We start from the raw sequence: 144179 nt of genomic DNA, 5'->3' as shown, positions 1-144179 counted from the left end.
ATGCCTTAGATACTCACCCTAAACAGGGGAACACAGAAGAATCTCAAAGAAAACGTTTCACCCGCGTAATAACAAAAACACTCCATCAGCTTACAAGCAAGGCTACAAAAAGAAAGTGCGTTCAATAATTGTGCATTTAATACACATTGGTGCTAGAATGCCATAACCTATGCACCGACACACTTGTGTTAGAAACTCATTTCATCAATTGCCTTTGAATTGTTTTGCTGCTTAGAGGAATTCTGTAATACTATCAGATGTAGGTAGGTTTCTGGATAAAATAGTTCTTAAAACTTCTTCAGTGGATGAAAAAACCATTAGTGTGATGTTTTCCGAAATTCACAATAAGTTAAACATATTTTAAGACACTTGCAAACCATCATCTTCTCTTTTTTTATACCAAAGCAAAGATTTTGTTCACTGTAAGTCTTTTCTCAACTTTATCATTGATTGTTCAAAAGCTTTTAAAATCTTCATCCACTTTATCAGGGTGGCATCGTCTCAAAAGATCTTTTAACTTAGGTGGTTTCAAAGTGTCAAAATAAAACTTTGTTGCATAAAAGACACATAGGCAATATAAATGTGACGTGGAAAGAAGAATTGTTTTTAGAAAATTAACACCACTGTGTAATTTAATAATTATATTTGGCCACGTTGAATACAAATTTCCTATAGACTAAATTAAGCTATTGAAATGAGGTATTAAAATAATTGTTCATTCGAACAATAGGATTAAAATTTAAATAATTTATATTTGTATAAGATAATTGTTAATTACATAATTTTAAGATTTTAATTAAAGTTACGACCTTTTTAAATCGAGATCCACTCTCATTTACATCTCATAGACCCCCAATTCCTTTTTTAACTTTCGTAGTCCCCCTGGAAGTCGTCGTAGACGCCTGGGGGTCTATATAGACCACTCTGGGAATCACTGATCTAGACTAATCTAGAGTTAAATATTGGCTTGGAGAGTTCAATCTGCGCTGCGAGAAGGCTTTGCTCTGCGCATGCGTGACCTTTTTTAGTACGCGATTTATGAATGAATATATCTCTACACGGCTTCGCAGCTTTAGCAAACGAATGTATGAAAAATGCTTTAGAAAAACAAATTTGAATGTTAATTTGATTAAAATATGAAATGAATGGACTAAAATTAGTATGTGTTTAATTATAAAACTATCTTTGCGAAGAGAAGTTGTATCATCTTAGAATGGAATTAGAGTTTTAGACCTAGGAATAGAGTGATGTGTTATTGTGTAAAATTTCGCGTAATGTCTAATGAAAGAATGCTCGTCGGGAATTCAAAATTCGCAGATATAAGGAACGAATTTATGTACAAATGAATTAGAAACACAAATTTGAAGGTTACTTTTATTAAATAATGAAATCATTAGACTATATTTTGTATTTTCATGTGTCAGATTAAAAAACTATCTGCCCAAAGCATAGTTTCTAAAATTAGATCTAGATCTTGATCCTTTCAAACTGTTCATGTAAATATAGTAAACATAGCCTAGATCGATGAAGTTATAATGCTTTCATAGAGTTGGTCAACTTTTTTTTTTGAGGGTCTTAAGTTTTTTTTTAGGGCTACAATACATACACTACGGTCTAAGTTAGTACCCAGGGAACATTTCTGCCAAGTTTTATCAAGATTGGTCAAACGGTTTTGATTTCTATACGTAACATTCATACATACATACGCCTTACTTTCTACTTTATAATATAGACTAGCCATATGTTACCCGCGGGTCCTTATTTGCCTATCATTTCCGATATAGTCACTGAAAGTGCTGTGTAAACAATTAAACAAAATAATAATTTTATAACTAAATGCGTGAATGTAAAAATAGTATGAATGGAGCTAATGTTATAAGTAAAGCGAATGCGTGAATACAAACTGGTAGATTTATGCAGGACTAAATGCATGACGCGTAGGACGTAATCATCTTCTTTTTTGAAGTAACGTCTGTATTATATAAGATAAGATAACAGTTACAAACAGGTAGATTTACTAAAACAGATACAGTCAAGAAGATTTATTTAAACAGATACAAACAGATTTACTTAAACAGATACAAACAGATTTACTTAAACAGATACAAACAGATTTACTTAAACAGATACAAACAGGTAGATTTACTTAAACAGATTTACTTAAACAGATACAAACAGGTAGATTTACTTAAACAGATACAAACGGGTAGATTTATTTAAACAGATACAAACAGGTAGATTTACTTAAACAGATACAAACAGGAAGATTTACTTAAACAGATACAAACAGGAAGATTTACTTAAACAAATACAAACAGGAAGATTTACTTAAACAGATACAAACTGCTTGTTTTAGACTTACGGTCAACTACCTTTTTTTTCTTGAGGGATGGTTAACGCGCAATTTGACCTCTTAACTTTGAATGATGGTGACCAATTACAACTTTACCTATGGATGTTGCTGACCAATAACAAACTTTATCAATTACAAACTTTATCTATGAATGCTGGTGACCAATTACAAACTTTATCTATGAATGCCGGCCAATAATTCCATTATTCGTTGGTCACCAATCAGTTTCTGACAGCTACTCTGTATGTGCGTGTGTGCGTGCGGTCTGCCAGTGTCACAATCGGCTTAGTTCAGGGGACAGTCCAATCGGATTGACTTACAGACATCACAAGTTGGCGAGTCTGTTCATTAGCTCCAGTTTTAGTTTGTTCTCTCGTGAGAAGGTAGAGTGCACCCAGGCAGATAGTTTGTCATCTAGACCTGATCCACTTGGATGGCGCAGTTCTCCCGATCTGGGTTGCTGGAGTAGTTTGTAGAGAAATGATGTGGCTCGGTGACGTAGTTGTATAAATTAAATGGGGATCAATTAATAGTTCTATGTATATGATAAAGGTCAGTGACATAGATCTATACACCTGATGTAGGCCAGTGACATAGTTCCTAAGAACTGCAAGGGTTAATCTTTAGCACTTTTAATGATGTGGACCTACTTTTTAATTCTATCTATATTTAAAAAAAAAGGGGTGGGGATAAAGATAAAAATCAAAGACCATTATAGGCTTGGAGTTGAAGTGGAAGAGTTCAAGGTCAGAGCCTAAATATTTCCCTGCAGCTAGTTCTCAAGATGAGTGAGACGCACTGGCGGATCCTGGGGGTGGGGCGTTAGGGACGATCGCCCCTCCCCCCCCCTTGACGGACGAATTTTAGTAAAGAAATCACACAATATGTATATGAATTTATTAGTTATGTTAATAATATATACTAATTATTTATATTTCAACCTATTTTTAGATTATTTCGCCCCCCCCTCTTTCTAGTATATTGTCCGATTTGGTGGGGTGGGGAGGTGTCGATCCCGTCCCCCTCCACCATAGACTTTCGAGTGGGGGGGGGGCAGTCTAATTTATTTGTAGAAATCCCAGCTTGTTAACGGAATCAATTAAATATCTATATAATTAAAACTTGTTATTGATATTTTAAACTATCGTTATATTATGTCGTTTCCCTGTTAGCCGATTGGGTGGGAAGGGGCGAATATATCTACTGCCCTTCCCAACTAAACCCTTTGAGCGGGGGGGGGGGCTACGTTTAATTAGAAATAATAGTTTGTGAACAAAATTAGTTGAATATCTATATAATATAATCTACATATTGATGTTTTAACCATTTGTATATTATGTCTCACACATTCTGATCTCAAATTTTATCATTAGTTTAAAATATAAAATGAAAATGGGTTGTACAAGGTGGGAGGGGCGATACATGCAATCGCCCTCTGCCCATCGGACAAATCAATACTTTTTTCTTTTGGTATTTTAGCTAAGAAATTAAAAACTTTAAAAAAAAAATCTGTCACTAACATAATTTATATACCGGTATGCTATAAATAACATTCTTTTCTCGAGTCGCCCGACCCACTATTCTTTAATGCCGAATGCCATCATTATCAGAAATTATAAAAAGGAGCGAGGATTAACGTTTTCACTCTTCCCCTTTCCAGATGAAAACATGACGTTTTAAAACCGAAAAGTCAAATATGGCGACAGAGTTAAAGTAAATGCACACGAATTTATCTTAGTTATTTTAAGAAAGACTTTGTTTTGGAAATTTAGAATTCCTACGAAATGTTTCATTCTAAGAGTCACATTTGAGATGAGTTCTGAACCCAAATATTCTTTTCCTAGTCACATTTTTCCAACCTTTACTCAGACTGATCTTTTTCTGTTGTATAAATAAATTTGGGACTATAACTCACAATATATACTTACAGCCTAAAAATGCAAACAATTTAGAGTAGAATCTGATTGGTCCACTTCATCTCTCCTTCCACTTCCGAAACTGTATAACTATAATTCAATATAGTTCTGTAACACAGCAAAGCTACAAACATGCCTATTGCACAAAATGTATCACTATAATTCAATATAGTTCTGTAACACAACAAAGTTACAAACATGACTATTGAACAAAATGTATAACTAGAATTCAATAGAGTTCTGTAACACAACAAAGCTACAAACATGCCTATTGAACAAAATGTATCACTAGAATTCAATATAGTTCTGTAACACAACAAAGTTACAAACATGCCTATTGCACAAAATGTATAACTAGAATTCAATATAGTTCTGTAACACAACAAAGCTACAAACATGCCTATTGAACAAAATGTATCACTAGAATTCAATATAGTTCTGTAACACAACAAAGTTACAAACATGCCTATTGCACAAAATGTATCACTAGAATTCAATATAGTTCTGTAACACAACAAAGTTACAAACATGCCTATTGCACAAAATGTATCACTAGAATTCAATATAGTTCTGTAACACAACAAAGTTACAAACATGCCTATTGCACAAAATGTATCACTAGAATTCAATATAGTTCTGTAACACAACAAAGTTACAAACATGCCTATTGCACAAAATGTATCACTAGAATTCAATATAGTTCTGTAACACAACAAAGTTACAAACATGCCTATTGCACAAAATGTATCACTAGAATTCAATATAGTTCTGTAACACAACAAAGTTACAAACATGCCTATTGCACAAAATGTATCACTTGCAAATGAGCTTTTTTTTTTTTTTTAATTTATTTTTCGAATAAATTTTTTTTCGGCGGCAATCCTCAAAGCCTTAATCTCAATATGTTGGGTATCTTATCTTTGCAAGGAACAAATCGGCTGTATTTGCAATGTAGTAAGGGCCTGTATATTATTATTAGAATATTTTTCAAGTAAAATATTATTCAAAAGGTCCTTTTTAAATAGGCTGAATAATGAGCTGTAGATGCCAGGAGAATGTGTTTCTGCAGTGAAGAATGCAAGACACGAGTTTTGAAGTCACTGTTTCTGCTTTCTAACCCTGATATTTCTGTGCAACTGTCGGATGGTGTGCCCCCTACAATGATCAAATGTCATCACTGCTAAGAATATTCTTTATAGATTCTATGTTTAAATTAAATACCTCATAAATAAATGTAAACTAAAAGCCTTGAGACAAGTGGACTAGGCCACAACGTCTCAAGTGTAAGCTGTTTACCGAGCATTTTATTCATTTTATTTTCATTCCGTCTGTCTTTCTGGTCAAAATATTTGTTGCAATATTTGTCCCACTTCCCATTCTTGGATCAAATTGAAACTTTACACAATTATTCATTGTCGATGACAACACGTGAATCCATAAAAAATTAATCAATTACTTAACTAGTAATCCTAATAAATTAATTTTGTTTTATATGGACTCTTGTCAAGGTTAATGTAGATTCGTCGCCTAACAATTTAAAACTAAAAACAGAGTAATAAAACTTTATATTTATTGTATACAAACTTGAATAGCTCAGTGGTGTGAGGACACGATTAGGGATTGGATACGAAAAGTGATTTGTTTCCTCAAAAGGGACAACTGTTGACTTCAGAGGCAGTCACGTGATTATTAAAAACAAGACTAGGATTTAAAGAGTAAATCAAATAAACAGAGAGAGAGAGAGAATACTGAGCAGTTCTAGAGAAAGGTCGGCTTGAGTTTCCTGGAGGAGATCTTCAGCTTATTGACATTCGACAGTTCCCTTCATTAAGTCTATAACTTCGTGGTAGGCAGCGTTCATCAGAGTCGATTAGTTTCTGCAATGTTGCCCTTTGGCCTGTGTTCATTGGTTTGGTTACTGGAGTGTTACCTCCGTTACTGGAGTGTTACCTCCGTTACTGGAGTGTTACCTCCGTTACTGGAGTGTTACCTCCGTTACTGGAGTGTTACCTCCGTTGAAGGAGACTCGAGATTCATTCTCTAGACATTTTGAATTGCTTTTGACAAAGCATCACGAAAACCTGCTCCTTTGATTTGAACCCCCCCCCCTTCCACAAAAAAATGATAGGGACATAGTGCACTGAACATCCTTTACTTTGTTCTGGTGTTTTTAGTTCAATCACCTCCTAACATCTGTTAGTGTATCTGTTAGTGTATCTGTTAGTGTATCTGTTAGTGTATCTGTTAGTGTATCTGTTAGTGTATCTGTCAGTGTATCTGTTAGTGTATCTGTTAGTGTATCTGTTAGTGTATCTGTTAGTGTATCTGTTAGTGTATCTGTTAGTGTATCTGTTAGTGTATCTGTTAGTGTATGTGTCAGTGTATCTGTTAGTGTATCTGTTAGTGTATCTGTTAGTGTATCTGTTAGTGTATCTGTTAGTGTATGTGTCAGTGTATCTGTTAGTGTATCTGTTAGTGTATCTGTTAGTGTATCTGTTAGTGTATCTGTTAGTGTATCTGTTAGTGGGTCTGTTAGTGGGTCTGTTAGTGTATCTGTTAGTGGGTCTGTTAGTGTATCTGTTAGTGGGTCTGTTAGTGTATCTGTTAGTGGGTCTGTTAGTGTATCTGTTAGTGGGTCTGTTAGTGTATCTGTTAGTGGGTCTGTTAGTGTATCTGTCAGTGTATCTGTTAGTGTATCTGTTAGTGTATCTGTTAGTGTATCTGTTAGTGTATCTGTCAGTGTATCTGTTAGTGTATCTGTTAGTGTATCTGTCAGTGTATCTGTCAGTGTATCTGTTAGTGTATCTGTCAGTGTATCTGTTAGTGTATCTGTCAGTGTATCTGTTAGTGGGTCTGGTAGTGTATCTGTTAGTGTATCTGTCAGTGTATCTGTTAGTGGGTCTGTCAGTGTATCTGTTAGTGTATCTGTCAGTGTATCTGTTAGTGTATCTGTCAGTGTATCTGTTAGTGTATCTGTCAGTGGGTCTGTTAGTGTATCTGTCAAAGTATCTGTTAGTGTATCTGTCAGTGTATCTGTTAGTGTATCTGTTAGTGTATCTGTTAGTGTATCTGTTAGTGGGTCTGTCAGTGTATCTGTCAGTGTATCTGTTAGTGGGTCTGTCAGTGTATCTGTTAGTGTATCTGTTAGTGGGTCTGTTAGTGGGTCTGTTAGTGTATCTGTCAGTGTATCTGTCAGTGTATCTGTTAGTGTATCTGTTAGTGTATCTGTTAGTGTATCTGTTAGTGTATCTGTCAGTGTATCTGTTAGTGTATCTGTTAGTGTATCTGTTAGTGGGTCTGTTAGTGTATCTGTCAGTGTATCTGTTAGTGTATCTGTTAGTGTATCTGTTAGTGTATCTGTTAGTGGGTCTGTTAGTGTATTTGTTAGTGTATCTGTCAGTGTATCTGTTAGTGTATCTGTTAGTGTATCTGTCAGTGTATCTGTTAGTGTATCTGTTAGTAAGTCTGTTAGTGGGTCTGTTAGTGTATCTGTTAGTGTATCTGTCAGTGTATCTGTTAGTGTATCTGTTATTGTATCTGTTAGTGGGTCTGTTAGTGTATCTGTTAGTGTATCTGTTAGTGTATCTGTTAGTGGGTCTGTCAGTGTATCTGTTAGTGTATCTGTTAGTGTATCTGTTAGTGGGTCTGTTAGTGTATCTGTCAGTGTATCTGTTAGTGTATCTGTTAGTGTATCTGTCAGTGTATCTGTCAGTGTATCTGTTAGTGTATCTGTCAGTGTATCTGTTAGTGTATCTGTTAGTGTATCTGTTAGTGGGTCTGTTAGTGTATCTGTTAGTGTATCTGTCAGTGTATCTGTTAGTGTATCTGTTAGTGTATCTGTTAGTGTATCTGTTAGTGGGTCTGTTAGTGTATCTGTTAGTGTATCTGTCAGTGTATCTGTCAGTGTATCTGTTAGTGTATCTGTTAGTGTATCTGTTAGTGTATCTGTTAGTGTATCTGTTAGTGTATCTGTTAGTTGGTCTGTTAGTGGGTCTGTTAGTGTATCTGTTAGTGGGTCTGTTAGTGTATCTGTCAGTGTATCTGTTAGTGTATCTGTTAGTGTATCTGTTAGTGTATCTGTTAGTGTATCTGTTAGTGTATCTGTCAGTGTATCTGTTAGTGTATCTGTCAGTGTATCTGTTAGTGTATCTGTCAGTGTATCTGTTAGTGTATCTGTTAGTGGGTCTGTTAGTGGGTCTGTTAGTGTATCTGTTAGTGTATCTGTTAGTGTATCTGTCAGTGTATCTGTTAGTGTATCTGTCAGTGTATCTGTTAGTGTATCTGTTAGTGTATCTGTTAGTGTATCTGTTAGTGTATCTGTTAGTGTATCTGTCAGTGTATCTGTTAGTGTATCTGTTAGTGGGTCTGTTAGTGTATCTGTTAGTGTATCTGTTAGTGGGTCTGTTAGTGTATCTGTTAGTGTATCTGTTAGTGTATCTGTTAGTGTATCTGTTAGTGTATCTGTCAATGTATCTGTTAGTGTATCTGTTAGTGTATCTGTTAGTGTATCTGTTAGTGTATCTGTCAGTGTATCTGTTAGTGTATCTGTTAGTGTATCTGTTAGTGTATCTGTTAGTGTATCTGTTAGTGTATCTGTCAGTGTATCTGTTAGTGTATCTGTCAGTGTATCTGTTAGTGTATCTGTTAGTGGGTCTGTCAGTGTATATGTCAGTGTATCTGTTAGTGTATCTGTTAGTGTATCTGTTAGTGTATCTGTTAGTGGGTCTGTCAGTGTATCTGTCAGTGTATCTGTTAGTGTATCTGTTAGTGTATCTGTTAGTGGGTCTGTTAGTGTATCTGTTAGTGTATCTGTTAGTGTATCTGTCAGTGTATCTGTTAGTGTATCTGTCAGTGTATCTGTTAGTGTATCTGTTAGTGGGTCTGTTAGTGTATCTGTTAGTGTATCTGTTAGTGTATCTGTCAGTGTATCTGTTAGTGTATCTGTCAGTGTATCTGTTAGTGTATCTGTTAGTGTATCTGTCAGTGTATCTGTCAGTGTATCTGTTAGTGTATCTGTCAGTGTATCTGTTAGTGTATCTGTTAGTGGGTCTGTCAGTGTATCTGTCAGTGTATCTGTTAGTGTATCTGTCAGTGTATCTGTTAGTGTATCTGTCAGTGTATCTGTTAGTGGGTCTGTTAGTGTATCTGTTAGTGTATCTGTCAGTGTATCTGTTAGTGGGTCTGTCAGTGTATCTGTTAGTGTATCTGTCAGTGTATCTGTTAGTGTATCTGTCAGTGTATCTGTTAGTGTATCTGTCAGTGGGTCTGTTAGTGTATCAGTCAAAGTATCTGTTAGTGTATCTGTCAGTGTATCTGTTAGTGTATCTGTTAGTGTATCTGTTAGTGTATCTGTTAGTGGGTCTGTCAGTGTATCTGTCAGTGTATCTGTTAGTGGGTCTGTCAGTGTATCTGTTAGTGTATCTGTTAGTGGGTCTGTTAGTGGGTCTGTTAGTGTATCTGTCAGTGTATCTGTTAGTGTATCTGTTAGTGTATCTGTTAGTGTATCTGTTAGTGTATCTGTCAGTGTATCTGTTAGTGTATCTGTTAGTGTATCTGTTAGTAAGTCTGTTAGTGTATCTGTCAGTGTATCTGTTAGTGTATCTGTTAGTGTATCTGTTAGTGTATCTGTTAGTGGGTCTGTTAGTGTATCTGTTAGTGTATCTGTCAGTGTATCTGTTAGTGTATCTGTTAGTGTATCTGTCAGTGTATCTGTTAGTGTATCTGTTAGTGGGTCTGTTAGTGGGTCTGTTAGTGTATCTGTTAGTGTATCTGTCAGTGTATCTGTTAGTGTATCTGTTAGTGTATCTGTCAGTGTATCTGTTAGTGTATCTGTTGGTGGGTCTGTTAGTGGGTCTGTTACTGTATCTGTTAGTGTATCTGTTAGTGTATCTGTTAGTGTATCTGTTAGTGGGTCTGTCAGTGTATCTGTTAGTGTATCTGTTAGTGTATCTGTTAGTGGGTCTGTTAGTGTATCTGTCAGTGTATCTGTTAGTGTATCTGTTAGTGTATCTGTCAGTGTATCTGTCAGTGTATCTGTTAGTGTATCTGTCAGTGTATCTGTTAGTGTATCTGTTAGTGTATCTGTTAGTGGGTCTGTTAGTGTATCTGTTAGTGTATCTGTCAGTGTATCTGTTAGTGTATCTGTTAGTGTATCTGTTAGTGGGTCTGTTAGTGGGTCTGTTAGTGTATCTGTTAGTGTATCTGTCAGTGTATCTGTCAGTGTATCTGTTAGTGTATCTGTTAGTGTATCTGTTAGTGTATCTGTTAGTGTATCTGTTAGTGGGTCTGTTAGTGGGTCTGTTAGTGTATCTGTTAGTGGGTCTGTTAGTGTATCTGTCAGTGTATCTGTTAGTGTATCTGTCAGTGTATCTGTTAGTGTATCTGTTAGTGGGTCTGTTAGTGGGTCTGTTAGTGTATCTGTTAGTGTATCTGTTAGTGTATCTGTCAGTGTATCTGTTAGTGTATCTGTTAGTGTATCTGTCAGTGTATCTGTTAGTGTATCTGTTAGTGTATCTGTTAGTGTATCTGTTAGTGTATCTGTTAGTGGGTCTGTTAGTGTATCTGTTAGTGTATCTGTTAGTGTATCTGTTAGTGTATCTGTTAGTGGGTCTGTTAGTGTATCTGTTAGTGTATCTGTTAGTGTATCTGTCAGTGTATCTGTCAGTGTATCTGTTAGTGTATCTGTTAGTGGGTCTGTCAGTGTATCTGTCAGTGTATCTGTTAGTGTATCTGTCAGTGTATCTGTCAGTGTATCTGTTAGTGTATCTGTCAGTGTATCTGTTAGTGTATCTGTTAGTGGGTCTGTCAGTGTATCTGTCAGTGTATCTGTTAGTGTATCTGTCAGTGTATCTGTTAGTGTATCTGTCAGTGTATCTGTTAGTGGGTCTGTTAGTGTATCTGTTAGTGTATCTGTCAGTGTATCTGTTAGTGGGTCTGTCAGTGTATCTGTTAGTGTATCTGTCAGTGTATCTGTTAGTGTATCTGTCAGTGTATCTGTTAGTGTATCTGTCAAAGTATCTGTTAGTGTATCTGTCAGTGTATCTGTTAGTGTATCTGTTAGTGTATCTGTTAGTGTATCTGTTAGTGGGTCTGTCAGTGTATCTGTCAGTGTATCTGTTAGTGGGTCTGTCAGTGTATCTGTTAGTGTATCTGTTAGTGGGTCTGTTAGTGGGTCTGTTAGTGTATCTGTCAGTGTATCTGTCAGTGTATCTGTTAGTGTATCTGTTAGTGTATCTGTTAGTGTATCTGTTAGTGTATCTGTCAGTGTATCTGTCAGTGTATCTGTTAGTGTATCTGTTAGTGGGTCTGTTAGTGGGTCTGTTAGTGTATCTGTTAGTGTATCTGTTAGTGTATCTGTCAGTGTATCTGTTAGTGTATCTGTTAGTGTATCTGTCAGTGTATCTGTTAGTGTATCTGTTAGTGTATCTGTTAGTGTATCTGTTAGTGTATCTGTTAGTGGGTCTGTTAGTGTATCTGTTAGTGTATCTGTTAGTGTAATTGTTAGTGGGTCTGTTAGTGTATCTGTTAGTGTATCTGTTAGTGTATCTGTTAGTGTATCTGTTAGTGTATCTGTTAGTGTATCTGTTAGTGTATCTGTTAGTGTATCTGTTAGTGGGTCTGTTAGTGTATCTGTCAGTGTATCTGTTAGTGTATCTGTTAGTGGGTCTGTTAGTGTATCTGTTAGTGTATCTGTTAGTGTATCTGTTAGTATATCTGTTAGTGGGTCTGTCAGTGTATCTGTTAGTGTATCTGTTAGTGTATCTGTTAGTGTATCTGTTAGTGTATCTGTCAGTGTATCTGTTAGTGTATCTGTCAGTGTATCTGTTAGTGTATCTGTCAGTGTATCTGTTAGTGTATCTGTTAGTGTATCTGTTAGTGTATCTGTTAGTGTATCTGTTAGTGTATCTGTCAGTGTATCTGTTAGTGTATCTGTTAGTGGGTCTGTTAGTGGGTCTGTTAGTGTATCTGTCAGTGTATCTGTCAGTGTATCTGTTAGTGTATCTGTTAGTGTATCTGTTAGTGTATCTGTCAGTGTATCTGTTAGTGTATCTGTCAGTGGGTCTGTTAGTGTATCTGTCAGTGTATCTGTTAGTGTATCTGTTAGTGTATCTGTTAGTGTATCTGTCAGTGGGTCTGTCAGTGTATCTGTCAGTGTATCTGTTAGTGTATCTGTCAGTGTATCTGTTAGTGTATCTGTTAGTGTATCTGTTAGTGTATCTGTTAGTGGGTCTGTCAGTGTATCTGTCAGTGTATCTGTTAGTGGGTCTGTCAGTGTATCTGTTAGTGTATCTGTTAGTGGGTCTGTTAGTGGGTCTGTTAGTGTATCTGTCAGTGTATCTGTCAGTGTATCTGTTAGTGTATCTGTTAGTGTATCTGTTAGTGTATCTGTTAGTGGGTCTGTTAGTGGGTCTGTTAGTGTATCTGTTAGTGGGTCTGTTAGTGTATCTGTTAGTGGGTCTGTTAGTGGGTCTGTTAGTGTATCTGTCAGTGTATCTGTCAGTGTATCTGTTAGTGTATCTGTTAGTGTATCTGTTAGTGTATCTGTTAGTGTATCTGTCAGTGTATCTGTCGGTGTATCTGTTAGTGGGTCTGTCAGTGTATCTGTTAGTGTATCTGTTAGTGGGTCTGTTAGTGGGTCTGTTAGTGTATCTGTTAGTGTATCTGTTAGTGTATCTGTTAGTGTATCTGTTAGTGTATCTGTTAGTGTATCTGTTAGTGGGTCTGTTAGTGTATCTGTTAGTGGGTCTGTTAGTGTATCTGTTAGTGTATCTGTTAGTGTATCTGTTAGTGTATCTGTCAGTGTATCTGTTAGTGTATCTGTTAGTGTATCTGTTAGTGGGTCTGTTAGTGTATCTGTCAGTGTATCTGTTAGTGTATCTGTCAGTGTATCTGTTAGTGTATCTGTCAGTGTATCTGTCAGTGTATCTGTTAGTGTATCTGTTAGTGTATCTGTTAGTGTATCTGTTAGTGTATCTGTCAGTGTATCTGTTAGTGTATCTGTCAGTGTATCTGTTAGTGGGTCTGTTAGTGTATCTGTCAGTGTATCTGTCAGTGTATCTGTTAGTGTATCTGTCAGTGTATCTGTTAGTGGGTCTGTTAGTGTATCTGTCAGTGTATCTGTCAGTGTATCTGTTAGTGTATCTGTCAGTGTATCTGTCAGTGTATCTGTCAGTGTATCTGTTAGTGTATCTGTTACCTCCGTTACTCTCTCTTACTTTTCATTTCAAATACTCCTTCATCTCTCTCTTACTTTTCATGTCAAATACTCCTTTATCAATCTCCTACTTTTCATGTCAAATACTCCTTCATCTAATGTCCCTAACCCTAACCCTTCAACATAGACGTTTGACTTGATTTAGAAAGGCCTGCTTTATAACGCCCCTCCAGACACACATACACACATATGCTTTTGGACAGTGAATTCTAGTTTGGCTTATCTGCTTCTCCTTAGCTACCTCCCGCACACAACAAAAAGTTTGTCCTAAACTCTCTGACTTTTCTTCGGCTTTTCATGTCAAATACTCCTTCATCTCTCTCTTACTTTTCATTTCAAATACTCCTTCATCTCTCTCTTACTTTTCATGTCAAATACTCCTTCATCTCTCTCTTACTTTTCATGTCAAATACTCCTTCATCTCTCTCTTACTTTTCATGTCAAATACTCCTTCATCTCTCTCTTACTTTTCATGTCAAATACTCTTTCATCTCTCTTTTACTTTTCATGTCAAATACTCCTTGATTAATCTCTTACTTTTCATGTCAAATACTCCTTTATCTCTCTCTTACTTTTCATGTCAAATACTCCTTCATCAATCTCTTACTTTTCATGTAAAATACTCCTTCATCTCTCTCTTACTTTTCATGTCAAATACTCCTTCATCTCTCTCTTACTTTTCATGTCAAATACTCCTTCATCTCTCTCTTACTTTTCATTTCAAATACTCCTTCATCTCTCTCTCTTACTTTTCATTTCAAATACTCCTTCATCTCTCTCTTACTTTTCATGTCAAATACTCCTTCATCTCTCTCTTACTTTTCATGTCAAATACTCTTTCATCTCTCTTTTACTTTTCATGTCAAATACTCCTTGATTAATCTCTTACTTTTCATGTCAAATACTCCTTCATCTCTCTCTTACTTTTCATGTCAAATACTCCTTCATCAATCTCTTACTTTTCATGTAAAATACTCCTTCATCTCTCTCTTACTTTTCATGTCAAATACTCCTTCATCTCTCTCTTACTTTTCATGTCAAATACTCCTTCATCTCTCTTTTACTTTTCATGTCAAATACTCCTTCATCAATCTCTTACTTTTCATGTCAAATACTCCTTCATCTCTCTCTTACTTTTCATGTCAAATACTCCTTCATCTCTCTCTTACTTTTCATGTCAAATACTCCTTCATCTCTCTCTTACTTTTCAACCCTAACCTCCCCCCCCCCCCAACCACACCCGCTTTCACGCTTTTAGGCCTTTATTTATTATTACGAAGAGAACCCTTCACTTTTTTAGCATCTTTGGATTCTTCAACACACTTTTCAGATTTTCAATCTTTTTATAGCGTCTAGGGTTCATTTTATAGCGTCTAGGGTTCATTTTATAGCGTCTAGGGTTCATTTTATAGCGTCTAGGGTTCATTTTATAGCGTCTAGGGTTCATTTTAGCCTTTTTTTTTTTTTTTTTCTAAATCTATCTTTTGAATGCCATAAAGTTTTTTTTTGAATTTTTTTTTTGTTTAGTTTGGAGCGCGTTGAAAACGAAACTGAGACAATGTCTTTATAGTCAACAAGTTTAGACGTAGGGACATGGCTTTAAATCAACGGAATTGTTGTGTCTGTAGGTGTGGGGGTGTGTGTTTTTTTTGTGTTTTTTTTTGCTTATATATAGACTGGGGCTTTTTGTGGAAAATAAATTACCATACAAGGGTTTGATAGAAAGCTTGCGTTTTTTTTCGCTAATTGTGGTTGTCAGGCTGCGACTTTGTCATAACCGGTTCTTAGTGAGCGCCTAGGAGCTAGAAGGAACCTGTATACGAGATTTCTTGCGAATCCGTACGACACTTAATGGAATCTCTTGATCAATGAGTCAGTTAGTGCGTCAGTCAGTCAGTCAGTCAGTGCGTGTTATTGTGCGACTTATTCTATTCAGCAATGCTAAAGACGCTCAAATAAAACTTTCCAATTGCCAACTGTTACGTTCCTTTCTAGCATGAGACTCTTTAAACAGTACATTAACACTAAAACAACAACGTCATCGCTTAGAACTCATTTTAATTCTCATGAACACTAGAACACTGTTTCGTTTCTATTTTCTCCATTTTCTTTTCTCCTCTCCGTTCAACACGCATTCGCACCATTTCACATTTACATTAACATGCGCACGTAACACCCCCCCTGTTTAACAAGTTCGATGTACATCGAACGTCCAAAATATAAATTGTCACATATCTTATCAGCCTATTCCAAGTTAAAACTACTTTAAATTCTCTGTAACATAGAGAACCATAATGTACTACAAAACAAAATCATACACAATGACATATTAATACCAATACAATTCTAACATTAGATTTAACATATAGCATTTATATTCACCCATTGTGACAGTAACAATCACAATACTAATTGTTATTATGAACAATTGACACATATATATATATCTATGCATATCTCTATGTAATCATGCAGATTTCGTTAATACCACTCCCCGCCTATAATTCAATTTAAATCTATATCTGTTCACTAATCATTGTTGTGTATACTCCCAATTGGACAATCCTCTGTGGAATATCTACTACACTCCGTGCCAGAATTTACAATTGTAAACAATAAAATAGATTAATTCTTAACAGCATGTAAGTAATCATTATATACCCTACACAATCTCACCAACCTAAGTACATCGTGATAATGTATCTGCCACAACATTTTCTTTCCCTGGTATTGTCTTGATCTCAAATTTATAGTCCATCAGTTGTAATGCCCACCTAGCAATTCTATTATTACCACATTTATTTAAATTAATAAATGCCAACGGAGCATGATCAGTCCATAATTGGAATTTAGCCCCCATCAGATAAAAACTTAGCTTTGTTATGCACCACACAATTGCCAGCCCCTCTTTTTCAATAGTTGCATAGTTTAACTCTGCAAGGGTTAGTTTCCTGCTTACATAAAAAACAGGGTGTGCAATTCCACTATACTCTTGCATCAAACAGCCCCCTATAGCTATGGATGAAGCATCCGTTGCCAAAATAAATTCTCTAGTACTATCGGGCAATTTTAATATTGGGTTTTCAGAAAACACCCTCTTAATCTTGTCTAGCGATCTTTGACATTGTTCAGACCAAACTATAATGTTAGATTTCCCTTTCTTGGTAAGATTTGTAAGAGGTTCAATCATTTCTGCAAATTTTGGAACAAATTTTCTATAAAAATTGCATAGACCTAAAAGGCTTCTAATTTGTTTTTTTTGTTTTTGGTACACTAATATCCATTATTTTTGCAACTGTTTCTTCCAGTGGTGTAATTGATTCATTTTTTATCTTGTATCCCAAAAAAGGAATTTCACTAAGTCCAATTTTTATTTTTGTTGGTTTCAATGTCAGATTGTTTTCCTTGATAATAGCAAATATCTCTCTTAGACTCTGTAAGTGTTCGTTCCAGTCCTCACTGAAGATGCAGATGTCATCCAAATAGCAAATAGTGTCTCTTCTGTGGCCCAGTATCTTTGCCATCATCCTGTTAAAAGTGGCTGGGGCATTTACTAAGCCAAAACTCATCACATTCCACTGATAGACTCCGAATGGTGTCTTAAATGCGGATAGTGGTTTAGCTTCTTCCTTTAGAGGTACTTGCCAGTATCCTCTAGAAAGGTCCAACGTGGTGAAAATTTTCGCTTTTTTCAATTTAGTAAACATTTCCTCTGCCTGTGGCATTGGGAATGGGTCAAATTCTGTAACTTTATTTAGTTGGCGGTAATCTACACACAGTCTAATGTTACCACATTTTTTTTTAACCAGTACAACTGGTGCAGCACATGACGAATTAGATGGTTCTATCACTCCCAATTGAAGTAGTTCATCTATTTCTTTCTGTAATGCTTCTCTGTGATGCAATGGTACAGCATATTGAGGTAGTTTATTTGGAACTCTGCCTGTTAATTTGATACCATGTTCTATGATATTCGTTTTTCCTGGTAAATCTGTAAAAATATTCTTAAAATCTTCCAATAATGTTGTTACTTCCTTAGCTCTGTCTGACGAGATTCCCTTCACTTCCACATCTTTCCATGTTTGACTGGCATCAGTTGAAATTGTTTCTATGTGTCCCAATCTTTCTTCTGTCTCAATGTCTACACTCACGGATGTACCTATGACCAATGGATCTTCTTTACTGCTTTTTTCACTTTTTTGTTTCGACCTAAATTCTTTTAGCATATCCACATGAAAAATTTTCAGCCTTGAATCAATATTAATTTCATAATCCACATCACTAATTTTCCTTGTTACCTTATAAGGACCCAACCATTTCGTGAATAGTACATTCTCCTTATCCTTTAGTAATACCAAAACATCTTGACCTACTTCTAGTTTGGTCAATTTCCTGTGTTCATTCACCCTAGACTGTGTTAGTTCATTTTTATCAAGCACATGTTTGCTCGCTTCCTCACAAGCCTTTATTACTTTATTTCTAGTTTCTGTCACTATATCGTAACTTTCTTTATTTCCAACATGTTCTTGTGGGAGTATTAGTTCTTTTAGGATTGCCATTGGGCCTCTTGGATTTCCTCCATAAATCATCTGAAATGGCGAATACCCCGTGGTTTCGTTACGGCTCTCTCTGTATGCGAAAAGGATTGAGGGTAATGCCACATCCCATTCTTTGGGATTGTCATCTGCTACTTTCGACAACGCCTTCTTTAACGTACAGTTAAAATGTTCACAAATACCGTTGCTCTGCGGGTGGTACGGGGCTGTAAACCGTTGCCGAATTCCAAACATTTTCAAAAATGTTGTCGTTAGTTGGCAGTGGAACTGTGTGCCCCTATCTGACAGTACCTCTTCAGGAAATCCAAACCGTGTAAATAATGTATATAACGCTTGAACTATATCACTGGCTTCAATTCTTTTTAGTGGGATCGCTTCTGGCCATCTTGAGCAAACGTCTATTACAGTTAGAATATATCGATGACCCCTATTTGATATCACCGGCATGGGTCCAATCAAATCAATCGCAATCTTCCTAAATGGCCTTTCTGGTATATCTACCTTTTGTAATGGAGCTCTGATTTTTTTAGTGCCTTTCATTTGACAAACTTTGTACGACAACACATAATTTTTGATGTCTTTGCTAATAGATGGCCAATAAAAGTCCCTAAATATTCTTTGTTTTGTTTTGTGAATTCCCATGTGGCCTGCATATGCTTCATCATGCCCATTCTTCAATATAACATTTCTAAATTCAGCTGGTACAACAACCTGTATAATTTTTCTTCCTTGTGACTCAATTTCTCTTACCAAAATTCCTCTTTCTATATAAAATCTTCCTCCTCTACCTCCTTTCTGGGCCAACTGACGCATCTCTGGGTCATTTTTTTGTTCTGTAATAAACCTTTCCTTGTTGAATACTACATCATTAAGTTCTAATGTTTCTGAGTTTCCTATTAATCCTTCTTTTTTTTTTTCTTATCTGGTAACTGAAATAATTTTTCCAGATCTCCTGCATCCAGGTCCTTACATTTGGATCGAGTAATACTCATTCCGAAACACTTCTTCCAATTTCCCATATCCTTTTCATTGCAATTCTTTATACCTGGAATATTTCCAATAATCAAATCAATATGAGCATGGTCTATTACACATGCATCCACAATTCCAGTAAAATATGGTGTATCAATTTTAATTCTAGCAACTGGTAATTGTACAGTCTTCCCATCAAACATCACACAATTCCTGGTTTTGCCGGTATATTCTTGTTCTTCTACTAATTTCTTATTAACACCCACAATTGTACTGCCTGAATCTCGTATCGTCCTTGCTATTTTGTTTCCCACGAAAGTCTCAAAATACTCAAGGCTTCCTGCACATGTTAACATTGAAAGGCTTTGATCTCTTCTATCTCTCACTCCGACGTATCTTCCCTGTACATTTCTTTGGTATCGCCCTCGGTTACTATAAAAATGTCCTTGTCTACTACCCATTTGGTTCCTTCCTTGTCCTCTAAATCTATTTTGTTCATCATATCTAAATCGTCTTCCATTGTTGATGTAGTTGTCTCGTGTATCTCTTGTTCTGTTAAATGCAACTATTTCTTCTATGTCACTGCCTCTGGATAGTTTCTTATCGGGATGTGCCACTTTATAAGCCCTTATCAGTCTCACTATGTCTTCTATGGCTTTTGGTTTCCTCTCCAACAAAAATATTTTTAATTCCTCCTGACACTCATAAATTGCTTTGTCTATCATTAGAAATGTCTTTAAACCGTCAAAGGTCTTTTCTATTTTAGCGGTTTCAGTCCAATTTTCAAAACTACTGGTCATTCTGTCCAGGAATGTCTGTGGGTCATCATTTGTTTCTATCGCACAGTTAACAAATTGTTCACGGTAGTACGCCTCTGTTTTTCCGTACGTTCGTAGTAATTGTTCTTTCACCACGCTATAGCTGCTCTGGTTCATGCATATCTTCGATGGAACCTCTGCTACGAATGACTTCGATAATAAGAATGACCATTTGTCTTCGGGGTATTCCAGTTCCCTCATTTCAATTTCAAATTTCTTCAAAAAAATGTCTATGTCCATTTTAGCTTCTTCGAATATTGCACCTTTATACTTTGCTAGTTTGTTCCCTGTAGTTTCCCCTTTTCTTTTATCACTCTCTTTTTCTTGGGTTGTTTTTAACTTTTTCTCGGCCGTCTCTTTTTCGAACGCCAATCTCTCTCTTTCAATGGCAACTAATTCGTTTTTCTTTTCCCTTTCAATGGCTATCTTTTCTCTTTCTCTTTTGTCCTCCTTGTCTAATCTTTCCTTTTCTTTTTCTCTTTCTCTTTTGTCCTCCATGTCTAATCTCTCCTTTTCTTTTTCTCTTTCCATTGCTAATCTCTCCTTTTCTTTTTCTCTTTCCATTGCTAATCTCTCCCTCTCCATCAACCTTTCTTGTACGTATTTTCTTAGTTCTGCCCCTTCAAGCTCTAACAACCTTCCCTCTTCTTTCAACGCTGCTACCTCAGCCTTGTCCGCCATTTTCTATTACTATTAATCAAATTGAATAGTATCCTATCACTAGATCTAGACTATATAATATGATATCTCTACTATCTGTTGACAGGAGATCAACTGTGTATAAAGGACTACGTAGGTTTTACCTTTACGTTGGGCGCCACTTGTTACGTTCCTTTCTAGCATGAGACTCTTTAAACAGTACATTAACACTAAAACAACAACGTCATCGCTTAGAACTCATTTTAATTCTCATGAACACTAGAACACTGTTTCGTTTCTATTTTCTCCATTTTCTTTTCTCCTCTCCGTTCAACACGCATTCGCACCATTTCACATTTACATTAACATGCGCACGTAACACCAACTAAAAGTCACAAACAGCTGAACAAATTAATTCTGCAGCGCTAAAAATATGCAAAGACAATTTATGATGTTACTTATTAAAATGTATTTTATCAAGACTTCCTTTATTTTATACACAGAGTCGCGTGTCGTGAGAACTTTATTGTGACATGTTATGACTTGCTATTACAAATCGTGCATATAGCCAGAGCGGAAACCGCGATGTATTGGTCATCTCTATCAAGTTATCTAGTTCCAAGAATACATTTGTTGTCTGCTGATACCTGTGTTACTCAGAGCGTTTTGATCGTTCTTGTGCTATTTACGTTCTTCATCGACAAATCTTTTAAACAAATTAAACACGCAACGAGAATATAAAATATGAACAATATGTTACTATCCAGTGAACGATTTGTCTGTGAACAATTTGTCGGAAACCAACTGTCGGTGAACAAGTTGTCGGCAAGCGATATGTCGGGTGAACGAATAGTCGCGTGAACGAATTGTTGGGTGAACGAATAGTCGCGTGAACGAATAGTCGCGTGAACGAATTGTCGCGTGAACAAAAGGTCGTGAACGATTTGTCGGTGAACGAAATGTCAGTGAACGAATTGTCGTGTCCCCATGTTATACATCCGATAGATCAAAACGCCATTTATGAAACTATCCAATAATATAGATTAATTAGGGCCTACATAATAGATTCGAAATATTGTTGCTATTTCTCTCAATAGAAGCGAGTTATTTTTATCGACTCTCGAAAGGGGAATAGACGTATTGGTTTTGTGCGGTCTGTCCGTGTCTCCGTCCGTCCGTCCCGTTTAGATCTCGTAAACTAGAAAATTTATTGAAAATCCGACATCATGATATTTTAGACCTTTCAAAGTTCTGATGCAAAGGCTACTTTTTTATTTTCTGAAAGCGAAAAAATTAATTTTTAAAATCAATTATGCAAGCAGTTTTTTTATAAGAATACACCATTTTTACAACTAATCACTATTAATAGTAACAAACACCGAGGCTATTTAGTAAGGGAAATCGCCATTTACCATATTCTTTATACGTTTATACAAATGGTTTTAGATTTTTGTCAATTTTTTTTTTTACAATAGTATTGCTAAGTTACAAGTTCTGTTTTACTAACTGCTATACTAACACAAAAAAATGTTTACTTTTCTTTATAGAGAAAAAATCTATTTATTAGGGCCTATGGGGTCTACATATCAGTGGAACATAATTCAAAACAACAATTAATAAGTAGTTTTTATATTATCTCTTGAACTGCAGTACGGCTCTATGACCCTTTACAAAACAATTAGATCAATTAGATATTCCTTATAAAACATCAGTTAGGCCAGGCTCACATCTAATTTGATCTTCACTTTCACCTATCCTTTGGTCTGCTGAACCGTTTGGGTACCACACAAGATCTGTCAACCTTCTTTCTCCATTCTTCTCTGTCATTTGCCTTTGATAGAATTTCATTCTGATATTCCTTCTGAAAATATTGAAATCTGCCTTTTTACCTGCATGGGTGGACCACTTCGCGGGCCAATTTTGAGTTTGTGTTTCCACACAAACTGTCTTTGTAACCTTGTTTAAAGTAATCTTGTTATTTAACTTGTTGTTTTATTTTAATCATTTTATAATGCGAAAAACAAATATAAGAGTATACAAACATATATTTTTAGTAATCTTAATAATTATAAGAGGCCAAGCATTTGGTTGAAACAAGTTGAACTCCAATTAGAGAGAGTTCTATTGAATTCAGTATGTGTATAGCTAAAAGTTTTGTTGTACTCAGTATGTGTATAGCTAAAAGTTATGTTGTACCCAGTATGTGTATAGCTATAAGTTATGTTGAATTCAGTATGTGTATAGCTATAAGTTATGTTGAATTCAGTATGTGTATAGCTCTATGTTGATCAAACCAAACAAAATGTATTGATCTCACTTAGGACACTTCTGCCCAACACAAAAAGAAGGCGTGACGGTAGGCAGGGCATAATCCCCCCCCCCTCACCCCCGTGTCACACACAATGCTACCTGGACTCACACCGCTATTCAGAGGTACACTCTGGCATTCTGTCCTGGAGCTAACTGGCTGATAAACTGCTTATGTGAGCCATCAGAAGAGATTCAGTGTACACTGTCTTCCTGTCTCTAAGACTCATTGATCCAACTTTTGTTTTGCTCGGTGTTCGGGTTCGTTTCCTACAGAAGAAAATTAAATGTGTGTGTGTGTGTGTGTGCGTGGACTTAGTGGCGCGTTGATCTGATTACCTGAGCTGTATGGAGAGCGTCAAGGTGAGTCCAATGAATTAGTTAATCAAGTGCATGGGACTAGATGTAGCAATTAATTAATTGATTGATTGGTTCAAGTGTCACACGATGACGTCTTCCACAACAGACTTACAGAAGTAATCATTTTGATTGGACAGAATTCTTGGAATGTCTAATAACACATACACATAGACTCTTATCTGTCTATCTAGTGTCTGATATTTCACTATTTATCTAATGTCTTAAATTTCTCTGTTTTTCTAGCAGTGTCTGTAATATTTCACTATCTCTTTGTGTATGTAATTAATTTTTCCTAAGTTATTTTGTCTTTTTTAGCGGCCCCCGAAAGGGGAAAAGACGCTTTTAGTTTTGTGCGAAATGTCTGTCCGTCTGTCCGTCCGTCCCGTTTAGATCTCGTAAACTAGAAGAGATATTGAAAATCCGACTTCACAATATTTTAGATTTTAGACCATTCAAAGTTCTGATGCAACGGCTACTTTTTTTTTCCCTGAAAGCGAAAATTCTAATTTTTAAAATTAATTATGCAAGCAGTTTTTTTATAAGAAAAAGCTAATTAGTATGCATTATATGTTTGACCTAATTTAAGACGAATAGTAATCTAAAAACATCATTTTCGTAAACATTTTTTCTATATAGCGGAATTTTTTTTTTTATTTTTGAGGATTCGAATATGAGATTGAGCCTTTTCAAAACAATTAACTTATTTAGTTCGAACCGAGGGTCCCGGGTTCGAATCCTGGTGAAGACTGGGATTTTCAACTTCTGAGTCTGCCCAGCTCTAATGGGTACCTGACATTAGTTGGGGAAAAGCATTGGCGGTTGGTCGTTGTACTGGCTACATGACACCCTCGTTAACCGTAGGCCACAAAAACAGATGAACTTTACATCATCTGCCCTATAGACCACAAACTAGTTAGGCCAGGTTCACATCTAACTTTACATTCACTTTCACGTATCCTTTGATCTGCGGGACGATTGGGGCACTACACAAGATCTGTTAACCTTCTTTCTCCATTCTTATCTCTCATTTGTCTTTGATATAATTTCATTCGGATTTTCTTTCTGAAAATATTGAAGCCTACCTGGGTGGACCACTGGTCGTGCGGTTTGCGCGCTGGACTGTCGTTTGGATTTATCGACGATCGAAGGTTCAAACCCTGCCTGCTTCCATCCCCCGTCGTCCTGCGGGAGGTTTGGACTAGGAAGTAAACTATCTTCAACTTTGAAGGATTATCCGAATTATGTAAAACATTTTACTTCGGGGGCCGATTTTGAGTTTGTGTTTCCACACAAACTGTCTTTTGTAACCTTGTTTTTTTTTGGTTACAAAGTTAATATTACTTTATATAAACTCAGTTGTCTGTCTGTCTGATACAAAGCTTATATCAACTCAGTTGTCTGTCTGTCTGATACAAAGCTTATATCAACTCAGTTGTCTGTCTGTCTGATACAAAGTTTATATCAACTCAGTTGTCTGTCTGTCTGATACAAAGCTTATATCAACTCAGTTGTCTGTCTGTCTGATACAAAGCTTATATCAACTCAGTTGTCTGTCTGTCTGATACAAAGCTTATATCAACTCAGTTGTCTGTCTGTCTGATACAAAGCTTATATCAACTCAGTTGTCTGTCTGTCTGATACAAAGTTTATATCAACTCAGTTGTCTGTCTGTCTGATACAAAGCTTATATCAACTCAGTTGTCTGTCTGTCTGATACAAAGCTTATATCAACTCAGTTGTCTGTCTGTCTGTCTGATACAAAGCTTATATCAACTCAGTTGTCTGTCTGTCTGATACAAAGCTTATATCAACTCAGTTGTCTGTCTGTCTGATACAAAGCTTATATCAACTCAGTTGTCTGTCTGTCTGATACAAAGTTTATATTAACTCAGTTGTCTGTCTGTCTGATACAAAGCTTATATCAACTCAGTTGTCTGTCTGTCTGATACAAAGCTTATATCAACTCAGTTGTCTGTCTGATACAAAGCTTATATCAACTCAGTTGTCTGTCTGTCTGATACACATTTTTTTCACGTTATTTTTCCCCATTTCCGATTCTTGGATCAAGTTGAAACTGGACGACATTAGTCTTTGTCCCTAACAAAACATGAAGCAATAAAACTATTTATTTTACCAATTAGTCATAATTATTGTTTGTTTTTTATAGAGACAGTACTACTATACTAGCTAAGCTTCTTATAGAGAATTAGGTCGTCGACTAAAAGTTTTAAACATAATTATATAACCTTCAATTTTCATATGCACTTTTTTAGCTCAGTGTCTAGCGTGTCGGCCTTCCACCAAGGAAGCTTGAGCCCTCGAGTTCGAACTCAAGTAGAGCAATTTTTTAAAAAAGCTATCACGGTAACCTTCAACAAGATTCCTTACACCTTTCACAACGTGTCCAGACAAGTGATAGGATCATAGTGCATTGAGAAAGTGATAGGAACATAGTGCATTGAGAAAGTGATAGGATCATAGTGCATTGAGAAAGTGATAGGATCATAGTGCATTGAGAAAGTGATAGGATCATAGTACATTGAGAAAGTGATAGGATCATAGTGCATTGAGAAAGTGATAGGATCACAGTGCATTGAGAAAGTGATAGGATCATAGTGCATTGAGAAAGTGATAGGATCATAGTGCATTGAGAAAGTGATAGGATCATATCGTATTGAGAAAGCTAAAATCATGAAATAGCACTAAACAAAAACAATTGGTAAAAATATTTCCAATTGGACTAATGTATTGTGGATCTAGATCTATTAGGCCTACAAATTATTTACATGACTGATCCAAACAAATGGATACACATTACACTTAATAGAAGCTTTCCATTGTTTAAAAATAGTTTTTGTATTTTTAGCGGCCCCCGAAAGGGGAAAAGACGCTTTTAGTTTTGTGCGAAATGTCTGTCCGTCTGTCCGTCTGTCCGTCCGTCCCGTTTAGATCTCGTTTAGATCTCGTAAACTAGAAAAGATATTGAAAATCCGACATCACAATATTTTAGACCATTCAAAGTTCTGATGCAACGGCTACTTTTTTTTTTCCTGTAAGCGAAAAATCTAATTTTTAAAATCAGTTATGCAAGCAGTTTTTTTAAAGAGAAAAGGCTAATTAGTATGCATTATAAGTTAGACCTAATTTAAAACGAATAGTAATCTTATAAAATTCATTTTCTTGAAAAAATTTATTCAATGAATCTGATTTGAGAATTCTAATAACGGAAGAAGCCTTTTCAAAAAAATTACATTTTGTAAAGACCAGGAGAGGCTTGGTAAAGCGATTAGCTTCCGAACCAAGGGTTCCGTGTTCGAATCCTGGTGAAGACTGGGATTTTCAACTTCGGAATCCTTGGGCGCCTCTGAGTCCACCCAGCTCCAATGGGTACCTGACATTAGTTGGGGACAAGTAAAGACGGTTGGTCGTTGTGCTGGCTACATGACACCCTCGTTAACCGTAGGCCACAACTTTACATCATCTGCCCTATAGACCACAAGGTCTGAAAGGGGAACTAATTAGGCCAGGTTCACATCTAACTTTGCATTCACTAGCACCTATCCCTTGATCTGCAGCACCATTGGGGCACTACGCAAGATCTGTCAATCTTCTTTATCCATTGTTATCTCTCATTTGTCTTTGATATAATTTCATTTGGATGTTCTTTCTGAAAATATTGAAGCCTGCCTGGGTGGACCACTTCGGGGGCCGATTTTAAGTTTGTGTTTCCACACAAACTGTCTTTGTAACCTTGTTCTTGTATTTTTTTTTTAATCTGAAGTTTGTGTTTTATTGTTGAAACTTGAGAGCTACTTGAGATTGAATGAGCCACCAGAGACCTTCCTGAATGGAGGCATTGGTTCACTGTAAGAGGAGATTATTGCATTGGTTCACTGTAAGAGGAGATTATTGCATTGGTTCACTGTAAGAGGAGATTATTGCATTGGTTCACTGTAAGAGGAGATCATTGCATTAGTTCACTGTAAGAGGAGATTATTGCATTGGTTCACTGTAAGAGGAGATTATTGCATTGGTTCACTGTAAGAGGAGATTATTGCATTGGTTCACTGTAAGAGGAGATTATTGCATTGGTTCACTGTAAGAGGAGATTATTGCATTGGTTCACTGTAAGAGGAGATTATTGCATTGGTTCACTGTAAGAGTCTGTTAAGTTACAACATATTGAATTACAGTGTACAAGAATCCCCAAAAAATTCCTACAAGATTATTGTCCTAAAAAAGTTGGAACCTAACTTGAACTCTGAGTCGTCACCAGATGTATTGAGTGTATCCAGTAGCGAAACAAGAAGCTCAAACTGGTCGTGGGATCAAAACGAATGAACATCAGCTCCAACAGAAGCTAGGGTCGTATTTTGTGTGAACAAATGACACTTTTTGGATGATACAATTATACTCACAAGATGAATCATTTAATCCATGAAATTTAGTGATGCTTTTTAACGTGTCATGCCCCCCCCCCCATGCAGATATTACACTATAACATGTGAAATAAACCATCAAAATAAACAGACCAGATTACGAAACATTTGTAAACACACAGCCAAGGGCGGACTGGGTATCAAAATCGGCCCGGGCATTACCATATAAACCGGCCCACAAATGGCATGTCATATATTTTCGGTGTGGGCGGGATATATATATATATTAGTGTGTGTGTGTATGTAATTAATCTTCATTACATTCTGATCTTTCATTCTTTCAAACGTTTTTTTCTACCCTAGAATACGCTCTTCCTATGATTAGTGGAAAGACAGTACACACCGCCAAATGGCTGCTAGGGAGTCCGGGGGAGCGCTGCGAGCTCCCCACAGTGGGTCCGGGGGAAGCCCCGGAACCAAGCATTATTTCCGTTATTTTAAGCTTTAAAAATGCATATTCTGAGGTATCTACAATGCAATTAGCCTGCTACTCTTCCGCTAAAAAATTCAAAAACCAAATCTGCTATTCAATGGAGTCCTGCGACTGATAGAAAGTGGTAAAATGCTTTAGTTTTTGTATTGGAGGGGGAAGGGAAACCACAAAAACCCTTTTGGCTACGCTCATAAAATTTGGTGACTGTAGTTTGCTTAAGTTGGCTGCACTGGGGCAGTAAGTAAAGTTTCCCTTTCAGACAAAGAGGTCTGAGGCAAGTGATGGTTTGAAGACCCTCCCCTCCCGGCTACGCCCATGTGTTATATTATAGGTGTAAGCCTAATTATCTACAAAATATATAAAGTTTGATAACGCATCGAAAACTGGGTGTATGCATTCGTAGGATTACATAACGTATTCTATTTATACATGTATGTTGTCTGAAAACTATAAACAATACAATAGCAGCCTAATGAGTTTGAAGCTTTTTGGTATTACTTATAGATTACAGACGTTTCTTCAAAAAATTAGATTGTTACGTCTTACGCATTTCATGTGTCAATCTAGTCATGTATGTTGATCTGTGACTTAAAATATGCTAAATCATTGGTTTTCCTGGCTGACTCAGGCAACCCATTCCATTAAAAGATAAGAGAAAGCAGAACGGTTAGAGACGCTCTTACTTAATGTGAAAAGCTTTTGCTTACTCCTAGTATATTCTCAAAAACGCGATTTGTATATGAATATACCATGACCCATTATTTAAAATATAAATCTCCATTCGTTAAATATCGGATGTGACAGCGCTATATAAATTATTGTAATTATTGTAATAATTTTCATCATTAATGACTTCATACTAAGTTGCTCGACCGACTAACACACTGTTTATTGGACGAGGTCATATCTGATATTTGTTCTGCGACAATTACAAGAAAAATGGAAAAGCAGAACTTAAACCTATACGCTGCCTTTGTGGACCTCACCAAGGCTTTCGACACAGTCAGTCGCGAGAGTTTGGCGGAACAGATCGCTCCGCCTGCTTACAAAAATCAGTGTCTACCAGGCAGTGGTTCTCTCAACCCTTCTGTATGGCACCGAGACATGGACACTATACAGGAAACATCTAAGACCAAAGATGCTTGCGCTCCATCATGGACATACGGTGGCAAGACCGCACTACAAACAGCGATGTCCTTGCGAACGCCGGTATGGACAGTATAGACTTTAGTATAGAGGGACTTTTTTTGGTCCGACATTTACGCTGGGTAGGGCACGTATCCCTTATGGGAGACGAACGTATGCCAAAGGCAGTCTTTTTTGGTGAGCTAAAAGGTGGCCGACGTAACAGAGGCGCCCCACGGAAACGCTTCAAAGACCAGTTTAGGCGTCAACTTTCCTTGGCTGACATGCGGCCTCAAAACAAAACAGCTGGAGGTCACTCACGAAGGCCGCGGGATACCCATTTGAGAGCAAAAGAAAGTCTGCTGCCGAGGACAAACGCAGACGGCGAAAAGAAAATCTAAATCGACCACCTGCGGACAATGGTTATGTTTGCCGTGGATGTGGCAAAATATGTAGGTCTCTGCTGGGGCTGTGCAGCCACGGGAAATACTGCATTCCTCACTAATCTTCGGACTCGAAGACTAGCTTTATTATTATTACTAAGCATAAGTTTGCCATTAATTATAATAGTATAAAAATTGATTTAGATCTAGATTTACTTTTTTAATTAAATAATATTTTTTGTAAGCCCCACAGCTGGGTCGGAGCCAAGACGCCCAAGTTTTTTTGTTTTTTTTAAATTGCATTCTGTGCTGCTGAGGCGCATTTTCCTGGCGTCTGCAGTTCACTTGTTTTCCCATGAAAAAAAGAATGCGCCAAGTCAAGTTGGAGAAAGTGATGATGGCGCGGGCCGATATTGAAGAGTGAGGAATAATTGAAACACGAGTAGCATAAGTAGGTCAACTTGTCTCTGTACTGAGATCGTCCTAAGAAATCCTTGAGCCAAACGTCTTCTAGCCGCTCTTTTGTTTGGTCACGCAGACTTCAACAGAACCAGTCTTGGACAGTCGGAAGAATTTCGTCAGTTTCAATATAAAACTGATATAATCATATCGGCAGGTCCGGACCTAACAATTGTGGGGCTCTGTGCGAAATGGATTGCGCGGGGTCTAGCCAGGATAGGGATGAGTATAAAAAGTAATAATTTAGCTTTTGTTTTAGAAAATAAATTTGTCTATGGTTTACATTTTTATTAAATGAAAACTGACAATGCGTTTTTTTTAGATTGCTGTTTACCATATTGAATAACACCCCAAAATGACAATTTCGTCTATTTTTAAGGAGATTTTTGTGAGTTTTCAGGAGATTTAAATAATACTTTTTTAAAACGTCGGATTAAAAAAACGTGGGTCGAAATTTCAAATAAAAAAACGTTTTCGTTTTAGCTATAACCGCCATGCCTTATACATAGAACAGAGATTGAGCCATGCCTTATAAATAGAACAGAGACTGAGCCATGCCTTATAAATAGAACAGAGATTGAGCCAAGCCTTATACATAGAACAGAGATTGAGCCATGCCTTATACATAGAACAAAGATTGAGCCATGCTATAAATAGAACAGAGATTGAGCAATGCTATAAATAGAACAGAGATTGAGCAATGCTATAAATAGAACAGAGATTGAGCAATGCTATAAATAGAAAAGAGATTGAGCAATGCTATAAATAGAACAGAGATGGAGCAATGCTATAAATAGAAAAGAGATTGAGCAATGCTATAAATAGAACATAGATTGAGCGATGCTATATATAGAACATAGATTGAGCGATGCTATAAATAGAACATAGATTGAACGATGCTATAAATAGAACAGAGATTGAGCAATGCTATAAATAGAACATAGATTGAGCGATGCTATATATAGAACATAGATTGAGCGATGCTATAAATAGAACATAGACTGAACGATGCTATAAATAGAACAGAGATTGAGCGATGCTATAAATAGAACATAGATTGAGCGATGCTATAAATAGAACATAGATTGAGCGATGCTATAAATAGAACATAGATTGAACGATGCTATAAATAGAACATAGATTGAGCGATGCTATAAATAGAACATAGATTGAACGATGCTATAAATAGAACAGAGATTGAGCGATGCTATAAATAGAACAGAGATTGAGCGATGAATTTTTCATAATACGCATGAAACTTTGCTTGATCAAGTTTTAGAGTCTTGCAAACATCTGAAAACAAAACGTGTACAAGCCTGTTGCCATGGTGACTATCCTGCTTTACAAGCTGAGTTTAATGTGGGGAGGGGGCGGTAGAAACATTTCGGTAAAACCTTCTCCCACCCCCTTTAAGAATGTTACAATGTTGTTGAGTGTGACGACACATTAGGAACGTAGGGAAAATATCAATAAATGTCATGTAGAATTTTTAAAACCGCGAAACCATTTTGTTGTTCCTACCAATCGTGGGACTGTCCCCCCCCCCCCCCCCAAATACGACGCACGTCCCCTTCCCATATAGGGTCGATTTTGGGGAGGGGGCGGGCGATAGCTTATACCGCGTCAGAAAGGAAGGGGAGGTTGAATTAAAACGCTTAATAAGACTCTGCTCCTCCTTCTTGTTTCCCTCCGAAAAAATAATTTTGTGTTTGTGGGTAAATCATCTACACCCCTCACACACACACACACAAATAATATGGATTCGCCTATTACCAAACCTTTTTGTTTCTGGAAGCGAGGGGTGTGGGAGAGAGAGGTCAAGTGGAAAAACAAACCCGAGGGAAGGGTGATTGGGGGAGGGGGGGGAAGTGCGATCAGTGTCTCCATCCGCCGCTTTTAAAACTTAGATATGGCACAAATAGTACACATTTTTAGCGGCCCCCGTAAGGGGAAAAGCTGCTATTAGGTTTGTGCAAAATGTCCTTCTGTCCGTCTGTCACACTCAGAACTCGAAAACTCGAAGAGAAATGACAACTATTATTTCACCATGCGATGCGGCTTGAAAAGTTTAGGTGCAACGGCTACTTTTTGTTTTCTAAGAGCAAACCGTTTAATTTATAAAATTAATTATGCAAGCGATTTTTTCATAAAATTACACCAATTCTAAAACAATTACGTAAATGTAAGGGAGGCAATGTTACAATATGCTAACAAAGAAAGACCATTTTGTGTGTATTTTCAGTATTACAAAGTCAAATATATTTATAAAATGTACAAGAAATGTTCACAACAAATATAAATATTAGTTTGAGGTATTTTTTCTGGTCAACTAGCTACTAAAATTAAAAGAAAAATTTATGTTTGTTTATGAAGGCGAATAATGCACTTTGTATGTAAATATCACGCACATTTTTTAAAATGGACTTTTTATGTAGCGACTTTCGTGCAGTAGCGTAACGCCGCGGCATGATATAATACGGAATAAATTTTTTTTTTGTTTAGTATAAAACAGCTTATTTTTTGTGCGTTTTGTCTGTTGGTTGGACTGTACGTCACGTTTATATAAAAAAAAACAACAAGACTAAACGCTATTGAAAATCTGATTTAACCTTTATTGTTCCTTCCAAATATTGCAATCTATAATACATTGTTCCGTATGTTTTTGTGAAAAACAAATCAATGCCTACGAATGTTTGTTTGCTCTTCTAACTTATATTACATGTCAAAAAATTATGTGAAACGATTATTTGAAATAGCAACATTGACTTACATTACCCTTTTATTCCTCTGCAGTAAGTCGGTATAGTTTAATTATCGATATCCTATTGTTCCGTATTTTCAACTTAAAACAAGTTTATGTCAAATGAGTTTTTTTTTTCAGGATTTTAAAATAAGAAAGTAATTTACTAGAAACGATTATTGAAAAACACTTTTTAGACTTACTTGACATTGAAGTTTCGTGCTGAAACATAACAGAAGTTGTTTTGTTTCTGTAAAGAATGTTCCGGATTTGTTTCTGAAAAAGAAATCAACCTACATTACTTCATAAAGTTTTCTAACAAAAAGTCGCCAAAATTGTTCCGAAGTTTATATGAAAAATCTACTAACACAAATAACTGTTTGAAATGTCTCTTCTAATAAATAAAACAAATAATCTTCTTCTCATTTACAAATATCGGTTGTTCCGGATTTTCATGAAAAAAATTCTAACTCTATGTAACATCGCACTTCTGTCGTACATTACAGTTAATTTTCTAGCTAAACGTTTTAAAATCTAATTATTGTTAATATTATGTTCTGGGTTTTTAAGGAAAACAACTTTCTAACACCAAAATATGGTATAAAAATCTCTCCCCAATGCTATGGTACATCTAATTTTCATACGAGACGATTCCAAAAATTAAATTAATTTAATTTAATTAACTTTATTAGATTTACCTAGAATTCTCTTTTTTTCTCACTATATATACAAACATATGGAACAATCTTAAAACTTAAAACTAGATACTTAAAACTACTGCGATGTTTCGGAAGGAAAATTAAAGGCTAATCAAATTTTCAATAGCTTTAAGTTGTTGTTTTTCGGTATTAACATGACGGACAGACAGACTGACAGACAAAACGCATAAAAAATGAGGCTTCAATCTTAATATATATTTAAATGATATCTATTAGAACTCTGTGCACTATTAGCCATGTACCCGTGTTAAATCTCTCGTGTTAATAAAAACATATTTTTTTGTTACCAGCCCATTGTGACGAAATGGAATGTTTTTTCCTTTGAAGTCATATGAAGGAATTCTTTAAATGTAATGCCAAAAAAATAAATAAATCGGTGCACCAATGTCTATGAACCCTCGATGACTGGCTCGTATTGATAAGGACATTTTTAGTCTAACTAGGCCGTATGACGTAGTGGATTTTTTTTCCTTTGACGTCATATAGAATGAATTCTTCAAATAAAATGCTAAATAACTCGGTATAGTAATGAATACTAAACCTCGTTATCTCACTCGTATTTTAAAAAGGCATGATAGCTAGATTTAGATCTAATCTAGAATTTTTAAACTAGATCTAGATTATTTTTTTACAATATATCTAGATTTTTAAAAACTAGATCTGGATTTATATTCTAATTAAAATCGTTGGAGAGTCTAGATCTAGAATTTCTAGGTCTAGTTATACTGATATAGACTAGATGAATATATAGAATTTCAATTTCTAGACTAAAAGTGTAGATTTTGATTTCCAAACGTCTAGATCAATATTGCAATGCTATAATATACTGAAACTAATCTACTATTTTTAAATTTAATGTTGCATTCAGTGTATTGATAGATTATCTAGGATTTTTTTCTTTCATAAATCTAATCTAAATTACATCTAAATTATTCCAAATTTATATTATAGATCTAGATCTAGTAGATATAGATTTTAAGAGTGCTAAATCAGAAGTTTAGTTTATGTAGATCTACATCCTTATTCTAGTTCCGTTTAAATAAAAATGCCAATAGCTCTGTTGATAACTGTGCTGAGACATCAAAGTACAAGCACGATATATCTGTTCTTTCTTCTTTTTTTTTCTGTTACAAATGAATGCTGAAAGATTATCTAAAATCGCTCGTCTGATATATTGTATATATCCGGTAGATGTCATGCTAAAATGTGTAATATATCTCTTTATCAATAATAGGTTATGTTTATAACCAGTTTGTTATTAAGTAAAGAGCAATGCCTGGTCGTGCGGTTAGAGTGCTGAACTAATTATCTCGACGGTCCCGGGTTGTTTTACATGTTTCGGATGTTCCTTCAGAGTTGAAGATAGTTTACTTCCTAGTCCAAACCTCCTGCAGGACGACGGGGGATGGGACTAGGCAAGGTTTGAACCATGGACCATCGATAAATCCGAAAGACAGCCAAACGCACAAACTGCACGACCAGGCAGGGTTATACCCTGCTCGCCACCTTCCTCCGTCGTCCAGCGAGAAGTTAATTATTTTTAAATCCGAACATCCGAAACATGTGAAACATCCGAAAAAATGTGAAACAGAAAAAAAATTTTTACAACGACAATTAATTTTTAAAACAATTTCTAACTTTGACCATCAAAATTAAATCAATTCTTGAATATTCCTTTGCAAATAGGCGGATCCGACAGGGATCCGACTCCGACGGGCCGCCTCTGAGTTTGTGTGATAATCTCTTTGTAATCTTGTTTTAAATTTTGTTTCCCCTACTTTAAATCACACACAATATATATATGTATGTGTATGTGTGGGTGTATGTGTGTGTGTGTGTGTGTGTGTGTGTGTGTGCGTGTGTGTGTGTGTGTAATTTTAGAAGGTGTAAAGAAAATTTCTTCTCTTTTCTTTCAAAAAAAAAAAAAAAAAAAAAAAAACCAAAACGCTGCAGATACAACCTGAGGTTTACATCAGAGCCAACTTTAGATCAGACTTTTGAATCAAGTCTTAAGTTCTAATATTTTCAAATGAATGTCATCAGGAATATATCAGATGTTGGAAATGGGGGGGGGTAACCCTTGGATCCCAAACCTTTAAAGATCATCCTTTTATTCAAAGCTTTCCTAAATTCCAATGATTCTATAATGAACTCTTAGAATACATACAACTCAGTATTTCGGTATAATGCCACAGTGTATGGAAGAGACGAGACGGTTGTTTTTGTCTCACTTTCACTTTACAACCCAATGTTTTTGTGTTTTTTCCTTCAAATTATTTGTTCACGCATAACAACAACATTCCAGCCCCCCCCCCCACCTCTCTCAATACATTCCCACCCCCATCCTTCCCATCTTGCCTTCATTCTAAACATTGTTTTCAATTGTATCTTGAGTTGACACCAGCCATACAGGTCCGAGGAGTTTGTTGAGTTAATAGTTGACATCTTGGGAATGTAGATACATAGAACTTGTACAGTCATGAAGGCTAATTAAGCTCTATAGTATTTATATCATTATTAAAGTATCTAGCTAAATACTTTGTGTAGAAAATGTGGCTATGTACAATGTTGATCATTTTATAGTTATTATAGTTATTGTAAACTAAAATAAAAGGCCATATAGACAAGGCAGACAAAGTGAATCAATAAAGTTATAGAGATAAATTGGACCAATAGATAATATGTACTAATAAAGATATATAGATAAAGTGGGCCATTAAAGTTATGTAAAGTGGGCCTTTACAGTTATGTTAGATAAAGTGGGCCTTTACAGTTATGTTAGATAAAGTGGGCCTTTACAGTTATGTTAGATAAAGTGGGCCTTTACAGTTATGTTAGATAAAGTGGGACATTGAAGTTAAGTAGCCCACGGCATTTAAAAAAAAAAAAAAAAGAAAAAGAGTGGCCAGATTTTGGTCACGTTTTCTGCTTGTGTTTGAATTTGTTGAGTGTGTAATTAGTTCACGTCTGCAGTGTAAAGGAAGTTGATCAAACTCTTCGTTTAATCATGTCATTAGCCTCTGGTTCAAATAGCAGACTCGCTTCTTCGCTGTTTCCCAGTTCTCTTGCCACCAGAGGGCGCGGCCAGTCGCCGTGTGAGTTATTGGTAGCAACAGACGACCAGAGGACCTTACAATGGCTGTCATAGCGCGCAGGGGCGTGACCGAGAGCTCGTGCTGACACGCGCACCCACCTCTACAAGCTTTAAGGATGAGCTTTTTTAGAGTCTGCAGGCGCTCTCACAGATCTGTCCTAACAATGTAGTGCTTTGCTTCCACACCGCTAAAATAACATGGCGCTGTCAAAAAAATGGAGAAAAAATTACAGTCGAGACAACGGCTTTTTTTTTTCCTTCTCAAAGAACTATGCGCCCTGACCACTAGGCGCCCACAACACCATCTGTTATGTGGGTGGGGGTGGGTGCCAGTCCTTGAAAACGCAAATAAAAATATATCTAAATTGCTTCATTATGACAACTTCAAGGAAACATTCAAATGTAGACAAGAAATGTGATGCACTAAACGCCGAGAAGACCAAGTCTGAGATGTGTGGGCAGAACAGAAGATCTTCAAACAACTTCAAGAGAATTCCTTTCATGTCTGTGAGCTAGGCTCAAGATGTCTTATACATCTAGTATTCAATTATTTTTGATTTTCTGTTGGGACAATGTTTTTTAATAACCAGGTGCTAGAAAGAAGCAAACTTATTATCACAAGAAGATGACACAGAGTGTCTCTAGAACTTACTGGACACATAGGCTATCAATTCTATTTATTTTATCTCAAAACTCCAGTCATTCAATTTTCAGAACTAGAATGATTTAGTACAAGACTGACATACTTGTTTGTGTTTACATTGCACAAACGGAACTATCTCTCTCTCTCTCTCTCTCTCTATATATATATATATATATATATATATATATATATATGACATATCTGTGTCACTCTGCTGTTTGTATGTTCAGTGTCATGTCACAGTCAGGTCAGGTATGTCCAGTGATGGTAGGTGACAATGTTATTGACATAGCTTACAGCCTGAACAAACAACGCGTCGTTGCTTGAGGTGGAATGTTAAAACAATGAACAGATGACCATGGTGTTGACATGGGCGGCTGAATGCAGGACGAGCACGTAAGACAAGCCACATGATGATGTCGCGTGTGGCTGGGGTTCACTTCAAACAGAACTTTGAAGATAACTTGGTGCAACCAGATGACCAGTACTGTTCCTATAGGGCCCAACATTTCCAGTGAATGGATACAAGTTAACATTGGCCCATTATTACGTAAGATGACAAGGATGCCTCCAGATAATCCTTTCATTTCTTTGTACATTGATACTCACTAAAGCAAAATGTGATACTAATACAGCGAGGTAAGTTTGGTAACGTTTCTTTTATATCCAATCTAAACATTATATACTTTCTATAACATACAACACATACTTAAAAGCAAATGTATATCTAAGAAAACTACCAAACATCATTCGACCAGTTAGTTGTGTACGTAAGGAAAACCTGGACGCTGAAAAAAAAAAAAAAAACAGAAAATCTGCTCAATACTTGGGAAAGGAAAATCCTCAGAAAAATGAATAGTGTCATACAAGAGGAAACCGGATGGAGGATTTGCACCAACCAAAAAATATACGATCTCTATGAAGAGCCCTCCATAGCAAAAGGAAATGAAAAGGAACATATAACGTTGGGCAGGTCACCTGGAAAGAATGTCAGAAAACAGAGGGAAATAACAACAAAAGGCAGACACCCCGAAGGCAGACCACAAGTACGGTGGCTTGATGACACTCGTAGAGGCAGATCTAGAACAGCTAAGAGTCCGGGCATGGAAAGATCTGATTGAAAGATGTGCTAGAGCAGGCCAGTGCCACTGGGATGGATGAAACATTAGATACTATAAATAGAAAAGTATCAGCTTTGAAAATTTCAGTCCCAATAAAAGACTACACTTTCAACAAAAGACAACGTCTTGGTTTCATTGAGACCCGGGCAAGGGTTTTCTTTTGGACGTACATGACGCCTGAACCACGCGACCATCGAGAAGTCTGGGATAAAACACTTTTTGAAGCATTGCTAGACATTGCTTGGCTCTTTCATCATTCAATGATCACGTGATCAAGAGTGGAGGCAGAACTTGAAGCAGAACAAAGACTGAGTAAGAAATGGAAACACACTTTTCAAATATATATATATATGTATGTGTGTTTGTGTGTGCGAGCGCTATTTTGGCGCGTAGACAATGCACTATATCTACTTCTTTGTCCGTCACAGAGTTTATTTTTTATGTACTCAACCATGAAAGTTCTTGGAAAGTTGATAAACAAACTTGAACCAGTTGATGAACAAACTTGAACCAGTAGATGAACAAACCTGAACCAGTTGATGAACAAACTTGAACCAGTGCTAAAAATGTTTCGATTTAGAAAACAAGTAAAAAAGAAAACTTAAAAAAAAAACATAGCTTATATTTAAAGAAATTACACCAACTATTTAAAATCAATATGTAATTAATATTTGATAGATCTAGACTTTTAATCATAAACTTGTGCGATTGGAAATATTTGTATTGTTTTTTGTTGATCAAACGTAGACCATTTGGGGTAGGGGAGGTAATCTTGGAGAAGGTTTCCGTGCTGCCTTTTTCAAATGTATTTGTTTCAAAAAATGCTCGAGTCTGAACTCGAGTCTCGAGCCTCCATGTCAACGCCACTGAGCTTTTCAATTAGGCCACTTATAAAAATAGAAGGATTTTGGCCTATAGTCTATTTGAAGATTCAATGTTTTAGCGAGAATGGAAATTGGGACAAAGAATGTGAACAACATTCCACCCAGACAGACAGAGTTGATATAAGCTTTGTAAAAACTCAACGACTAATTCAAAGTGTTCTCCGCACTTAGAATGACATAAACGCAGTGCATTAAAATTAGACATAGTGCGCAGTCTAGTTTTTGAGTACTAAAAACTATGGGTAAATACTGAAAAAAAGTCAAATATTTTTTAACAGAACATCTGAATGCCCATGAGCTAGACATAGAGAGTTGTGAGTTTTATGGATCGTCATTCAATAAAAAAACCTATGACAGTCGAAGTAGGAAAAAGGCAATGTTGGAGCTAGCAGTTGGAAGTATTCTGTAGATTGTTGGAGCTAGCAGTTGGAAGTATTCTGTAGATTGTTGGAGCTAGCAGTTGGAAGTATTCTGTAGATTGTTGGAGCTAGCAGTTGGAAGTATTCTCTAGATTGTTGGAGCTAGCAGTTGGAAGTATTCTGTAGATTGTTGGAGCTAGCAGTTGGAAGTATTCTGTAGATTGTTGGAGCTAGCAGATGGAAGTATTCTGTAGATTGTTGGAGCTAGCAGATGGAAGTATTCTCTAGATTGTTGGAGCTAGCAGATGGAAGTATTCTGTAGATTGTTGGAGCTAGCAGTTGGAAGTATTCTGTAGATTGTTGGAGCTAGCAGATGGAAGTATTCTGTAGATTGTTGGAGCTAGCAGATGGAAGTATTCTCTAGATTGTTGGAGCTAGCAGTTGGAAGTATTCTCTAGATTGTTGGAGCTAGCAGTTGGAAGTATTCTCTAGATTGTTGGAGCTAGCAGTTGGAAGTATTCTCTAGATTGTTGGAGCTAGCAGTTGGAAGTATTCTGTAGATTGTTGGAGCTAGCAGTTGGAAGTATTCTCTAGATTGTTGGAGCTAGCAGTTGGAAGTATTCTCTAGATTGTTGGAGCTAGCAGTTGGAAGTATTCTGTAGATTGTTGGAGCTAGCAGTTGGAAGTATTCTCTAGATTGTTGGAGCTAGCAGTTGGAAGTATTCTCTAGATTGTTGGAGCTAGCAGTTGGAAGTATTCTGTAGATTGTTGGAGCTAGCAGTTGCAAGTATTCTCTAGATTGTTGGAGCTAGCAGTTGGAAGTATTCTCTAGATTGTTGGAGCTAGCAGTTGGAAGTATTCTCTAGATTGTTGGAGCTAGCAGTTGGAAGTATTCTGTAGATTGTTGGAGCTAGCAGTTGGAAGTATTCTGTAGATTGTTGGAGCTAGCAGTTGGAAGTATTCTGTAGATTGTTGGAGCTAGCAGTTGGAAGTATTCTCTAGATTGTTGGAGCTAGCAGTTGGAAGTATTCTCTAGATTGTTGGAGCTAGCAGTTGGAAGTATTCTGTAGATTGTTGGAGCTAGCAGTTGGAAGTATTCTGTAGATTGTTGGAGCTAGCAGTTGGAAGTATTCTGTAGATTGTTGGAGCTAGCAGATGGAAGTATTCTCTAGATTGTTGGAGCTAGCAGTTGGAAGTATTCTCTAGATTGTTGGAGCTAGCAGTTGGAAGTATTCTCTAGATTGTTGGAGCTAGCAGATGGAAGTCTTCTGTAAATTGTTGGAGCTAGCAGTTGGAAGTATTCTCTAGATTGTTGGAGCTAACAGTTGGAAGTATTCTCTAGATTGTTGGAGCTAGCAGTTGGAAGTATTCTGTAGATTGTTGGAGCTAGCAGTTGGAAGTATTCTCTAGATTGTTGGAGCTAGCAGTTGGAAGTATTCTCTAGATTGTTGGAGCTAGCAGTTGGAAGTATTCTCTAGATTGTTGGAGCTAGCAGTTGGAAGTATTCTGTAGATTGTTGGAGCTAGCAGATGGAAGTATTCTCTAGATTGTTGGAGCTAGCAGTTGGAAGTATTCTCTAGATTGTTGGAGCTAGCAGTTGGAAGTATTCTGTAGATTGTTGGAGCTAGCAGTTGGAAGTATTCTGTAGATTGTTGGAGCTAGCAGATGGAAGTATTCTCTAGATTGTTGGAGCTAGCAGTTGGAAGTATTCTCTAGATTGTTGGAGCTAGCAGATGGAAGTATTCTGTAGATTGTTGGAGCTAGCAGTTGGAAGTATTCTCTAGATTGTTGGAGCTAGCAGTTGGAAGTATTCTCTAGATTGTTGGAGCTAGCAGTTGGATGTATTCTCTAGATTGTTGGAGCTAGCAGTTGGAAGTATTCTCTAGATTGTTGGAGCTAGCAGATGGAAGTATTCTCTAGATTGTTGGAGCTAGCAGTTGGAAGTATTCTCTAGATTGTTGGAGCTAGCAGTTGGAAGTATTCTCTAGATTGTTGGAGCTAGCAGTTGGAAGTATTCTCTAGATTGTTGGAGCTAGCAGTTGGAAGTATTCTCTAGATTGTTGGAGCTAGCAGATGGAAGTCTTCTCTAGATTGTTGGAGCTAGCAGTTGGAAGTATTCTCTAGATTGTTGGAGCTAGCAGTTGGAAGTATTCTCTAGATTGTTGGAGCTAGCAGTTGGATGTATTCTCTAGATTGTTGGAGCTAGCAGTTGGAAGTATTCTCTAGATTCTTGGAGCTAGCAGTTGGAAGTATTCTCTAGATTGTTGGAGCTAGCAGATGGAAGTCTTCTCTAGATTGTTGGAGCTAGCAGTTGGAAGTATTCTCTAGATTGTTGGAGCTAGCAGTTGGAAGTATTCTCTAGATTGTTGGAGCTAGCAGTTGGATGTATTCTCTAGATTGTTGGAGCTAGCAGATGGAAGTATTCTCTAGATTGTTGGAGCTAGCAGTTGGAAGTATTCTCTAGATTGTTGGAGCTAGCAGATGGAAGTATTCTCTAGATTGTTGGAGCTAGCAGTTGGATGTATTCTCTAGATTGTTGGAGCTAGCAGTTGGATTTATTCTGTAGATTGTTGGAGCTAGCAGTTGGAAGTATTCTCTAGATTGTTGGAGCTAGCAGTTGGATGTATTCTGTAGATTGTTGGAGCCAGCAGTTGGAAGTATTCTCTAGATTGTTGGAGCTAGCAGTTGGATTTATTCTGTAGATTGTTGGAGCTAGCAGATGGAAGTATTCTCTAGATTGTTGGAGCTAGCAGTTGGATGTATTCTCTAGATTGTTGGAGCTAGCAGTTGGATGTATTCTGTAGATTGTTGGAGCTAGCAGATGGAAGTATTCTCTAGATTGTTGGAGCTAGCAGATGGAAGTATTCTCTAGATTGTTGGAGCTAGCAGTTGGAAGTATTCTGTAGATTGTTGGAGCCAGCAGATGGAAGTATTCTCTAGATTGTTGGAGCTAGCAGATGGAAGTATTCTCTAGATTGTTGGAGCTAGCAGTTGGAAGTATTCTCTAGATTGTTGGAGCTAGCAGTTGGATGTATTCTGTAGATTGTTGGAGCCAGCAGTTGGAAGTATTCTCTAGATTGTTGGAGCTAGCAGTTGGATTTATTCTGTAGATTGTTGGAGCTAGCAGATGGAAGTATTCTCTAGATTGTTGGAGCTAGCAGTTGGATGTATTCTCTAGATTGTTGGAGCTAGCAGTTGGATGTATTCTGTAGATTGTTGGAGCTAGCAGATGGAAGTATTCTCTAGATTGTTGGAGCTAGCAGATGGAAGTATTCTCTAGATTGTTGGAGCTAGCAGTTGGAAGTATTCTCTAGATTGTTGGAGCTAGCAGTTGGATGTATTCTGTAGATTGTTGGAGCTAGCAGTTGGAAGTATTCTCTAGATTGTTGGAGCTAGCAGTTGGAAGTATTCTCTAGATTGTTGGAGCTAGCAGTTGGAAGTATTCTCTAGATTGTTGGAGCTAGCAGTTGGAAGTATTCTCTAGATTGTTGGAGCTAGCAGTTGGAAGTATTCTCTAGATTGTTGGAGCTAGCAGTTGGATGTATTCTCTAGATTGTTGGAGCTAGCAGTTGGAAGTATTCTCTAGATTGTTGGAGCTAGCAGTTGGAAGTATTCTCTAGATTGTTGGAGCTAGCAGTTGGAAGTATTCTCTAGATTGTTGGAGCTAGCAGTTGGAAGTATTCTCTAGATTGTTGGAGCTAGCAGTTGGATGTATTCTGTAGATTGTTGGAGCTAGCAGTTGGAAGTATTCTCTAGATTGTTGGAGCTAGCAGATGGAAGTATTCTGTAGATTGTTGGAGCTAGCAGATGGAAGTATTCTGTAGATTGTTGGAGCTAGCAGATGGAAGTATTCTCTAGATTGTTGGAGCTAGCAGTTGGAAGTATTCTCTAGATTGTTGGAGCTAGCAGATGGAAGTATTCTCTAGATTGTTGGAGCTAGCAGTTGGAAGTATTCTCTAGATTGTTGGAGCTAGCAGTTGGAAGTATTCTCTAGATTGTTGGAGCTAGCAGTTGGAAGTATTCTGTAGATTGTTGGAGCTAGCAGATGGAAGTATTCTCTAGATTGTTGGAGCTAGCAGTTGGAAGTATTCTCTAGATTGTTGGAGCTAGCAGATGGAAGTATTCTGTAGATTGTTGGAGCTAGCAGTTGGAAGTATTCTCTAGATTGTTGGAGCTAGCAGTTGGAAGTATTCTCTAGATTGTTGGAGCTAGCAGTTGGATGTATTCTCTAGATTGTTGGAGCTAGCAGTTGGAAGTATTCTCTAGATTGTTGGAGCTAGCAGATGGAAGTATTCTCTAGATTGTTGGAGCTAGCAGTTGGAAGTATTCTCTAGATTGTTGGAGCTAGCAGTTGGAAGTATTCTCTAGATTGTTGGAGCTAGCAGTTGGAAGTATTCTCTAGATTGTTGGAGCTAGCAGTTGGAAGTATTCTCTAGATTGTTGGAGCTAGCAGTTGGAAGTATTCTCTAGATTGTTGGAGCTAGCAGTTGGAAGTATTCTCTAGATTGTTGGAGCTAGCAGTTGGAAGTATTCTCTAGATTGTTGGAGCTAGCAGATGGAAGTATTCTCTAGATTGTTGGAGCTAGCAGTTGGAAGTATTCTCTAGATTCTTGGAGCTAGCAGTTGGAAGTATTCTCTAGATTGTTGGAGCTAGCAGTTGGAAGTATTCTCTAGATTGTTGGAGCTAGCAGTTGGAAGTATTCTCTAGATTGTTGGAGCTAGCAGATGGAAGTCTTCTCTAGATTGTTGGAGCTAGCAGTTGGAAGTATTCTCTAGATTGTTGGAGCTAGCAGTTGGAAGTATTCTCTAGATTGTTGGAGCTAGCAGTTGGATGTATTCTCTAGATTGTTGGAGCTAGCAGTTGGAAGTATTCTCTAGATTCTTGGAGCTAGCAGTTGGAAGTATTCTCTAGATTGTTGGAGCTAGCAGTTGGAAGTATTCTGTAGATTGTTGGAGCTAGCAGATGGAAGTATTCTCTAGATTGTTGGAGCTAGCAGTTGGAAGTATTCTCTAGATTGTTGGAGCTAGCAGATGGAAGTATTCTGTAGATTGTTGGAGCTAGCAGTTGGAAGTATTCTCTAGATTGTTGGAGCTAGCAGTTGGAAGTATTCTCTAGATTGTTGGAGCTAGCAGTTGGAAGTATTATCTAGATTGTTGGAGCTAGCAGATGGAAGTCTTCTGTAAATTGTTGGAGCTAGCAGTTGGAAGTATTCTCTAGATTGTTGGAGCTAGCAGTTGGAAGTATTCTCTAGATTGTTGGAGCTAGCAGTTGGAAGTATTCTCTAGATTGTTGGAGCTAGCAGTTGGAAGTATTATCTAGATTGTTGGAGCTAGCAGATGGAAGTCTTCTGTAAATTGTTGGAGCTAGCAGTTGGAAGTATTCTCTAGATTGTTGGAGCTAGCAGATGGAAGTCTTCTGTAGATTGTTGGAGCTAGCAGTTGGAAGTATTCTCTGGATTGTTGCAGCTAGAAGTTGGAAGTATTCTCTAGATTTTTCTTTTCAAAAATGAGACTGAACATATAGGTTGTACAGAAAGTGTGTTTATGGGGGTGGGGGGGGACACGTTTGACTTGACTTCTAAAGACTTGATCCAACTGAATAACAAGAAAATTCGGTGGACATCCGTGGTCAATTACTTTTAGGATCTTATAGAATTGTTATTAATTTGTATGACATGGAATATATACCTTTATATTGTAAAGAATGCATAACACTTTTATATAGACTAAATAGCACTTGCATGTTATGTAGACTAAATAGCACTTGCATGTTATGTAGACTAAATAGCACTTGCATGTTATGTAGACTAAATAGCACTTTTATAGAAAAGTTTGATTCTGCTCCTACAGTACGTGACTCAAGGTATCCTACTGAGAGAAGTACTAAAAAGTCGACCAGCTTTCTCTAGTCACCAACACTGATCTCTTCTCTACGTCTGCCATCAGCCCGGCACACTGGAGTCTCAACAAGAGGACTGGTCACCAGTCCAGGTAAGAGGGGCAATAGTTAAACTTAGTTACACAAACGTGGAATGTTCTAGGTGCTCTACATAATTGCAGAATTAGTTCTAAATTGTTGCAAACATGAGATCTATGAAAGACTTTGTTTGATTTTCATAATGACATCACTTGAAGTTGAATCTAATGTTAGAATTCAAAACATTTAGTTTATTTAGAAATGTCAAAAGTTCTACTATATCTCGTTACTCATTACTGACACAGGGCATCCTAATATTTAGTGTTCAGTTGGTATCAATGTGAGTGGTACCATTAATATTTGTGGGTTAAGAAAATGGTAGAGTCCAAGAAACGAACAGAAAACGTTGAACTCTGAACTTTGCCTTTTTTGTGTGTGGAACATGATAATAAGCCAGCAAGTTTAATTTGACCAGAAAATGTGGCTGTTTTGAACTGAAACTGACTGACTTACAAAGCCAGACAGCCCTGCTTGAGACATGTCCAGCGAAGTAGACAATTATTTTCTAGGCCGTGTTGCCAACATACAGTTTTCACATTGAGGACAAGAAGCGTTACTGTTGTTTACAGTGTGTGCAAGCATTTATTGAGTGTAGGCCTACACAAACCTGTCCACCACTAACACAGGCCTACACAAACCTGTCCACCACTAACACAGGCCTACACAAACCTGTCCATCACTAACACAGGCCTACACAAACCTGTCCACCACTAACACAGGCCTACACAAACCTGTCCATCACTAACACAGGCCTACACAAACCTGTCCACCACTAACACAGGCCTACACAAACCTGGCCACCACTAACACAGGCCTACACAAACCTGTCCACCACTAACACAGGCCTACACAAACCTGTCCACCACTAACACAGGCCTACACAAACCTGTCCACCACTAACACAGGCCTACACAAACCTGTCCACCACTAACACAGGCCTACACAAACCTGTCCATCACTAACACAGGCCTACACAAACCTGTCCACCACTAACACAGGCCTACACAAACCTGTCCACCACTAACACAGGCCTACACAAACCTGTCCATCACTAACACAGGCCTACACAAACCTGTCCACCACTAACACAGGCCTACACAAACCTGTCCATCACTAACACAGGCCTACACAAACCTGTCCACCACTAACACAGGCCTACACAAACCTGTCCACCACTAACACAGGCCTACACAAACCTGTCCACCACTAACACAGGCCTACACAAACCTGTCCACCACTAACACAGGCCTACACAAACCTGTCCACCACTAACACAGGCCTACACAAACCTGTCCACCACTAACACAGGCCTACACAAACCTGTCCACCACTAACACAGGCCTACACAAACCTGTCCATCACTAACACAGGCCTACACAAACCTGTCCACCACTAACACAGGCCTACACAAACCTGTCCATCACTAACACAGGCCTACACAAACCTGTCCACCACTAACACAGGCCTACACAAACCTGTCCATCACTAACACAGGTCAACTCCTATTACGTCATCGCTTTACGGGTGTAACTAGACCTACTAGAGCCACGGGTTTGGAATAAACAAACTATTTCAAATGGTTCATTCTCTATTTCATGATATTTTTGGTTGTTGTTGTGGCCCGCAGACACAATACTTGTGGGCCATCACTGGCTTAGACCAAATAAACTTTGACATTTTGTTTTTAAATAATGTACATCTATGAGGAGGTAAATAGAACAAAAATCATTTCAGAAAACCGAAAGTAATAGCACTTCCTTAGTGTATTCTAGTAACAGTAGCACTTCCTTAGTGTATTCTACTAACAGTAGCACTTCCTTAGTGTATTCTAGTAACAGTAGCACTTCCTTAGTGTATTCTAGTAACAGTAGCACTTCCTTAGTGTATTCTAGTAACAGTAGCACTTCCTTAGTGTATTCTAGTAACAGTAGCACTTCCTTAGTATATTCTAGTAACAGTAGCACTTCCTTAGTGTATTCTAGTAACAGTAGCACTGTTATATTTCAATGGTAATGTAAGTCATTAGTAGAGAAGATCAAATGTCTAGGTGTCGCTTAGTGTGGATGACTCTCTCATTGTAACAGTATTATTTCTATTTCTGAGCTCGTCATCTTTCTCGTCATTTCTCTTTCTCTTCATCTTTCTCTCTTCGTGTTTCATTCTTCAACCTTTTGTACATTCTGTGAATACAACTGAGCGTGTGTGTGTGTTTGTGTGTGTGAAGGCCCCTATTCATACCTAAAGTTACACGCCAGGATGTCCACTCCACGGCGGCCCTGTACCCTGCAGTCATTCTTTGCCTAGGGAAATTCCAAGAGTTTATCAAACACAAGTTGATTATGGTGGACATTAGTGAATGGTCCGTGTGGTCAGTGCTGACATGGTCACTAGTGAATGGTCCGGGTGGTCAGTGCTGACATAGTTACAAATGAAAAGTCCAAGAGGTCGGTGCTGACATTAAAGAAATGATATTTATCAGATATTATTTTTTATATGTGGGTGGAGATGTATATATATATATATATATATACTACAGAGGTGTGTGTAGAAACACTTCAAAGTCCTATCCCTAAGACCTAAAAACATCTTTGTATAGAAACACTTCAAAGTCCTATCCCTAAGACCTAAAAACATCTTTGTATAGAAACACTTCTAAGTCCTATCCCTAAAACACCAAACATATGTGTATAGAAACACTTCTAAGTCCTATCCCTAAGACACCAAACATATGTGTATAGAAACACTTCTAAGTCCTATCCCTAAGACACCAAACATATGTGTATAGAAACACTTCTAAGTCCTATCCCTAAGACACCAAACATATGTGTATACAAACACTTCTAAGTCCTATCCCTAAGACATCTGACATATGTGTATAGAAACACTTCTAAGTCCTATCCCTAAGACACCAAACATATGTGTATAGAAACACTTCTAAGTCCTATCCCTAAGACACCAAACATATGTGTATAGAAACACTTCTAAGTCCTATCCCTAAGACACCAAACATATGTGTATAGAAACACTTCTAAGTCCTATCCCTAAGACACCAAACATATGTGTATAGAAACACTTCTAAGTCCTATCCCTAAGACATCTGACATATGTGTATAGAAACACTTCTAAGTCCTATCCCTAAGACACCAAACATATGTGTATAGAAACACTTCTATGTCATATCCCTAAGACACCAAACATATGTGTATAGAAACACTTCTAAGTCCTATCCCTAAGACACCAAACATATGTGTATAGAAACACTTCTAAGTCCTATCCCTAAGACACCAAACATATGTGTATAGAAACACTTCTAAGTCCTATCCCTAAGACATCTGACATATGTGTATAGAAACACTTCTAAGTCCTATCCCTAAGACACCAAACATATGTGTATAGAAACACTTCTATGTCCTATCCCTAAGACACCAAACATATGTGTATAGAAACACTTCTAAGTCCTATCCCTAAGACACCAAACATATGTGTATAGAAACACTTCTAAGTCCTATCCCTAAGACACCAAACATATGTGTATACAAACACTTCTAAGTCCTATCCCTAAGACATCTGACATATGTGTATAGAAACACTTCTAAGTCCTATCCCTAAGACACCAAACATCCCACGAAAGTTTGAAACACTAAGTAGAAGTGTTGTTTCTTTTTTTGTCTGACGTAGTGGCGCGTACAGGTTTGGATTTACGACTCAATAAATGATTGGATCATTTCGTGAGTCCCAACCAATCAGATGGGACTAAGTATACAATCTATGAAAATCAGAAGTAAAGGGAAGAGCACGTTTCTCTCGATGTTCAGCGTTTCAGCTTGATTGGACTCAGACTGACCGTCACTAAAGGTCCTAACATTAGGTCACTCAGGGCTACCATTCCATCACCGCTTGACCAAGGACAAGAAAATGTCCCGCCTTACATCACGACACCCAAACTTGAATGCGTCACTGTGATGTGGAACCTAAGCGACTAATTGATACAAACGTACGGGTGACTGCCTATTGTGACGTCACTCACCGGGAAAGAGCTAATCCTGAATATCGCTTGCTCCAGGGCGCCTATCTGGCTGATCAAGGGAGTCGGCACTACACGGGACATTCCGGGTGCTCAGTTGGCCTTATAGGCTAGCATCTTGAATGGAATAACTCCACACTGGTGGAGGACTGTCGAGTGACATAACTCGACTGTTTCTTGAGACTCTTAGCAAATAGCTAGTCCTTTGAGAGTGGACAATTAGTGGAACGCTTACATTACGAGATTTGCAGTTTTAACCACCGGATACACACATTCACGGATACACACATTCACGCAGAGCGGTTCACACAGACACCTGAGATATCAAGGAATACAAACACACACACACAATAAGTTCAGTTGATTTCCAAACAAACTCTCTCTCTCTCAGTTTGACTTTGATTCACCTTTGGACCAAATATTTTGTATTCTACTCTTTCTCTGAACAGCTTTCCAAATGTGTCTACACTTTTTTTTTATGTCGTCTCTGTGTCTATACTTTTATGTCGTCTCTGTGTCTATATTTTTATGTCATCTTTGTGTCCACACTTTTTTTTTATGTCGTCTCTGTGTCTATATTTTTATGTCATCTTTGTGTCCACACTTTTTTTATGTCGTCTCTGTGTCTATATTTTTTTATGTCATCTCTGTGTCTATATTTTATTTTTATGTCGTCTCTGTGTCTATACTTTTTAGCGGCCCCCGAAAGACGCTAATAGTTTTTGTGTGGAATGTCTGTCCGTCCGTCCGTCCGTTTAGATCTCGGAAACTAGAAAAGATAGTGAAAATCCGACATCATAATATTTTAGACCATTCAAAGTTCTGATGCAAACGCTACTTTTTTCTTTTCTGAAAGCCAAAAAAAAAACAAAAAAAAAACACTAATTTTTTCAATCACTTATGCAAGCAGTTTTTTCATAAAAATACACTTTTACAACTAGAGGCTCCTTAGTAGGGGAGACGACTATATACTATATTTTTAACACATTTATGCAAATGGTTTTAGATTTTTGTCAAATTTATTTGTTACATTTGTATTGCTAAGTTAAGTAAGTTCTGTTATACTATTTACTACATTTACACACAAATTTATTTATTTTTAAATAGCTCTATTTAGTATGCTACTTTTATACGGAAATGTTTTTTTTTTCTTGAGGCTTTGAATAAGAGATTGACCCTTTGCAAAATAATTAGATAATCATTATAAGACATCAGTTAGGCCAGGTTCAAATGTAACCACTCTTACATCTATCCTTTGGTCTCTTGGACCGCTGGGGCACCACACAAGATCTGTCAACCTTCCTTCTCCATTCTTCTGTCATTTGTCTTTGATAGAATTTCATTCTGATGTTCTTCTGAAAATATTGAAACCTTCCTTTTTACCTGCCTAGGTGGACCACTTCGGGGGCCGATTTTGAGTTTTTGTTTCCACACAAACTGTCTTTGTAACCTTGTTTATGTCGTCTGTGTGTCGTATCAGTTTCTACAAAATCTGAGAGACTTTTGTATTCAGTGTCTAACATATGAAAGTTTTCTTTGTAAAACATTTTTTTTCATAAAGTCTTTTTGTATAGTTTATGAATCTCTACATCATTTTCTAAAATCTGTTTGTGTGTCTTTGCATCAGTGTCCTAGAGTTAATCTTTATATCTCTGCATCAGTGTCCTAAAGTTTGTCTCTATGTCTTTGCATTAGTGTCCTAGAGTTAATCTATATATCTCTGCATCAGTGTCCTAAAGTTTGTCTCTATGTCTTTGCATCAGTGTCCTAAAGTTAGTTTCTGTGTCTCTGCATCAGTGTCCTAAAGTTAGTCTCTATGTCTCTGCATCAGTGTCCTAAAGTTTGTCTCTGTGTCCTTGCATCAGTGTCCTAAAGTTAGTTTCTGTGTCTCTGCATCAGTGTCCTAAAGTTAGTCTCTATGTCTTTGCATCAGTGTCCTAAAGTTAGTCTCTGTGTCTTTGCATCAGTTTCCTAAAGTTAGTCTCTGTGTCTTTGCATCAGTGTCCTTAAGTTAGTCTCTGTGTCTCTGCATCAGTGTCCTAAAGTTAGTCTCTGTGTCCTTGCATCAGTGTCCTAAAGTTAGTCTCTGTGTCCTTGCATCAGTGTCCTAAAGTCAGTCTCTGTGTCTTTGCATCAGTGTCCTAAAGTTAGTCTCTATGTCTTTGCATCAGTGTCCTAAAGTTAGTCTCTGTGTCCTTGCATCAGTGTCCTAAAGTTTGTATCTATGTCTTTGCATCAGTGTCCTAAAGTTAGTCTCTATGTCTTTGCATCAGTGTCCTAAAGTTAGTCTCTGTGTCTTTGCATCAGTGTCCTAAAGTTAGTCTCTATGTCTTTGCATCAGTGTCCTAAAGTTTCTCTGTGTTCTTGCATCAGTGTCCTAGAGTTTATGTATGTTTTTTTTGCATCAGTGTCCTAAAGTTATTCTCTATGTCTTTGCATCAGTGTCCTAAAGTTGGTCTCTATGTCTTTGCATTAGTGTCCTAAAGTTGGTCTCTATGTCTTTGCATAGTGTCCTAAAGTTGGTCTCTATGTCTCTTGTTTCTATGAGATGAACTCAACTACTGGCCAGCTCGTGACACAAATGCCTTTCACCTCTCGCCACCCCACCCCTCACACAGAGTATGTCTTCACAGATTTGTTTCATTTGATGTTTGACTTAATCTGTCCAAGGATTATGTCCATTGAATGAATTCTTAAGTCCACCTATGGGACCATCAACAATGCTCTTAAGCAGAAGTGTTAGCGCGTGAAACATGCGGCCTGTGAAGGACTTCTCCCTCCTCCCCCCCCCCCCTTACCTAATAATGTTAGATCAGTTCATTGAGTAGTTGACTGCTTCTCAGTTTGAATTCTTACCCGCCCGAGCAACACTTCGACTTCCAGGCTTCGTGTGTCATTAGGAAATTAAAAGATAATCAGTTTGTACAATCAGTCCTGGTTTAGTTTCCATATAATGGATCTGAATCATCTCAGACTAACATACACATTGACAACATCAAACTGAAACATATACTGGATCTGAATCATCTCAGACTAACATACACATTGACAACATCCAACACATTTTAATGTCTACAGTACAAAACAATCTTTCCGCCTTATGACACACTTTTTTTTTGGTGCGTAATTTTCTTTCGTTCTATTTCTTATTTCTTCACACAAAAAAAAATAAGTCCTAAAATGGTCTCAGTGAATACAAGTGCCAATTATTGTGTGTGAATGTGTTTGCATGTGTGTGTGTGTGCATGTTGTTGGTTTTTTTTTGGGGGGGGGGGGTATGTTACGGTCTATAAAGATGGGTTCTTCTAAATAAGGTGTCTCTGTAGATCTAGGGCTGTCTAAATAAGGTGTCTCTGTAGATCTAGGGCTGTCTAAATAAGGTGTCTCTGTAGATCTAGGGCTGTCTAAATAAGGTGTCTCTGTAGATCTAGGGCTGTCTAAATAAGGTGTCTCTGTAGATCTAGGGCTGTCTAAATAAGGTGTCTCTGTAGATCTAGGGCTGTCTAAATAAGGTGTCTCTGTAGATCTAGGGCTGTCTAAATAAGGTGTCTCTGTAGATCTAGGGCTGTCTAAATAAGGTGTCTCTGTAGATCTAGGGCTGTCTAAATAAGGTGTCTCTGTAGATCTAGGGCTGTCTAAATAAGGTGTCTCTGTAGATCTAGGCCTGTCTAAATAAGGTGTCTCTGTAGATCTAGGGCTGTCTAAATAAGGTGTCTCTGTAGATCTAGGGCTGTCTAAATAAGGTGTCTCTGTAGATCTAGGGCTGTCTAAATAAGGTGTCTCTGTAGATCTAGGGCTGTCTAAATAAGGTGTCTCTGTAGATCTAGGGCTGTCTAAATAAGGTGTCTCTGTAGAGCTAGGGCTGTCTAAATAAAGTGTCTCTGTAGATCTAGGGCTGTCTAAATAAAGTGTCTCTGTAGATCTAGGGCTGTCTAAATAAAGTGTCTCTGTAGATCTAGGGCTGTCTAAATAAAGTGTCTCTGTAGATCTAGGGCTGTCTAAATAAAGTGTCTCTGTAGATCTAGGGCTGTCTCTGTAGATCTAGGGCTGTCTAAATAAAGTGTCTCTGTAGATCTAGGGCTGTCTAAATAAAGTGTCTCTGTAGATCTAGGGCTGTCTAAATAAAGTGTCTCTCTGTAGATCTAGGGCTGTCTAAATAAAGTGTCTCTGTAGATCTAGGGCTGTCTAAATAAAGTGTCTCTGTAGATCTAGGGCTGTCTAAATAAAGTGTCTCTGTAGATCTAGGGCTGCCTAAATAAAGTGTCTCTCTGTAGATCTAGGGCTGTCTAAATAAAGTGTCTCTGTAAATCTAGGGCTGTCTAAATAAAGTGTCTCTGTAGATCTAGGGCTGTCTCTGTAGATCTAGGGCTGTCTAAATAAAGTGTCTCTCTGTAGATCTAGGGCTGTCTAAATAAAGTGTCTCTGTAGATCTAGGGCTGTCTAAATAAAGTGTCTCTGTAGATCTAGGGCTGTCTAAATAAAGTGTCTCTGTAGATCTAGGGCTGTCTAAATAAAGTGTCTCTGTAGATCTAGGGCTGTCTCTGTAGATCTAGGGCTGTCTAAATAAAGTGTCTCTGTAGATCTAGGGCTGTCTAAATAAAGTGTCTCTGTAGATCTAGGGCTGTCTAAATAAAGTGTCTCTGTAGATCTAGGGCTGTCTAAATAAGGTGTCTCTGTAGATCTAGGGCTGTCTAAATAAAGTGTCTCTGTAGATCTAGGGCTGTCTAAATAAAGTGTCTCTCTGTAGATCTAGGGCTGTCTAAATAAGGTGTCTCTGTAGATCTAGGGCTGTCTAAATAAAGTGTCTCTCTGTAGATCTAGGGCTGTCTCTGTAGATCTAGGGCTGTCTCTGTAGATCTAGGGCTGTCTCTGTAGATCTAGGGCTGTCTCTGTAGATCTAGGGCTGTCTCTGTAGATCTAGGGCTGTCTCTGTAGATCTAGGGCTGTCTAAATAAAGTGTCTCTCTGTAGATCTAGGGCTGTCTAAATAAAGTGTCTCTCTGTAGATCTAGGGCTGTCTAAATAAAGTGTCTCTCTGTAGATCTAGGGCTGTCTAAATAAAGTGTCTCTCTGTAGATCTATGGCTGTCTAAATAAAGTGTCTCTCTGTAGATCTAGGGCTGTCTAAATAAAGTGTCTCTGTAGATCTAGGGCTGTCTCTGTAGATCTAGGGCTGTCTCTGTAGATCTAGGGCTGTCTAAATAAAGTGTCTCTCTGTAGATCTAGGGCTGTCTAAATAAAGTGTCTCTCTGTAGATCTAGGGCTGTCTAAATAAAGTGTCTCTCTGTAGATCTAGGGCTGTCTAAATAAAGTGTCTCTCTGTAGATCTAGGGCTGTCTAAATAAAGTGTCTCTGTAGATCTAGGGCTGTCTCTGTAGATCTAGGGCTGTCTAAATAAAGTGTCTCTCTGTAGATCTAGGGCTGTCTAAATAAAGTGTCTCTGTAGATCTAGGGCTGTCTCTGTAGATCTAGGGCTGTCTCTGTAGATCTAGGGCTGTCTAAATAAAGTGTCTCTCTGTAGATCTAGGGCTGTCTAAATAAAGTGTCTCTGTAGATCTAGGGCTGTCTCTGTAGATCTAGGGCTGTCTCTGTAGATCTAGGGCTGTCTCTGTAGATCTAGGGCTGTCTCTGTAGATCTAGGGCTGTCTCTGTAGATCTAGGGCTGTCTCTGTAGATCTAGGGCTGTCTAAATAAAGTGTCTCTCTGTAGATCTAGGGCTGTCTAAATAAAGTGTCTCTGTAGATCTAGGGCTGTCTAAATAAAGTGTCTCTGTAGATCTAGGGCTGTCTAAATAAAGTGTCTCTGTAGATCTAGGGCTGTCTAAATAAAGTGTCTCTGTAGATCTAGGGCTGGGGGGCCTAACAACTCTTCGACCATACACTAGAAAGGGTTTAGCGGACCCTTCAGTTGTAGGATACGACAGAGAAAAGGACATTGAGGCCTGGCACAATACAAATGTCTAGAGTGGACTAAGTGTTGTGATGTTGCTTTCCAACTGTTCCACTGGAAGAATGGCCGCTTCATTTGGGTATATGTGTTTGGGGGGGGGGGGGATGCACTAAAGTGCAGGGACATGGAAGGCTACAACTGACGGGCCTAAGAAAAGTTTGTGCATACTTTATAATAGGGGGTTGCGGCCCTTTGTTTGTAGGCTCTCAAGAAAAGAAAACAAAAGGATTAGTAGAAGTTGGGGTGGGGCTGGGGGGAAGCGTTGTAATGAGGGCCGTTTTATGGATCGGTTTAAGAGTATGAAGTATTATTATTAAACGTATTTATCAATTATTTCAATCCTAGCGTAGCACGGGTATCGGCTAGTCTTTGATCTTGTTTTCAAGTACAACATCTCAGGCGAACATTTCTTTGAAACATTTTATGTGCAGCTGGTACAGCAATGAAATGTGAATGACTTCTACATTGGACTTTGTTGTCTTAACAAAAGTGTCCACTTCTAGACCTATTGAAGTTTCGTTACAACATTTCAGTGGACAACTAGTCAATGGAAGTGTTCAAACAAATATTCATTTACACTCCTACACGTTGTAGCTCACACATCACTCTACTGAGTATATAAGACACTGCTCTCACATCACTCTACTGAGTATATAAGACACTGCTCACACATCACTCTACTGAGTATATAAGACACTGCTCTCACATCACTCTACTGAGTATATAAGACACTGCTCTCACATCACTCTACTGAGTATATAAGACACTGCTCTCACATTACTCTACTGAGTATATAAGACACTGCTCTCACATCACTCTACTGAGTATATAAGACACTGCTCACACACCACTCTACTGAATATATAAGAAATGCTCTCACATCACTCTACTGAGTATATAAGAAATGCTCTCACATCACTCTACTGAGTGTATAAGACACTGCTCACACACCACTCTACTGAGTATATAAGACACTGCTCACACACCACACTACTGAGTATATAAGACACTGCTCACACATCACTGTACTGAGTATATAAGACACTGCTCACACACCACTCTACTGAGTATATAAGACACTGCTCACACACCACTCTACTGAGTATATAAGACATTGCTCACACACCACTCTACTGAGTATATAAGACACTTCTCACACATCACTCTACTGAGTATATAAGACACTGCTCACACATCACTGTACTGAGTATATAAGACACTGCTCTCACATCACTCTACTGAGTATATAAGACACTGCTTACACATCACTCTACTGAGTATATAAGACATTGCTCACACATCACTCTACTGGGTATATATATATATATATATATATATATATATATATATATATACAAATAAGACTTTTTTAATAGCCAGGTTTCAATAATAGTGTATGCATATGGACATCTATTTGAATGTTTCTTTACAAACAGGTTTTCTTGACATGGAGGTCTATAGTGTGTAGTATAAAGGCTATAGATTTTCTAATTAAACCTAATTAGTTGTGAGTGCTGCTCAAACCAATAGCAGCTTTTTAAAACTTAGTTGTTTTTTTTTACCGAGCTAATATCAAGTCACTCTATCTGTCTGTCTGTCCATCTGTCTGGTCCAAATCTTGTATACGTTAGTTCTCCCACATTCCAGTCTCAGATCAAGTTCAAACTTTGCACAATTATTTAATGTCGATGACAACGCATGAATCTTTTTTTTAATTAGTTCATGAATAAGTTGTAATTAATTAATTTTGTTCTATGTGGGAAAATGACTAAATTCTCTCCAAGCAACCTATGACAATAATCACAGTAACTTAGGAATAAGGTCGTTCGTTAAAAATTGTAAACTAGCAATAGAAAAATAAAACCAGCTATTTCTATAAGTAGTTTCACACGTCGGCCTTCCATTCTGGAGGCTTTCTAGTTCAGACTCGAGCAGCTTTTTCAAATATAAATTGTAACTATGTGAATAGGACATTCAACAAAGAAGATAATAGAGGCCTGAAAGTGACAGGGCCAGGAAAGTAACTAACTCGATTGTGTTCTCAACTGATTGACTTCGAGGGAGGAAAGGAAACACGTCTCACGTTTACTGACCTCATTTGGATTTGGGTTAAAACTTAATTTTATGTAAAAGTCTAAGACAAAATGATTTCAATGCACAAGTCATTCAAAATGGCCACTAAACTGAAACCTTGTTTTTATCTCCCTTGCTCAGACACCTCCATCGTAAACAAAGCTGCTATCGTTGCTAGCTGCCTGGCGTCCATAGAGACAAAGCCGGAAAGAGTTCTTCGCCCTTTGGCTAATTTATGTCTTTAGGGATGGCTCTACTTGGACCAATTTATGGAAGTTTTATAGAAGTTCATTATGCAAATATTGTTCTTGTTGTTGAGCTAATGCTAATTTCAGTTGGGATTTAATTTCGACACACAGTTCTAAACTTTTGCACAATAAAAGCAAAACATTTTTTTTTAAAGTCATAATCAATTGAAAATATGCTCAAACAGGTTCAATATAGAGTCATTACACTAGAACTAGAGTCACAGTCATGGCACTAGAACTAAAGTTATTACACTAGAACTAGAGTCATAACACTAGAACTAGAGTCATTACACTAGAACTAGAGTCACAGTCATGGCACTAGAACTAAAGTTATTACACTAGAACTAGAGTCATAACACTAGAACTAGAGTCATTACACTAGAACTAGAGTCACAGTCATGGCACTAGAACTAAAGTTTTTACACTAGAACTAGAGTCATAACACTAGAACTAGAGTCATTACACTAGAACTAGAGTCATTACACTAGAACTAGAGTCATTGCACTAGAACTAGAGACATTACACTAGAACTAGAGTCATTACACTATAACTAGAGTCATTACACTAGAACTAGAGTCATTACACTAGAACTAGAGTCATTGCAATAGAACTAGAGACATTACACTAGAACTAGAGTCATTACACTAGAACTAGAGTCATTACACTAGAACTAGAGTCATTGCACTAGAACTAGAGTCATTACACTAGAACTAGAGTCATTGCACTAGAACTAGAGTCATTACACTAGAACTAGAGTCATTACACTAGAACTAGAGTCATTGCACTAGAACTAGAGTCGTTTCACTAGAACTAGAGTCATTGCACTAGAACTAGAGTCATTGCACTAGAACTAGAGTCATTACACTAGAACTAGAGTCATTGCACTAGAACTAGAGTCATTACACTAGAACTAGAGTTATTACACTAGAACTAGAGTCATTACACTAGAACTAGAGTCATTGCACTAGAACTAGAGTCATTACACTAGAACTAGAGTCATTGCACTAGACCTAGAGTCATTACACTAGAACTAGAGTCATGGTACTAGAACTAGAGTCATGGTACTTGAACTAGAGTCATTACACTAGAACTAGAGTCATGGTACTAGAACTAGAGTCATGGTACTTGAACTAGAGTCATTGCACTAGAACTAGAGTCATTACACTAGAACTAGAGTCATTACACTAGAACTAGAGTCATTGCACTAGAACTAGAGTCATTGCACTAGAACTAGAGTCATTACACTAGAACTAGAGTCATTACACTAGAACTAGAGTCATGGTACTAGAACTAGAGTCATGGTACTAGAACTAAAGTCATGGTACAAGAACTAGAGCATGGTACTAGAACTAGAGTCATTGTACTAGAACTAGAGTCATGGTACTAGAACTAAAGTCAATACACTAGAACTAGAGTCATGGTAGTAGAACTAGAGTCATGGTACTAGAACTAGAGCCATTGCACTAGAACTAGAGTCAAGAACTAGAGTCATGGTACTAGACCTAGAGTCATTACACTAGAACTAGAGTCATGGTACTAGAACTAGAGTCATTACACTAGAACTAGAGTCAAGGCACTAGAAATAGAGCCATTGCACTAAAACTAGAGTAATGGTACTAGAACTAGAGTCATGGTACTAGAACTAGAGTCATGGTACTAGAACTAGAGTCATGGCACTAGAACTAGAGCTATTACACTAGAAATAGAGTTATGGTACTAGAAATAGAGTTATGACACTTGAACTAGAGTCATTACACTAGAAATAGAGTTATGGCACTTGAACTTGAGTCATGGTACTAGAACTAAGGTCATGGTACTAGAACTAGAGTCAAGAACTAGAGTCATGGTACTAGACCTAGAGTCATTACACTAGAACTAGAGTCATGGTACTAGAACTAAAGTCATTACACTAGAACTAGAGTTATTGCACTAGAACTAGAGTCATTACACTAGAACTAGAGTCATTGCACTAGAACTAGAGTCATTACACTAGAACTAGAGTCATTACACTAGAAATTTAGTTATGGTACTAAAACTAGAGTCATTACACTAGAACTAGTCATTACACTAGAAATAGAGTCATTACACTAGAAATAGAGTCATGGTACTAGAACTAGAGTCATTACACTAGAACTAGAGTCATGACACTAGAACTAGAGTCATGACACTAGAACCAGAGTCATGATACTAGAAATAGAGTCATGGTACTAGAAATAAGTTATGGCACTTGAATTAGAGTCATTACACTAGAACTAGAGTCATGGAGAGTCATGCAATATTTGTTCAGAATTACATCACTGAACATGCACGTAGAGCTATTTTGGAGCTGGCTTGTAAAGGTCTGACGTGGTGGCTGGCTCGATTCTGTGAACTGAGGACAGACTGGAGTTACTGTCTACTCAAGTTCGTGATTCTGTACACTTAAATCAGCTCTGGCCTCAGTAATGTTTGTGATTCAGTCTTCTCAAGTTGGTGATTCGGTACACTTAAATCAGTTCTGGCCTCAGTAATGTTTCTGTCTTCTCAAGTTGGTGATTCTGTACACTTAAATCAGCTCTCGCCTCAGTAATGTTTGTGATTCTGTCTTCTTAAGTTGGTGATTCTGCCTTATAGCCCATATTATTTTTGCACCCCAAAAGTGAAGTTTTAAGTACTATTAGTTGTTTGCTTTTTTAAATCCTTTCATTTGCATTAGGCTAGATCTCTAATTTTTCCGTCTGTCCGTCCGTCCCGTTTAGATCTCGTAAACTAGAAAAGATAGTGAAAATCAGACATCGCAATATTTTAGACCATTCAAAGTTCTTATGCAACGGCTACTCTTTTTTTTTCTGAACGCGAAAAATCTAATTTTTTTAATCACTTATGCAAGCAGTTTTTTAAAGAGAAAAAGCTATTTAGTATGCATTATAAGTTAGACGTAATGTAAAATGAATAGTAATCTTCTAAACTGCATTTAATTGAACATTTTTGTATTTTGCGGAATTTTTTTTTTTTTTTCAGGATTCGAATAAGAGATTGAGCCTTTTCAAAACAATTACATCAATTATAAGACTTCAGTTAGGCCAGGGGAGGCGCGGTAGTTGAGCGGTAAAGCGCTTGGCTTCCGAACCGGGGTTCCCGGGTTCGAATCCTGGTGAAGACTGGGATTTTCAACTTAGGAATCTTTGTGCGCCTCTGAGTCCACCCAGCTCTAATGAGTACCTGACATTAGTTGGGGAAAAGTGAAGGCGGTAGGTCGTTGTGCTGGCTACATGACACCCTCGTTAACCGTAGGCCACAAAAACTTTACATCATCTGCCCTATAGACCACAAGGTCTGAAAGGGGAACTAGTTAGGCCAGGTTCACATTTAACTTTGCATTCACTTGCACCTATCCTTTGATCTGCTGGACCGTTTGGGCACTACACAAGATCTGTCAACCTTCTTTCTCCATTGTTAGCTCTCATTTGTCTTTGATATAATTTCATTCGGATGTTCTTTCTGAAAATATTGAAGCCTGCCTGGGTGGACCACTTCGGGGGGCCGATTTTGAGTTTGTGTAACCTTGTTTTCTAACAGTTTACTTTGGGCTGGACACAAAGAGTTAGTTTGAGATAGGCACAAAGAGTTAACTTTGAGCAGGGCACAAAGAAATTTACAAATATTTTCATTCAAAAGTAGACATTTCAAATGTTAATTTTATACCAACGGATCATTTTGCTTTGAAAAAACTCCGCATTGCTAGCCGCATGTACAGTCACATATGGCTGAGTATATGCATCACATAGAGCATTTTATAAGATCTTTATCTACTATTCTAGTACACAATATCTTGTGCTTTTTTTTATCTGTGCATATTATTGTATCTGTATATCTGAAGAATATTATCCTAACTTATATTATCCTAACTTATATTATCATAGCTTATATTATCATAGTTGATATTATCCTAGCTTATATTATCCTAACTTATATTATCCTAGCTTATATTATCCTAACTTATATTATCCTAACTTATATTATCATAGCTTATATTATCCTAGCTTATATTATCCTAGCTTATATTAGTCTAACTTATATTATCCTAAATTATATTATCATAGCTTATATTATCCTAACTTATATTATCCTAACATATATTATCCTATTTTATATTATCATAGCTTATATTATCCTAGCTTATATTATTCTAACTTATATTATCCTAACTTATATTATCCTAGCTTATATTATCATAGCTTATATTATCATAGCTTATATTATCCTAGCTTATATTATCCTAACTTATATTATCCTAACTTATATTATCCTAGCTTATATTATCATAGCTTATATTATCTTAGCTTATATTATCCTAGCTTATATTATCATAGCTTATATTATCTTAGCTTATATTATCCTAACTTATATTATCCCAGCTTATATTATCCTAACTTATATTATCCTAACTTATATTATCCTAACTTATATTATCCTAACTTATATTATCCTAACTTATATTATCCTAACTTTAACGTTATCTACATCTAACGTTATTGAACGCATTATATCTAGGATAAAAACTGTACACACATCTACGGGGACTTTAAATGTACACACATCTACGGGGACTTTAAATGTACACACATCTACGGGGACTTTAAATGTACACACATCTACGGGGACTTTAAATGTACACACATCTACGGGGACTTTAAATGTACACACATCTACGGGGACTTTAAATGTACACACATCTACGAGGAGTTCAAATGTACACACATCTACGAGGAGTTCAACTGCACATCACGTGACCAAACAATGGAAGCGAAGGAAAGTATTAGCACTCCTCCCCCCCCCCCAGAACAATCCATCCCGTTGTTCTTATCCGTCGTATCATCTGACCTCATTCTTCTGTTCACTCTGGGGGATCATTTCAGTCTGTCTGTCTGTCCGTCTGTCACTTCCTGCATGTCTCCATCACTACCACTTTTCTTTCTCTCAGTTTCTTCTATTAAACGTGACGTCCAACTTGTTGCTTGTCAATACCTACATCGGCATTTCATTTCAAACAAACTCTCAGGCCTAACTGTCTCTTATACTGACCTTACTTTCTCTTATACTGGCATTACTTTATCTTATACTGGGCTTACTTTATTTTCTTCTTTTAAACTGGTTACTTTCTCTTTGAGTGGCCTCCGAAAAATATGAAAAAATATTGAAAGTTTCATTCCATGATCAAGTGTTTCGTGTCAAGTATCTACTTTTTAGTGCATTGTTTATTTTTTCAAATGAAATGTGTATGTTTTTGTTTTTTTTCGTTTGTTTTTTGTAACGATGCAACATTTTAAAAACTATTTTTATTAACTTAAAAAAACAAGATTACAAAGAGAGTTTGTGTTGCCACACAAACTCAGAGGCGGACCCCGTGGGAGACGGATCCCTGTCGGATCCGCATATTCGCAAGGAATATCCAAGGCGTGATTTTGTTTTGATTGTTAAAAGTAATAATGTTTCAAAGATTCATTTGACGTTGTAAAAAAATTTTTTTAGTCTAAATCATGGCTGTCTGGTAGTGCGGTTTGCGCACTGGACTGTCATTTGGATTCATCGATGGTCCCTGGTTCAAATCCTACCCGCTCCCATCCCCCGTCGTCCTGAGGGAGGTTTGGACTACAACTCTGAAGGAACATCCGAAACATGTAAAACAACAAACATTCTAAACTAGACCCAGAAATTCTAGATCTAGATTCCACAATGATTTTAATTAGAACTTAAATCTAAATCTAGTTTTAAAAAGTCTAGCTCTAGTGTAAAAAAAATCTAGATCTAGTGTAAAAAATCTAGCTCTAGTTTTAAAAAAAATCTAGATCTAGTATAAAAAATCTAGATTAGATCTAAATCTAGCTATTGTATTTTTAAAATGCGAGTCACATTACGATGTTTAATAAACATTACTATACCGAGTTGTTTTAGCATTTCATTTAAAGAATTTATTCTAATATGACGTCAGAGGAAAAAAATCCACGACGTCACACGGTCTAGTTAGACTAAAAAATATCGTCTAGGCCTATACGAGCAACTTGTTGAGGGTTCATAGACATTAGTGCGCCGAGTGAGATCTTTTAGCATTTCATTTAAAGAATTAACTCCATATGACGTCAAAGGAAAAAAATTCCATTACGTCACACGTCCTAGTTAGACTAAAAAATGTCTTCTATACGAGCAGCTTGTCGATGGTTCATAGACATTGGTGCACCGAGTGAGTTCTTTTAGCATTTCATTTAATGGGCTAGTTAGACTAATTATATATATATAACATATATATAAAAGGATTAAAGACGCTTTTTTTGTTTTGTCTGTCAGTCTGTATGTCCGTCATGTTAATAGCGAGAAAAAAAAAGACTAAAAGTTATTGAAAATCTGATTAAAATTTAATTTCCCTTCCGAAACATTGCATTAGTTTCTATAATAGATTGTTCCGGATGTTTATATATTTATAGTGAGATACCGTTAATTAAATTTGTGGGATGGTCTGTTATGAAAATTATATGTACCATAGCCTTATGGAGACTTTTTCAAACCATACTTTGGTGTTAGGAAGTTGTTTTTCCTTAAAAATCGGAACATAATATTAACGATAATAAGATTTTCTAACGTTTTAGCTAGAAAGTTAAATGTAGTGTAAGAGAGAGAAGTGCGATTTTACATAAATAGAGTTAAACTATTTTTCATAAAAAATCCAGAACAACCAATTTTCGTAAATGAGAAAATTATTTCTTTATTTATTAGAAGAGGGATTTCAAACATTTATTAGCGTTATTAGATTTTTCATATAAAATTCGGATCATTTTTGGCGACGATTTGTAAGAAAATTAAAGTAATGTAGGTCGATTTCTTTTTCGAAACAAAATCCGGAACATTCTTTACCGATTAAACAACTTTTATTATGAAAATGAACTGTAAAATAAAATAAAAAGTGATTTTCAATAATCGTTTCTAGTAAATTACTTTCTTATTTTAAAATCCTGAACAACCTATTGTCGATATTTTTGAAAAAAATAAAGTCATTTGACATAAATTTGTTTTAAGTTAAAAATTCGGAACAATTGATATTGATAAATAAACTACAGTGACGTAGTGTCAAATAATATAAATGTAATATTAGTCAATTATGCGATTTCAAACAATCATTTGACACAATTTATTTTTTATAAAACAACTAGTAAAGTGCGAAGTTCGAGCAGTCCCGATTTGACAAGAGGTTCGAACAGTTCACTTTTTATTGCTATAACTTTTTTATTTGAATGTTTACCAAATTACTGCTATATTGCTACTGCGCACGCACCTTTTTTCTTTACTTCCGACACATACTATTTCCTTTTCCTTGTAAAGGCTAAGTTCATGGTGAGGTCAAACTCAGGAGGTGTGGAATTATTCTTTTTTACTACCCGGTAGTGAAGGAAATGGGTAATGGGCTTAAGGCTATTTTTAAGTCTGATTGCTCATCAGCTCAAAGAGACTATTTGAAGTTGTGGAGGGTGGGAAATGGTGCAATGGATGGTGTTCTTGCGCTGGAGTAAAAAGAAAATGACTTTATAGTAAAAATTAAATATTAAAACATGTTTTTAGATATATTTTCTTTGATCTGCTCGAACCTTCCACCAACCCGATCGAGCTTACTAACTGGGGAAAAATCCGCTCGAGGTAAAGTACGCTTGGCGATACCTACCCTACACCTCTTTGAACTCGTATTTAATTTTAACCAAGCCTAGTGATACATTAAATCCAATCTATTTTTATAGAAAAAAGGACGAGGAATTCAGAGATACCATCAGTTTTTTCATAGGTCAGACCGTTACGGTGCCTAAAAAATCCAAACTTGAAAATTGCTGCCAGCGGGCTTAATGCGCTCGAACTTCGCACTTTACTCTATATAGTTATTGAAATATAAATCAGTATAGATATTTTTATTAGCATTTATATGCTATTTACATTTATTGCAACGTTTAAGCATGGAAATAAAATCTAATATAAGTTAGAAGAGCAAAAAATTATTCGCTGGCATTGATTTGTTTTTTACAAAACATCCGGAACAATCTATTATAGATACTTAAAACTATTGCATTATTCAGATTTACAATAGCCTCTAGTGTTATTTGTAAAATCTAATCGTGACGGACAGACCGACCAACACACAAAACGCACAAAAATAAGCTTCTTTTATTCGGATGAGGGGCACTAAACAAAAAATAAATAAAATCTGATTTTTTAAAAAAAGTTTAAGGAATTGGTGTAGAACCATAGCATGTTGCGACGTTACGCGACTGCACGAAAGTCGCTGCATAAAAAGTCCATTTTAAAAAATGTGTGTGATATTTACATACAAAGTGCATTATTAGCCTTTATAAACAAACAACAATGTTTTCTATTAATTTTAGCAGCTAGTTGACCTGAAAAAACACCTTTAACTATTATTTATATTTATTGTGTGCATTTCTTGTACATTTTATAAATATATTTGATATAGAGATACTGAAAATACACAAAAATGGTCCATCTTTGTTAGCATTTTGTAACATTGCCTCCCTTACATTTACGTAATTGTTTTAGAATTCGTGTATTTTTATGAAAAAATCGGTTGCATAATTAATTTGATAAATTAAACGGTTTGCTTTTAGAAAACCAAAAGTAGCAGTTGCACCTAAACTTTTCAAGCCGCATTTAATGATGAAATAATATTTTTCATATCTCTTCTAGTTTTCGAGATCTGAGTGTGACAGACGGACTGAAGGACATTTTGCACAAACCTAATAGCGGCTTTTTCCCCTTACGGGGGACCGCTAAAAAAGGGAAACGAAGTTGAATAAGCTGACATCAACTCTGTCTGACTGCCTGGTTTGTACATGTTACTTCTCCCACACCCAATCGCGGAGCAAGTTGAATAAGCTGACATCAACTCTGTCTGACTGCCTGGTTTGTACATGTTACTTCTCCCACACCCAATCGCGGAGCAAGTTGAATAAGCTGACATCAACTCTGTCTGACTGCCTGGTACATGTTACTTCTCCCACACCCAATCGCGGGAAAAGTTGAATAAGCTGACATCAACTCTGTCTGACTGCCTGGTTTGTACATGTTACTTCTCCCACACCCAATCGCGGAGCAAGTTGAATAAGCTGACATCAACTCTGTCTGACTGCCTGGTACATGTTACTTCTCCCACACCCAATCGCGGAGCAAGTTGAATAAGCTGACATCAACTCTGTCTGACTGCCTGGTACATGTTACTTCTCCCACACCCAATCGCGGAGCAAGTTGAATAAGCTGACATCAACTCTGTCTGACTGCCTGGTACATGTTACTTCTCCCACACCCAATCGCGGAGCAAGTTGAATAAGCTGACATCAACTCTGTCTGACTGCCTGGTACATGTTACTTCTCCCACACCCAATCGCGGAGCAAGTTGAATAAGCTGACATCAACTCTGTCTGACTGCCTGGTACATGTTACTTCTCCCACACCCAATCGCGGAGCAAGTTGAATAAGCTGACATCAACTCTGTCTGACTGCCTGGTACATGTTACTTCTCCCACACCCAATCGCGGAGCAAGTTGTATAAGCTGACATCAACTCTGTCTGACTGCCTGGTTTGTACATGTTACTTCTCCCACACCCAATCGCGGAGCAAGTTGTATAAGCTGACATCAACTCTGTCTGACTGCCTGGTACATGTTACTTCTCCCACACCCAATCGCGGAGCAAGTTGAATAAGCTGACATCAACTCTGTCTGACTGCCTGGTACATGTTACTTCTCCCACACCCAATCGCGGAGCAAGTTGAATAAGCTGACATCAACTCTGTCTGACTGCCTGGTACATGTTACTTCTCCCACACCCAATCGCGGAGCAAGTTGAATAAGCTGACATCAACTCTGTCTGACTGCCTGGTACATGTTACTTCTCCCACACCCAATCGCGGAGCAAGTTGAATAAGCTGACATCAACTCTGTCTGACTGCCTGGTACATGTTACTTCTCCCACACCCAATCGCGGGAAAAGTTGAATAAGCTGACATCAACTCTGTCTGACTGCCTGGTACATGTTACTTCTCCCACACCCAATCGCGGGAAAAGTTGAATAAGCTGACATCAACTCTGTCTGACTGCCTGGTTTGTACATGTTACTTCTCCCACACCCAATCGCGGAGCAAGTTGTATAAGCTGACATCAACTCTGTCTGACTGCCTGGTACATGTTACTTCTCCCACACCCAATCGCGGAGCAAGTTGAATAAGCTGACATCAACTCTGTCTGACTGCCTGGTACATGTTACTTCTCCCACACCCAATCGCGGAGCAAGTTGAAATTTCGACAATTATTTCTTGTGCCTGGCAAAACAAAATCTTATATGAAAAAAAAAATTAATTAATTAACAATTGGTATTAATTATTTTTTTCTGGTATCGAATAAGGGAAAGAAATCGTACTTGACAGATGTGGTAGTTGTTAAATTAGTACTCTTGAGGAGGCTTGAGCATGAACACTAAGTGCATTTTTTTTACTGCATTTAAAAAGCCAACAACGTAACATTCAGTTACCCCACCCCCACCCCTTTCCCCAAGTGAACCATGATAGGATCATAGCGCAGTGAGAAAGTGATAGGATCATAGCGCAGTGAGAAAGTGATAGGAACATAGCGCAGTGAGAAAGTGATAGGAACATAGCGCAGTGAGAAAGTGATAGGATCATATTCATAGCGCAGTGAGAAAGTGATAAGATCATAGCGCAGTGAGAAAGTGATAGGAACATAGCGCAGTGAGAAAGTGATAGGATCATATTCATAGCGCAGTGAGAAAGTGATAAGATCATAGCGCAGTGAGAAAGTGATAGGATCATATTCATAGCGCAGTGAGAAAGTGATAAGATCATAGCGCAGTGAGAAAGTGATAAGATCATAGCGCAGTGAGAAAGTGATAGGATCATAGCGCAGTGAGAAAGTGATAGGATCATAGCGCAGTGAGAAAGTGATAGGAACATAGCGCAGTGAGAAAGTGATAGGATCATAGCGCAGTGAGAAAGTGATAGGATCATAGCGCAGTGAGAAAGTGATAGGATCATAGTGCATTGAGAAAGTGATAGGAACATAGCGCAGTGAGAAAGTGATAGGAACATAGCGCAGTGAGAAAGTGATAGGATCATAGCGCAGTGAGAAAGTGATAGGATCATAGTGCATTGAGAAAGTGATAGGAACATAGCGCAGTGAGAAAGTGATAGGAACATAGCGCAGTGAGAAAGTGATAGGATCATAGCGTAGTGAGAAAGTGATAGGATCATAGTGCATTGAGAAAGTGATAGGAACATAGCGCAGTGAGAAAGTGATAGGAACATAGCGCAGTGAGAAAGTGATAAGATCATAGCGCAGTGAGAAAGTGATAGGATCATAGCGCAGTGAGAAAGTGATAGGATCATAGCGCAGTGAGAAAGTGATAAGATCATAGCGCAGTGAGAAAGTGATAAGATCATAGCGTAGTGAGAAAGTGATAGGATCATAGTGCATTGAGAAAGTGATAGGAACATAGCGCAGTGAGAAAGTGATAGGATCATAGCGCAGTGAGAAAGTGATAGGATCATAGCGCAGTGAGAAAGTGATAGGATCATAGCGCAGTGAGAAAGTGATAAGATCATAGCGCAGTGAGAAAGTGATAGGATCATAGCGCAGTGAGAAAGTGATAGGATCATAGCGCAGTGAGAAAGTGATAAGATCATAGCGCAGTGAGAAAGTGATAAGATCATAGCGCAGTGAGAAAGTGATAGGATCATAGCGCAGTGAGAAAGTGATAGGATCATAGCGCAGTGAGAAAGTGATAGGATCATAGCGCAGTGAGAAAGTGATAGGATCATAGCGCAGTGAGAAAGTGATAGGATCATAGCGCAGTGAGAAAGTGATAGGATCATATTCATAGCGCAGTGAGAAAGTGATAGGATCATAGCGCAGTGAGAAAGTGATAGGATCATATTCATAGCGCAGTGAGAAAGTGATAGGATCATAGCGCAGTGAGAAAGTCTTGGAGTCTATTGGAGACTTTGTCTATCAGTTTCCATCTACAGACACACATATCTACAGACACACACATCTACAGACACACACATCTACAGACACACACATCTACAGACACACATCTACAAACACGCAATAGACACCTAGTTCAGTCACAATGTAATAGACAACACTCAGACTCTATAGAAACACACTAGGCAGACGGTGGGGCCTCACACAGAACTGCAAACAATTTTTATCTAGAGAAGAAATAGCGAAACTTTTGCCCAATGTTATTGTTGGAGTCAGTAGCCTGACTAGATTTTAAATAAATTGCGTAATTTTATTTTTTCGCTGTTTATTTTTTATTTGGTTATTTCATTTGGAGCCACCAAATTCACTTCGCCTAGGGCCTCTAAGTGCGGCCCTGAAACAATGATAAACACTGTAATTCTTGTTTTATATTTGAATGATTCATTTTGTACAACTCAAACAATGTAAGGTTTAGTCACGTGACTGAATACACGATCAAGCAAGTTGAATGTAAGGTTTCGTCACGCCCGGGTACGCTACTCTGCCTCAACCTGGCACTCGGGTGGAAGCGATCGCTAGAGGAAGTGGTTAGGCTAAATAAGTAGCAACACAAGACTCCTGTGAAAGTATCAATGGGAATACGAGAGCTTTCTCATTGCACATGGTAAAATTGTGGGGGTTCCCGGTGTGTTCGGCCTTCGGCCTTGTATTCTAGTGCATACGCCCGGAGTACCCAACACATTGGAAATAGCAGTCTTTTCTATAGACATTGACTTGGACCTCTTCCAGACAGAGCGGTTTGCACAATCAGGCTTACAAACGTAGAGTTTGAAGGGACTTCGGCTCAACTCTTTGGACACAATCGGACGGTTTAGTCACGTGACTGACTACACGATGAAATACATCCGCTCTGGTCACATGACTGAATACTTCAATAGTCCCCTACCACTTACAGGCACGTTGCTATAAATAACTTAAGTTTCATTTCGGACCCCCCCCCCCACCCCACTACCATTACCTTAAAATGTCCTAATCAACTCCATAGTGCTCCAGTTGACACCAAATAGCATTGATTCACAAATGTCATTCCTAGGCCCAAGAACCAATAACTAAGTTATAGAGGCATATTCATTTTAGTTTTCAAATACTTCCCACAGGCTCGAACTAAAAGAGCCAGATAGTGTACATTTCCTGGTACGTGGACACTGCTGGACATGGACTTGATATGAGAACAATACATTTGATTGGGGAATAGGGTAATAGCCCAGAAGCTAAACTTGATCAATGTCACCTTGACCTAGAAGTCAATCAGTTTCTGAAACACTGAACTTTATTGAATAGCGTCAGGGTGGTATGGGGAGGGTGGGGGCCCAAGTGGGGACAAGAAAGTCAAGTACACTTCTGACCACAGATAGATAGATAGATAGATAGATAGATAGATAGATAGATAGAAGCGGAGTAACAATTTCCTTTAAATAAGGTCGGAGATTCAAAACCTCCGTAATATGTCCCCATAGATTGTACTTCAAGGGAAGTGAAGACTTGACGTAACCTAAGGCTTGACGTAACCTTACTGGAAACTATTATTTCTAGTTTGAAAATCTGAAATCATAACTTCAAAAAAAAAATAGTGTTTAATATTAATGCTGACGTTTGAATATGCATTTTGTCACTTCAGAGGAGCTACATAACCAAATAAATAAGTCAACATAGCATTATCAATGACTGGAGACAGTATTCCTCTTCACCGACTGGAGACAGTATTGCTCCTGAGCCTATCTATTGTTAGAACAGTTCGTGTCTCAGTCTGACGTAGGACATCCTCCTTGCCTCTCTCTCCACGCCGTTTAATCGATTTCGATCTGAGCATCGCGACCAAGTCCTGTGTCAAACGTAGCTGTCTATTGGCGCTTCTTCTGCACGACGCTGTCATCAGGGGTGCGTTCTGATTGGTGGAATCGTCTCTAGGTGTAAACCGACACCAACGACACTGGCACGCCTGAAAATCAATCAACATAGGAAAATACACACCCTGGTTTTGTGCCCGGGTTTTAAATCAGATTTGGCCAGATTTTCTTGCGCTAAGCTGCTTGTCTGGCATTAAGTTGTACAAAGTAAAAGATAAGACTAAGTAAAGCAATTAAAGGCTAATTGCACACAAAAAAAGGGGGAAAAATCCCTACCAGGTTTTAGTTCGGTGTTAGTGTTGTGTCAATCTGTCTCTTGGATCAGCCTTTTGTTGCTGCCCTTGGATGATGCCAGAGGAGAGGATGAAGAGTAAATCTTATTTCTCGTACAGCAGATCCTCAGTGGTACGTGACATAGTTGACTAGTACATCCAGATAGTTCAGGTGTGGGGTAAGTCACATGACTTGAGTTGCACGTGCTGGTGTGACGTCATGCCGTTCCAAAAAGTTTGTTCTTTTCTGACGGATTACTTTTAGGAGAGGAACTAGCAATGTGTGCTGTCATCACTACCTTTCATTCCGCATTCCGCAGGCCCTAGTTACATTAGCATCTCCATCTAGAGTTGGCACCCAGCTTAGAATAAGTATCTGTTAGTACATCCATTCCTGAATACAACCGGGCTGTGAACCGGGTCAACTTCATTTTTGTTTATCCCTGGTGCATACTTAGAGCAGGATACTTACGTCATAGAGTAGGATACTTACGTCATAGAGTAGGATACTTCCGTCATAGAGTAGGATACTTCCGTCATAGAGCAGGATACTTCCGTCATAGAGCAGGATACTTCCGTCATATAGCAGGATACTTTCGTCATTGAGTAGGATACTTCCGTCATAGAGCAGGATACTTACGTCATAGAGTACGATACTTTCGTTATAGAGTAGGATACTTACGTCATAGAGCAGGATACTTCAGTCTTAGAGCAGAATACTTCCGTCATAGAGCAGGATACTTTCGTCATTGAGTAGGATACTTCCGTCATAGAGCAGGATACTTCCGTCATAGAGCAGGATACTTACGTCATAGAGTACGATACTTTCGTTATAGAGTAGGATACTTACGTCACAGAGCAGGATACTTACGTCATAGAGTCACTAAAACCCTTTTAAAAAAAAGTAATACTATCTTCCTAATATGTTGTGACACAGTGAGTAGATTTTGCTCTATTGCTTACACGCTAAATTCTAATACTAGAAACCAAATGTTCCAAATGTTTCAGATCGCTCAAACAAAACTTGTCTCTCGGTAGCACGCAGTGTCTTACAATGTGATCTCTTTCTCAATGTCTTTACGGTGTTCATTTACTTCCTCAGTGTGTTTACGGTGTTTATCTACTTCCTCAGTGTGTTTACAGTGTTTATCTTCTTCCTCAGTGTGTTTACAGTGTTTATCTTCTTCCTCAGTGTGTTTACAGTGTTTATCTACTTCCTCAGTGTGTTTACAGTGTTTATCTACTTCCTCAGTGTGTTTACAGTGTTTATCTACTTCCTCAGTGTGTTTACGGTGTTCATCTACTTCCTCGGTGTGTTTATGTTGTTGATCTTCTTAAACAATTGATCCAATTAGTTAGTTATTGAGTTGTGCCTTAGCCTGTCTCTAGTTGTGTCTGACAGACCCTCGGCTCACTTCCTCCTTGCAGTTCTTTCCTCGAAATGATAAAAAAAGAAAATAACATGAAAACCTTTATTGGTGTGTGTGTGTGACTGTATGTGTGTGACTGTGTGTGTGTGACTGTGTGTGTGTGACTGTGTGTTTAGGGATCGTCTTAAATGTAGTCAAGTTATAATGTTTCAAAGTTACGTTACTTAGTGTCCCAAACATAAACAAAAATATCTTGAGATGAACTAGTCATGGAGAAAAAAGTCAAAACACTTTCTGATACTTTGACAATCAACCATTGTGTTTACATCAATTCTCTGTCTGTCAGGTAGAAATCTAAAATTTTGCACAATTATTTCTAGTACCTGACAAAACAATAATCTATTTAAAAAAATTACCAATTAATTAATGAACTATTGGAAATTAATTATTTTGTTTGGTATGATGAACTATTGGTAAGTAGTTATTTGTTTGGTATGATGAACTATTGGTAAGTAGTTATTTGTTTGGTATGATGAACTATTGGTAGGTAGTTATTTGTTTGGTATGATGAACTATTGGTATGTAGTTATTTGTTTGGTATATCGAACAAGAGAAAGACATTGTTTTGACAGATAAGTTGTAGAATAGATTGAAGTCACCTTTAGAGAGAAACTTTTGAAATTAACAATAGATACTTATAAAACCTTCTAGTTTCATAAGCACATTCCTGGCATAGTGGTTAATGTATAGGCATGAGGAGGGTGAAGATGCTTTAGCACTCGAGTTTGAATTCATGTCATTCTGATTCTTATTTGTTTTTGTAAATGCAAAAATAATGTAGGCCTACGTATATGAAATTATATACCGCGGAAAATTTAATTTCTTGGATATTATTTATTTTTCATTTTAAAAAATCTATTTTTCTAAAGTTACATTTCTGTTACAACACTAGAAATGACCTTTGACTCTTTCATGTAGAAATATCTTTAGCCCTGCAACTGGTTCAAACTGAATCACTAAGTGTTTTCCTATTCAATCCGATTGGATGTTGTTTATGTGCGAAATAAACGATTTTGATTGGTCGCTTTCGGCTACTTGTTTTTATTGATCCCAAGGTGAACTGTTAAACAATGATCGTAGATTTCACAGGTCATAAGAGGCTGTCTTTACCGAAACTGAACGGTATTAGAAACAAAAAATGTCATGTTAAGAACTTGCATTGTTTTGGTATCCTATACCTGCCGGTTCCAAACGATTGAGTCCCAAGTTCAAGTTGATGTGAACTGTTCTGGATTGCGAAGCTGAAGGTGACAAGGACATCTACGATCGCGGGGCCCCCCCCTCGGGCGTGGGGCCTGAGGCGGTTACCCCACTTGCCACCCCCTAGGTAAAATTGCACTAAACAGAAGCAATTGGTAAAAATATGTTAAATTTATGATTGTTAGTCTAGATGTATTACAAATCTAATTACATGACTGGTCCAAATTAATTGATACAATCCACGCGGGCAGTGTCTAATAATATTTTTTTTTATCTTTCTATTATTTGTAAAAAAACAAAAAAGTATTCACTAAAATAACAGATTCCATGTCAACAAATGACGAGATACACAAACCTGAGCTAATACACACTCGTCCAACGGAATACATAGTGTCCAACGGAATACACACTCGTCCAACGGAATACATAGTGTCCAACGGAATACACACTCGTCCAACGGAATACATAGTGTCCAACGGAATACACACTCGTCCAACGGAATACATAGTGTCCAACGGAATACACACTCGTCCAACGGAATACATAGTGTCCAACGGAATACACACTCGTCCAACGGAATACATAGTGTCCAACGGAATACACACTCGTCCAACGGAATACATAGTGTCCAACGGAATACACACTCGTCCAACGGAATACATAGTGTCCAACGGAATACACACTCGTCCAACGGAATACATAGTGTCCAACGGAATACATAGTGTACAACGGAATACACACTCGTCCAACGGAATACACACTCGTCCAACGGAATACATAGTGTACAATGGAAAGTACAGTTTTTGCGCCTCGGAAAGGAGAAAAGCCGCTATTAGTTTTGTGTAATCTGTCTGTCCGTCTGTCAAGTCTAGGTTCTCAAAGCGCCAAACTACAATTTTCTATGCTTTGAGTATTTTTATACATAGAATGTTATAGCTTCGTGTTCAATATCCAGACTTTAAACCAGCACAATTAAAAAAAAAAAAAAAAAAATCGAATGGGAAGAACTCCATATTGACAACTATATATCTCAATAGTTTAGAATTAATTTCCCTTTTTCGGTATCAAACTAAATAATTCGTATCATAAATCAAGCTACTAATTTGTTAATTTTTAAATTAATTCATTGATTGTAAAGTACAATCAATAATTGTGGAAAGTTTAGTGAGTATATGGGAGAAATAACTTGTACGATTATTTAAGGTGATAAACCCCACATATTTAGCCATACAGCTTAATACTGAAGGATTAATTTTCCTTGTTGGTATCAAACAAAACAATTAATTACCAGTAATTAATTGACAAATTAGTATTTTTTAACCATTGATTCATGTTATTTTAGTTGCACTAAATAACTGAGCCAAGTTTCAACTTCATCCGAAAATCTTACTACTACTACTACTACTACTACTACTACTAACTACTACTACTACTAACTACTACTACTACTAACTACTACTACTACTAAGGCTTGTCTCCGAGTCCGAAGATTAATGAGGAGTGCAGTATTTCCGGTGGATACGCAGCCCCAGCTGTGACCTGCATATTTTGCCACTCAGGGCAAGCATAACCATTGTCCGCCGGTGGTCGATTAAGATTTTCTTTTCGCCGTCTGCGCCTGTCCTCGGCAGCGGATTTTCTTTTGGTCTCAAATGATCCGAAAATGGATGTGAGAGAAATATTAAAATTTTTACCACACAGACAGACAGACAGAGTGAGTTGATAGGGGCATTGTACAAATATGAAAAAGCATTAAGTCAAGGCTCTAAAAGTATAGAACCTAGTTAGAGATCTAGTCTTGACACTGTAGAACGTGTACATGGAAGGTACTAGAGACAAAATGGCGGCTGTCCAAATAAAGGTCGGAAACTAGTGTCAGTAGTTAATGAAAACATGCAGGGCACAGTTGGCCGTCAAGAGCGGGGTCAAACAAGGATGTGTTCTGGCCCCGTGTCAAACAAGGATGTGTTCTGGCCCCGGGTCAAACAAGGATGTGTTCTGGCCCCGTGTCAAACAAGGATGTGTTCTGGCCCCGGATCAAACAAGGATGTGTTCTGGCCCCGGATCAAACAAGGATGTGTTCTGGCCCCGTGTCAAACAAGGATGTGTTCTGGCCCCGTGTCAAACAAGGATGTGTTCTGGCCCCGGGTCAAACAAGGATGTGTTCTGGCCCCGGGTCAAACAAGGATGTGTTCTGGCCCCGTGTCAAACAAGGATGTGTTCAGGCCCCGGGTCAAACAAGGATGTGTTCTGGCCCCGTGTCAAACAAGGATGTGTTCTGGCCCCGTGTCAAACAAGGATGCGTTCTGGCCCCGGGTCAAACAAGGATGTGTTCTGGCCCCGGGTCAAACAAGGATGTGTTCTGGCCCCGGGTCAAACAAGGGTGTGTTCTGGCCCCAACACTATTCGGCATTTTTTTTCTCTCCTGTGGCTGTATCTCCGTGTTCTTAGTTCAATATTTGTTATCCCCCCTGTTTATTTTATTTTATTGATACTTGACAATCATTTTATAATTTGTTGAATAGTAATGTAATTTGAGATATCTTTCATTATTCCATACCTAGAAATGTAAATGTAGATCAACTAGAAATGTAAATGTAGATCGATTAGAAATGTAAATGTAGATCGATTAGAAATGTAAATGTAGATCGATTAGAAATGTAAATGTAGATCGACTAGAAATGTAAATGTAGATCGACTAGAAATGTAAATGTAGATCGACTAGAAATGTAAATGTAGATCGAAGAGAAATGTAAATGTAGATCGACTAGAAATGTAAATGTAGATGAACTAGAAATGTAAATGTAGATCGACTAGAAATGTAAATGTAGATGAACTAGAAATGTAAATGTAGATCGAAGAGAAATGTTAATGTAGATCGACTAGAAATGTAAATGTAGATCGACTAGAAATGTTAATGTAGATCGATTAGAAATGTAAATGTAGATAGACTAGAAATGTAAATGTAGATCAACTAGAAATGTAAATGTAGATCGACTAGAAATGTAAATTTAGATCGACTAGAAATGTAAATGTAGATGAACTAGAAATGTAAATGTAGATGAACTAGAAATGTAAATGTAGATGAACTAGAAATGTAAATGTAGATCGACTAGAAATGTAAATGTAGATCGACTAGAAATGTAAATGTAGATCGACTAGAAATGTAAATGTAGATGAACTAGAAATGTTAATGTAGATGAACTAGAAATGTTAATGTAGATCGATTAGAAATGTAAATGTAGATGAACTAGAAATGTAAATGTAGATGAACTAGAAATGTTAATGTAGATGAACTAGAAATGTTAATGTAGATCGACTAGAAATGTTAATGTAGATGAACTAGAAATGTTAATGTAGATGAACTAGAAATGTTAATGTAGATCGACTAGAAATGTTAATGTAGATCGACTAGAAATGTAAATGTAGATGAACTAGAAATGTTAATGTAGATCGACTAGAAATGTAAATGTAGATGAACTAGAAATGTTAATGTAGATGAACTAGAAATGTTAATGTAGATGAACTAGAAATGTTAATGTAGATGAACTAGAAATGTTAATGTAGATCGACTAGAAATGTAAATGTAGATGAACTAGAAATGTTAATGTAGATGAACTAGAAATGTTAATGCAGATGAACTAGAAATGTTAATGTAGATGAACTAGAAATGTTAATGTAGATCGACTAGAAATGTAAATGTAGATGAACTAGAAATGTTAATGTAGATCGACTAGAAATGTAAATGTAGATCGACTAGAAATGTTAATGTAGATGAACTAGAAATGTTAATGTAGATCGACTAGAAATGTAAATGTAGATCGACTAGAAATGTAAATGTAGATCAACTAGAAATGTTAATGTAGATCGACTAGAAATGTTAATGTAGATGAACTAGAAATGTAAATGTAGATCGACTAGAAATGTTAATGTAGATGAACTAGAAATGTTAATGTAGATCGACTAGAAATGTAAATGTAGATCGATTAGAAATGTTAATGTAGATGAACTAGAAATGTAAATGTAGATCGATTAGAAATGTAAATGTAGATCGATTAGAAATGTTAATGTAGATGAACTAGAAATGTTAATGTAGATCGACTAGAAATGTAAATGTAGATCGACTATTTACAAATTTCCTTGTTTGAACACATTCGAAACGAAAAATCGAAAACTCCGATAAAAGAAAGTATCCACAGTAGATGGAAGACTTTTTCACCTGGCTTGACTTCAAGCCAAAACGAGGAGATGGCGTGTTCTACTAATGGAACTGCGTTACTCTTTCCTCGTAATGGCAAGAAGCTAGCCAATGCTTTAGCAGCTGCATGTCAAGCGTTCAGTCTCACAATAAGTCTCACCAAGACTGAACATGTGGCACAAAACGTCTCAGTAATACGAGAGATAATTGTCGGTAATCCCAGCCTTAAGGTGGTGCAGGAATCAACTCTTGCCAGCAACAACAATTGAGACGTAGTGGTGACAGAAAAAAGATTGGAAAGGCAGCAATGGCAAAACTCTGCAAAAATACCAAACTGACCACAGCTATCAAACTGCTAGTGTACAAGTTGGTCAATCGCTTGCATAGTGAACACTCTTCTTGACAGTGGTGAGAGCAACTAGAACTTTGATGACACAGTTTTCATTGGCGCTGCCTGCGATGCAAAATGTGCATTGTTTCAAGGTTGTCTTGGAAGTCTTGGCTTGTTTCCCCGGGCCCCTTTTATTCTAGAACTAGGAACAAATGAGTAAACACTAGAAACAAATGAGTAAACACTAGAAACAAATGAGTAAACACTAGAAACAAATGAGTAAACACTAGAAACAAATGAATTGATCGTAAACACCAACATTATAGAACTGGTCAATGCGGTAGTAACATTTTAGAACTGGTCAATGCGGTAGTAACATTTTAGAACTGGTCAATACAATAGTTACATTATAGAACTGGTCAATGCAATAGTTACATTATAGAACTGGCCAATGCGGTAGTAACATTTTAGAACTGGTCAATGTGGTAGTAACATTTTAGAACTGGTCAATGCAATAGTTACATTATAGAACTGGTCAATGCAATAGTTACATTATAGAACTGGCCAATGCGGTAGTAACATTTTAGAACTGGTCAATGCAATAGTTACATTATAGAACTGGTCAATGCAATAGTTACATTATAGAACTGGCCAATGCGGTAGTAACATTTTAGAACTGGTCAATGCGGTAGTAACATTTTAGAACTGGTCAATGCGGTAGAAACATTTTAGAACTGGTCAATGCGGTAGTAACATTTTAGAACTGGTCAATGCGGTAGTAACATTTTAGAACTGGTCAATGCGGTAGTAACATTATAGAACTGGCCAATGCACTTATTGAATGACTATTTGCATTTGAAGAATGATAAGAAACCTCCAAATAATAGTTTGGCGCCATGTTTAACTAGAGTAGTCTTACATTACCCACTGGCGCCATGTTTAACTAGAGTAGACTAACATTACCCACTGGCGCCATGTTTAACTAGAGTAGACTAACATTACCCACTGGCGCCATGTTTAACTAGAGTAGACTAACATTACCCACTGGCGCCATGTTTAACTAGAGTAGACTAACATTACCCACTTGCGCCATGTTTAACTAGAGTAGTCTAACATTACCCACTGGCGCCATGTTTAACTAGAGTAGTCTAACATTACCCACTGGTGTCATGTTTAACTAGAGTAGTCTAACATTACCCACTGGCGCCATGTTTAACTAGAGTAGTCTAACATTACCCACTGGCGCCATGTTTAACTAGAGTAGACTAACATTACCCACTGGTGCCATGTTTAACTAGAGTAGTCTAACATTACCCACTGGCGCCATGTTTAACTAGAGTAGTCTAACATTACCCACTGGCGCCATGTTTAACTAGAGTAGTCTAACATTACCCACTGGTGTCATGTTTAACTAGAGTAGTCTAACATTACCCACTGGCGCCATGTTTAACTAGAGTAGTCTAACATTACCCACTGGCGCCATGTTTAACTAGAGTAGACTAACATTACCCACTGGTGTCATGTTTAACTAGAGTAGACTAACATTACCCATTGGCGTCATGTTTAACTAGAGTAGACTAACATTACCCATTGGCGTCATGTTTAACTAGAGTAGACTAACATTACCCATAATACTTTGCCCCCCCCCCCCCTTTAATTTTTGCACTTTTAATAAAACTGCCACATTTAAACACTTCAGCGTTTAGCGAGTGTATTCAATTATATGCTAACATTTAAACACTTCAGCGTTTAGCGAAGAGTGTATTCTATTATATGCTAACATTTAAACAATTCAGCGTTTAGCGAAGAGTCTATTCTATTATACGCTAACATTTAAACAATTCAGCGTTTAGCGAAGAGTCTATTCTATTATACGCTAACATTTAAACAATTCAGCGTTTAGCGAAGAGTCTATTCTATTATATGCTAACATTTAAACAATTCAGCGTTTAGCGAAGAGTCTATTCTATTATATTCTAACATTTAAACAATTCAGCGTTTAGCGAAGAGTCTATTCTATTATATGCTAACATTTAAACAATTCAGCGTTTAGCGAAGAGTCTATTCTATTATATGCTAACATTTAAACAATTCAGCGTTTAGCGAAGAGTCTATTCTATTATACGCTAACATTTAAACAATTCAGCGTTTAGCGAAGAGTCTATTCTATTATATGCTAACATTTAAACAATTCAGCGTTTAGCGAAGAGTCTATTCTATTATACGCTAACATTTAAACAATTCAGCGTTTAGCGAAGAGTCTATTCTATTATATGCTAACATTTAAACACTTCAGCGTTTAGTGAAGAGTCTATTCTATTATATGCTAACATTTAAACAATTCAGCGTTTAGCGAAGAGTCTATTCTATTATACGCTAACATTTAAACAATTCAGCGTTTAGCGAAGAGTCTATTCTATTATATGCTAACATTTAAACAATTCAGCGTTTAGCGAAGAGTCTATTCTATTATATGCTAACATTTAAACAATTCAGCGTTTAGCGAAGAGTCTATTCTATTATATGCTAACATTTAAACAATTCAGCGTTTAGCGAAGAGTCTATTCTATTATATGCTTTTAAGTGGAATGCCCCCCCCCCTTTTTTTTTTTCACTTCTAGTCTGTGAACTTTTCACTCGCCCCGCCCCTCCAAACACTTGAAGTCTCTGGTATCGGTCACATCTAATTGCACGGCCTGACAGTGACTTCGATGACCAATAGCACATCCAACAAAAACTGATCTTAAGATCGAGGTTATAAAGTTCGTTTCAACATTCGAGGGCATTCAATTGTGCGTATACAGGATTTTAAATCTCTATATAAAACTAGCATTGCCCGCCGCGTCTAGACTTGTGTGAAGTTGTTGTGTTTTTGTACTTATCACTTGGACAGGCCCCAGTAAATTTGAGTATCACCCCCCCCCCCCTCTCCGCCTTAACAAATAGTCTTCTTGACACTCTCTGACTCAACTTGTACTTTTCAGTTATTTGGAACTATTAGATAAATTCTAGGAGGCTGTGGCTCGTTGCTGACTTTTGAGACCGTGCTCTGACACCTCCTAACATCTTGAATCTTAGAGTCTGTTACATCCAATAGGCTCGGTCTACTTTACAACGCAACCCCTCCCAACCCTATACCTTTTTACCCGTGAATTCGATTATCGGTACCCCCCCCCCCCCATGCCTTAGGAAATAGACCTACTTACAATCTATTGAGTATTCTTTGACTTTTCAGTTCTTTATCCAAATATTTCAAAAACTCTCGGCAGGAACTTTTTGTTGTTCAATATTGTATCCTGCGTCTAGAAAACTCTCACCTAACATTTTGGTCTGACCCTCACACACACACACACACACACACATATGTTTCCATTTAGTCCTTCAACTAGTACTAGAATCAGCCAGTAGTGACCTAGTCATGTCAAGTGACCTAGTCATGTCAAGTGACCTAGTCATGTCAAGTAAAAGTGCTAGTGTGATCGGATTTGTCCGCTCTGTTCGGTCTTACATTGATTATAAAAAAACCGAGCCGCAGAAGCTGACTAAGAAATGTGTGTTACTTCTCTAAATCTAGTAATGTGTTCATTGGTTTTGACATAGATCTTAATCTCTTTATTCTCTAGGTGAAAACTCCTCCACCTCTTCAGCAAGCCACGACTCCATCAACACCATGCCCGACTCAAACTACATTTCTGTATTACCAAGTCAAGAGCCCGCCTGTCCAGGCCCAGGACTATAGTGTGGCTGGAGACAGTGAACAATCCGAGCCTCTAGACAACCAAGTGGACTGTGACAAATGTAAGTTTTCCTAGCTGGACAATCTCGTGATTCGAACTTGACACCATTGGGTCGGCAGGTTATTCACAGCTTTCTTTTCTTCTAGAAGCATCTCTCTGGTCATTCACATTAATATTTCGGCTTGTTCAAACCCAAATTTCTGGGTCAGTATTCTTTGTCAATATGGGCCTAAGCTATCTCCACGAATAACGTCCGGATATAAAGTATTAATATGTATTTAATGTTTACCAATTGTATGGGCAATCAACATCTGGTGATGAAATTAATACAAATAAAACATAATTGTCATCTTCCTAGCATTAGGCCTAACCTACACAATACCCGAATACAATCAATCAAATTTTCAAAGCAAATATTAACTAGACATCTTGTACATAGACATCTTGTACAAAAATGTGCAAATAAAATGGATACTGCTGTATATGAAGAAAGAGACAAAACTACTCCACCAAATAAATACACTACTTTCTAGCTGCTTGCTGTAAACACACTACTCTCTAGCTGCATGCTATAAACACACTACTTTCTAGCTGCTTGCTGTAAACACACTACTTTCTAGCTGCTTGCTGTAAACACACTACTCACTGGCTGCTTGCTGTAAACACACTACTTTCTAGCCGCTTGCTGTAAACACACTACTTTCTAGCTGCTTGCTGTAAACACACTACTCACTGGCTGCTTGCTATAAACACAGTACTCACTGGCTGCTTGCTGTAAACACACTACTTTCTAGCTGCTTGCTGTAAACACACTACTTTCTAGCTGCTTGCTGTAAACACACTACTCACTGGCTGCTTGCTATAAACACACTACTCACTGGCTGCTTGCTGTAAACACACTACTTCCTAGCTGCTTGCTATAAACACAAGTTAATGAGGGCGGTACTTGATAGTTATTGAATGGTAGTTAACGATGTAGAGTCAAATGTAGATGTCTGGATCAAATGTAGATGTCTGGATCAAATGTAGATGTCTGGATCAAATGTAGATGTCTGGATCAAATGTAGATGTCTGGATCAAAGGGACATGCATAGATCAAATGTAGATGTCTGGATCAAATGTAGATGTCTGGATCAAATGTAGATGTCTGGATCAAAGGGACATGCATAGATCAAATGTAGATGTCTGGATCAAATGTAGATGTCTAGATCAAATGTAGATGTCTAGATCAAATGTAGATGTCTGGATCAAATGTAGATGTCTAGATCAAATGTAGATGTCTGGATCAAATGTAGATGTCTGGATCAAATGTAGATGTCTGGATCAAAGGGACATGCATAGATCAAATGTAGATGTCTGGATCAAATGTAGATGTCTAGATCAAATGTAGATGTCTAGATCAAATGTAGATGTCTAGATCAAATGTAGATGTCTAGATCAAATGGACATGTCTAGATCAAACGTAGATGTCTAGATCAAATGTAGATGTCTAGATCAAATGGACATGTCTAGATCAAACGTAGATGTCTAGATCAAATGTAGATGTCTAGATCAAATGTAGATGTCTAGATCAAATGTAGATGTCTAGATCAAATGTAGATGTCTAGATCAAATGTAAATGTCTAGATCAAATGTAGATGTCTGGATCAAATGGAGTGTATATATAAAAAAAAACACCCCCTTCCCCGTTGTCTAGAAAGAGTACAAAGGGAGGTAAAGGCAGCTGTATGCCAAGAGTTCAGCCTTTTAATGTCTCAAGCTGAAATTCTGACGTCACACAAGTACCCGTGGTATGATAAAAAAAGCTATTGACCTACCTTGGACCAACTAGTGCTAACAACCTCAATGTGGACATTAAGGGGACAAAAAGAAGAGCAATGGTTGTCAGGGGCGTAAGATTGAAACGCGTTTCGTTACTAAATGTGAACAGAAGATTTCGAACAACAAAACAAAACAAAAAAAAAAAAAAAGATCAAATGTTTGAAATGATTTTCTTGTCTTCAGAAATCGTCATCCTAATAAATCCAATCAATAACTTTTCACACAATAGCTGGCCATATAATTATATCCAAGTTTTACCTCGGGTTGACTTTTAGTTTCTCCGAATCCAGAAATGTTTGGTTCAAAGCTATTAACACTATAAAATCAATGGCCTGTCTCCAGTGAGAACATCCCCCCCCCCCAAACATTGTGATCTGCCATGAGACTCAGGCCCAAATGAAACTGAAATTTAGTTCTGCGAATGTTCATTGTCCAGTCATTCTGGTCATTCAGCCTGGTCGTGTGGTGCTCTGTGGTCTGGCTGCCCGCTCCCCGCCGTGGGATGTCATCATCTGCTGGAACAACCGAAATCTGTCAAGCACGCCAACGATCCACCAATGAATGGGATATGACGTAATGCATTTCTAAGAATTGCACATCTTTAGCACGTGGGCCCAGCTTGTAGACACAATTGGGGAGTCCCGAAGAATTGTGCTTCTAAAGATCTACTTCAAAGATCTATTTCAAAGATCTACGTGTATAGCTTTAGCTCCTAAGAACTCATCGCTACAAGCTTTAACTCTTGATATACATTTGTTATACCATACATTATAACACATACAGAACAAACAGATAGTACAAACCTTTGACACGTTTATGAAATAGGATTTTAGCTTCTTTTTACAATACCTCTATTCAAGTCACTCCTTCATGAAGGAATCTGGTTGGGTGGATGCTGATCTCAAAAACGGCTCTAATGATTTTCCTAGAAATTTATCAGTTGATGTATATCGCCTAGAAAAGAATTAGGCTACTAGTTGAGTGACCACATGGGGAAAACTCTAGTTTGACCTTTATATTTTTTCAAGTAAAAAATTAATAAATGGAAATTTTGGCTAGAGATTAAATATAGGTCTAGATCCAACATCGATTTTGAAAGGACAATCGTCTTTGGGTATTTTGGATTCAAGTTTATAATAAATTAATGTTCATGAAAATTTTGCGCATGTCTTTTAAGTCTAGATTTAAAGGCCTATCATACTGTGGCCTAACATTATAATTATTCAATAATTATCAATAATAGCAACAAAAAAAAAACATGGCGTAGTCAGCCATAGTGTATCGAAATTATGCAATAGCTGAGTAGATTCACAGTTGCTTCAATTTTATTTAAATAATATCTTAGCTTTACTCATATCTTTTAGGTAAATCTAATAATATAGATTACATCTAGAGTCTAGATCTAGAAGAAGATCTAAATCTAGACTAGGTCTAAAGTCATAAAGATATCTAAATCAGAAGTCTAGGTCTAGAGTCTAGTGTTAGATCTAGATATCCATATAATTATAATATCAATAAATAATCGCATAAACTATGCCCAGTGGCGTCACTAGGGTGGGTGTCACCCGGTGCGGTCAGATCAGGGTGTCACCCCCGACCCCCTTTAATTTTTTCCCTTTGTTTGTTGCGCTGTAATACATATAGTATATAATTTATTTGATTGTACAACAACTATAAAATTCAGTTGTTTATTACAATTTATCTACAGTTCACTGGGTTTGTGTAGTCATATGAAACTTAGCAGGCATCCTTGATCTTTGGAATCAAAGACATTGCAAATAGTTTATTGTTCAATTTTGCAACAATGTAACCTTATGTAAATAACACGTTTTTTTTTGGTGTGTGTGGGGGGGGGATTTCAAACTTGAAAACTTATTATTAACTTCATCAGAGTGAATGTCTTTAACGATCTCATTTTTAATCCAATTCTCCTTTGTGAAAGTGTCATTTGTTTCTGTCTCAAAAAGTTCTTAATTTTAAAAATCCTTATCACATGACGCCATAAATATGCAGAGGGTAAGGAACGATTGAAGGCTTTGTTCAATGATTTAGAGATATTTTTTTAATGTCTTTATAGTGGCATATGAATCATGCACTGTCAACTTTTATTTTCTTCAAGAATAATTTTTGTTACCTTTAGATCCCTTCTGAGTCTTGGTTATTTCTGTTTGAATGTTGCCTTTTGAAAAATCATCATATGCGCCAAAATTTTGAAACTGTCATCTACAATACTTTGTTGGTTGTTGAACTAAGGAATTTTAAAGTTGGATTGCTCCAAATGTATCTGCTAGTCTCCATCAATGATTGCTTCAAGTAGGAGTTGAAGCTCAGAGATAAAAAAAAAAAGATCAATGCACATAATAAGGAACCTCTTTTATTTTTCTTCAATAGTGAGTCCGGCATCTAGTGATAGCTCGATTGACATTTGCTTCTAGTTTGAACTTTTTTTTTTCTTCTGAACCACACAGTGGGCTTTTTTTTTAAATTTAGAATAGCCTTTTTTTTTAGAACACTTTGCGCTAATGTGCTGTGCTTTTGTTAAAGAAAAGGTTTAATTAGTCACCACTTTGTCAATAGTTTAAAGATTGGCCTACTCTTGGTATCTTCGACCCTCTAGTACATCTTCCAGCCCAAAAATAAATAAAGTAAAGATTGGTCAAATAAAAGATCTTAAGCTTCGCCTCTAGTGGCAATAATTTCAGAACGAAAAAAGTTTCCATCGTATCACAAAATGTTCAACAAAAAGTTTCATTCTGATAAAAGGCATGTTGAGCACGTAGATTGAGTGAATGTTCTAGCCATCTAGTGAATGTTCTACCCATCTAGTGAATGTTCTACCCATCTAGTGAATGTTCTACCCATCTAGTGAATGTTCTACCCATCTAGTGAATGTTCTACCCATCTAGTGAATGTTCTACCCATCTAGTGAATGTTCTACCCATCTAGTGAATGTTCTACCCATCTAGTGAATGTTCTACCCATCTAGTGAATGTTCTACCCATCTAGTGAATGTTCTACCCATCTAGTGAATGTTCTACCCATCTAGTGAATGTTCTACCCATCTAGTGAATGTTCTACCCATCTAGTGAATGTTCTACCCATCTAGTGAATGTTCTACCCATCTAGTGAATGTTCTACCCATCTAGTGAATGTTCTACCCATCTAGTGAATGTTCTACCCATCTAGTGAATGTTCTACCCATCTAGTGAATGTTCTACCCATCTAGTGAATGTTCTACCCATCTAGTGAATGGCTCTTCTGTTGGTTCTTATTTCCTGTACTCCTCCGTGCTTCCAGACATTGAAGCTGCACTTTCATCTCTTTCAGTTCCAAATATAAATTCAAGCTCAACTTTTCTAGACATTTTAAGATTTCAGTTGATCTCATCAGCTTTTTTGTCTCCCTTAAAATCATATAACTTCTGAATCTGATCAGTGTGTGTAATATTAGGTGTGCTATGTAAAGTGTGTTGTCAAATTAAATACAAAGGCGAGTACAGTCATTCTTACTCTAACATTATAGATGTACTTTTAGCTTTGGGTTTTATCTACATAACATTTTCATCATCTCATGGAGATTATTTATTCAAGAAAGACTCGTTGATAATATGGTCACAAAATGTCCAATATTCTGCTTTTATAGAAACACTCCGTCAGTTACGTCCTTCCATTGTTTTTTTCCTTGACATCAATCCTAGCGACGACTTCCTTGTCAATTGTATTTGTAGCCGGATGTAGTTGTTGTCCAATTCTCCAATCCAAATGATTTCTTCATACGTCTTTTAATATTCTTATTTCGGACTTTATTTCAACCACACAATAAATTAAGTGACAAATTTCTATTTTATTTCTATAACATTTAGTAGAAACTAGTCGACAACAAAAGTGTGTTGCTATTCAGTGACTAAGTCGTCCCCATTAGAAAGCATCACAACCATTTTTGGCACACGCCAAGAAGAAAAATCCCCAAAAATATTCCAGTATATCCTTCGACTGACGTATCGTAACATTTCCTTCATCTTGGCTAGAGCTTCTTTTATTAAAAAAAAAAAATGACACAATCTCCAGAAATGGCCACTTCTAGACTTTGTGCAATTCTACACAATGTTCAATAATTACATGTGAGATAACAATACTAGTTTAGGCCTGAAAAACTGTCATTTATTAAACATTGACTATTAGTTGGCATCCTGATATTACGGTGCTAGCTACAAAGTCAATAGATTCGATTAAAACTTTTTTGTTTTGAATCAAATCAGTGTTCCTATACATACATGCAGCTGGTATACATCTGAAAGTAAAGTTTCACGTTGTTGTTGCTGATATATTAAGTATGATAGAGCATTTCAAACCATTTGAATAGAATGAAACAAATAACAAACGTGTAGTTGCAATGAAAAACTAAGTATGTAGATCTAGTTATGAATTGTGAATAGTATGTTCCAATAGTTAGCCTATGACGTTTTATTTAATTGTCAGTTATTCACAAAGTGCATTTTTTTACTTGGGTGTCACCCCCCTAACGGGTGTAACCCGGTGCGGATCGCACCCCCTTCCCTAGTGACGCCACTGACTATGCCTTACCTTTTTTTAAAAAATATTATATTATATATATTTGTGTCATTATATAATGGAGGTATTGTCTTTTTATTTTATAAATGTATTAATGTTTTTCTTGTTAAAATGGTTTAGTCCTCTGTGCATAGTCACTCTTAACAAGACATGGTAAATATCTCAGAAAATTGAAGTCAGATAAATCGCCGATACATTTACAGCGTCGAAACGATACATTTTAATTTCCAGTGCGTTTTGTTTTTCTTTAATAGCTCAACATGGCAGACTGAAAACAGACAGAAAACACGAATTCTTATTGGGGTCGCTCAAAATCCAAACAGTTTAATGTTCTTGAGGCCGTGGGGGGGGGGGGGTGTTGCTGCAATAGAAACACTTGTCATTAAGGTGTAGAGCTTAACACTGAGATCTAGGTGTTGATAAAGTGTTAGTGTTGTATGTTGTAAGGTGAGAAGATCAACACTGAGATGATAAATGTGTGTTAATACTCAGTGTTATCAGTCATAAAAATAGTATTGTGTCAATCTCGCAGCAGAAGAAATAATAATTCTTCACTCTCTCTCTCTCTCTCTCTTTCTTGTTCTGTCCTATTTCTTTCTGTCGGATATTTCTATTTCTTTCTGTCGGATATTTCTATTTCTTTCTGTCGGATATTTCTATTTCTTTCTGTCGGATATTTCTATTTCTTTCTGTCGGATATTTCTATTTCTTTCTTTCCGTGTCAATTATTTTTTCTGTTCCCTATCCTCTGCCTTCTCTCTCTCTCTCTCTCTCTCTCTCTCTCTCTCTTTCTGATCTCTCTCTCTCTCTCTCTCTCTCCAATCTTCGTCTGTCTCTCTTTGTGAACTTGCTATTTCTCTGTTTTTACTTTCTCTCCCTCTTCGCCTCCTATAAATCAATGTGCCCTCCTCCAGACAATACCTCAAGATACTATGACTACTGTAGAGTCTCGCTAAGATCACTTGAATCACGTGACATAAAGACCATATGGACAAGGAAAAAAAGAAAAGAAAATGTCGATGAAGTTTAAGCTGCTTATGTCACATCTGGTCCGTGGAGGGGGCGCCAGCGTGTTGGGGGCGCCAGCGTGGTGGGATACAGGCACAAGTTTGTAACCATTGTATGTGTAGACTGGCGTGACCATCAATAGCCATATGCCCTGTAGGAGGAAGAGGAGGGGAGGGGCGGCCAGGAGTGTGCACGCGCGTATACAATGTGGAAGTTCAATTTTGATTTTTTTTTTTTTAATTGGAAATGTAATAAGAAAGAAAAAGTCACAGATTGCGTGTCCCTTGATCCTAGGTGTAGTTGGAAGTTTGTTAGATCCTAGGTGTAGTTGGAAGTTTGTTAGATCCTAGGTCTAGTTGGAAGTTTGTTAGATCCTAGGTGTAGTTGGAAGTTTGTTAGATCCTAGGCCTAGTTGGAAGTTTGTTAGATCCTAGGTGTAGTTGGAAGTTTGTTAGATCCTAGGTGTAGTTGGAAGTTTGTTAGATCCTAGGTGTAGTTGGAAGTTTGTTAGATCCTAGGTGTAGTTGGAAGTTTGTTAGATCCTAGGTCTAGTTGGAAGTTTGTTAGATCCTAGGTGTAGTTGTAAGTTTGTTAGATCCTAGGTCTAGTTGGAAGTTTGTTAGATCCTAGGTGTAGTTGGAAGTTTGTTAGATCCTAGGTGTAGTTGGAAGTTTGTTAGATCCTAGGTGTAGTTGGAAGTTTGTTAGATCCTAGGCCTAGTTGGAAGTTTGTTAGATCCTAGGTCTAGTTGGAAGTTTGTTAGATCCTAGGTGTAGTTGTAAGTTTGTTAGATCCTAGGTGTAGTTGGAAGTTTGTTAGATCCTAGGTCTAGTTGGAAGTTTGTTAGATCCTAGGTGTAGTTGTAAGTTTGTTAGATCCTAGGCCTAGTTGGAAGTTTGTTAGATCCTAGGTGTAGTTGGAAGTTTGTTAGATCCTAGGTGTAGTTGGAAGTTTGTTAAATCCTAGGCCTAGTTGGAAGTTTGTTAGATCCTAGGTGTAGTTGGAAGTTTGTTAGATCCTAGGTGTAGTTGGAAGTTTGTTAGATCCTAGGTGTAGTTGGAAGTTTGATAGATCCTAGGTCTAGTTTGAAGTTTGTTAGATCCTAGGTGTAGTTGGAAGTTTGATAGATCCTAGGTCTAGTTGGAAGTTTGTTAGATCCTAGGCCTAGTTGGAAGTTTGTTAGATCCTAGGTGTAGTTGGAAGTTTGTTAGATCCTTGGTGTAGTTGGAAGTTTGTTAGATCCTAGGTCTAGTTGTAAGTTTGTTAGATCCTAGGTGTAGTTGTAAGTTTGTTAGATCCTAGGTGTAGTTGGAAGTTTGTTAAAAGCATTCACATAGACCAGACCGAGGGAGTTGATAGAAGCTTGAGTCTGGGAGAACTAACGTGCACAAACTTTGGACCAGACCGAGAGAGTTGATAGAAGCTTGAGTGTGGGAGAACTAACGTGTACTAATTTTGGGCCAGAAAGAGCTTGAGTCTGGGAGAACTAACGTGTGTACAAACTTTGGACCAGACCGAGGGAGTTGATAGAAGCTTGAATCTGGGAGAACTAACGTGTGTACAAATTTTGGACCAGACCGAGGGAGTTGATAGAAGCTTGAATCTGGGAGAACTAACGTGTGTACAAATTTTGGACCAGACCGAGGGAGTTGATAGAAGCTTTGGTCAAAATACTGAAAAACAAGGAAAACATTTTAAATATTTCTTTAAAAAGAGAAAACATTCATTAATACATCCATAAATACATCCATTATACAACTTAAAATATAATAAACTATACAGACAAAAATCAATTCCAACCGGGTATCGAACCCGTGACGTTGACCCCGTTCTGCTGGAACGAACGCTGTCACCCATTGGGCCAGTGAGCAATGGAATCTATGAATCTAATATTTATTGGTCCTCTCGTGAAATGGACATCTAGATCTGAAATTACATATAGACTCTTGATTTAGAACTTAAGATCTGGTTCAGATCTAGATTTACTTCTACATATAGACTCTTGATTTAGAACTTAAGATCTGGTTCAGATCTAGATTTACTTCTACATATAGACTCTTGATTTAGAACTTAAGATCTGGTTCAGATCTAGATTTACTTCTACATATAGACTCTTGATTTAGAACTTAAGATCTGGTTCAGATCTAGATTTACTTCTACATATAGACTCTTGATGTTTTCATGTTTTCGATTTACGTACAAAATATAAGCAAAGTTTTTAGCGGCCCCCGTAAGGGGAAAAGCCGCTATTAGGTTTGTGCAAAATGTCCGTCTGTCCGTCTGTCACACTCAGATCGTGAAAACTAGAAGAGATATGAAAAATATTATTTCATCATTAAATGCGGCTTGAAAAGTTTAGGTGCAACGGCTAATTTTGGTTTTCTAAAAGCAAACCGTTTAATTTATAAAATTAATTATGCAAGCGATTTTTTCATAAAAATACACCAATTCTAAAACAATTAAATAATTGTAAAGGGAGGCAATGTCACAATATGCTAACAAAGATGGACAATTTTTGTGTATTTTCAGTATCACTAAGTCTAATATATTTTAAAAATGTACAGGAAATGTTTACAACAAATATAAATAATAGTTAAAGATGTTTTTTTCTGGTCAACTAGCTGCTAAAATTAACAGAAAACATTTCTATTTGTTTATAAAGGCTAATAATATCACGCACATTTTTTTAAATGGATTTTTTATGCAGCGATTTTCGTGCAGTAGCGTAACGTCGCAATATGATCAGGTGCTAAACCAAATTCCTTAAACTTTTTTAAAAAATCAGATTTTATTTATTTTTTGTTTAGTGCCCCCATCCGAATAAAAGAAGCTTATTTTTGTGCGTTTTGTCTGTTTGTCGGTCTGTCCGTCACGATTAGATTAAAAAAAACTAGAACTCTAAAAGCTATTGAAAATCTGATTTACCCTTTAATGTTCCTCCCGTAACATCTCAATAGTTTTAAGTATCTAAAAATTGATTGTTCCGGATTTTTTTGTGCAAAACTAATCAACCCCAACAAATGTTTGTTTGCTCTTCTAATTTATATTACATTCAATTTCCATGCTTAAACGTTGCAAAAACACATTATCAATAATATGTTGTTCCGTTTTTTTATGTAAATAGCATACTAATGCTAAATCAAAATCTCTATACTGACTTATATTTCATTAAGTGTAAAAAATGTTCCGGATATTGTTTTATAAAACATGAATTATGCCTAATGATTGTTTGAAATCGCATAATTTACTAATATTACACTTATATTATTTGACAATGCGTCACTATAAATAGGTTATCAATATCAAATTGTTCCGTATTTTCATCTTTAAACAAATTTTAAAAATATCGACAATAGGTTGTTCAGGGCTTTAAAAAAAGTAATTTAATAGAATTGATTACTGAAAATTACTTTTTAGACATTTAATTTTCTTGCTGAAACATAACATAGAAGTTTTGTAATCGATAAAGAATGTTCCGGATTTTGTTTCTTACAAATCGTCGCCAGAAATCTACTAACGCCAAATAATTGTTTGAACTCCCTCTTCTAAATAATAAACAAATAATCTTCTCATTTACGAAATAATGTTTTTACGGATTTTTATGAAAAATATTTTAACACACTACTCTCTTACAGTACATTTAACTTTCTACCTAAAACATTAAAAAATCTAATTATCGTTAATATTATGTTCCGATTTTTAAGGAAAACAGAATCCAAACACCAAAGTAGGTATGAAAATCTCTCCACATGGCTGTAATACATCTAATTTTTATACGAGACCATCCAAAAAATTTAATTAACGGTATTTCATTTATCTGAAATTCTCTTTTTCTTTTACTATTTGTACAAACATCCGGAACAATTTATTATATAAACTTTTCAATTGTGTTCATACCTAAAAATTATTGCGATGTTTTGAAACGTAAAATAAAGGTTAATCAATTTTTAATAACTTTTAGGTTTTTTTTATATCAAGATGACAGACAGACCGACTGACAGACAAAACTCAAAAACAATGCGGCTTTGATCCTCTTTAAATAAATTCTATTAGAACTCAGTGCACCAATGTCTATGAACCCTCGTTAAATATCTCGTGTAAATAAAGACATTTTTTTATGGTACCGGTACTAGCCTATTGTGAGGTAATGGAATTTTTTTTCTATGAATGGACTCTTTAAATGTAATGTTAAAAGAACGCACTCGGTGCACCAATGTCTATGAACCCTTGTTAAATATCTCGTGTAAATAAAGACATTTTTTTTATGGTACGTCATATGAATGGACTCTTTAAATGTAGGCTAATGTTAAAAGAATGCACTTAGTGCACCAATGTCTATTAACCCTCAAAAAATTGCTCGTATTGATGAAAACATATTTTAGTCTAACTAAGCCTTGTGACGTAATGTTTTTTTTTTCCTTTGACGTCATATGGAATGAATTCTTTAAATGAAATGCTAAAAGAACGCAATCGGTGCACCAATGTCTATGAACACTCGATAAATGGCTCGTAATGATGAATGCGATTTTTAGTCTAGCTAGGCCGTGTGACGTAGTGTTTGTTTTCCCTCTGACGTTATATGGAATTAATTCTTCAAATGAAATGAAAAAAGAACTCGGTATAGTAATGTTTATTAAGCCTCGTTATGTGACTCGCGTTTAAAAAAGGAATGATATCTTGATTTAGATCTAATCTAGATTTTTTAAACTAGATCTAGATTTTTATTACAGTATATCTAGATCTGGATTTATATTCTAATTAAAATTATTTTAGAGTCTATATCTAGAATTTCTAGATCTAGTTTAGACTAAAATAGACGATTAAGATGTAGAATTTCAATTTCTTAACTTAAAGTGTAAAAAAAAAAGTGTAGATTTTCATTTTCAAACGTTTTAATCAATATTGCAATGTTTTAATATAGTAAAAATAATCTACTATTTTTTATTTAATTTAAATTTACGGCAAATGAATCTTTGAAACATTATTACTTTTGACAATCAAAATTAAATCACCTCTTGAATATTATTTGCGAATATGCAGATCCGACAGGGATCCGACTTCGACGGGGGCCGCCTCTGAGTTTGTGTAACACAAACTCTCTTTGTAATCTTGTTTTTTATTATTTTATCTGTGAATTTTTCTTTCACTTGTTCTGATTATGAATACACCAAAACCCAAGAGAATGACGGCTATTGTCGGTTCACGTGACTCTTACTTAAGTCCTTTGCAGAGGTGCAGATTGTCTTTACCGAGTCCACATGGGCGCCAGCAGGATTTTCTGCAGGGGGGTGTGCAAGTCGCCACTCATGGCTCAAAGTCGTAACTGCAACTTTTTATGACAAAGAATATTAAAGAAAAGAAATAGTGCATCACGCCACCCCCATACCGATGCGATATTAAGTTCACAGTTAATACTTGGTTCATGAAATACAAACAAAACATGTGAACAAACTATTGACTGTACACTTTGGTCCGTTGATCTGTGCGGTCCGTACATCCCGACGGTTGATCAAACAAACTATTGACTGTACACTTTGGTCAGTTGATCTGTGCGGTCCGTACATCCCGACGGTTGATCAAACAAACTATTGACTGTACACTTTGGTCAGTTGATCTGTGCGGTCCGTACATCCCGACGGTTGATCAAACAAACTATTGACTGTACACTTTGGTCAGTTGATCTGTGCGGTCCGTACATCCCGACGGTTGATCAAACAAACTATTGTCTGTACACTTTGGTCAGTTGATCTGTGCGGTCCGTACATCCCGACGGTTGATCAAACAAACTATTGTCTGTACACTTTGGTCAGTTGATCTGTGCGGTCCGTACATCCCGACGGTTGATCAAACAAACTATTGTCTGTACACTTTGGTCAGTTGATCTGTGCGGTCCGTACATCCCGACGGTTGATCAAACAAAACGTGCACACGCTGCATAATAACTTTACTACTGAATTGCTTCTGGTCGCGATGGACAAGCAGGCGGTGAACGCTTATCTGCAGTGCTGATATTCTTCCTAATGTTGAAGCTCTTGCATCCTTTTAGGATATAGACTAAACAAGTTGAACTGAGCATTATTATTGTTTGAAAAGCGAAACGTTAATGAAGAAACTAACGAACAAAAAGACGTCATGTAAAGCCGTGTTCTGTAATAACTCCAGAAATCCAAACATATGTTTTTTTCTCGGTGTGTCTGTCGGCTACAAATTCTCGGTAGCACCAACTCAATACCCCGTGTGTCTGCCAGCAGTCTCGCCTTCCTCAAGATGTCATCCTTGAAGTGTTCCTCAACATGGCCATGTTGGTATTTATGTCATTAATGTGACTGCTGATGTGCTGTTAAGCGGCCATTTATGCTAAGATGGACAGACTGCCACGTCACGGAAACTGATTCATGAAAAGATGAATAATTGACAATTAAAAGACAAATCAGAAACACATGAGAAGCAGGCACAGATTACACATATGCAGTTTGTCTGGTTTCACTTACAGCCGTTATTTAAAGCGGGCTAAAATTTGGCTACCCAGAATTCAGAGGGGTGCACGTGAATGGTTAGCCAGCCATCAATGCCTGATAAGCCTAGACTAGTCTACTACAACTGTACTTCAGTCACCAGCGGAAGCACTACTTGTTCAGTTGCAACTTAGATTTTAATTGATCTGATGGTGCAAAAAAAGTGCTAGAATTTGGGTACTCAGAATCCAGGGGGGTGCAAGTGCATGTGCATCCCCTTGCACCCTGCTGCTGGCGCCCATGCGAGTCCACTTTCATTTCTAAAAAAGATTTTTCTTTTCAGTCAATCCTGAGCTAATGACATTCGCCGAGCAGTGCTCTGACATTCTTAGCGTGGAAGTGGTGTTTATGAAACCATGGATACTTGTGGATTTTTTTTTTTTTTTTTAGAACCTTTCTATGGAACTTGGTCCACGGGAGGACACAACTGTAACAACAATGCTAATGAAGAGAAATAAGTTTGGAGAGCTCGATCACAACTTGGTCCACGGGAGGACACAACTGTAACAACAATGCTAATGAAGAGAGATGAGTTTGGAGAGCTCGATCACATCTTGGTCCACGGGAGGACACAACTGTAACAACAATGCTAATGAAGAGAGATGAGTTTGGAGAGCTCGATCACAACTTGGTCCACGGGAGGACACAACTGTAACAACAATGCTAATGAAGAGAGATGAGTTTGGAGAGCTCGATCACAACTTGGTAGGGGTGACAATACCCACGTGACACAAAGCACGATCTGCAGTGAAGAAGTAAAGGTTGCCTGCCCTTCAGTATTTGAAATAACTAATTGTGTGCTAAATGTTTCTTTGTCTTTATGACGAAGAATTACAACTCAGTGTAGTGCTCAACGTAAGATTACACATAACTTATAAACCTTTGTAGACTTGTACATTTTGATAGCTCAGCTTTAAAAAAAACATATTGGGTCTAAATTGCGAATATTTGATTTTGGAAATTCAACCGCTTCGGTTTTGATAGTGAAAGGTGTTTAAGTTATAGGCCTACAGAAAGTAGTAACTACTTAAATTTACTTATTTTTTGGTCCACTGCATACAGGAGAATTATTGATACATCAATCAGTACATGAATGAATCAGGGACCTTAGGCATATAATAATAAATTTACTTAGCATTCAACTTTTATATTTATATGCTAGAACTATTTCTAGCTTACAATGCAACTGAAATGTAATTACAAACTTTTCATTCCTATTGATTTATTAGGGCACACCTCTCTGTCTGTAGGTATAGACCCAGACTTGAGTATTTCAATGAGACAAGTTCTAGAGACTTGCCGTCAATCAACTTACTAACGAATTTCTCAATACATTGAACAACAACAAAACATAAGATTTTATTAACATGTAGCAGTGACACTGCCGCTGATATATACCACGAACCACAGCTTTTTAGCTGTTGGTGACTAATATACCAGAAAACACAAGTTATATATATATAAATACCACTGACTGTTGGTGACTAATATACCAGAAAACACAAGTTATATATATATATAAATACCACTGACTGTTGGTGACTAATATACCAGAAAACACAAGTTATATATATATATATAAATACCACTGACTGTTCATCAAGTAATCATCTGGAATTTTGATTAGCGAAACTTTTCAACTATATCTTGAGGACACATACGTCATTAATGATCACTTTTGTTATCTTGGCTCCATCATATCCAACGATGCTCTACTGGATAAAGACATTAACAAACAGGATAGCCAAAGCAATGGGCACCATGTCACGGCTGCAGAAAAGAGTGTGGGACAACATATTGCTGACTAGCAGTACTAAAGCCTTAGTCTACCGGACGTGTGTGATTAGCACTTTGCTATACGGAAGTGAAACAAGGTCAACCTACTCATGGCAGGAAAAAAAAGCTGAATGTCCTCCATCTCATTAGCTAAGGCGGATCTTTAAAATAAGGTGGCAAGATAAGATAACCAATGAGGAAGTGCTACGAAGAGAAGGGTGCCAGGACATCCGCTCTGTTATCAGCAGCAGACGCCTTGGCTGGCTTGGTCACGTTCGTAGAATGCCAGTAGGTCGACTTCCACAAGACATTCTGTATGGCGATCTAATAGAAGGCAGGAGAGACTCTGCTCGCCCACGTTTACGGCATACGGATGTATGCAAACGCGACATGAAGCTCTTCAAAATCGACACTGGCAGCTGAGAAAAAGTGGCACTGGATTCTGGATAGATCCACATGGAGAGAGAGCATAATGGAAGGGTACCAGATTGCAGATGCCATACACAATAGAAGCAGAAAGAAGGGTGAAAATGCAACGGCGCCTGGTGATTACAGAAGCCCAACCTGCGACAGCAGCTGTATATCAAGGATTGGCCTCTTGAGTCACACAAGAATAGATCGGAGGGTTCAGAGCGGTCATCCTATATCATCTAAGGAGGGTTCAGAGCAGTCATCCTATATCATCTAAGGAGGGTTCAGAGCGGTCATCCTATATCATCTAAGGAGGGTTCAGAGCGGTCATCCTATATCATCTAAGGAGGGTTCAGAGCGGTCATCCTATATCATCTAAGGAGGGTTCAGAGCGGTCATCCTATATCATCTAAGGAGGGTTCAGAGCTGTCATCCTATATCATCTAAGGAGGGTTCAGAGCGGTCATCCTATATCATCTAAGGAGGGTTCAGAGCGGTCATCCTATATCATCTAAGGAGGGTTCAGATCAGTCATCCTATATCATCTAAGGAGGGTTCAGAGCGGTCATCCTATATCATCTAAGGAGGGTTCAGAGCGGTCATCCTATATCATCTAAGGAGGGTTCACAGCGGTCATCCTATATCATCTAAGGAGGGTTCAGAGCGGTCATCCTATATCATCTAAGGAGGGTTCAGAGCGGTCATCCTATATCATCCTAGGAGGGTTCAGAGCGGTCATCCTATATCATCTAAGGAGGGCTCAGAGCTGTCATCCTATATCATCTGAGGAGGGTTCAGAGCGGTCATCCTATATCATCTAAGGAGGGTTCAGAGAGGTCATCCTATATCATCTGAGGAGGGTTCAGAGCGGTCATCCTATATCATCTAAGGAGGGTTCAGAGCGGTCATCCTATATCATCTGAGGAGGGTTCAGAGCGGTCATCCTATATCATCTAAGGAGGGTTCAGAGCGGTCATCCTATATCATCTAAGGAGGGTTCAGAGCGGTCATCCTATATCATCTAAGGAGGGTTCAGAGCGGTCATCCTATATCATCTAAGGAGGGCTCAGAGCTGTCATCCTATATCATCTGAGGAGGGTTCAGAGCGGTCATCCTATATCATCTAAGGAGGGTTCAGAGAGGTCATCCTATATCATCTGAGGAGGGTTCAGAGCGGTCATCCTATATCATCTAAGGAGGGTTCAGAGCGGTCATCCTATATCATCTGAGGAGGGTTCAGAGCGCTCATCCTATATCATCTGAGGAGGGTTCAGAGCGGTCATCCTATATCATCTGAGGAGGGTTCAGAGCGGTCATCCTATATCATCTAAGGAGGGTTCAGAGCGGTCATCCTATATCATCTAAGGAGGGTTCAGAGCGGTCATCCTATATCATCTAAGGAGGGTTCAGATCGGTCATCCTATATCATCTAAGGAGGGTTCAGAGCGGTCATCCTATATCATCTTAGATGGACCGCGCACTGGTTCAGGCAGTTCTCTATATAGTTTTCTTTTGTAGGAGGGTTTCAGGACCAGAGTCTTGTTAGGACCTCTTGATAGAGGATGCTGATTTGAAGGACATCTGAATCTATAGGTGTCTCAGTTATCTAGAATCTTCTATACCATATATCTAGATCTAATACTCGAATCGAAAGTACTCTCTTTAATTGTGATATTATCTTAATCTGTATCAGCAAACTAGAAGTCTATAGATTTTGATCAGATTTATGGATGGAATTATTTAGAAAAGGGGGGGGGGAGAGGGGATAAAACTGTTTTAATTTTTTTAAATCTGACATTCATTAGTTAATAAAAGCCAAACAATCTGTCCTCGACCTCAGGGGTTGTTTTTAGTAGAGGAGACGACTATTTACTATATTTTTAACACATTTAAGCAAATGGTTTTAGATTTTTGTCAAATTTATTTGTTACATTTGTATTGCTAAGTTAAGTAAGTTCTGTTATACTATTTACTACATTTACACACAAAAATTATTATTTTTTGTTTAATAGAAAAAATCTATTTATATGCATATAAGTTGGACATAATTTAAAACAACAATCAATAAGTATTTTTTCATATTCTCGCGTGTAGTACAGAGCACAAACTGAAATATAGAACACTTAACTTCTCTGTCATTTGTCTTGAATAGAATGTCATTCCAATGTTTCATTCAAAAACATTGACATCTGCCTGGTCCTGGGTGGACCACCTTCCTGAAGCATCTCTAAGTAGAGTGATTTTACTAATGGTCTGACTCTCACATTCTAATCTCAATATTCATTTGTTATAAATCTCACGGCTTTTTATTGCGTCTGTTCTAAATACTTTCACCAGACGATCTGGCTTCAAATTAGGTTGATGGGCGGTGCTTAGTACTTACTTTAAAACAGGTATTGCTTACCTTTAGATTTAGGACTCATTGACATGTTACTCACCTGCTTCATATGCTCACGTCTACACAGCGCAGTGCAAGGACACAATAAGAAGACATCCCAGAATTCAACTGATTACAACACATTCTTTCACTTCCGCTCCGATACTTATAGACGGGGGTAGGGGGGGGTCATGCTAAATGCATTGTCTACATTTCATTTTGTTTTTTTCGTAGTTACAATGTTCTCGTGTTTCCTCTAGGGGTGTGCTGTTGTTACTACTGAGTGCTCACTTTTTTTTGTAAAGTTTGTAACTTACTCACTGCGCTGGCCTAAATCTCTCAGGTGCTGTTTTAATTAATATCACTTGCACGAATCAATTATATGTCGCCTTGAGAGAGCCGACTGGTCTACAAAAATGTGCCGTCTTTGCCTACTCGGCATTCTTCTTATTGCCTGGTGGAAATAGTTCTTTGCGTTGTTCAACAATTTCTCTTTCCACTCTAGAGGTCTACAACTATTGAAAGACAGCGCGGAGTTGTGTGCGGTCCCTATCATACCAAACTAACAGTGAAAGAATGACAAGTCGTGAAGAATGATTTCTGAAGGCGCAGATGGTCAATTACACCAATGACCTCCACAATGAAAGTGTGTCCACTGCGGTCACTGTGTTTGTTCTTATAGCCCTTTCAAATCTCACCCCCCCCCTCCCACTTGTAGAGAAGAACCTAGTGTATCAGTGGGCGTATTGACACAAAATCTTACCCCAACTAATCCTCCCAACGTCCACTAGGTTACAGTGCCACAGTGAACTGGTCAAATGAACAACTCCACAGGTGGGACAATCTTAGTCTCCACTGACCCGTACTTTAAGTTCAGGCAATATGGCGGTCAGTTCTGCTGGAAGAAACTGCGAGCAAATTAGTTTCTACAATATTAAGCCGTGAACTTCAGAATTGTCGACCTTGTTCTCTCGACTCTTTGAGACAAGAACTGAACCTTACAGCTAGGCACAGAAATACACAAAGTTTGAATCGAGTACAAATGTGTGTATGTAGGGTGTATCAGATGTGTGTAGTGTGTGTGCATTGTGTGTAGTTTCATCGGTTTTGATGAGCGAGGTGTTTGGGAGTACATTCAAACAAAAACCATGTCACCTATTTGGATGAGGACACTATTCAACTGCTTCCATCGATGTATGATGCAATACAGACATTCTTAAAATAAAATTCACCCGAAACCATTAGGGCCTACTACCACTCGACTCAATAATGTAAGATATATCATCTACGACGTCACGACCTGTGACATGAAAACGAGCTATTTGTCTAAACTGCCCACAGGTTGTGACGTCGCAGGTCAGTGTTCAGGTCTTCTTTAACGATTGGTTTGTCTCCTTGCCCTCATTTTTGTAACCCAACAGACGTTAATGACGTAAACAGAAACACGTCACAGAGAACATCTCTAGGTCTTAGGTCTTTCATAGACCTCTGGCAAGTAGGATCTCTAGGTCTTAGGTCTTTCATAGACCTCTGGCAAGTAGGATCTCTAGGTCTTAGGTCTTTCATAGACCTCTGGCAAGTAGGATCTCTAGGTCTTAGGTTTTTCATAGACCTCTGGCAAGTAGGATCTCTAGGTCTTATGTCTTTCATAGACCTCTGGCAAGTAGGATCTCTAGGTCTTATGTCTTTTATAGACCTCTGGCAAGTAGGTTCTCTAGGTCATAGGTTTTTCATAGACCTCTGGCAAGTAGGATCTCTAGGTCTTAGGTCTTTCATAGACCTCTGGCAAGTAGGATCTCTAGGTCTTATGTCTTTCATAGACCTCTGGCAAGTAGGTTCTCTAGGTCTTAGGTTTTTCATAGACCTCTGGCAAGTAGGATCTCTAGGTCTTAGGTCTTTCATAGACCTCTGGCAAGTAGGATCTCTAGGTCATAGGTCTTTCATAGACCTCTGGCAAATAAATAAATAAATATATATATATATCGCTAGTCTGGTTGGACTCTGGTATTTGTGCATTACTTTTGGTCCAAACTAAAACTAATTCTTGTTTCACGTCAACTTAGACTGTGTCAAACACAAGATTGAAATCAAACATTCTCTGGTATTGATCAAGTCTCCCGACGGTATTTTGAAGAAGTTCAACCCATTGGAAGACTGTCTTAAAGAGCAGTGGCCTGGTCCCAATCCGCTCAGCCCAGCCCTGCGTGATAACATGGTGTTGAGCTGTCCTTAAGCTGCTCACGGCGTGACATCACACGAGCTAGCGGACCTGGCCATTCAGTGGCAGCTGCTCCTGGAGGCGGTATCTGGGCCAGGGGACTTGGATAACATACAAGACATCTTCATTAGCAAAGCAACATAGGGAAACATACAGATTTTTTTTAAATGTATCAATTGTATGCACAATTTGGTTGTTGCATTTCATCATTGGGAAAACAAGAACAATTGATTGCTCATATTGTGATATCCCAGAGTTCCTCGTCTTAACTCTTAGACGAAATAACGGAATTTGTTTTTTCTATCAAAACTTTTTTTAGAAAGATGTCTTGATTATCTGAGGATAGGCCGCTGCTCTATCACAAAACAAATGTATATTTTTGAGAAAACAGACAAATAGTTTATATTTTTTACCATTTACATTTATTTCAATATTTCTATAGATAGATAGAGAGAGGAAAAGAAAGAGAGAGAGATAAGGAAGAAGTTATTCTCTTTGGCCAAGCATTTAAGACTGGTCCTTGAAATATTCCATACAAGGCCACTCTAGTACTAAATAAAACAACATAACGTATGGGGGTCCGATTGTGTTATGTATTTGAATTATACATTTTCCAAATTATAAATAAATATATTCCTTAGTTGTTAGTAGCTTGAATAAAACACACATTATTGAGTAATTGAAATTTTTAATTTTAGCAGAAAAAAAAACGCAACACAATTACCAAATATTTCTATTTGTTGTGAACATTTCGTGTACATTTGATAACTATATTTGACCTAGTGATACTGAAAATAACAAAATAAAAAAAAATTCTTTCTTTGTTAACATATTGTAACATTATCTCCCTTACACTTATGTTTTGTTTTAGAATTGGTGTATTTTTATAAAAAAAAAATCGCTTGCATAATTAATTTTATAAATTAAACGGTTTGCTCTTAGAAAACAAAAAGTAGCCGTTGCACCTAAACTTTGCAAGCCGCATCGCATGGTGAAATAATAGTTGGGTCATTTCTCTTCGAGTTTATGAGATCTCAGACAGACGGACAATTTGCACAGACCTAATAGCGACTTTTCCTCTTACAGGGGCCGCTAAAAAAAAGGGTTGGTCTAAATAAAGTTGATAGAGAGATGACGTCATTGTTTTCTGTAACACCCCCCTCCTCCCCAACCCAATCTTGCTGATGTGATTGTACTCTTTAGCTACTTTTATTTAATATGGGCATGTTGGTGGACCCGGCGACACACACACACATCCTCAGAGGCTAGAGCAAAACGTACGCCCGGGGCAAGTAGCTTTATTTGCGCTCCCCCCCCCCCCATTTTCTATGAACATCACATAGAAATATAGAAATATGGACAACGTGTGGCGCCCCCTAAGGGTGGCACCCGGGGCATCGTGCCCCCCTTGCCCTCCACTCACTACGCCACTGCACATCCTATTGTTTTATTTCAAAAAATGTTTTCCAAGAATGTATTTCTCATACGTTGGCTCTATTGTACTAGATTGTATTTCTCATACGTTGGCTCTATTGTACTAGATTGTATTTCTCATACGTTGGCTCTATTGTACTAGATTGTATTTCTCATACGTTGGCTCTATTGTACTAGATTGTATTTCTCATACGTTGGCTCTATTGTACTAGATTGTATTTCTCATACGTTGGCTCTATTGTACTAGATTGTATTTCTCATACGTTGGCTCTATTGTACTAGATTGTATTTCAATCTGAAGTCAAAGACTCAAATGTTTCAACTAAACCAAATTCCTCAAAGGCTGGGCATAGTTTACTATTCATCTTTGGTCAGTTCGTCATTTGGACTTTTAGTCTGTACATCAGGCCCCATTGTAATCAATGACCTCTGGCCTACACTCTCTCCTCGAAAAGCGAAACACTATGGCGACCCACTTGAACAGTCGGTCAAACATAATGTCTTAACAATGGGGACCATAACGTCCAATGTTTTCTTGACCAACCGCGGACTGGACAATAGCGTCTCACCAATATTATCATGATCCTATTAGAGTTTGTCCCCTACAGACATTGTGGTCAGTGATTGTTGACCATCTTGTTGTGATAGCATCAATCTGACTGATTAGATATTTCATCACATTGGAAAACATGTGTCCATATTTGACCAGTGGTCAGAAGAGTGGACAATGCTTTTTGGAAAACTCTGTTCAGTCAAGCGTAGATTGTTGAAAGTTGGACAGTCCAAGAAATGAAGATAGGACTTATCCATTTAGGACTTATCCATTTGGTTAGGACTTAAATATTAGGCCTAAAACTACTATAAGGATTTTTGAACATATCTAGGTCTCTAGATCTTCACGTCTCTATATTTCTAGGTCTCTAGATCTGCAGGTTTTTATATTTCTAGGTCTCTAGATCTTCAGGTCTCGATATTTCTAGGTCTCTAGATCTTCAGGTCTCGATATTTCTAGGTCTCTAGATCTTCAGGTCTCTATATTTCTAGGTCTCTAGATCTTCAGGTCTCGATATTTCTAGGTCTCTAGATCTGCAGGTTTCTATATTTCTAGGTCTCTAGATCTTCAGGTCTCGATATTTCTAGGTCTCTAGATCTTCAGGTCTCGATATTTCTAGGTCTCTAGATCTTCAGGTCTCTATATTTCTAGGTCTCTAGATCTTCAGGTCTCTATATTTCTAGGTCTCTAGATCTTCAGGTCTCTATATTTCTAGGTCTCTAGATCTTCAGGTCTCGATATTTCTAGGTCTCTAGATCTTCAGGTCTCTCTATAGGTCTCTAGATCTCCAGGTCTCTCTATAGGTCTCTAGATCTCCAGGTCTCTCTATAGGTCTCTAGATCTTCAGGTCTCTCTATAGGTCTCTAGATCTCCAGGTCTCTCTATAGGTCTCCAGAACTTTCTAATCCCATTTAATGTTCATTGGATTGGAACAATAAAACCAGATTTGAATCTCACGATGGGGACTATACTCATGTCTTCACATCCGAATGTCCGTGGAATTCATTGCATAACTACACTTGTCACATGTCAGTGTTAGATTCTTAATAATGATACACTAGCAATGAGATATCAATGATAGGCTAGCCATGAGATATCAATGATACACTAGCCATGAGATGTCAATGATACACTAGCCATGAGATGTCAGTGCTAGACTAGTCATGAAATGTCAGTGCTAGACTAGCCATGAAATGTCAGTGCTAAACTAGCCATGAGATGTCAGTGCTAGGCTAGCCATGAGATGTCAGTGCAAGACTAGTCATGAAATGTCAGTGCTAGACTAGTCATGAAATGTCAGTGCTAGACTAGCCATGAAATGTCAGTGCTAGACTAGTCATGAAATGTCAGTGCTAAACTAGCCATGAGATGTCAGTGCTAGACTAGTCATGAAATGTCAGTGCTAAACTAGCCATGAGATGTCAGTGCTAGACTAGTCATGAAATGTCAGTGCTAAACTAGCCATGAGATGTCAGTGCTAAACTAGCCATGAAATGTCAGTGCTAGACTAGTCATGAAATGTCAGTGCTAAACTAGCCATGAGATGTCAGTGCTAGACTAGTCATGAAATGTCAGTGCTAAACTAGCCATGAGATGTCAGTGCTAGACTAGCCATGAGATGTCAGTGCTAGACTAGTCATGAAATGTCAGTGCTAGACTAGCCATGAAATGTCAGTGCTAGACTAGTCATGAAATGTCAGTGCTAAACTAGCCATGAGATGTCAGTGCTAGACTAGTCATGAAATGTCAGTGCTAAACTAGCCATGAGATGTCAGTGCTAGACTAGTCATGAAATGTCAGTGCTAAACTAGCCATGAGATGTCAGTGCTAAACTAGCCATGAAATGTCAGTGCTAGACTAGTCATGAAATGTCAGTGCTAAACTAGCCATGAGATGTCAGTGCTAGACTAGTCATGAAATGTCAGTGCTAAACTAGCCATGAAATGTCAGTGCTAGACTAGCCATGAGATGTCAGTGCTAGACTAGTCATGAAATGTCAGTGCTAGACTAGCCATGAAATGTCAGTGCTAGACTAGTCATGAAATGTCAGTGCTAGACTAGCCATGAGATGTCAGTGCTAGACTAGTCATGAAATGTCAGTGCTAGACTAGCCATGAAATGTCAGTGCTAGACTAGTCATGAAATGTCAGTGCTAGACTAGCCATGAAATGTCAGTGCTAGACTAGCCATGAGATGTCAGTGCTAGACTAGTCATGAAATGTCAGTGCTAGACTAGCCATGAGATGTCAGTGCTAGACTAGCCATGAAATGTCAGTGCTAGACTAGCCATGAAATGTCAGTGCTAGACTAGCCATGAGATGTCAGTGCTAGACTAGCCATGAGATGTCAGTGCTAGACTAGCCATGAGATGTCAGTGCTAGACTAGCCATGAGATGTCAGTGCTAAACTAGACTGAATTTTTTCGACTCATTTGATGCCTAATGAGAATGAAACTAGACATATCTTGAGAATGAAACTAGACATATCTTGAGAATGAAACTAGACATATCTTGAGAATGAAACTAGACATATCTTGAGAATGAAACTAGACATATCTTGAGAATGAAACTAGACATATCTTGAGAATGAAACTAGACATATCTTGAGAATGAAACTAGACATATCTTGAGAATGAAACTAGACATATCTTGAGAATGAAACTAGACATATCTTGATAATGAAACTAGACAGATCTTGAGAATGAAACTAGACATATCTTGAGAATGAAACTAGACATATCTTGAGAATGAAACTAGACATATCTTGAGAATGAAACTAGACATATCTTGAGAATGAAACTAGACATATCTTGAGAATGAAACTAGACATATCTTGAGAATGAAACTAGACATATCTTGAGAATGAAACTAGACATATCTTGAGAATGAAACTAGACATATCTTGAGAATGAAACTAGACATATCTTGAGAATGAAACTAGACATATCTTGAGAATGAAACTAGACATATCTTGAGAATGAAACTAGACATATCTTGAGAATGAAACTAGACATATCTTGAGAATGAAACTAGACATATCTTGAGAATGAAACTAGACATATCTTAGTTTTCTTTAAGTATTGATTCATAGAACAAGACTTCCGACGTAAGTCAATAAATAGATTGAAAGAAAGACTGGACCACGAAGACCCGAGACATTCATGAATGAAAGACTTTCAAGTATTTACACACATGAAGTAACCAAACACGGCTACACAGATAGAATAGAAAACAGAATCTTATAATTTACAGACGTTATCCAAATTTCAATCTAGTCGTGCATGTTAATATATACAGACGTTACAGACCCCCCCCCCCTTTTTTTTTTTTTTTTGTCTTTCCAAATGTGTTAAGTAAGAACTAAGAGACACACGCTACTGTTGATTCCTGCTTGACTTTCAAATAACTTCGCTAGATTAGTAGAGCTAAATATAAAAAACAGGTTACATTGTTGGTATGTTTGGGTTGACCTATTTATTTCAAACCTCGTCGTTGAGTTGCTGGGGTGGCCAAGGGACTTAAGTCTTCACAGCTTCATTCTATCACTACTGCTGTCACCGTCCTCGTCAAAGGCGCGTGCTGGTATGGGTAGAGGCGGAGCTAACTAATCTGTTTGTCGATCGCGATGTCCCTGCTTGGCAGACGGGGCGTGGCCAAAATTTCGGTTGGTAGAAGGCCAGTGTTGAAAATCTGATAGCTTGGTCTGCGTGGTCTCAGTGCGAGGTCACGCATGCAGTTGATCCGGCTTAGGTAGACTTGAGCAAAAGCTGAGTCTTTCTCTAATCACTGCCATCATTAGGGCTTCCACCCCCACCCCTCATTTCTCTTGGTTCATTCTTCAAGCTTATCACTAGTAGTGAGGTGTTGACCACTGGACATGGTCTGGGGACACAAGCGGATTAGAAGTTCAGTCATTTCTTAAGTTGATTACAGCCGAGGATCAAGCAATTAGTTGCTTTTTTTCCCCTGGACTAATTCTGGGTTAATATATTTGACTTAATTTGTTACAAGTGTGTGAGTGCAGAGACAATTCGTACTATTTTTCATTGAGTTTGGAATCAACTTTTTAAACGTTAAATCGCCACTTCCTATGTCCAGATTAAGGGAGATTACTTGTGGATGACGAGATTGTCCAACTGTTCTGTGTGTGGACACGGCGAGTGTTCTTGTCCAACATGTAAGTAATGAAATGTCACTAATTATCTAACAGCCTAGTGTATTCACCATGCCTTAGCCAGTTATTTCTAGTATTTGACATTGGCCATTTAGAAGACATTCGCTTCTAGTTCACAGAAATAAGTCATACATAAACTTTGTTTTTAGACCTATTGAACAGACTGTAGGTTTAGTAAGGAGACTATATAGGTTTAGTAAGGAGACTATATAGGTTTAGTAAGGAGACTATATAGCTTTAGTAAGGAGACTATATAGGTTTAGTAAGGAGACTATATAGCTTTAGTAAGGAGACTATATAGGTTTAGTAAGGAGACTATATAGGTTTAGTAAGGAGACTATATAGGTTTAGTAAGGAGACTATATAGCTTTAGTAAGGAGACTATATAGGTTTAGTAAGGAGACTATATAGGTTTAGTAAGGAGACTATATAGCTTTAGTAAGGAGACTATATAGGTTTAGTAAGGAGACTATATAGGTTTAGTAAGGAGACTATATAGGTTTAGTAAGGAGACTATATAGGTTTAGTAAGGAGACTATATAGGTTTAGTAAGGAGACTATATAGCTTTAGTAAGGAGACTATATAGGTTTAGTAAGGAGACTTGGGACACAAAGGCTTCTAGAGTGTCCAGACAAGGAAATCAATGAAATGAACAACATTTGTTTTCTTTCCACTGAACTCTTCAAGTTGGGTGTGGCGTACTACCGAGACATGGGTTGACTAATAACAAAGACTACTAGAAGATGGGTTGACTAATAACAAAGACTACTAGAAGATGGGTTGACTAATAACAAAGACTACTAGAAGATGGGTTGACTAATAACAAAGACTACTAGAAGATGGGTTGACTAATAACAAAGACTACTAGAAGATGGGTTGACTAATAACAAAGACTACTAGAAGATTGACACCTAAAGTAAATCTCTGGGGGCAATGCATTGGTGTGACGAATTGCGTGATAGTTTAGTGCCACGAATAAGCCAAGGGTCACGGCTATTCGAAAAGAAATCTAGTCTCAATAGATTTGAACTCCAGAGTTGTGTCTTTGTCTCATCTAGTCATTGGCTGTACGATGTAGGGTCTTTGATCTGGTCATTGGCTGTACGATGTAGGGTCTTTGATCTGGTCATTGGCTGTACGATGTACAACTCGTAAGGAGTGAGTTCAAAACTAAGTTGACGTCAAGCTATATTGCTGAATCAAGCTAAACAAATAAGATATTGCTGAATCAAGCTAAACAAATAAGATATTGCGGAATCAAGCTAAACAAATAAGATATTGCTGAATCAAGCTAAACAAATAAGATATTACTGAATCAAGCTAAACAAATAAGATATTGCGGAATCAAGCTAAACAAATAAGATATTGCTGAATCAAGCTAAACAAATAAGATATTACTGAATCAAACTAAACAAATAAGATATTACGGAATCAAACTAAACAAATAAGATATTACTGAATCAAACTAAACAAATAAGATATTACTGAATCAAACTAAACAAATAAGATATTACGGAATCAAACTAAACAAATAAGATATTACTGAATCAAACTAAACAAATAAGATATTACTGAATCAAGCTAAACAAATAAGATATTACGGAATCAAACTAAACAAATAAGATATTACTGAATCAAGCTAAACAAATAAGATATTACTGAATCAAACTAAACAAATAAGATATTGCTGAATCAAGCTAAACAAATAAGATATTACTGAATCAAGCTAAACAAATAAGATATTACTGAATCAAGCTAAACAAATAAGATATTACTGAATCAAACTAAACAAATAAGATATTGCTGAATCAAACTAAACAAATAAGATATTGCTAAATCAAACTAAACAAATAAGATATTACGGAATCAAACTAAACAAATAAGATATTACTGAATCAAACTAAACAAATAAGATACTACTGAATCAAACTAAACAAATAAGATATTACTGAATCAAACTAAACAAATAAGATATTACGGAATCAAACCCTTGGGCCCTTCTATGTGACAGCTGCACTAGCACGACAGACTATTCAGAGAACTTTGCAATAAACTTAATACCACGAGCTGCCAATTCAAACCGTATTTAAAAATAATGTTTATAATATGCGCATAAATTTTACATACCTTTTATTTTACTCCGTGTATTTCATAATTCTAGACTTTAGTTAACATTTTGTAATTAGAATATTTGTAATTTGTTTTAAAAGTGGTGTACACATATGAAACTTCAATGTGCATATTTAACCCTTAAAGTGCTGAGCTTTATGACAAGAGAGCATACAATACGGAATTACAATTCTAATGTATAGAGGCTAATTTGCCACACGCGTCGAAAGGGTTAATTTAATAAAAAGGCTTTGTTTTCTGAGTCTTCAGGTCGCAGATGCTGAAATAACATTTTATATACCGCTTTTAAGGAATTCCGACGGACTGACAAAGTCATAGGGGACTGACAAACTTATACCGGCCTTTTCGTACGCAGGTCAAGATGAAAACAAAGCCTCTGACTGGTCAAACATTTGTTAATGCCCCCCCCCCCTCTCTCCCATTCCTCCTCATTAATGAACTTTTTTTTTCACTGTATTTTCATGTAAGTTTGTCTTTGTACACTATCTCATGTACACACACACATATAGACAACTATTGTCTTTGTACACTATCTCATGTACACACACACATATAGACAACTATTGTCTTTGTACACTATCTCATGTACACACACACATATAGACAACTATTGTCTTTGTACACTATCTCATGTACACACACACAGACAGACAACTATGTTAATGCCAAAGTCTATTTCCAATCAGCACGAATCAGGTCACATTTTGATCTTGTGTCTTAACGATGACCTTCCTTCTGAATGATTCGAACTGATCTGTGAGTCCAGTATACCACGTTACTTACTGACTGATTTCATGACAGACTTCAACTGATTCTCTAGTCAACTATACAGTGTTTCATAAGTTAGTCAAGATACAGAGGTTCTAGAACTTTTCTGAAAATAAACAGACGCAAGGGAACTAAAACCAAAATTTAACAATAATTGAAACCAAAACAAAACAAAAAAAACAAAAATTTAAATGAAAGAACATTTTTGTCATTTTGCTGACACTACAAAGAAACCTGGCCACAAGATGGCTTACATTGGCCAGTTCTCACTCGAAACCATTTATATAAGTCTCACTTCTCTTATAGCGGTCCCGAAAAAAGAAAATAAGTTGTATGCTGTCCTCCCGTCTGTCCCATGTTGATCTCACCACCAACTAGAAACACAGTTCCTGTCATTGGAAAAGCTTGTCACGTTGAAGTACGACAAAGTTGTTCACTTTTGTGAAAGTTGTTCACTTTTGTGAAAGTTGTTCACTTTTGTGAAAGTTGTTGCAACTTGAAAACCGCCAGGCAAGAAGTTGTTTCATAAAAGTAACCAATTTTTTTGGTAAAAATTTAGTATGTAAAACGAGAGTTTCAATGCACAAGTTTTCTATTCTTCTCTATCCTTTCTTCACAATAAGGACTTGGTTTTGATTCCTAGTTTGAAGTGCTGTTATAGCCCGGGCTCAGGCGATGGTGAAATGGAATGTTCAAAAACGCTTTTAGTTGTTGACATTTAAACGTATCAGACGGACAGAAAGCATAAAGTCAATAGTGGCTTCTCGAGCCGCTCAAAAGAAATGATTGTATATTTATACAGACAAGATAAACTTAGTGATAGACCTAGTGACAAGGCATAGTAACAAAGACAAAGTAACAAAGACAAATGTCCATAACGGTGGACAGTAACAAGATAAGACAAAAACTTTTTTTTTTTACATTCCAACAGCAATATAGTTTATTGGGTTACATTTTGAAATAATATCTATCCCTGCCCCCCTCACCCCAGCGCTTTTGCTCCTTGCCCTAATAGCGTTAGCATTTTTGTCTGCCTTCTTTAGCAGCATTTTATAATGAAGTAGTAGACACACACACACACACACACTTGGAACACAATCTAAACCAGCTGTCACAATCTGATCGTTAACAAGAACTGAACCAATGCACACAAGTCCACAATTGATCAATGCAACCCAAAACTCAAGACAGTTTTATGATTCTGCTATTTTAAGTCTAAATAGATCTGTTGTGCTTTCTACATTAGTTTTGTGTTCGAGTCTTTCTCAATTTTGAAGTCTGTTACTGGCTCCTGGTTTAATAGATTTTAGTCACGGAAAGTCGTTTTCAAGCAACCAGCAAACTTAAACACAAAATATCATCGATTTTGAAACGGAAAGCAAAGGTTCCAAACTTTGTTAAAGTCCTTACTATTAGCTGACATTTTGTTGATATCATATTAGCTGACACTTTGTTCATGTCCTATTAGCTGACACTTTGTTCATGTCCTATTAGCTGACATTTTGTTGATATCATATTAGCTGACACTTTGTTCATGTCCTATTAGCTGACACTTTGTTCATGTCCTATTAGCTGACATTTTGTTGATATCATATTAGCTGACACTTTGTTCATGTCCTATTAGCTGACACTTTGTTCATGTCCTATTAGCTGACACTTTGTTCAAGTCCTATTAGCTGACACTTTATTCATATCCTATTAGCTGACACTTTGTTCATGTCCTACTAGCTGACACTTTGTTCATGTCCTATTAGCTGACACTTTGTTCATATCCTATTAGCTGACATTTTGTTCTTGTCCTATTAGCTGACACTTTGTTCATGTCCTATTAGCTGACACTTTGTTCATGTCCTATTAGCTGACACTTTGTTCATATCCTATTAGCTGACACTTTATTCATATCCTATTAGCTGACACTTTGTTCATATCCTATTAGCTGACACTTTGTTCATGTCCTATTAGCTGACACTTTGTTCATATCCTATTAGCTGACATTTTGTTCTTGTCCTATTAGCTAAGATAAGTTAGTCTGCTTTCTAAATGTTCCTCCTAAATAACGTATCACGCCGGAACACTGTTTCTCTTACTTTTTGCTTAGTCATTCCTGTGCTTTAGTTGCGACTTTGTTTCATAGGTAACCATCTTTACAACAGACCGTCATGGCTGACTTGTAGTTTGTGTGACACGAAACTCTTGCTGTTAGTTTGTTGAGTTATCAGCCTTCTCTCGATGAACTAATTTCATTCTAAAATGTTGAATGCATTAGGCTTAGATTAAGCAATTTTTGGAACTAGTATCATTCTAATATGTTGAATGCCTAAATTAGGCAAATTTTGCACTGAGCCAACTGGCAAGCACGCGTTCAAATACTGACACGCTTTGAACTCTTTCTTTTCGTTTTCTGTCATTTTGTTGCCCATTTAATCGTTTCACGTACACAAGAGTTACACAATCATTGAGTTTCACGTACACAAGAGTTACACAATCATTGAGTTTCACGTACACAAGAGTTACACAATCATTGAGTTTCACGTACACAAGAGTTACACAATCATTGAGTTTCACGTACACAAGAGTTACACAATCATTGAGTTTCACGCATAGACAAGAGTTACACAATCATTGAGTTTCACGTACACAAGAGTTACACAATCATTGAGTTTCACGTACACAAGAGTTACACAATCATTGAGTTTCACGTACACAAGAGTTACACAATCATTGAGTTTCACGTACACAAGAGTTACACAATCATTGAGTTTCACGTACACAAGAGTTACACAATCATTGAGTTTCACGTACACAAGAGTTACACAATCATTGAGTTTCACGTACACAAGAGTTACACAATCATTGAGTTTCACGCATAGACTTATATCTAGACTGGACATGGAGACTTTTTAACACTACAAAAAATGTCGTGAAAATTTTTTAGAAAGTTGGATCAAGGCGTTGTTTTGTAAAGTAGTTCAAAGAAGTAAAGATGTGTTTTTTTTTCAACTCTAACCTATGTAACACATAATTTAATTTTTAGATCTAGATCTAGTAATTGAACATCAAAAATAATAATACTCTCGTCTCATAATTATTATTTTGCAATTTTTAGATAAATAATCTAGAAATATCTAGTTAATCAATCTATTTAAATGTACATAAGTTGATTAAAATCAACAAACATGAATTATTTCGATCTAGGATTTTTAAACATTATCTCAATGGAAACTAACAGGAAATGGCTTTGTTTCATATATTTGTGTGAATATATAGTTCTGTGATTAACAGACCATTCTAAAGAAAATCCAAGAAATGATTTTGCATTATTTCTAAACTTTGAAAACTAAAGATCATTACTTTTCTAAGACAGAAAAGATTGATTGGAGCTTGAAAAAGAGTTACGTACATAAAAATCTCTCTCTCTCTATATATATATATATATATATAGGTCTGTGAAGCGATCAATCACGGATAAGAATTTGTTTCCGATTTCCAGTCTAGGTATAATATAGAAGTCTGTGGTTTCACGTACAGAAGAGCTACACGATCATTGAGTTTCTTGACGATAGGAAGCAGATCTGCTTGTTGGGTGTGTGTTGACATTATTGAGCTGGGCAACAGCTGTGTTTGTTTAACCTTTAACCTTTAAGTCTCTGATTAGTTACAGTCACATTACGTTTGGTGTGTAATCTTGGAGATTGGTAGGCACTAGTTCTAGGTCAGGCACTAGTTCTAGGTCAGGCACTAGTTCTAGGTCAGGCACTAGTTCTAGGTCCCTGTCATCGAATTGATAGCAAGGGTGAAGAGCAGCACCCCAGGCAGTCAGCTTGACCAGAGTCAGTTGAAGAGCACCACCCCAGGCAGTCAGCTTGACCAGAGTCAGTTGAAGAGCACCACCCCAGGCAGTCAGCTTGACCAGAGTCAGTTGAAGAGCACCACCCCAGGCAGTCAGCTTGACCAGAGTCAGTTGAAGAGCACCACCCCAGGCAGTCAGCTTGACCAGAGTCAGTTGAAGAGCACCACCCCAGGCAGTCAGCTTGACCAGAGTCAGTTGAAGAGCACCACCCCAGGCAGTCAGCTTGACCAGAGTCAGTTGAAGAGCACCACCCCAGGCAGTCAGCTTGACCAGAGTCAGTTGAAGAGCACCACCCCAGGCAGTCAGCTTGACCAGAGTCAGTTGAAGAGCACCACCCCAGGCAGTCAGCTTGACCAGAGTCAGTCGAAGAGCACCACCCCAGGCAGTCAGCTTGACCAGAGTCAGTCGAAGAGCACCACCCCAGGCAGTCAGCTTGACAAGAGTCAGTTTTCACAGTCCATGGACAGAGGGGTTGGAAGCAACGACACTGGCAGAACTAACGTGCAATGTCTTGACTTCAACACACTATCTTGACTTTAACACACTATCTTGACTTCAACACACTATCTTGACTTTAACACACTATCTTGACTTTAACACACTATCTTGACTTCAACACACTATCTTGACTTTAACACACTATCTTGACTTCAACACACTATCTTGACTTTAACACACTATCTTGACATTAACACACTATCTTGACTTTAACACACTATCTTGACTTTAACACACTATCTTGACTTCAACACACTATCTTGACTTTAACACACTATCTTGACTTTAACACACTATCTTGACTTTAACACACTATCTTGACTTTAACACACTATCTTGACTTCAACACACTATCTTGACTTCAACACACTATCTTGACTTTAACACACTGTCTTGACTTCAACACACTATCTTGACTTCAAAACACTGTCTTGACTTCAACACACTATCTTGACTTTAACACACTGTCTTGACTTCAACACACTATCATGACTTCAACACACTATCTTGACTTCAATACACTATCTTGACTTCAACACACTATCTTGACTTTAACACACTGTCTTGACTTCAACACACTATCTTGACTTCAACACACTATCTTTGCATCATAATGTTGTTATTTGATCTTTAAAACATTGAAACCCAAAGCTGGACGTGGTCAAGAGAAAGACGCAGGTCAGTTTGTTGTGAGGGTTGGTGACTCTTTCAGACATCTGACTTTCCTTTATGGACTGGTGGGCAGGGGGGGGGGCTTGTTACCCATCTCTTCTAGCTGGAGCCTTAACAATGTTTTGAAATGAGTTCAGGACCGTATCCAGGGCCGCATGAAAGAAACGAGTGACTTCCAATGAGTCACTGTGGGGACGGATGTGACGTAGGTGGGACATAATTGTTGTAGAAAAACAAAAGGCAATGAAAGTGCTAGAGAGAAAGAGATGGCAAGAAATCTTCTAGATCTAGTTCGTTAGCTTCACACAGAGCATGCAGCTGTCACCTAGCGAAGTGGCAGACCCAATCAGAGAGGAGAGTTATACCAAATGTCTTAGGATAGGTCATATAAATTTAAGATAGGTCATACGAATTTAGATAGCCATATGTATTAAAGGTAGGTCATACAAATGAGGGATTGGACATACAAATAAAGATCTTAATGTTTTGTAATAAAAAATAATAATAAAATAACTACACTAGACACTAGATCTATTCAACCAAAATGTTATTATCCTACTTACAAGCTATGCAAGTAATCCATCAATGTCGTAAAGTAGTCCATCAAAGTAGAATAGTTTTATCTACGTACTAGGGACGGTTTTATTCAAATATTTATCCAATTGAAAATTAAAAAAAAATAGTTCATCCAATCAGAAAACGTCCCATAGTTACTCCTGTCCCAATATCATCATGACTTCTTGTCACGTGACCATAATACAATCTCTAGGAAATAAAAACACATCTTTGCGTTGCTCCTTGCTCACATTGAATGAAACCTAGTCCCTAGCTAGCTTGGATGTGCTCACTTCAGACTTCCTCTCTGGCAATGTTTCTTCAGCTTGTACTCCTTGCTTTTTATCAAGTCTTCTTCTTTAATCTATTCATCGGCTCGGGATTGTCATTTGAAATTCTGGATTAGAGAGCGGATTGTGCGCATCCCTTATTAGTAGGTGTATCCGATTAAGGCTAAAAAAAAATCTGAAATCTCCTGAGATGCTAAGAGCCTTAGAACAGATTAAGTTAGGGCTGCAAGTCTCCATCTGAAGGACTGCCACACTGGTATCTAGAGAGAGTCGTCACACTTATTGATTGAAGACTTAGAGAAGAAGTGATTTGAAAACTTCAATACGCTAGAAACATCAAACATCTTTCATCAAACATCTTTCATCAAACATCTTTCATCAAACATCTATCATCACCTTTACGTCCACGTTAGTCAACATGGACACACAGCAGTCATTAGATAAGATTAAGCGGGGAGGGGGGGGAGAGTTTGCTGACACAGACATTTTGGTCTAAACCACTATTTGATTAGTCACGTGATTCCAGTGATGATGATAGAGTTGTAGCGTGTCACCAGGAAGTAGGTACAGGTAGAAACTGAACTTGAACAATAAAAGGCTTCCTTTCATCAGTGAATACATTTTTAGTGTAGTAAAAAAAAAACAACCTAAATATAAAATACTTTAAAAAACAAAAACAAGAACACTAATCTAAGGGGAATAACGTCACATTTACAACAGTATCTCTCAATATTGTAAGAATTATTTCCCTTTTTATATCAAACATAATTAATTAATTACCACTATTTAATTAACAATTTGGTTAATATGTTGATTGATTTAAGTGTTCTATTCGACAGTAAATAACTGTGCAAAGTTTCCACTTGATTCAAGATGGTCAGTGGCAGAACTAACGTGTTGTAGGCCTACCAGACAGAGGGAGACGAGAGAAGCTTTGTAGAACAAACAAAAAAAGGGGAACATAAATCTAGCAACCTTTCCAACCACTAGTTAGTTCCCTTGTTGAGGTACTAAAATACGATCTGTCTTCATCAGTAGTAGAGCGAGAGGGTGGGGCGCCTGTGGAAACCTTGCATCCACTTAAAGACAACCTGAAAGTTGGAGGAGCTGCTGGAAACACTTCGGGGGCATTGACTGTCGCTACAGATTGTTTCTTGCTCGGTTATAGGTTTTCAATGGACTACTGGTTAGGATTGGTTAAGTTGGATAAGTACACAAGTTTCTCACACTGTATGGTGCTCTCCATTGTGACGTCCTGGACAAGGAGAGAAAAAGGGGGGGGGGGCAAATCGGTCGATTTACAAACACATTTGATAATCCCAATGATCTAAGGATAATTCCACACATTCACTCTGACAATTACATTAAAAATCTAGATTTGTTAGGAAATGTAACATAAAGAACAATATGGTATGAAAATTCCGATCAAAAAAGTGCTCATAAGTGCTTAAAGTACTTTTGACATTAAAGGACATCCTTTGTGCGTTTCCAATAAAAAAAATCTCTTTTTGGTAAATTTAACAGTTGCGGTTTTGATTTCAAAATGGCTTAGTTGTCCTAGGCTTAAGGTTACATTTTCGTATTTTATTGTCCACAGCAAGTGTTAAAATAAGGGATTATTAATGTATGAATCAGTGGTCAAGACAAAGAATTTCATATTGTAGATATGCCCAAAGAGAAAAACAACAGCCTGAAAATTATTTTATTATTTTATGTGGCATTGAACCTTATATCCCCGACTCTCCTTGGCCCGGTACACACACACAAATCAAAGAAAGAAGAAAATGTATATATATGTGTGTCGGGGAAAAAGTGAAAATAATTCAGACAATACTCCACCATACTTAAGTTACTTATGCCTTGAACATAGATAAACACCATATTAACAGTCACCGTGGACTATGTGGCAATTATAAACAATTAAAGCGACAGTCCTACTACAAGTACTCAACTAGGAAGACTTTAGAATACATTCTATTCTGTACTGCTCAACTTTGTCCCAATCTATATTTCACATCAACTACAAGAAGTTTAAAACTTGAAACATTCTAGTTCTATTTGTAGGAGTGCTAGGATTGGAACTGTTGTAACTTTACACAATAATACATTAGAAATGACAATGTTGAATTGTTGTAACTTTACACAATAATACATTAGAAATGACAATGTTGAATTGTTGTAACTTTACACAATAATACATTAGAAATGACAATGTTGAATTGTTGTAACTTTACACAATAATACATTAGAAATGACAATGTTGAATTGTTGTAACTTTACACGATAATACATTAGAAATGACAATGTTGAATTGTTGTAACTTTACACGATAATACATTAGAAATGACAATGTTGAATTGTTGTAACTTTACACGATAATACATTAGAAATGACAATGTTGAATTGTTGTAACTTTACACGATAATACATTAGAAATGACAATGTTGAATTGTTGTAACTTTACACGATAATACATTAGAAATGACAATGTTGAATTGTTGTAACTTTACACGATAATACATTAGAAATGACAATGTTGAATTGTTGTAACTTGTCTAACATTACACAATAATCTCTATATATATAATTCTCTTCTTCGCTCAACAGTTTGGGTGAGCAAGAAGTAAAGGAATTCTAGGGGGAGAACAAGTATTCACAAAATAGCAGGGCCAGACCTCTGTAACCAGGGCCAGACCTCTGTAACCAGGGCCAGACCTCTGTAACCAAGAAAGATCACTCTTTTTTTTTTTTGTGTACCTAACGTAAAAAAGAGGGGGGGGGAATCTACTCTGTAGGAACTATCGAGGTGACAGAGAGCACAGCTCAGGAAAAAAAGAGGGGGGGGGGGGACAAGTATTTTTTCACCCTTCGCTATGGATGGTTGCCTGGTCGTGCGGTTTGCGCGCTGGACTGTCCCAAGTTAACTATTGTCAACTCTGAAGGAACTTCCGAAACATGTAAAACATTTTACAAACACTAAATAGCAGGGCCGGACTTAACCATTGTGACCAAGAAGTCATGGAAAGAGAACAACTAATCTACTATGTATATACACAGGTCAATAAATAGCAGGACCGGACTTAACAATTGTGGGGCCCTTTGCGAAACGGATTTTGCGGGGCCAAGAATGGGTAGGGAAGCGGATAATAAGTGAAATTTAAGAGTTTGTATTAGAAAATAATTCGTCTATGCATTTTATTCATTCTTTACTACGTACAGAATTACTTTACGGGCCTTGCGTGTAACAAAGTCATACAGTATATCATAATAATTCTGTTTCCTACATAGATTACGCTCAATAGCAGGAATTACCAAATGTTTCAATCTATCTACGAGAATTGTTGACCTCAAGTAATTCTTCATTAGTTTGAGGCGCGAGAAGCTTCTATCACCAGATTACACAATTATGGCTACTGCATAATGCCGTTTTTATTTATCACGCTTAGGATTGGCGTTTTCCATAGTGAATGACACCCCAAAATGACGATTTTTGTCTATATATTTCCGTATATTTTAAGGACTTTTTCGTATATTTTATAATTTCGGGAGATTTCCAGGATCTCCTGGTAAATTGACAGGAGGTCGCGGGAAAATTGTTTGGTTTAATTTAATAATTTATACACCTAGAATTAGCGCGGGTCCTATGAAAGTGCGGGGCCCAATGCGGTCGCATAGGCTGCAGTGGCCTAAGGCCGGCCCTGCAAAATAGCGGCGTATGCTACGCCGCCGGTCGACTAGTACATTAGAACTGACAATGTTGAATAGTTGTAAATTGTCTAACTTTACACAATAATGCATTAGAACTGACAATGTTGAATTGTTGTAACTTTACACAATAATGCATTAGAACTGACAATGCTCTGCACATGTGTCTCCAGATTGGCCCACAGACAACTATCAAGGAGATCACCGCCACCACGCCACACTTTTTTCTCATTCCCAGCATCTCCTTCACCACGGATTGGAACAACACAGTCTTGACCCTCACCAGGTACGTCCAGTCATTTATCTACCTAGTACAATTAGAAGATATCTACCTAGTACAATTAGAAGATATCTACCTAGTACAATTAGAAGATATCTACCTAGTACAATTAGAAGATATCTACCTAGTACAATTAGAAGATATCTACCTAGTACAATTAGAAAATATCTACCTAGTACAATTAGAAGATATCTACCTAGTACAATTAGAAGATATCTACCTAGTACAATTAGAAGATATCTACCTAGTACAATTAGAAGATATCTACCTAGTACAATTAGAAGATACCTACCTAACACAATTAGAAGATACCTACCTAGTACAATTAGAAGATACCTACCTAGTACAATTAGAAGATACCTACCTAGTACAATTAGAAGATATCTACAGACTGTTCGGTGAAAGACCTAAACACACATACACCTTACATGTCTTCACTTTTTGAAACATTAAAACTTTGTGATAGAGCAGATTACATCATTACATTGTTACAGATATTGCATCATTACATAATTAGAGATATTGCGTCATTACTAAGGGATATTACATCATTACAAAATTAGAGATATTGCATCATTATTTAATTAGATATATTGCATAATTACATAGATACATTGCATCATTACATAGTTAGAATATTGCATCATTACATCATTAGATATATAGATATATTGCATCATTACATAATTAGATATATAGATATATTGCATCATTACATAATTAGATATATAGATATATTGCATCATTACATAGTTAGAATATTGCATCATTACATAATTAGATATATAGATATATTGCATCATTACATAATTAGATATATAGATATATTGCATCATTACATCATTAGATATATAGATATATTGCATCATTACATCGTTAGATATATAGATATGTTGCATCATTATATAATTATGTTCTCCCCTTACGTCCGATTCATTGACATTTTGTTCCATTTATTTCAGATCCACAACTCTTCACAGTTGCCTAGTTTAACGCAAATTCCCGTGGGCATCCACAGCGGACATCCAAGCCTGAGTGAGGTGGGAACCCTGTCCCCTCCTCACGACTCTCGGGCCATGGCCAGTATGGCCTACCCCCCATCTTCCCACAACCACGCCCATGTACATGGGCATAACCACGCTCTCTCTCATAGCCACTCCCCCAAACCTAGTCCTTATAGTGTGAATGGGTTATCTTTGAGTAGCCCCAATGTTGACCTGCTACATCCAGCAATGACTTATCAAAATGATATGTTCTGTAAGTAGTGATTTCATAGTTTCATAACACATTCGCAAACATCTTGCAATCTACCCACACACTAACACGTGAACACACACATAAACTCACACACACAGAATGTCTTTGTACAAAAAAAAAAAGACTCAAACTAATCTGCATCAAGAAAAACCCAAACAACAGCTCAACACTACTATCATAATCCATATTAGCTCATCATAAATAGAGGGCCCTGTTGTTCAGTCATACATACATAACATCAGATATAAACTTCAAGTTTGAATGATCTAATAGAAGACCATTTGACTTTGTAGCGATTCAATATTTGTGCACTTTGTTTTTCTCTGTTAACACGCGAGAGCCAAACAAGAAAAAAAAAATTCTTAAAAAAAAACAAACAAAAAAAACTTATATGAGGTGTATATGTATGTATTAGTTTGTATGAGTCATACAATTACATTCTTAATAGACTCTAGACCAACAACAATACATCTGTCAGATTAGAAATAGTTTGATCAAATGAATTTGTTTAGCGCTATTGCATGCTTTTAGCTTTCTAAATGCGCTATGATCCTATCACCTGTCTGGACCAGCTGGGAAAGAGGGGAGGGGCAGAGAAAGAGATATCTGGAGAGAATTTCACTGTAGTCGGTTTTTAAAAGAATTTACAAACAAAAACAAACAGTGGGGAAACGAATTGAACCACTCTACTAGTGAGGTGACTATAGAAGGTTGCATACCTTATGTATTGTTTGTTTCAAACTTACTTTAAAGCGACAGCCTATTCAACTTATACCACCACTTAAGATGAGTACAATTTCTTTCCCTTGTTCAATATGCCAAACAAAATAATTAATTACTAATAGTTAATTAACTAATGGTTAATATTTTAAATTGATTTTTGTGTTGTCTGGTAAAATAAATAATTATGTGCCAAATTTCAGCTTGATCCGAGATTGGGGTGTCTTAGAAAGAACGTGTACACACTTATTACCAGAAGACAGACAGAGTGACATCTTACTTCTCCACAATCTGACATCTTACTTCTCCATAATCTGACATCTTACTTTTCCACAATCTGACATCTTACTTCTTCATAATCTGACATCTTATTTCTTCACAATCTGACATTTCACTTCTCCATAATCTCACATCTTACTTCTTCACAATCTGACATCTTACTTGTCCACAATCTGACATCTTACTTCTTCACAATCTGACATCTCACTTCTCCATAATCTGACATCTTACTTCTCCACAATCTGACATCTTACTTTTCCATTATATCGTCACTACATCTCTTCGTATTGCTTTGGTTTCTTTTTTTTTTCTCCTTCTGTACAAGGAACGGGATTTCCCCAATCGAAGTGTAAACAGAGAACTTGTGTATGAGATACTATACACGCACATGCAAGCACACAGATAAGATTAGATATACACACACACAGACACATATGTCTCGTGCATCCATTCTTACACACATACAATCAAGCCGATACAAATGAATGCTGCATGCACACGTCTATTATGTTAGTGTATACAAGACATTATGTTAGTGTATACAAGACATTATGTTAGTGTATACAAGACATTGTGTTAGTGTATACAAGACATTATGTTAGTGTATGCAAGACATTATGTTAGTGTATACAAGACATTATGTTAGTGTATACAAGACATTATGTTAGTGTATACAAGACATAGAATTTGGAGTTTTCTCAGTAGACTTCACCACCTGACCAAAGTATTCTTTTTTCTTTTCATGTCTACAGCACCCTGGGCAGCGGAACTTGAGTGTAAGTCTCCATAGTCTTGTCTTGTTTAAATAACTTGTCTTAAGTCTTGTCTTGTTTAAATAACTTGTCTTAAGTCTTGTCTTGTTTAAATAACTTGTCTTAAGTCTTGTCTTAGTTTTAGAAAAATATTATCAAAGTGATGCAGAGACGTAGCCGGGATATTTGATGCCCGGTGCTGTAGCTCATCATGGTGCCCTCCAAAAAAAACAACAGCAACACCAAAGTTGTATTATAAGTTGTCTTATATTCATTGTAAAAGTATTGCTTATTCACACACACACACACACAAAATAATTTTATCTACATCTTTTTTTCCAAACATCTTTTTGTACATTGAACCCAATTAGTGAATCGTCTTTGTTGATCATAAATGTTACATTGTTGATCATAAAAATGATCATTGTGTTGGTCGCTAGTAATTCTTGATCAACTTGAGTTTGGAAAAGCGAATCAAGAGAATGATATTTAGCCAGACTTATTATTATTATAGCTTTTATATAGCGCTACTTTCATGCTTATAGCATGCTCTTTTTGTCCAATCTCTTTTGTGCACCGGTGGGGGGGGGGGGGAGGGGGTATCTAGGAGTTGGTTTTCCGTGCTGCCTTTAGGCGCTCAGTAAACACAACTCTGCCCGAGTCGGGTGTCGAACCTCGAGCCCCCTTCTAGGTAGCCAAGCCAAGCCAAGTTCAAGCGCACTTGGCCTCTCGACCTCGCTTCCCACTTACCTCAATGGACAGGAAGACGCGAATCACAAAAAAATGCTTGCTCACTGATGTTCCGGAAGTTAAATGTCGGGACGAGCGAAGCCTTCCCTTGTGGAGCATCACCAGAGAATGCTGACCATGTCCTTCAATGGTGCTTACTAAATCAAGGGACCCGAACAAGACTCTCCAAAGACTATTCGCAGGGCTGCCTCATCTGGAAACCACTACGCGGTTCCTCTCAGATATAGGATTACTGATTTGAACCCTTCAACATGTAAAATGAGAACGAATAGGAACTGATGTACCCAAATAGTGTGAACAGCAGCAAAGGTTTTTTAAGTGTGAAAATACAGCTTCTGGCACCCATAAAACTCCCGTGGTAGTGATGACTGGAACTTCTCTTTGCTTTGAGTTATGTCCTCTGGAGCTGAATCGGCTTCTCTTAATAAGTGTTATACTTTTAATCATTTCACTAAAGATAGTTTCACCTTTCAGCAAAGGAAAATGACAAAAAACTTTTTTTTTTTTTTGCTTGCCTGTAGAAATGGGAAAGCCTTGTTTGAAAAGATTTAACATGCATTTACATTTCATATGTAAGCAATCAATTGCAATAGTAATTATAAAATACGTGAAATTTTGTCTTCCACTCTTCATTAGCAATATTGTTAACAAGGTCACAGTCAATGCCCTTCAAGTAACAACAATTTCATCCTTGAGATTTTATATTCTTCTCCTTTGCCTTGCCCATGCTAAGCTAGCGGATATATTGGATTATTTGTTCATAAATCAGAACTACCCATGGTTAACTACCCTACTTTCGTAGTTTGAATTCCTTATTTAATGATTATATTATATGCAGCTTTGTGCAAACTTTCCTGTTTCAAGTTTATGGTTCTCAGTCAAAGATTGAGCTCCATCAGTTTTTACACTTGCCATTTTGTTCCAAACCTACCCAACATTCAGACATCGTGTCTTGAATTAAGTGTATTGATGTATAGCCAATAAGCATAATCTTCGTTTACTTAAAACATTTTATAATGAGACAGTTTCAATAATTTGTATAGATATTTTTTTTAATATTTGCCTTTTTATATTTATATACTGTGCGCACATCTGATTTCTGTAGGTGTCGGCCGCATAAAACACCTCGGCGGGCCGCATGTGCCCCGCGGGCCGTATTTTGCCCACCCCTGTACTATGGCATCGAAAAGAACTGCAAAATGCAGTCATGCCTTAGATACTCACCCTAAACAGGGGAACACAGAAGAATCTTAAAGAAAACATTTCACCAGCGTAATAACAAAAAACGCTCCACCAGCTTACAAGCAAGGCAACAAAAAGAAAGTGCGTTCAAAAAGTGTGCACTTAATACACATTGGTGCTAGAATGCCATAATCTACGCACCGACACTATTGTCTCTTGACTTCAGTCTCAGTACTATTGTCTCTTTACGTCAGTCTCAGTACTATTGTCTCTTTACGTCAGTCTTAGTACTTTTGTCTCATTACTTCAGTCTTAGTACTATTGTCTTTTTACTCAGTCTCAGTACTATTGTCTCTTTACGTCAGTCTCAGTACTATTGTCTCACTTCAGTATCAGTACTATTGTCTCTTTACGTCAGTCTCAGTACTTTTGTCTCTTTACGTCAGTCTCAGTACTTTTGTCTCTTTACTTCAGTCTCAGTACTATTGTCTTTTTACGTCAGTCTCAGTACTATTGTCTTTTTACGTCAGTCTCAGTACTATTGTCTCTTTACCTCAGCCTCAGTACTATTGTCTTAATTCAGTCTCAGTACTATTTCCTATCCCGTTCTATTTGAGATTGTGTGGCACCTTCTTCCATTTCCAAGAGCAAATCTTTACCAAGGTTTTCCAGCTTGTTAGTTTTGAAGTCCCAATTCAGAAACAGACTTGATCCAGAAGATGACATTCTAATGCTACTGAATGTCCTGATCTGGTGGAACAGAAACAAGCTCAACCTTCGCACCTTGGCGTGTTTGTAACTCTTGTGGAAACCCTATTGCCGTAACTAACCTCGTTTACTGTGATCTGTTCTCCAGACTTGGCCACAGAGTTGTTCTCCAGACTTGGCCACAGAGTTGTTCTCCAGACTTGGCCACAGAGTTGTTCTCCAGACTTGGCCACAGAGTTGTTCTCCAGACTTGGCCACAGAGTTGTTCTCCAGACTTGGCCACAGAGTTGTTCTCCAGACTTGGCCACAGAGTTGTTCTCCAGACTTGGCCACAGAGTTGTTCTATTGTCACGAAAGTATACGACATGTATATTTGTGAATACACAATTTGGAAAAGTCAATAAATGCAAGTCTGACTAATAACCCATTTTAATTTAATTATGAGCACAAATTTATTTATCTGTAAATGAAAAAAAGTTTACGGTTGGGGGTCGCCGCCTAGTATGAAATTATAGTAGGGGGTTGCGGAACTAGAAAGGTTGAGAACCGCTGCTTTAAAGTGATGCATGTAGAATATATTTGTGGAAAATATTTTTATTCACATTCACCAAAGCAAAAGATGACTTTGTAATCTAAAGGATGTCAGCTGCTCTAGCTTTTTTTTTTTCATAGTTGACTTTTTTTTTCGGGGTGGGGGGATTTCAATGTGACATGATTAGTTATAGAGTTTGAATCGGAGATAAGAAAAAAGGATAACAATCAGAGATAAGAAAGAATGATAAGAAACATGGCTAGGATTCATAGACTTAACATATTTGTGAGATTGGTTTATGTTGAAACTAAGTGGATGCCTCTTCACTATAAACCAAAATGTACACATGTCACTAAAGCAAGATGTACACATGTCACTAAAGCAAGATGTACACATGTCACTAAAGCAAGATGTACACATGTCACTAAAGCAAGATGTACACACGTCACTAAAGCAAGATGTATACACGTCACTAAAGCAAGATGTACACATGTCACTAAAGCAAGATGTATATATGTCACTAAAGCAAAATGTACACATGTCACTAAAGCAAGATGTACACATGTCACTAAAGCAAGATGTACACGTCACTAAAGCAAGATGTACACGTCACTAAAGCAAGATGTACACACGTCATTAAAGCAAGATGTACACATGTTCACAGCGTGCTGAATGACTTCTGACTTGAAAGCTAAAAAGAAAGTAGTCGTATTACTTTCGGGTCAATTTGTTTGTCGCAGCCCCCCCCCCCCCCCCGCCACCTACCCCCTCCCTCCGGCGCTATATTCTTGAAGGTGTACACCAAACTGATGTCGGACTGTAGATGTAAGCATCAGATGTCTAAATCCACTAGAAATGATGTCTATACAAACTAGGCTATTATTTAACTTGCTTTAAGCCAATCAGACACCTCAGCGCTAGAAGACTACACACACACACACACATACATACACATCAGCTCAGAGGCTCCTTTAAACGTCCATTTCTTCTCGCATTTCCCTTGCGCCCCCCCCCCTATCCAGCCATCAAAAAACAAAACAAAAAAACTTCTGGCTCCGTTCTTGTTGAGTTTCCTGCCCATTCTCTTCTCGTGTCTTGCTCTTTGACGGAATGTCTCCGGTGTTGTCCCGTCCTTTCATTCTGTCACGAGCCTCTTCCGTCACACGCTCTCTCCTGCTCCCCCTACCCCCTCCCTCTCCGCGTCAATGGGAAAATTGCATTTTTATGAGATTGTCACTTCTACCCTGAGCAGCCGAGGACTAGGGACCAGCTGAATCTAGGCCTTAATTTGTAAGCCAAATCATTGAGTCGCTGGATTGGATTGTAATGTGAGACCTTAGGTCTTCGTGTTCCGAATACCTAGTCCACTGAAGTTCATTACAGTAGAAACCAATGGACACATTGAATACAAACAAACAAAACGTCAACAATTAAAAACAGTTCTAATGGGTTGAAACCTTCACAGTCTTATAGTCACCATGCTAAATAGTTCTTCTCAACACATGTTTACTCATTGGACTAAAGAGAAGTGTGAACACTGAGACTAGAGAGAGCATGTGAAGTAACAAATGTGTCAGCCAGTGGAACGTCTCAAGGGCTGAACATCTTTGTCGGTGGGCTCATCAAGGGACGGAACAAACGAGAGAAATGATCCTTTAATGACAGGCTCTGCAGAGGCGTGTCTGGAATATCTCTGCAATAGCATCTGTAGAGAGCAGGCATTAGAAGAGGCGAGCATGGAGTGAAATAGAGCTCAAATAGGTGACAAATACATTGTGACAGTCAAGAAATGCATTTTTGTTTCTGTCTAATCTTAGTGTCACACTTGCAGAGCCGTTAACCTTTGTTTAGTACATGACTATGTATTCACATTACCCATGACTATGTATTCACATTACTCATGTCTATGTATTCACATTACCCATGTCTATGTATTCACACTACCCATGTCTATGTAGTCACATTACCCATGTCTATGTATTCACACTACCCATGTCTATGTATTCACGCTACCCATGTCTATGTATTCACACTACCCATGTCTATGTATTCACGCTACCCATGTCTATGTAGTCACATTACCCATGTCTATGTATTCACACTACCCATGTCTATGTATTCACACTACCCATGTCTATGTAGTCACATTACCCATGTCTATGTAGTCACATTACCCATGTCTATGTATTCACACTACCCATGTCTATGTATTCACATTACCCATGTCTATGTATTCACGCTACCCATGTCTATGTATTCACACTACCCATGTCTATGTATTCACACTACCCATGTCTATGTATTCACACTACCCATGTCTATGTATTCACACTACCCATGTCTATGTAGTCACATTACCCATGTCTATGTATTCACATTACCCATGTCTATGTATTCACACTACCCATGTCTATGTATTCACATTACCCATGTCTATGTATTCACACTACCCATGTCTATGTATTCACACTACCCATGTCTATGTAGTCACATTACCCATGTCTATGTATTCAAGTTGTGAGTAGACCCAATTTTCATACCTCAGTTGTCGTGAGCCACTTGACATATATAGGGGAAGTAATGTTGAGAGACTTTGGCCTCAATTGTGCCGATGTGCCAATAAATCCAAAATCCAATTCATATCTTAGAGTTAGTTCCCCTTGTCTGTGAAAGTCTTGTTTGTTTGTTAATTTGTTTGTTTGTTTGTTTCCAGCCAATCCCAGAAAACAAAGACGCGAGAGGACGACGTTTACAAGGTCCCAGCTGGACATACTGGAGAACTTGTTCTCTAAGACCAGGTATCCGGATATATTTATGAGGGAAGAAGTGGCACTGAAAATCAATTTACCAGAGTCTAGAGTCCAGGTAGGTGTTTCATGATTAGTCCTTTAGCTAATAGTTTCATGTCATGTTTAATAGGTAATAGTTTCATGTTCTTTTGTATAGGTAGATGTTTCATGTCATGTATGTTTGGTAGGTGTTCATGTTATATGGTCATAGTTATGCATATGCACCAAACACTAGATTGTACGAAGACATTTTGTCCTATTCCAGTTGACTGACTCCTCAGTCTCTATCCAGACAGGAAAACAAAGGAAACAAGAGAAACATTTGAACTATTATTTTAAAGACAATATTCTCCTTTATGCAACTGATTGAGCGATTTCTTTTCTCTTCAAAATGAATGAATGTTAGATTTAAAAACATTTTTTTGTTACCCCGCCCCCCTTCGCCCCGAGAAAGAATCCTGGTTAAGCGAATCTAGTACTCCTTTTAATATTTCAGTGATAAGCATTTAGATTTAAATATAGACGATGCGTAAAATTTTCCTAAATCTTAATTTATTAAAGTCTTGAATCAATAAAGCTTTACATTCGGAAATTCCCGAACACGATAGTCCTTTTAAGAACACGATAGTCCTTTTAAGAACACGATAGTCCTTTTAAGAACACGATAGTCCTTTTAAGAACACGATAGTCCTTTTAAGAACACGATAGTCCTTTCAAGAACACGATAGTCCTTTCAAGAACACGATAGTCCTTTTAAGAACACGATAGTCCTTTTAAGAACACGATAGTCCTTTTAAGAACACGATAGTCCTTTCAAGAACACGATAGTCCTTTCAAGAACACGATAGTCCTTTCAAGAACACGATAGTCCTTTTAAGAACACGATAGTCCTTTTAAGAACACGATAGTCCTTTTAAGAACACGATAGTCCTTTTAAGAACACGATAGTCCTTTCAAGAACACGATAGTCCTTTTAAGAACACGATAGTCCTTTCAAGAACACGATAGTCCTTTTAAGAACACGATAGTCCTTTCAAGAACACGATAGTCCTTTCAAGAACACGATAGTCCTTTTAAGAACACGATAGTCCTTTTAAGAACACGATAGTCCTTTCAAGAACACGATAGTCCTTTTAAGAACACGATAGTCCTTTCAAGAACACGATAGTCCTTTTAAGAACACGATAGTCCTTTCAAGAACACGATAGTCCTTTCAAGAACACGATAGTCCTTTTAAGAACACGATAGTCCTTTCAAGAACACGATAGTCCTTTCAAGAACACGATAGTCCTTTCAAGAACACGATAGTCCTTTCAAAATCATCGATGTAGGATCTAGATCAGCGTCCGCCCCCCCCCCCCCCTCTATTAGGCTCCATGAAGGATTGACTTGAAGAAATGTATGTAAATATTTTGTATTCTGGAAAATGCAATTAATTTGGTTGATGTTTTCACCTTAAATGCATATATATTTATTTATAACACTCATTGTTATGTTCCTTGGATAACGACGGACCTAGTTGTGCATGCTTGAATTCTCCCCACAACAAGAAGCTCTTAATAAAAATATTTAACAAGGTTACAAAGACAGTTTGTGTGGAAACACAAACTTAAAATTAGCCCCGAAGTGGTCCACCCAGGCAGGCTTCAATATTTTCAAAAAGAACATCCAAATGAAATTATATCAAAGACAAATGAGAGATAAGAATGGAGAAAGAAGGTTGACAGATCTTGTGTAGTGCCCCAATGGTGCTGCAGATCAAAGGATAGGTGCAAGTGAATGCAAAGTTAGATGTGAACCTGGCCTAATTGGTTCCCCCTTCAGACCTTGTGGTCTATAGGGCAGATGATGTAAAGTTCATCTGTTTTTGTGGCCTACGGTTAACGAGGGTGTCATGTAGCCAGCACAACGACCAACCGCCTTTACTTGTCCCCAACTAATGTCAGGTACCCATTAAAGCTGGGTAGACTCTTGGGCGCCCAAGGATTCCGAAGTTGAAAATCCCAGTCTTCACCAGGATTCGAACCCGGGTCCCTCGGTTCGGAAGCTAAGCGCTTTACCGAGCCTCTCCTGGTGTTTACATGATGTAATTGTTTTGAAAATGCTTGGTCTTTTATTCGAATTCTCATATGCATTAAGAGTATAAAAATATGATCATGAAAATGGAGTTTATAAGATTACTATTCGTTCTAAATTAGGTCTAACTTAAAATGCATACTAATTAGCTTTTTCTCTTTAAAAAACTGCTTGCATAACTGATTTTAAAAATTAGATTTTTCGCTTTCAGGAAAAAAAAAGTAGCCGTTGCATCAGAACTTTAAATGGTCTAAAATATTGTGATGTCGGATTTTCAATATCTTTTCTAGTTTACGAGATCTAAACGGGACGGACGGACAGACGGACAGACATTTCGCACAAAACTAATAGCGTCTTTTCCCCTTTCGGGGCCGCTAAAAAACACCTAAATTTATCTCTATCGAAGAACGAAACTTTCTAACAAATCGGGTAAACCCGTTTTCACACTATTCAATATTAACTAGGAACATGTCGGCTAAATCCATTTGCATAGTCCACTTTCATTTTCACGTGAAAATGTTCAAGTGTTAAGGGAACATCTGGCCATGTTTCACATAGATCTAAACTCTATGCACTAGATCAGTCATACACAAACTAAGAGTCGTAACTAAGGGCCGTGTTATATCCGGCTAGTTCTCTGAATTGTCATTGTTTCGTTGATATTAGTGGTTTTTTTTTAAAGTTGTTCATTTTGTTTTCTGCTATTTCTAAGTTATCTTAGACATTAGTTGATAGTTTTGTTCTGGATCTTAATGTGTATTTACTATTTAGCCATGTTTGGGTGGACATCAGACACAATGTCAAGGCCACGCTCCAAAACGAAATGTTTACAAGTTACGCCCCCCCCCCCCGCCCAGATCTAATGTGCGTGTTTGTGTGTTGACATGATTTGACCAATGTTTAGGCCCAAGTTTTTAAAAAGTATTCCAACTTTATAAATATTCAAATGACCTTCTCCTGGCCATTGGTTTTTCTCCCTTACTGTGACGAAAGAGACAGGCAGTATGACGTCATAACATTGAACAAAAACTGGGGGGGAGAGGGGAGTGAAACTATTTCCGCTTTTAACCTCTGACAAGTGACAGACCCTTCCTGTCCAGTACTTGTTGAAGCGTCCACTCATAGCTAATGTTGACTTTTGGTCTTAGACAGAGTGGACAAATGTTTGTCTGACGTCATCGTGACCACGAGTCACGGTAGAGCAGCTAGTGAACGCACCCAGAACATTGACTCTGACTAAAACGTGATAAACAGAGAGAGAGAGAGACAGACAGACAGACAGAGTGGGTTTTAAAGAGAGAGAGAGACAGAGTGGGTGATAAAAGAGAGAGAGAGAGTGGGTTATAAAGAGAGAGAGAGTGGGTTATAAAGAGAGAGAGAGAGAGACAGAGTGGGTGATAAAAAGAGAGAGAGAGAGAGAGAGAGGGTTATAAATAGAGAGAGAGAGAGACAGAGTGGGTGATAAAAAGAGAGAGAGAGTGGGTGATAAAAAGAGAGAGACAGAGTGGGTGATAAAAAGAGAGAGAGAGAGAGTTGGTTATAAAGAGAGAGAGAAACAGAGTGGGTGATAAAAAGAGAGAGAGAGAGAGAGTGGGTTATAAAGAGAGAGAGAGAGACAGAGTGGGTGATAAAAGAGAGAGACAGAGTGGGTGATAAAGAGATAGAGAGAGAGAGAGAGTGGGTGATAAAGAGAGAGAGAGTGGGTGATAAAGAGAGAGAGAGACAGGGTGGGTGATAAAGAGAGAGAGAGAGGGTGATAAAAAGAGAGACATAGTGGGTTATAAAGAGAGAGAGACAGAGTGGGTGATAAAGAGAGAGAGAGTGGGTGATAAAGAGAGAGAGAATGGGTGATAAAGAGAGAGAGAGAGAGGGTGATAAAAAGAGAGACATAGTGGGTTATAAAGAGAGAGAAAGACAGAGTGGGTGATAAAGAGAGAGAGAGAGATAGAGTGGGTGATAAAGAGAGAGAGAGACAGAGTGGGTGATAGAGAGAGAGAGAGAGAGAGAGAGACAGAGTGGGTGATAAAGAGAGAGAGAGAGTGGGTGATAAAGAGAGAGAGAGAGAGTGAGTGATAAAGAGAGAGAGAGTGGGTGATAAAGAGAGAGAGAGTGGGTGATAAAGAAAGAGAGAGAGGGTGATAAAAAGAGAGACATAGTGGGTTATAAAGAGAGAGAGAGAGACAGAGTGGGTGATAAAGAGAGAGAGAGAGAGACAGAGTGGGTGATAAAGAGAGAGAGAGACAGAGTGGGTGATAGAGAGAGAGAGACAGAGTGGGTGATAGAGAGAGAATGTACTTTTGGAACTTCTGACTTTCTTTCCCTAGATCTCCGTCTCTTTTGATTTTGTCTCGGGCCAATGAAATGACAAAGACAGTGAGAAAGAGGGGAATAAAGAAAGAGAGAAAGAAATGAAGAGAGAGAGAGAGAGAGAGACAGAAAGAGAAATAAATGGAAAAAAAAACAGAACATGAACGTGAAAGAAAGAAAAAAAGAGAGGGAGAAAGAAAGAAGGACAGGGAAAAAAAGAAAACAAGAGAGTCAAAATGAAAGAGAAAAGAGAGGGAGTGAGAGAGAGAGAGACCAAGAAAACGTGAGAGAGCTGGTTGAATGAAATGGAAGTATAAATGGAAGTCAAGTAAAAGAGATGAATAGCTCTACAATTAAACTCTACTGTCTGAAAGAGACGAATAGCTCTACAATTAAACTCCACTGTCTGAAAGAGACGAATAGCTCTACAATTAAACTCCACTGTCTGAAAGAGACGAATAGCTCTACAATTAAACTCTACTGTCTGAAAGAGACGAATAGCTCTACAATTAAACTCTACTGTCTGAAAGAGACGAATAGCTCTACAATTAAACTCCACTGTCTGAAAGAGACGAATAGCTCTACAATTAAACTCTACTGTCTGAAAGAGACGAATAGCTCTACAATTAAACTCTACTGTCTGAAAGAGAAAGAAGAATCTACTGGGCTAATATAAAGACAAAAGCTATAGTCACTAAGTCTTCCACATGGGCTAGAGGGAACAAATGACATGTAACCTGTACTTACTTCCCTTGTGCCTAGAACAATCAAGTACTTACTTCCCTTGTGCCTAGAACAATCAAGTACTTACTTCCCTTGTGCCTAGAACATTCAACAAGCGACTTGCACCATCAAAACGGTAGGAGGTTCATTCCCCCCCCCCCCAAACGATTTTTTTTTGGCAGTTTCGTCTAAATACGTTTTTAAAAAGCTGACATTGTGATGTTTTTATAAAGCTGACATACTGATGTTTTTAAAAAGCTGACATACTGACGTTTTTAAAAAGCTGACATTGTGATGTTTTTATAAAGCTGACATACTGATGTTTTTAAAAAGCTGACATACTGACGTTTTTAAAAAGCTGACATTGTGATGTTTTTATAAAGCTGACATACTGATGTTTTATAAAGCTGACATACTGATGTTTTTATAAAGCTGACATACTGATGATTATATAAAGCTGACATACTGATGTTTTTATAAAGCTGACATACTGATGTTTTTATAAAGCTGACATACTGATGATTTTAAAAAGCTGACATACTGATGTTTTTATAAAGCTGGCATACTGATGTTTTTATAAAGCTGACATACTGATGATTTTATAAAGCTGACATACTGATGATTTTATAAAGCTGACATACTGATGTTTTTATAAATACATAGATGATTGAGATAGAGCCTATTTGGAGATAAAATTGACATGTCTCACTAAGCCTTAACAGCTTTAATAACTACTTAGAAAACCTCAAGCACTTTTAGAACTCTAAATGACCACTAGGGCAAATGTTTACAAATCGGCTTTTGTTCGCTTTCTTTTAATCCAATTTTTATTTTTTGATTTTCTTTTAATTGCGTCAGGGAGGGCATACAAAGAGATACTAGAATTCATGGGTCAAAAGTGTGTGAGGGGGACGTCTGGTTCCAATTCAGCGTTACTGGTAGTAGAATTCAGGGACTTAAAGTATAGGGCACGTTGATTGGATGATTGATTCAATGTTCACCTGCACTAGTGTTAACAAGTTCAATAGAATTGTTGGTATCAGAGTCTTCCAGCCAACGGCGTCAGAGTCTTCCAGTCAACGGCGTCAGAGTCTTCCAGTCAAGGGCGTCAGAGTCTACCAGTCAACGGGCGTGTCTCCTTTAAAAGTAAAGATACGTAAACTATTGACGCGGGGACAATTTTATTTTGTCAAGATTAAGAGAACTGATTAAAAGTCCAGAAAGTCTACTTTAATCATAGCACAAAGGTCATGTAAGATTATTGTGGTCTAATCACACAGCGTACACGCAGTTGTGTTGATTCAGGCTGGACCAATATTGACCCTCAAGTCACTAATCAGAATCTAGCAAGTCTACACAGTGTGAATAGGCTGGGAACAAAACGACTAGTGAGACAAGAAGTGATAGTGATACAAGAAGTGATAGTGAGACAAGAAGAAATAGGGTTCTAGACGCAGAATGAAACAATCAAGAAAACTCATGACAAGAAACATTTAGACAACTCATGACAAGAAACATTTAGACAACTCATGACAAGAAACATTTAGACAACTCATGACAAGAAACATTTAGACAACTCATGACAAGAAACATTTAGACAACTCATGACAAGAAACATTTAGACAACTCGTGACAAGAAACATTTAGACAACTCATGACAAGAAACATTTAGACAACTCATGACAAGAAACATTCAGACAACTGGTTAGACAAAACATTCAGACGAAACATTCCAACAACTCATTACAAGAAACATTCAGACAACTGGTTAGACAAAACATTCAGACGAAACATTCCAACAACTCATTACAAGAAACATTCAGACAACTGGTTAGACAAAACATTCAGATGAAACATTCCAACAACTCATTACAAGAAACATTCAGACAACTGGTTAGACAAAACATTCAGACGAAACATTCCAACAACTCATTACAAGAAACATTCCAACAACTCATTACAAGAAACATTCAGACAACTGATTAGACGAAACATTCAGACGAAACATTCCAACAACTCATTACAAGAAACATTCAGACAACTGATTAGACGAAACAGACGAAACATTCCAACAACTCATTACAAGAAACATTCCAACAACTCATTACAAGAAACATTCCAACAACTCATTACAAGAAACATTCAGACGAAACATTCAGACAACTCATTAGATGAAACATTCAAATGAAACATTCAGACAAGTCATTACAAGAAACATTTTGCAAATCTCTCTCATCCTTTCATACGCCCCTCGCTCACCCCCTTTTCTTCAGCATTGTCTTCAGGATACATTTATTTTTTATTGACTTTTTTATGATTTAAAACTGTCTCGAGGCAAGAACCTGATTTATATGTATCAGCTTATTATTGAAAACATTTTTTTTTCAGGTTTGGTTTAAAAACCGCCGAGCTAAATGTCGCCAGCAAGCCAAAGCTGCTGACCAGAAAAAGTCTAGCAACAACAGCAGCAGTGGTACAGGCAACACAAGTCATGGCAGCAACAACGGACAGAATGGAAGTACCACTACGCCATCGCCAAAGAAAGAGTTGAAAGCCAGTCCGCCACCGTCGTCTCCGGTTGACTACAAGCCTGCTGTTCCATCTCCAATATTACATACATCATCAGGGCCTTTGTCCAGCAGTCAGGCACGTCGCGACACAAGCGATGTCTGGAACCCTGCTAACCCAATGTTTCAACCAATGAGTGATCTGAATAGCTGCATGCAGCGATCTCACTACGGTCTGTCTAATGGACAAACCCAGTACGGACAACAAAACTACACGAGTTATCACCACTATGGCACCAACATGGACTCCCATTATACACTTTCTGGTATGGTCATGCCCCCATCCCACCAAATGAGCAATGTACCGTCACAACATTACCAAATGTCTGGATACGGCTCTTTACCATCAGCTACTTCACTGCCCAGACCCAACACACAGGCACATGGCGAGTGTTCAGATTATAAAGATTATGTTCGCCTCTTCTGACCTGTGGTACACTAAAGTACGACTAGAGCATGTCACTTGGAAATAACCCTAGAGATGGAAGGATGTTTGTTACTTGTGACTAAAGTTCACTGGACTTACCCAAGATCATTGGACCTAGCCAAGGCCACTGGACTCACCCAATGTCACTGGACTTAGCCTAGTTGTAGCGCTTTGGTGTGTGAAATAAAGTACAAGAAGAAACTTTGAAACCTCAAGCTGTTCAGAGACTTGGAATGGACCAGTCAAACCATAGCGTACCAGATACAAATAGAAGTCATGTCTGAATAGTGATTGACTAGCTAAGAAACACGTGACTGACTACAGTACAGACTTATCAGAGTACACACCAATCATAGTACAGACTTTGTATACAGTCTAGACTTATCAGAGTACACACTAATCATAGTACAGACTTTGTATACAGTCTAGACTTATCAGAGTACACACTAATCATAGTACAGACTTTGTATACAGTCTAGACTTATCAGAGTACACACTAATCATAGTACAGACTTTGTATACAGTCTAGACTTATCAGAGTACACACTAATCATAGTACAGACTTTGTATACAGTCTAGACTATTCAAAGCCCCAAACCAAAGAAATGGGACTACAAACCATTGAGATCGAATTGACACTTTGCTAGTTACTTCCTATAGTGGTTCTAACCCTTGTTTCTATTTGGACTGGGTAGACCATCATTTGTACTGTTGACCAATCAATAAGGAACCGTTGATTTGGGAAATGTATGATCTAATGTCACCATGATATTTGGACAGTTGGAAGTGAAGCCCAAGCAATCAGTCTCGTTAACAGCGGTGTTTCTTTTAATTACATCCTTCTATCCTGACGTTGATAAAGTTGAATGTCATGAACGTTGATAAAGTTGAATGCTATAACTAACACTAAAAAGCGGTCAAAAGATGCTACGTATAATGTGGCCAATGACACACAATTCATTGGCCGATTGTTTTATACAAAAAATTTTGGATCGGAATATGATTTTTGTTTACATATATTTATGTCTTAAATAACAAATCGCCATAATAATTGTTGTGCGTATTGAATGACTGTTAGTTATTTCATGGAATGAAAGTTTGAAGTACTGCACAAATACTGCACAAATACTGCACGTGTTACACAGATACCAAATATTTTGGCAAAACATCATGATGCAAAAGATGTTTGAGCAAAAATAAAAACTTTTATTGTTTTTTTTTAAATGCTAACATTCCTGTTCTGTCCCATTATGTAGTGTTCTAAGTTGATGTTTCTAGTCAAGACTTGACATTCCAAATTCTACATTCTAGCCAATGTACAAACACAATATTGAAAGTCCTTGAACTTCACCTCCGACCTTGTAATTTCCACATTAATTATGAAAAGATCTCAACACATGGACATTGTTTTGAAAACAGTTTCAGTTGATACTTATACTAAGGCTTGTCTTAGAGTCCAAAGATTAATAAGGAATTCAGTATTTCCTGTGGCTACACAGCCCCAGCTGTGACCTACATATTTCTCCACAATTATCGCAGGCGTCACCATTGTTCGCCGGCGGTCTATTTAGATTTTTCTTTTCGCTGTCTACGTCTGTCCTCTGTAGCAGATCCCGCGGCCTTTGTATCATTTTATATTAAATGTTTAGCAGTGCTTTAAAAACATATTTAATGAAATGAACTGAAGAATTTGTGAAGTTTCAAATAAATAGACTCAACTAAAAAGAATGAAAAACTAGAAAGACTCAAAGATGTACAACTAGAAAGACTCAAAGATGTACAACTAGAAAGACTCAAAGATGTACAACTAGAAAGACTCAAAGATGTACAACTAGAAATAGGGTGATAGTGAAAGACATTTCAGAAGAACAAAAAGTTTTTTTTTTACTGTTTATATATTCTTTAAGACTTTCTAAACAATAAAATAAAAGCCAATGGTGTGATTGTTACAGATGTGTGATTGACATTTTAGTCAATTTTTGTATGATTGTCACAATAGTCAAAGTTGTTTGATTGTAGTATGAAAACTTTGTTAACACAAAATAACCACTGGACGGTTTTATTTTAATTTGCCTACCAGATTACTAATTGCAATAAATGTTTTTGTCATTTTGTATTTAAAAAAATATTTTTCATTCCATTGTCAAGATAAATATTTATGTCATTGTTTCTAGTGGTTTCAAATTGGTATCTCTAAAAGTTATATGCATCTTTAAACGACAAGGCTCTAAGTACTCATAACAAAAGTCCAGTCCTCAGCACAGACACAATCTCTCAACACAAGTCTATAACATTGAGAGGTCGTTATTTATTTCAGACACATTCTAGAGAACACATTAAGTTCAACACAACAAATACCATTAAAATACATCACAGAGTCTCAAAATCTGATTGACATTTACATTAGAAATCACACCTTAATACCCACATAGCTCAATATATACCAGACTTACAATGACACCACATTCCTCATCCCTCCATACCACATCAAAACCACAGGTTCCATAACCACATGTATCATAACCACATGTACCATAAGGTAAAACAAATCGTAACAGTTCAGTTTCTATCATTGACATCTTGCGTTCAACTAGCTACTAGTTTCTACTCACTTGTAACTCTCTATCTACCTCTGCACTGGATGAACCCTTGGTCTACAGTTATCCTAGCGCTACGTGTGTACACCAAATCAACCAAACAACAAACGACACTGTCCAAACATTTCATGTCTTCAAATGTTTGGCTATCAAAGCACAGCCCATGCCCTTTGAACATATCACAACCAATATTACATACACTTACACAGACATGTTACATTACATCTTGACCAAAAGCCCAAAGTGAACATCACTCAAATGTTTTTCCATGATTGGTTTCTCTTACGTGCAATACATGACATGTACCCCACTGTGACATATGTTTGTTCAGTTGAATGACATGTACCCCACTGTGACATATGTTTGTTCAGTTGAATGACATGTACCCCACTGTGACATATGTTTGTTCAGTTGAATGACATGTACCCCACTGTGACATATGTTTGTTCAGTTGAATGACATGTACCCCACTGTGACATATGTTTGTTCAGTTGAATGACATGTACCCCACTGTGACATATGTTTGTTCAGTTGAATGACATGTACCCCACTGTGACATATGTTTGTTCAGTTGAATGACATGTACCCCACTGTGACATATGTTTGTTCAGTTGAATGACATGTACCCCACTGTGACATATGTTTGTTCAGTTGAATGACATGTACCCCACTGTGACATATGTTTGTTCAGTTGAATGACATGTACCACTGTGACATATGTTTGTTCAGTTAAATGACATATACCACTGTGACATATGTTTGTTCAGTTGAATGACATGTACCACTGTGACATATGTTTGTTCAGTTGAATGACAGTTACCACTGTGACATATGTTTGTTCAGTTGAATGACATGTACCACTGTGACATATGTTTGTTCAGTTGAATGACATGTACCACTGTGACATATGTTTGTTCAGTTGAATTTTCATTTCATTTGTATACAATCACTTGGCATAAACATTCAAATGTTTATTTATGACTACTAGATCTGTCTGTTTGAGTTCATTCAACTAGCAGAATGTAGTGTATTACATCTTGAATGATATTGAAATAAACAACCAAATGTCTATTGTATAACAATACCACGACTTTCACAAATGTTTATTATGTCTATGAAATGTTGTAAACATACATCACACACAATGGATGGACAAACACTACACATACAATGGATGGACAAACACTACACATACAATGGATGGACAAACACTTTAAATACTATGAATGAACAAACACTACACATACAATGGATGGACAAACACTACACATGCAATGGATGGACAAACAATTTAAGTACTATGAATGGACAAACACTACACATACAATGGATGGACAAACACTACACATACAATGGATGGTCAAACACTACACATACAATGAATGGACAAACACTACACATACAATGAATGGACAAACACTACACATACAATGGATGGACAAACACTACACATACAATGGATGGTCAAACACTACACATACAATAAATGGACAAACACTACACATACAATGAATGGACAAACACTACACCTACAATGAATGGTCAAACACTACACATACAATGGATGGACAAACACTACACATACGATGGATGGACAAACACTACATATACAATGGATGGACAAACACTACACATACAATGAATGGACAAACACTACACATACAATGGATGGACAAACACTACACATACAATGGATGGACAAACACTACACATACAATGGATGGACAAACACTTTAAATACTATGAATGGACAAACACTACACATACAATGGATGGACAAACACTACACATACAATGGATGGACAAACACTACACATACAATGGATGGACAAACACTACACATACGATGGATGGACAAACACTACATATACAATGGATGGACAAACACTACACATACAATGAATGGACAAACACTACACATACAATGGATGGACAAACACTACACATACAATGGATGGACAAACACTACACATACAATGGATGGACAAACACTACACATA

At 37.5% G+C, this 144179-nt stretch overlaps 1 protein-coding gene across 5 annotated transcripts; it reads left to right on the top strand.

Moving 5' to 3' along the window:
• Positions 1-71907: 71907 nt before the first annotated feature.
• On the top strand, positions 71908-143263 carry LOC106058438 (homeobox protein OTX2-B-like). 5 transcript variants are annotated; one of them, XM_056024566.1, is made up of 8 exons: positions 72206-72947; positions 82794-82968; positions 109689-109767; positions 122407-122519; positions 123476-123770; positions 125522-125545; positions 131407-131558; positions 138977-143263. In XM_056024566.1, exons 3-8 carry the CDS (start codon positions 109710-109712, stop codon positions 139580-139582), a joined length of 1248 nt encoding a protein of 415 aa, XP_055880541.1. In that variant the 5' UTR covers positions 72206-72947; positions 82794-82968; positions 109689-109709; the 3' UTR covers positions 139583-143263. The 5 variants fall into 5 exon arrangements, with proteins under 5 accessions (XP_055880538.1, XP_013071321.2, XP_055880541.1 ...); XM_056024563.1 differs by lacking the exons at positions 72206-72947; positions 109689-109767 and adding an exon at positions 71908-72144; XM_056024567.1 differs by lacking the exon at positions 109689-109767 and having other exon boundaries at positions 72768-72947.
• Positions 143264-144179: the final 916 nt, after the last annotated feature.

The sequence above is a fragment of the Biomphalaria glabrata genome, chromosome 3 (assembly GCF_947242115.1).
Source record: "Biomphalaria glabrata chromosome 3, xgBioGlab47.1, whole genome shotgun sequence".
NCBI lineage: Eukaryota > Metazoa > Mollusca > Gastropoda > Planorbidae > Biomphalaria > Biomphalaria glabrata.
This window is presented reverse-complemented; position numbering and strand designations above follow the sequence as displayed.

Coding starts and splice junctions, on each gene's coding strand:
- LOC106058438 (XM_056024563.1), top strand. CDS start 72,085: ATGATGCCAGAGGAGAGGATGAAGAGTAAATCTTATTTCTCGTACAGC. Junction 125,546..131,406: donor CTGGGCAGCGGAACTTGAGT/GTAAGTCTCCAT, acceptor GTTTGTTTCCAG/CCAATCCCAGAAAACAAAGA. Junction 131,559..138,976: donor TACCAGAGTCTAGAGTCCAG/GTAGGTGTTTCA, acceptor TTTTTTTTTCAG/GTTTGGTTTAAAAACCGCCG.